The sequence below is a fragment of the Lolium rigidum genome, chromosome 1, assembly GCF_022539505.1.
Source record: "Lolium rigidum isolate FL_2022 chromosome 1, APGP_CSIRO_Lrig_0.1, whole genome shotgun sequence".
NCBI classification, from domain to species: Eukaryota; Viridiplantae; Streptophyta; class Magnoliopsida; order Poales; family Poaceae; genus Lolium; species Lolium rigidum.
The window spans coordinates 17949578-18085061 of NC_061508.1; the positions used below are offsets into that span (position 1 = coordinate 17949578).

At 45.4% G+C, this 135484-nt stretch overlaps 4 protein-coding genes across 4 annotated transcripts; 2 read left to right on the forward strand and 2 right to left on the reverse strand.

Annotated features, from left to right (window-relative positions):
* Positions 1-15333: 15333 nt before the first annotated feature.
* Positions 15334-24952, reverse strand: LOC124704676 (obtusifoliol 14-alpha demethylase-like). Its single transcript, XM_047236950.1, has 5 exons — positions 24485-24952; positions 23151-24139; positions 15858-15919; positions 15491-15744; positions 15334-15381 (listed from the first exon to the last, which is right to left on the reverse strand). The coding sequence occupies exons 1-5, from the start codon at positions 24950-24952 to the stop codon at positions 15334-15336; spliced, it is 1821 nt and encodes a 606-aa protein (XP_047092906.1).
* Positions 24953-34834: 9882 nt separating this feature from the next.
* LOC124704686 (3beta-hydroxysteroid-dehydrogenase/decarboxylase-like) lies at positions 34835-80537 on the forward strand. Its single transcript, XM_047236961.1, has 8 exons — positions 34835-35063; positions 54284-54373; positions 54502-54635; positions 65634-65792; positions 79266-79388; positions 79464-79543; positions 80143-80350; positions 80445-80537. Exons 1-8 carry the CDS (start codon positions 34835-34837, stop codon positions 80490-80492), a joined length of 1071 nt encoding a protein of 356 aa, XP_047092917.1. The 3' UTR covers positions 80493-80537.
* A 36535-nt stretch (positions 80538-117072) lies between these two features.
* LOC124704694 (protein TPX2-like) lies at positions 117073-124630 on the forward strand. The gene is made up of 15 exons (XM_047236969.1): positions 117073-117955; positions 119095-119239; positions 119505-119669; positions 120111-120219; positions 121203-121250; positions 121602-121723; positions 121816-121891; positions 123159-123262; positions 123424-123493; positions 123713-123778; positions 123866-123928; positions 124004-124078; positions 124166-124209; positions 124309-124390; positions 124614-124630. The coding sequence occupies exons 1-13, from the start codon at positions 117073-117075 to the stop codon at positions 124202-124204; spliced, it is 1965 nt and encodes a 654-aa protein (XP_047092925.1). The 3' UTR covers positions 124205-124209; positions 124309-124390; positions 124614-124630.
* A 3023-nt stretch (positions 124631-127653) lies between these two features.
* Positions 127654-133847, reverse strand: LOC124685000 (LRR receptor-like serine/threonine-protein kinase SIK1). Its single transcript, XM_047219267.1, has 26 exons — positions 133663-133847; positions 133218-133289; positions 132881-132952; positions 132693-132764; positions 132346-132417; positions 132081-132152; positions 131924-131995; positions 131772-131843; positions 131619-131687; positions 131428-131499; positions 131267-131338; positions 131117-131188; positions 130961-131032; positions 130812-130883; positions 130656-130727; positions 130465-130536; positions 130274-130345; positions 130117-130188; positions 129954-130025; positions 129786-129857; positions 129631-129702; positions 129480-129550; positions 129267-129398; positions 128837-129175; positions 128369-128739; positions 127654-128219 (listed from the first exon to the last, which is right to left on the reverse strand). Exons 1-26 carry the CDS (start codon positions 133845-133847, stop codon positions 127869-127871), a joined length of 2886 nt encoding a protein of 961 aa, XP_047075223.1. The 3' UTR covers positions 127654-127868.
* Between the last annotated feature and the right edge of the window lie 1637 nt (positions 133848-135484).

The window sequence follows — 135484 nt, forward strand, 5'->3', positions numbered from 1 at the left end:
GCAATGATGAAGATGATGAGTAAACAACTGAACCATATAACAAAGACTTTTCATGAATAGTACTTTCAAGACAAGCATCAATAGGACTTGCATAAGAGTTACTCATAAAGCAATAGATTCAAAGTAGAAGGCATTGAAGCAACACAAAGGATGATTAAGTTTCAGCAATTGCTTTCAACTTGTAACATGTATATCTCATGGATAGTTGTCAACATAAAGCAATATAACAAGTGCAATAGGTAAACATGTAAGAATCAATGCACACGGTTGATACAAGTGTTTGCTTCTAAGATAGAAAGAAGTAGGTAAACTGACTCAACATAAAGTAAAAGAATGGCCCTTCGCAGAGGGAAGCGAGGGATTAAATCATGTGCTAGAGCTTTTTAAGTTTTGAAATCATATAGAGAGCATAAAAGTAAAGTTTTGAGAGGTGTTTGTTGTTGTCAACGAATGGTAATGGGTACTCTAACTACCTTATCAACCAGACTTTCAAGAGCGGCTCCCATGAAGGACGTTATCTCTACCAGCAAGGTAGATCATCCCTCTTCTCTTTTGTTTACACATGTATTTTAGTTTCATTATTTATAGATGACACTCCCCCAACCTTTTGCTTACACAAGCCATGGCTAACCGAATCCTCGGGTGCCTTCCAACATTCACATACCATGGAGGAGTGTCTATTTGCAAAATTAAGTTGCTTACTTGATGAATCGAGGGCAAAGCATGTGAAGAGAATTATTAATGCAAGTTAATTAATTGGGAGTTGGGAACCCCATTGCCAGCTCTTTTTGCAAAATTATTGGATAAGCGGATGAAGCCACTAGTCCATTGGTGAAAGTCCGTCCAAGTAAATGACAAGATCGAAAGATAAACACCACATACTTCCTCATGAGCTATAAAACATTGACACAAATAAGAGATAATAGCTTTTGAATTGTTTAAAGGTAGCACATGAAGTATTTGCTTGGAATGGCGGAGAAATACCATGTAGTAGGTAGGTATGGTGGACACAAATGGCATAGTTTTTGGCTCAAGGATTTGGATGCACGAGAAGAATTCCTCTCAATACAAGGCTAGGCTAGCAAGGTTGTTTGAAGCAAACTCAAGTATAAAACGGTGCAGACAAGACTCACATATGAACATATTGTAAGCATTATAAGACTTTACATCGTCTTCCTTGTTGTTCAAACACCTTAACCGGAAAATATCTAGACTTAGAGAGACCAATCATGCAAACCAAATTTTAACAAGCTCTATGTAGTTCTTCATTAATAGGTGCAAAGTACATGATGCAAGAGCTTAAACATGATCTATATGAGCACAACAATTGCCAAGTATCAAATTATTCAAGACCATATACCAATTACCACATGAAGCATTTTCTGTTTCCAACCAAATAGCAATCAACGAAGCGGTTTTCAACTCCGCCATGAACATTAAAGATAGAACTAAGAACACTAGTGTTCATATGAAAAAGCGGAGCGTGTCTCTCTCTCCCACATAAGCATGAATTTATTCAAACAAAACAAAAACAAACAGACGCTCGAAGTGAAGTACATAAGATGTGACCGAATAAAAATATAGTTTCAATACAAGAAACCTGATAAGTTGATGAAGAAGGGGATGCCTTGGGCATCCCCAAGCTTAGACGCTTGAGTCTTCTTGAAATATGCAGGGATGAACCACGGGTGCATCCCCAAGCTTAGACTCTTCACTCTTCTTGATCATAGTATATCATCCTCCTCTCTTGACCCTTGAAAACTTCCTCCACACCAAACTTAAAACAAACTCATTAGAGGGTTAGTGCATAATCAAAATTTAACATGTTCAGAGGTGACACAATCATTCTTAACACTTCTGGACATTGCCCAAAGCTACTGGAAGTTAATGGAACAAAGAAATCCATCCAACACAGCAAAAGAGGCAATGCGAAATAAAAGGCAGAATCTGTCAAAACAGAACAGTCCGTAAAGACGAATTTTTTAGAGGCACTGGACTTGCTCAGATGAAAATGCTCAAATTGAATGAAAGTTGCGTACATATCTGGGGATCACGCACGTAAATTGGCAGATTTTTCTGAGTTACCTACAGAGAACCCTGCCCAAATTCGTGACAGCAAGAAATCTGTTTCTGTGGAGTAATCCAAATCTAGTATCAACCCTACTATCAAAGACTTTACTTGGCACAACAATGCAATAAAATAAGATAAGGAGAGGTTGCTACAGTAGTAACAACTTCCAAGACTCAAATATAAAACAAAAGTACTGTAGTAAAATAAACACATGGGTTATCTCCCAAGAAGTGCTTTCTTTATAGCCATTAAGATGGGCTCAGTAATTTCAATGATGCACTCGCAAGAAATAGGAGTTGAAGCAAAAGAGAGCATCAAAAGCAAGTATGAAACAAATTTTAAGCCTAACCCACTTTCTATGAAAAGGAATCTTGTAAATAAACAAGTCATGTAGGCATAATGCAACAAGCATAAGAAAACTAGACAAGCGCAACTTCAAGATTTTCAGCATATAGAGAGGTGTTTTAGTAACATGAAAACTTCTACAACCATATTTTCCTCTCTCATAATGATTTTCAGTAGCATCATGAACAAACTCAACAATATAACTATCAAATGAAACATTCTTATCATGAGTCTCATGCATAAAATTATTACTACTCCCAACATAAGCATAATCAATTTTATTAGTTGTAGTGGGAGCAAATTCAACAAAGTAGCTATCATTATTATTCTCATCATCAAATATAGGAGGTATAGTATCATCATAATAAAATTTACTCTCCATAGTAGGTGGCACCAGAAGACCACTATCATTATAATCATCATATATGGGAGGCATATCATAATCAACATAAACTTTCTCCTCAATACCCGGAGGGCTAAAGAGATCATTTTCATCAAAACCGACCTCCCCAAGCTTAGAATTTTCTATATCATTATCAACAATGGTGTTCAAAGCGTTCATACTAATATTACTACTAGCATGCAAATAAGGTTCCATAGGTTTTTTAATTTTCGCATTAAACCATTCATGTCTTGACTCGGGAAATAGTTTAAAAAGCTCACGAGATGTTTTCCATTATGCCTTACTAGTGTTTAACAAGAAACAAAAAGATGCAATTGCAGGATCTAAAGGAAATAGCTTCGAGCACACACACAACGACAACGAGAAAAGTACTTAGTTACCCGGGACCGGAGTATGAGTGCCTTTTACCTTTCCTCCCCGACAACGGCGTACGGAAAAGTGCTTGATGTCTACGGGTGCTTCTATTCTTGTAGACGGTGTTGGGCCTCCAAGAGCGAGAGGTTTGTAGAACAGCGAGCAAGTTTCCCTTAAGTGGATCACCCAAGGTTTATCGAACTCGGGAGGAAGAGGTCAAAGATATCCCTCTCAAGCAACCCTGCAATCACGATACAAGAAGTCTCTTGTGTCCCCAACACACCTAATACACTTGTCGGATGTATAGGTGCACTAGTTCGGCGAAGAGATAGTGAAATACAAGTGGTATGAATGAATATGAGCAGTAGTAACGGCGCGTGAAAAGTGCTTGCCGGCGTGCGATTGATGGTAGTAATATTGCAGGAAGTAAAGATGCGGTAAAACGAGTAAACAAGCGATGATTGCGGTATTCGGAAACAAGGCCTAGGGATCATACTTTCACTAGTGGACACTCTCAACATTGATCACATAAATAAATAAGTTCTCTTCCTTTGTGCTACATATACTCTTGTTTGATAATGAACACCATTCGTTGTGTAGGGCTACAAGAGCACCTCAATGTCGGAGTTAACAAGCTCCACAACATTCGACATTCATATTTAAGTAACCTTTAGAGCATAATAGATCTTTGCAATTTAAACCGAGTACTAACATAGCACACACACTGTCACCTTTACACTATGAAGGGGGAATAAATCACATCAATACTATCATAGTAATAATTAACTCCATAACCTACAAGAGATTATGATCATAGCCTACACCAAGTACTACACGATGCACACACTGTCACCATTACACCGTGAAGGAGGAATAGACTACTTTAATAACATCACAAGAGTAGCACATAGATGAATAGTGATACAAAACTCATATGAATCTCAATCATGTAAGGCAGCTCATGAGATCATTGTATTGAAGTACATAGGAGAGAGATTAACCACATAGCTACCGGTACAGCCCTTAGCCTCGATGGAGAACTACTCCCTCCTCATGGGAGACAGCAGCGGTGATGAAGATGGTGGTGGTGTCGATGGAGAAGCCTTCCGGGGGCACTTCCCCGTCCCGGCGGCGTGCCGAAACAGAGACTCCTGTCCCCCGAATCTTGGCTTCGCGATGGCGGCGGCTCTGGAAGGTTTCTCGTACCGTGGCTTTTCCGTATCGAAGATTTAGGTCAGGGAGCTTCTTATAGGCGAAGAGGCGGAGTCGGAAGGGTTACGGGGCGCCACACAATAGGGGCGCGGGCCCTAGCCTGGCCGCGCCGCCCACACGTGTGGGGCCACCAGGGCTCCCCTCTGGTGCCTCTCCGGTGTTCTGGAAGCTTCGTGGAATTATAAGATGCTGGGCGTTGATTTCGTCCAATTCCGAGAATATTTCCTTACTAGGATTTCGAAACCAAAAACAGCAGAAAACGAGAACCGGCACTTCGGCATCTTGTCAATAGGTTAGTTCCGGAAAACGCATCAAAACGATATAAAGTGTGAACAAAACATGTAGGTATTGTCATAAAACTAGCATGGAACATAAGAAATTATAGATATGTTTGAGACGTATCACTCCTCCATAAACAGAATACCGTCAACCAGAGATCGCATAGGACCGGGTGCAGCATCGTACAATCTTTGAATTAGCATCCGCTCACCCGACACATGCACCCTCGACTCGATATTCTTGGGCACTGGTGGCCCGTCCCGAGCACGGATAGGTGTCGGCTGGGCTGGCAGACTTGTCGTCCTTCTTCTTTCTTTTCCGTCCCTTCGGCTTCGTATTTACTGGGACTGCATTCTCCTCTTCGCAAGCCTTCTTCAGTGTGTTAGGACTGATAACACTTCTCACCTCGGCTATCGGCTGAGTCTCGGTGAAGTCGACAGCTGGAGGCGTCTCCTGAGAACAGAATAGGCGCCGCTTGTTGCAATAGGTTTTCCCCTCGGCGGCAGCTTGAGAGGGTTGGGTACTGAGATCGTAGTCCACCCCAAAATCGAAGTTGCACTCCAGGTTGGCGAACGTCATTGTCCTCGTCCGGACCATCGTTCGGATCCTGTGCCATCCGCATGTCCTCATCGGCTGATGGCGGCACCGTTGGGGTGGTCTTGCCATGGCTTGGCACCGGCACGCGCTGGGGTGCTCGTACGTGGGGTGGTGTCCCTCGCCCCCAAACGAATCTGGCTCTTTGGCCAAACCATGGACCAATTGAAGCAATGCTGGAGGGTAAGGACCTCATCTTCGTCGGCACCATGGGGTTGAAAGGGAGGTAGCACGTCGTCGTAGCCGCTAAGCACCCGAACCAGTTGAATCCTATACACGTCGGGTTGCATGGGTCTACCGTGTAGCGACGGTTGCTCGGTTGAACGATTTTGGCCTTGGCAACATCGATCAACTCGCCGTTCACAAACTGCAGGAGAGTGCATGGGACGTCGACGGCGGAGCTCTAAGGAAAACATGTAGGGCGTTAGGGATGGCTAGCTAGTCAAAGGCAAGGATATGGAAGTCATTGGCCGAGGGTTGGTTACCGTGATGGCGTCCAGCTCGGCTAAGGTCGAGGCACCGCCGGCGGTGGGCGTGCAAGTGATGGAGTGGCCGCTTGTTGGCGCGGTGCCGGGCGGCGTATTATCCGCAGCGACGGGTGCATTGAGCTGAAGTAATGGCGCCGCGGGAGACACCAAGGTTGGCGCCGCGGGAGACACCAAGGTTGGCGCCGCGGGAGCCACCAAGGTTGGCACCACGGGAGACACCATTGTTGCCGCCTGCGGACTCACCGATGGCTCCACGTTGTGGGAGTTTCTGCCCGTGAAACTGGGAACCGGGGGAGGCCCCTTTTTTCCTCCCCTATACCACGCATCCAGACCGGCAACCAAGGTAGGGATGATGGAGCTAAGCGTCGTGCCCACTTGGTCCTCCACTTGTTGTCGTTACATCCTCTATTGGGTCTCCACGATATGTTGCACTTGTTGCCGCACTTGCTCCTCGACCAATGTCGGGATCTGCGCAACTTGTGCCTTGAGATGTGCGACCTCCTTCTCATCGATGGTGGCCTTTTTCTCCTTTTTTCCCCGACTTATAGTATTCTGACCATTTCATAGAGCATCCTTCGCCGACCACACGACCAGCCGACGTCGGCTTACTCAATGGATCCCTCTTCTTGTGGGCATTCAACGCCCTATTTAAAGGGTTGTCCCAAGGGGCACACCTGCGAGGAGCTCGTGGACCCCGCGCCGCTACTAGCTTCCTTTTCACTTTCCGCAGCAACCTCCTTAGCCTACGGGAGGAACATGCATGAACCATTTAGAAATTTGGATTCATCAATAAGAATGCAACCATAAAGGAGCTAATTAAGCGAGTTCATTCCTTACCAGAAGAGCCTCAAACTGCTTCACCTCCGGAGTGGTGGTGAGCTCCTTTGTTTCCGGGTCAATACGGTACCGGGCCGGAGAAAGTTCCTGGTTTGCTTGTTTTTGTATTGCGAGAAGAGGGGCTCGAGGCCGTTCTTCACACGCTCCTCATCCGCGGCGTCCCATTTCGGTTGCGCCACCCTAAAACCGCCAGGACCAAGTTTGTGAGTGCCTAAGTTCAGTTTTTGCATGTCCTTCCCCCACTGACTAGAATCCGATGTTGACTCGCTCTCGCACTTGATCTTGAAATCAGCGTAGTCTTGCTCGGTGATCGAGGATTTGACTCCTTGATCTTCTCGTAACTCTCACCACTATTAATCATTTTCTTCACTCGGTTCCTCCAACTAGCGAGGGCGGTGCTCATCTTCGTGAGGGCGGCATTGTGCACTTTGTTCCGCATGAGACGCTTTTCCGAGCGAGTCCACCGGGAACTCGTATCGTTCGTGCAGCTTCTTGAAGAGGAGGGTGCGCAAATTCGCTCGGTCAGGATGCCTGAGGTTCTCGGTGTTGATCGAGACCGTGCTCCGGAGGATGCACCCGAGTTGGGCAGCATACCCTTTGACTAAATCAGGGGGCGCCGTTGGATGCCCACTGGCGTTCACTTCGGTGAATGTCTGCTTCACGGTGCTGAGCACATTCGGGCGACGCTCCCTCCGTAGCTTCTTCGGTTTGCCGGTGTCATCCTCGCCGGCACCATCCGTGGTGTCATCCTCGCCGGCACCATCAGTGGTGTCATCCTCGGCGGCATCGTCCGCTCGGTACTCTGGATCGGTGCCATCATCCTCGCCATCGTCGCGGCGAGGTTGTGACTCCATCACCTCCATTTCATCGGTTAGCATCCGAATGGCTTGCTGCCGCTGCCACCGGCCTCTTCGTTGTTGGCCATGTTCGAACTAAGTAGGAAAAAATGCATAAAGTTAGCGCAAGATTTCACGGAAAAATTGGGCATGACCTATGCTAATTTATGGACACATGAGTGCCCCAGTTTCGCCAAAACGGAAATGAATCAACATTTCGGCGATAATGGGCAACTCTGTCGATCCCTGCACAAGAATATGACACCATATACACTAGCAAAACAAACCACCAGCTGAGCTCCATGGCACATATACACCAAAAAATCCAGCTGAGCACCATAGCACATGTACACCAATGAGCACCATAGCACATATACACTAGCTGAGCAGCCAGTAGCACCATCCAACATCACCTAGTAGCAGCACCAAGCTAGCTAGCAGCAGCAAGCTAGTAGCAGCAAGCTAGCAGCAGCCAAGCTAGCACCAAGCTAGCGAGCACCAAGCTAGCGGCAAGCTAGCAGCACCAAGCAAGCTAGCAGCTAGCACCAAGCTAGCAGCAGCAAGCTATAGCAGCACAAGTAGAAGGCGTGAAGCAATTACCAACGGTAGCAATAACAAATGAGAAGGTCCGCCTCCGGGAAGAAGACGACGATGCTCCGGGAAGAAGACGACGATGCTCGAGCAGGTCCGGCTCCAAGTCGATGAAGGGTGCCGACGAGGTTGCAGCCACTAGAGCACCTACACAAAGAAGCTATGAAGGTTACTGGAAGTCGTAAATAAATAGAAGTAAACGAGATACAAATTCATGGGAGGATCAAATAGTACTTGGCCCACTCGACAATGAATCGAGTAACCTAGGCATGGAAAAACACATCCTAGATATAAATTCACAAAGATTCAGTAACCTAGGCATATGTTTCAATAGTGAGTTGTACTCTGGATATGTTTCAAATGGATTCTTATAAATTCTTCTTGGTCATAGAATTGCTTCTACAATATTATTTTGCTTCAGTTAGCACTGCAGTACCTATCATCAAATGAATTGATAGTAAATTACTTTCGGGTTCAGTTAGCAGGGCAGTAATTCGTATTATCAAAAGCACACGTAGCATGTTACACCATAGCAAAATAGATGTGCATTACACTAACTAACTGCATTTGCAACAAAGAACTCCAATGAACTACAGAGAACCACCTTTTGTGAAATCAAAATTCCTAATTGGTTTGCATAAGGTGCACAGACTAGTTACTTAGCAATTTTCTTTTGCTTCACTAGACTATCAATTAAGCATCTTGACAACCCCTATGTTATCCATGTTAGCATGAACTGCCGTAAACAGAATCACAAAATGATTAGGCCAAGCTATGTTGCATCAATGAATGCCAGTGCTCAAGTCATTTAAAGAAAACTAAGCTAAACTCAAATGTTTGTGTTTTTCTCTCAAAAATGTTTATGTTCTATGCTCAACTTGCAGGAATGAAGTATTTAGGTCTTATGAGGATAACACATTTAAGCCAGTAATAATTCTTAAATGCAAATATGGCTACTTTTTCTGTATGTGTTTTAGTGTTAGACATACAAACTAGAATTTTTTCATGAATCATTTGTATGCAGCAATTATGCACCTCGTTAGGAGAAATCTACATTGCACATGTGCGAAATTAGTTCCATCCACTCATTCATGCTTTGATGTTTCCAAAATATACAGAGCATCTTGCCTAGTCAATTTAGTAAGCTATATTGTTTCATCTAAACTATGAAGGAGAGGCATTTGATGCAGAAGCATAATGATGCAGAAACCTGAACTTAGTCAAATTTTGTAATATAAGACAGAAGGAGGAGGTGGCTCACCTGCACGTAGAGGAACAGGTTGGCGACGAAGTTGCTGGGGTAGCCGGCGTCGGTCGCGGTGGCGCAGGTGAGCACGGGGTTGGCCAGCAGCTCGATGGGGCGGAGGTCGAAGGGGGTCACAGACGAGGTCGCCGACGTGCTGCTCCTGCTCCGCGGCGAGCTTGAGAGGATCTGCGTGGGGGAGAGAACATGAGGCGGGTGGGGATCGAGGTGAATCGAGGGGAGGCGGCCGCCGGCGGGGAGGTGAATTGAGGGGGACGTACCTGCGCGACGTCGGAGATCAAGATCGAGGGGGCGTCGGTGACGATGCAGAGGAGGGCGTCGCTGGGGTGGCGAGGAGAGGAGGGCGTCGCCGGGGGTCTGGTCGCTCATGTCGCCGGTGAGGTGGCGTCAGAGAGGAGGGCGCAGTGGTGAATGGGCGCAGGGCGTCGCCGGCGGAGAGGAGGGCGCAGTGGTGAATGGGCGAAGAAGATGATCTGGTCGGGACGGGGAAGAGAAGGGGATTTTTGGCTAAGTCCCCAGACACACTTAGCAATAGCGCACCTCTAGTGGTGCGCCACTATGAGGCTTAACAATAGCGCACCTCTAGGGGTGCGCCACTGCCACTTTATGATTTGGTCAAAACAATAACGTTGGATGGATTGACATATCCCGAATCGTCATCGTCATCATCATCATCATTAGGGCGTCCCGCGTGAAGCTCCTCCCTGATCCCAATTGATTGCAAGTCGTACCTTGCTTTCGGCCCATCTTTGGTCTTCTCTGGCATGTTGAGGAGGGTACCAAGAAGACTCTCGCACACGTTCTTCGTGATGTGCATGACATCAAGGCTGTGAGGCACACGGAGGATCTTCCGAGCACGGCAAGTCCCAGAAAACAGACCTCGTCTTCCATACCTTAAGCAGCGGCTCCGGCGCCTTTCGCTTCTTTCCCGGCGGTGGGCACTCTTTCCAATTTTTCAATAGCTCGTCTATTTGCTCGCCGCTTCTCGTACGTGGCCGTCTTCGGGGTTCGTCTTGACCATCGAACAGATCCTTGCGTTTCCTCCATGGGTTGTCCTCGCGAAGCCACCTTCGATGTCCCATGAACACCGTTTTCGAGGACCCGGGATCTCTATCTAGCTGGCGGTACGTTGTGTCGTCCATGCACCTAACGCATGCATTGAATCCGTGGACCACCTGCCCTGCGACATATCCGTAACCTAGAAAGTCGTGCACCGTCGTGAGCAGTGCAGCTCTCATAGGGAAATATTCGTCCGCGGCGGCGTCCCACGTATTGGAAGGCGTGTCCCATAGCGTGGCTAGCTCCTCTTTCGAAGCCCCATATACGGATTGATGTCGTTCCCTGGTTGTTTCGGCCCTTCAATTAGCATACTCATTTGAATGTACTTCCTCTTCATGCACAACCAGGGGGAGGTTGTACATCCACACAAACACGGGCCAGGTGCTATGCGTGCTGCTCGGCTGCCAAACGGAATGACTCCATCGGTGCTGGCGCCCGGCCTTATGTTCCTAGGATTGTCCCCAAATTCCGGGTACTCGAGGTTCAATGCATTCCACTGGCTAGCATCCGAAGGGTGTCTCAACATCCTGTCATTTTTCTTTTTGTCCGGATCATCTGCGTCATCTTCTCCCTTCCTCATCTCCGCGTGCCAGCGCATTAGCTTTGCTTGCTTAGGATCCGCGAAATACCGCCGCAGACGAGGAGTGATCGGAAAGTACCACACCACCTTCCGAGGAGCTTTCTTCCCCTTCTTGTACCGACTGACGCCGCACACCGGACATATGGTACACTCCGCGTGCTCGTTCCGATAAATGATGCAATCGTTCAAGCACACATGATATTTCACATGCGGTAAATCCAGAGGACACACGATTTTCTTGGCCTCCTCGATACTAGTCGGACACGTGTTACCTTTGGGAAGACGTTCGTGCCAGAATGACATGTTGTCATTGAAGGATGTGTCGGTCATTTTGTGCTTTACCTTCATCTCCAGAGCCATGAGCGTTACTTTCGAGCGGGTATCCTCCGTCCTGCATCCTTCATACAATGGAGTAACCGCGTCTACCTCCAGTTGATCCATCTTGGCTTTCTCTCGGGCGGTAGCTCTTGCGTTACTCGTCTGCTTGAGAAGCAGCTCTTGAAGATAAGGGTCCTGCACCCAGTCCATCGATGATGGTCCATCGTCTTCATCTTCATGATCGTCATGATGACCTCCATCTTGATCTTCCTCATCATCAGGTCCAGAATCTCCTACATTGTGATCATGATCATCTCCGGGATCTTTTACATCCTGATCATGTCCGAGATCTTCTACATCCTGATCACCTCCTTCCTTATTTCTTGTTGAAATCCCATGGACAAATTCATAATCATCTTCGTCGCCTTCCCACCGATAGCCATCCATGAAACCACGCATGAGAAGGTGGTCCCGCACCATATCGGCTTTAGGGTCCATAAGGCTCGTCAGCTTGCATCTTCGACACGGACATCTTATCTCCTTTTGGTTATTTCTAATCATCTCGGCTGTGGCGGCTTTCAAAAACCTAGCCACAACACCTTCGCTCATCATGCGGACCATGGTCGCCTGCGGGTATAGAGAAAATGGATATCTTAGCATACCAAAAGAAAATTTTGGCATGACCTTCCCTAAAAATAGGACATATGTATATGCGTAGTATGCCCACTATTCGCCGAAACGGAAATGAATCAACGTTTCAGCAAAATATTGGCAACTCCATCGCATTTCAAATCCCTGCAAACAAAAACATGTAACACATGTGTGGAGGCTTTGCATATACAACACATGTGGAGGCTTCGCATACAACACACATGCACGTGACGCTTTTCGCGCATGCACACAACACATGATCGAGCTTCGCATAACATATGTGCACACACACGTGTGTGTGCAAGACGATCGGAACCGGTCACACACAAAGCATAAAACCAACAAAGTTACCGATACGGCGAGACCTAGAGTGTTGGATGAGGTAAAAAGTTGAGATTGAGTAGGGTATTGAGCTAAGAAAGCTTCACCATTACTTACCTATGAAGAAAATTAAGTTTACCAACTTAATTTTGGTGAATGAAGAGGTGAAAATGAGGTGGGAAGGAGGGGCAACACGACCAGATCCAGATTTGGTGGGAGGTGGTGGTGGAAGAGTGTTTGGGGAAAGTGGGTGGCACATGTGAGTGGAGGGTGAAAAGCAGGAAATGGCCCCAGGTTAGCAGTGGCGCACCACCTAGCCGTGCGCCACTGCTAGGGTGACATAGCAATGGCGCACTGCTAAGTGGTGCGCCACTGCTAAGCCTCTCATCTCTAAAGGGGCTCTGGCCACCTCCTAGCAGTGGCACACCTCATGCCATGCGCCATAGGTAAGCTATGTAGCAGTGGCGCACCACCTGCAGTGCGCCATTGCTAAGCCTATCATCTCTAAAGGGGCTCTGGACACCTCCTAGCAGTGGCGCACCTCACCAACGTGCGCCATAGGTAAGCAATTTAGCAGTGGCGCACCCCACAGACGTGCGCCACTACTAGGTTGGGGGAGGAGCTGGCCTCCTGTCAGCACTTAGTTATGGCGCACCGCAATCAAGGTGCGCCACTACTACTCCTGTAATAGTGGCCCACCGTTTTGTGGTGTGCCACTGCTAAGTAGTAGTGGCGCACGACAGTCATGGTGCGCCACCGTCGGCGGTGTTACGGCTAGGCCTTTTCCTAGTAGTGTCACCTGCACTGGAAACGGACTTGCTCGCAATAGTTTATCGGTAGCAACAGCTTTATAGCGATAGCGGTAGTGAAATATAAGCAAGCAGTGTAATAAAGACAGCACTAGTGATTATAGTAAACAGCGAGGATTAAAATACCGTAGGCATAGGGATGGATGAACGAGCGCTGCATGGATAAGATAACTCATGTAATAATCAAGACTAGGCATTTGCGGATAATAATAAAACAAGTATCCAAGTACTAAATAACCATAGGCATGTGTTCCGTATATAGTCGTACGTGCTCGCAATGAGAAACTTGCACAACATCTTTTGTCCTACCAGCCGGTGGCAGCCGGGCCTCTAGGGAAACTACTCGGTAATTAAGGTACTCCTTTTAATAGAGTACCGGAGCAAAGCATTAACACTCCGTGAACACATGTGATCCTCATATCACAGCCTTCCCCTCCGGTTGTCCCAATTTCGTCACTTTGGGGCCTCGGGTTCCGGACGACAATATGTGTATACAACTTGCAGGTAAGATCATAAAACAATGAATATCATCATGAATCAATAACATGTTCAGATCTGAAATCATGGCACTCGGGCCCTAGTGACAAGCATTAAGCATAACAAGTTGCAACAATATCATAAAAGTACCAACAACGGATACTAGGCACCATGCCCTAACAATCTTATGTCTATTACATGAACAATCTCATCCAATCCCTACCATCCCCTTCAGCCTACAGCGGGGATTTACTCACACATGGATGGGGGAAACTTGGATGGTCGATGGAGAGGCGTCGGTGGCGATGATGGCGATGATATCCTCCAATTCCCCGTCCCGGCACGGTGCCAGAACGGAGTTTCTGGTCCCGAAATAGGGTTTTCGATGGCGGCGGAGTTCTGGATGTCTTCTGGCAGATTGGTCGAACCCCCGTGCGTTTTTAGGTCAAGGGCTTTAAGTAGTCTAGAGGGGGGCGCCTGGGGCTGGCCGAGGCGGCGTCCCCATGTGGCGGAGCGGCCGTGGGCCCACCGCGCCGCCACATGGTGTGCGCGCCTCGTGGCTCCCCTCCGTCTCGTCTTCTGGCTCCGTGGGTCTTCTGTAAAAATAGGCCCATTGCAATTATTTCCGTGGATTTTCCTGAAAGTTGATTTTCTGCACAAAAATAAGACACCAGGGCAATTCTCGTCGAAAACGAGCGTTAGTCCGTGTTAGTTGTATCCAAAACACACAAATTAGAGGCAAAACAATAGCAAAAGTGTTCGGGAAAGTAGATACGTTTTGGACGTATCAGCAACCCTCGCATCGTTTTCTTCAGTCCTCTTGAGAAGCGCCTGGTAATCCTTGTCGCGTTCAGCCTGTGCGGCTTCAGCAGCATCCGCCTTCTTCTTGATGGCAGCCAATTCTTCCTCTGACTTCTTCTTCATGGCAGCCAGCTCCGCTTTCATTTCTGCACTCTCGTCCTGCGATCTCTTGAGCTGATCTTCCAGAGCAAGAACTTGAGAAGATACAACAGCTGCAGCTTGGCTTGGTACCGTAACCGGACCGAATACCAATGTTTTTTAGGAATGTGCTTTTTGGGCACTCTTTGGTAAGAACTTTCGCAACGACCTCAACATTAGACTTTGGCGGTGCGCCTTCTGGCAAAGGAATAACCATCTCAGCTTCCATAGCGGCCTAGACATCATTTTCCAAAAGAATGGTTCACACCTGTACAATTGTGCAAGAATGGTTCAAACTTGTGAAATGCACAAGTCACTTACTATTGCAGCTTTAGCTTCCTCAGAGAAACCATCCTTCTTGTTGTGATGGGTCACCTTAAAAAGGTCAATTGCATCAAGCTCTTCACCATTGCTCTCCTCCCTCTGGAAATGATGTTCACCAAGAATCAGAACATAAGCTTGTGGAGACAAGAGTAAATTGCAAAAGGAAATTCTGAAAGAGGGTTCTTATAGTTGCATACACATGAGCTGCATAGATCCGAGAGCCAGTCTTCTAGGAAAATTTGACCGCCGAACGATTGTCCTTGTTCTTCATACATGTAGTCTGCAGATGCGCACAATTATGTAAGCTATCCAGCAATATGCATAGTATAAAGATGAGAAATATGTCTGGCATACATACAAAGATACCCTGTCACAACAATATGCATACATTTCTTTCACTGAAGTAAAAAACATACCCTGTGTTTTGGGGTTTCCCACAGAGCAATGAGAGCTTGCCATTCTTCATCTGAGGCACCCTTAGCAGGGGACTTGATGCTGTCTTCATTTGTTGGCATTTTGTCAAAATAATACCTCTTGAGGACGTAGCGCCTGTTCTTCATCACGTTCTTCAGGATGTCACATCAAGCATTCTTGATGACATCCGACTCAGTGTCCATGTTGAAATTTGCCTACAAAGCAAACAAGGGAAATGACACAAAGTTAGTTATCATGAGCTTTTAACAATCAGAGCAAGCACTCATATTAGTTAACCAATCAAATGGTGATCAAGAAGATTACCCCCACTTTCCCAATGAAGTTGGGAAACATATTCTTGTCCTTCTTGTACACATTGAAATGCGAAAAGACTAGCATCTGGTCTCTTGCAATCAATCCACCCTCCAATGCAAACTTGGCAGCCGACAAAGGCTTCTTAGGACGTTTCATCCCTTCGGGAATCTCAATGGTAAACTTGGCTCCCAACCCTTGGGTAATCTTCTCCAGCCCTTTACCCTTCCTTTTACGCTTGACAACAGTAGATAGTGCGGTTGCATCTGAATAGCATACATACAAAGATCATGTCAGAAAACAACACACATCCAAAAGAGTCTAGAAAGATAACAAATGCGGATGATAGCGTGGACAACTCGTCCAAAGGAAAACTTGCTCGCATCACTGAATTCAACATCAGGATCAAGGAAGCTATCAGAGTCAAACTGCTCATGACCCCTGCCAGCAGATGCAGTGGGACTGGGCCCCTACACATAATACTTCCTTAATCCATTGACCGGGATCCTTCATCCATCTGCGCTGAGCTTCTATGATTGTTGCGGAGCGGGGTATCTTCATGAAAAGACAAAGGAAAGTGATCAAATATGAGGTGCCAAAAATAATCCAAGAAAAGCAAATTTTATTGTACATAGAGGATGCCAAATTGGTCCCATTTTGCAGGAGCGGTCTCACCATTTCCAAGGCGGCACGGGATCGAAAGAAAAATAAATAGCCAAAAATCAGGGGGTAAAAAAATCCAAGAAAAAGAAACATCGTTGTTCATAGAGGATGACATGTGGGACCCATGAGCCAGCAACGTCCTCTACGTTTCAAAGGCGAAATAAGTAGCCCAAAATCACGGGGTCCAAAAAATCCAAGAAAAGAAGCATTATTGTTCATAGAGGCTGACATGTGGGACCTATTTCAGCGGAGCGGTCTGGAAGTTTCAAAGGCGGCATGAGATCGAAAGAAAAAGGAAAATGACCAAATATCAGGTGCCAAAAATGATCCAAGAATAGAAACTTTATTGTACAAAGATGATGAAATGCGGGTCCCATTTTACAGCAACGTCCTCTACGTTTCAAAGGCGACAGGGGATCAAAATAAAAAGGCAAATAACCAGAAATTAGGAGTAAAAAATAACTCCAAGAAAGAAAAGGTTTATTGTTCATAGAGGCTAACATGTGGGATCCATGATCCGGCAACATCCTCAATGTTTCAAAGGCGGCATGAGATCGAAAGAAAAAGAAAAGTGACCAAATATCAGCTGCTAAAAATAATCCAAGAAAAGAAAATTTTATTATTCATAGAGGCTGACATGTGGGACCCATGATTCAACAACGTCCTCAATGTTTCAAAGGCGGCATGAGATCGAAAGAAAAGGCAAGTGACCAAATTTCAAGGGGTCAAAAAAAATCAATAAAAGAAACCTTTATCGTTCGGAGAGGATGACATGCGGGACTCATGAGCCTGCAGCGTAAATGGCTCGATTGGAGAACGTGAACGAGATGGCGTGATCGAGAAAATCATCGCTAGAGACGCTGCCATCTAGGCCCTACATCCCTGGGCGGTGAGGATTTATGTTGACTTGGCCGGTGCACCCAAGAATTCATCATGCACCACGTCACCTGCCACCATAGGCAATGTTTTCCACGTTAACGCCGGGCTAGATGGCCTCAAAAACGAGATTTTGTTTTTACATGCACCACAGAGAGAGCAAAAATCATCGAGGATGGTGCATCCGCAACCTCGGCCCGACTTTCAATCCGTCGGCCATGGCAACTTTTCTTGTAGTGAGCACTAATGATAGTCTGTGTGTACTAATATGTCTAACAAGTTGGCACACAGAGGGTGTCAATGATGTTATAAGAAGTGACCTTTATGTAACTAATACAATCCGTTGTTCATGGTTACCTTGTGGATGGTAAAATAGATAAAATGTATGAAAAAAATGATATATATTTCAAAACAAAATAATCATGTTCCATCTTTATATGTGCATTTCAGGGACTTGTGTATATGTAATTCAAACAATTGACTGTTAAATACATATATTATTTGCACCCATGTTTGAAGCAAGTGGGCGAGCTAATCCATGTGTGTTATATATCGTAACACCAAAGTATATCGGTACACAAAATAATTTATATAAACGAGATTTAAAAGTAAAGGCAGCACGAGATAGCAGAAAATAAAAGGTTACGTTACATCTATCACGACTAAACCCGGAGGGCCATGTCACCTAGTGCGTTGACATTACATCATTTTTAATAAACTTGTGCACCATGTGATGAATAAAAGCAAATCAGATTATGTGCATGACCATAGAAACGTACATAGTGACTTATAAATATGAAGTTGTTATCGTCACATAAATTATTAACCCGAGAAAACTTAAAGTTGATGTCACATCAGATGCATTGGCATTGCATTATTTCTAATAAACTTGTGCAGCATGCGATAAATAACAAAGCAAATCAGATTGTGTGAATGACCATAGTGACTTATAAACAGCAAGTTATTATCATCACATAAATTATTAAACTTGTGCACCATGTGATAAATAACAAAGCAAATTAGATTTTTTGCACGACCATAGAAACGCACAAAGTGACTTATAAACATGAAGTTGTTATCATCACATAAATAATTATATTTGTGCACCATGTGATAAATAATAAAGCAAATCAGATTTTTTTGCATGATCATAGAAACGTACATAGTGACTTATAAACATCAAGCTGTTATCATCACATAAATTATTAACCCGACAAAAATTAAAGTTGATTTCACATCAGGTGCATTGACATTGCATAATTTTTAATAAATTTTTGCATCATGCGATAAATAACAAATCAAATCAGATTGTGTGAATCACCATAGAAATGTATTGACTGACTTATAAACATCAAGTTGTTATCATCACATATACTATTAAACTTGTGCATCATGTGATAAATAATAAAGCAAATCAGATTATGTGCATGTACATAGAAAAGTACAGAGTGACTTACAAACATCAAGTTGTTATCATCACATAAATTATTAACCCGAGAAAAATTAAAGTTGATGTCACGTTAGGTGCATTGATATTGCATCATTTTTAATAAACTTGTGGATCATGCGATAAATAACAAAGCAAATCAGATTGTGTGAATCACCATAGAACCGTACATAGTGACTTATAAACATCAAGTTGTTATCATCACATAAATTAATAAACTTATGCACCATGCGATAAATAACAAAGAAAATCAGATTGTGTGTATGACCATAGAAACGTACAGAGTGACTTATAAACATCAAGTTGTTGTCATCACATAAATTATTAACCCGAGAAAAATAAAATTACTGTCACATCAGGTGCATTGACATTGCATCATTTTTTAATAAACTTGTGCACCATGCGGCAAATAACAAAGCAAATCAGATTGTGTGAATCAACATACAAACGTACAGAGTGACTTATAAACATCAAGTTGTTACCGTCACATAAATTATTAAATTTGTGCACCATGTGATGAATAACAAATCAAATCAGATTCTGTGCATGACCATAGAAACGTACAGAGTGACTTATAAACATCAAGTTGTTATCATCACATAAATTATTAACCCGAGAAAAATTGAAGTTGATGTCACATCAGATGCATTGACATTGCATCATTTTTTAATAAGCTTGTGCATCATACGATAAATAACAAAGCAAATCAGATTGTGTGAATGACCATAGAAACATACAGAGTGACTTATAAGCATCAAGTTGTCACCATCACATAAATTATTAAACTTGTGCACCATGCGATAAATAACAAAGCAAATCAGATTCTTTGCATGACCATAGAAACGTACAGAGTGACTTATAAACGTCAGTTGTTATCATCACATAAATTATTAACCTAAGAAAAATTGAAGTTTATGTTTCATCAGGTGCATTGACATTGCATCATTTTTAAATAAACTTGTGCATCATGCCATAAATAACAAAGCAAATCAGATTTTGTGCATACAGAGTGACTTATAAACATCAAGTTGTTATCATCACATAAATTATTAACTCGAGAAAAATTAAACTTAATGTCACATCAGGTGCATTGACATGCATAATTTTAATAAACCTGTGCATCATGTGATAAATAACAAACTAAATCAGATTGTGTGAAGGCTCGAAGCATTTCTTTGAGGTTTTTCATTGCTAAGATTGTGCTTACTTATGTTGATGAGGATGGTGTAAAAAACAACTACGCCATAAATTTGTAAGTAATACAGTTCCACGATTGCGTATATGTAATATAGCGTGATTTTATAAACAACTTGTGTAACTTTTACCAATGCGTAAGGCATTTTTGTCTTTTATATCGATGTCTTTTTTGCTTAAATCCATGTTTTACTACTCAGGCCAAGACGCTATTGAAAATGTATCCAGCCACCGAGTTATTCGGGTGTGTTTCATTAGTGAACCATTGAATCAAAGCCCCTGGGTATCGGGTGTAAAATAATTGAAATAACATCATGATAGAAAATTTTATCTTTCTTAATGATGAAATACGAAGATATAGTATGATCGATTGGACTCAACCGAAGGCCCATAGGGCGACGGACTCGATATCATGGCTAACAAGCTTGATTTGTAAGTAATATAAACTGCTTGGCTGAGAAGACTGGCCATGGGCATTATTCATCAATACGAAAGCTAAGTACTTATGCTTAGAACCGACGTAGATGCTGGACCTTCCATGGGTTTTGTTCCATCTCGAACCGTTTTCTTATCCTTAATCCGGTATAATCCTCCAGGGATTACTTCTGTAATGATATAGGGCCCTATCCATGGAGACTCGACCTTTCGATGTTTTTCTTGCTACAATCAAAGGACTAAGTCACATACCTCAAAAGATCGAGGTCTTAGTCGATGACTGTGGTAATTTCTCAGATTCTGCTGAGATGATGTTGCCCGGGCAAGTGGCACATCGCTGGCTTCATCCAGTACGTCTATGTCATCTTCGAGTGCTTTGTTCGATGCAAACTCTTCATATTTTGCGACTCTAGGAGCGTCGTGTGTAATTTCGACTGGAAGCACGGCTTCGGCACCATGGACCATGAAGAAAGGGGTTTCTTCCGTAGATGTGTTTGGAGTTGTTCGTAAACTCCACAGGACGGAGGGGAGTTCTTCGATCCAAGCGCCATTGGCCCTCTTTTAAGGTGTTAGCAACCGTTTCTTAATGCCAATGCATATGAGCCTATTGGCTTTTCAACTTGTCATTTTTTCTGCGGTTGCGCCACTGAGGCAAATTTCAGCTCGGATGTCAAGCTTATCGCAAAACTCCTTGAACTCTCCTAAAGTGAAGTTAGAGTCATTATCCGTGATGAGACTATGAGGCACGCCGAAGCGGAAGACAATTGACTCCACAAAGTTCACCGCCTCCGTTGCCTCGGCCATTTGATACCTTCGATCTGGAAGCACTGCTAAAATGGTGTAAAGGAAACGTCTACAAGACTTGATAGTTAATTTTACTTAATGGATACCGGACCTTTCTAGTTTAATTCTAAGGGGGTTGTGTTCAATGATGGAAATAGGAAAGGGTTAAGGTTTCTCCTACAGCTATGCATACGTATATAATTGAAGCGCATATATATAACAAATAAAGTAGAGATAAGAGATTTGTGAGTAGCACATCCGTAAATACTCTTGCCCCTAAAGCTAGAGGTGACAAGAGCCTCTTGGTCCAACCACTGTCCTCACAGCCAAGAGCAACAACAATTATTCAGCATATGAATACCGACCAAAGCATTGAGCTAGATGATTATGCCATGATCCCGAATGAATCACTAAACATGTATCGTTATTTTCCCCTTTCGTCACTGAAGTTTCATTCTCCACTCATCCCACATCTTCCCTTGATCAATCCGAATGATATAGGTACCTGCAGATCATCGAAATGAGGCAAAGAGACAAGGATAGAAGATTGCAAAACTCATATTCAATCCTTACACATGTAATAATATTAGATGCACATAAACACTGCGAGGATTCACCCAACCCGCAACCCGTGAGGACGACTCACACAAAATATCATGATCAATAACAAAGATAGAAATCATTGGGGCAAATACGTAGATTGAAATCACAATATTCTTACAATGGTCGTCAATTCTCAAGAAGATCTCTATTACAATGGTGATGGCTACAGCTATGGAGGAGATTGGAGATGGAATGGATGAACTATGGTGGTGGATCTCCTTCGTGTGGTGCAGATGGATCTGATGGATGACGGCTCTGTTTGGCGATGAATGACTCTCTTTTTGGCGTCGGATCCTTCACGAAACCTAAGGAAGGCTGCGACACATGGTACGGGCAGGCTTGCCCGTACCGATGCTCGTTAAAGTCCCTAGAACCGTCTCTTCGAGCGTAATCAACTTTGTCGTACTCCTGACGCGATTTTATTAAGTAATTGCAGGTCTATTTGTCATTATGATGTGATTTCCTACACACCATTCAAAAATAGAAGAGATTACACATCTTTGCATTAATTAGTCATTAGTGTCAAGTTGAGAGGTAAACTTAGTCAATTTATTCAATTAGCTAAGGTTTTAAACGTGAGAAAAAGTGGCGTATTTCACAGCCATCACCTTTGTAACTAGTTTTGCTTCAATCCGTTTTGTAAATTTATCGACTGCTACAAGCAAATAAACATGTCCTCCATGAGAAGATTTGTGTAATTTTCCAACCATATCCAAGCCCCACCCAGCGAAGGGCCATGCTAAATGTATCGACATCATCTCTATTGCCGGTGCTGAGGTTTCTTGGCAAACATCTGGCACCCCTCGCTGGTTTTAACAATCTCCTTAGCGTCTTCCACAACAGTTAACCAGTAGAACTCTACTCTAAAAGATTTGGCTATTATTACTCGATAACCTGTGTGACGACCACAGATCCTTTCATGTATGTCCTTGAGGATAGCTTGCCCTTCTATGGGTGTGATGCACTGCTGAAGGATGCCTATGATGCTCCTTTTATATAATTCACCTTTTACCATCTGAAAAGCTTTGGAGCGTCACGCAATCCTTCGTGCTTCGACTTGGTTATATGACAACTCTTTATTTAGCAGATATGCTATGTATGGCTGCATCCGTGTAAGTTCCACCATCATGACATTCCTTGTTACTTCTATCGCGGTTGTGTCTATTTCCATCTCATCGGGTGCGGCCATAGCCCCCGAATTCTTTTTCCCTTTCGCTTTTTCACCTTTAGACACATGGTACTACCGCTGATACGAGCAGTGGTGGTCATACTAGAGTCTGTAGAAAAGTTTACCCGATGACGTGGCACATATGGAAATGCTCGATTTTGAAACCATATTATTTTGTCTAGCTTCCTCATCGTCAACGTTAGTATGGAAATGAATGAAATGAAATCTGTGTATGCACAGTGTGCTGAGTAACATCTATAATTTATTCGAATTGACAAATGGAAATTCGTAAAATTACACAATATAGAGAGAAGTATAAAACTTAGAACTATTTATTTCTTGGTGGACATAACAATGGACCTATCTAGTTCACCAATAACCCTTGCATCCATCTCTCAGTACAAATTATCAACATACACACACACACGATTACATGGAAATTATATATAACATGGGTACATACGCAAATTGGTTGCACATAAGTATATCAACCAAGTGATTACAGAAAATCATTTCTCCTGTATTTTACAAGTATATTTCCTTCTGGCTCTGCCAGGAATTTTCTTGAGTCTGTCTTGGGGAAAGTAGAGATCAATTCCAGGTCAAAGTTCCTGAGAAGATGGCTCCATATAACTTTAATTTGCATGTAAGCGTATGCCTCACCGATGCAAACATGCCGACCACCACCAAATGTTGAATAAGAAAACTTTCCACCGACTTTGTCCTCTCTTCTTTCGGAGCCAAACCGGTATGGGTCATATAACTCAGGGTCCTTGTAGATATATGGAATACTATTGTTCACTACAGTAGGACTAGCTACGATGTGCTCTTGCGGGATCTCATATTGTTTTCCCTCTTTCGTCATCACCCTGAAGTTCTTATGTGCCTTGCGAACTAGCAGTGGTATAGGTGGGTGGAGCCTTACCGCCTCTTTGATGCAACTATGAAGTATGTCCATCTCTAAAAGGACGTTGTAGTCTAGCTTGTCCTTGTGTTTCTTGGTGATTTGCTCTTGCTCCTCAACGGCGGCCCTCAAGAATATCGGATGGCTGAGTAGACAAGCTCCGGTCCAAGTACTTGAGATAGAGCTTGTATGTTCTCCTGCAAATAGCAAGCCAATAATCAATCCCGCTACCTCTTCCACTGTTGTAGATTGGCCATCTTTATACTTGGAGTCAATCAATTTCTGCAGTGTGTCCTCCTCGACTGCACCAGATCTCTTACGGGACTCCACCACATCAGATAGTATTTCAGTTAGTCTGATGCGTGCTCTATCACGCCGGCGGTTTGCTGGAGTTGGGAGATACGGATATAAGAAATTAATCAAGGACACACCACTTCCGAGATCACGAAGCAGTGCGTTGACCTCGTCAAACATGTTTTCCCGGACCTCCTTTCCGAGTAAACATCGGCTTGATATCAGCATGAGTATCTGCTCGAACTCAAACTTCAGATTGACTATGCCCTCCTTTCCCCATTTGGCAAAGTATCCCTGCGTACATAGAAACGAGATATCAGTGCGCTTTTCTGAAACCTCTATATAAGCGTCGATGTACTAGCATCGTTTCCATGAAGGAAAGGTCAAGGTCGTCCTAAGGTAGCCAGCTAAGCAGGCGAAGTTATAGAAAATGTCACCCCAGCGTGACGCCCCCGGTAGCCTCTCATCCGAAGCATGGACGTCAGCCATGCTTTAAAAAAAAAATCAAAGTTGCCGGGGCACAGCAGATTTTTTTCTTGTCAACTTCTATGTTGTGTTGCGCCAAGTGGCTAGTTTCCTCACATTTTTTTCAATATATTCTTCGATGTTAAATGCATGCTTATCAGAATAGGTACGCACCTCCACTTCTTGTATCATGGGTGAAACATGCCTGCTCAAGCTTGATGGCTTCAGCGCTTCAATGTGGAAGCGGGTCTGTTCAACACGAGTAGCACTGTCTCGGCCATAGAAAACCGTATTGCCGAACATGGGCACCGTGAACTCAAACAGATTTCCATGGCTAATTTCTGATTCCAAGCCTTGAAAGAAATGACCCGTGACCTCAGGCCCGATCAACAGAGTTACATTTAGTCCAAAGGGTCTTACCATGAATACACTGCCATACTTCAAATATAGATCATTGAGCACAGCAGGCAGGCCTTTCTTCAGGAGGGTAGGTAATTGTGCTAGGAGGGTAATCCCACCTACTCTAGGTGGAAGATGACTTTGACGCTGTGGAGATCTTGCCCTTGAAATCTTTGTGGATAACACAATGATGAAAAGAAGAGCCACAACGTAGCCCAAAGTGTTGCTACTTGGAAAGTCCATGGTATTGCTTATTATATCCTGCATCAACAGGAATATGAGTTAGAGAATACCATATGCCTTGTTTCGGTAGAACTCCCTTGCTAGTGCTACGAAAGGGCAAACATTTAAATCAATGAAAATATTACTCGGGAGCATAGCTCTATACCGGAGCTAAAATCAATGAATCCATTGCACCAACTTTAAGTAGAGGATCTAGCGTACCTAAATACCAGAACGCAGAGATGAGGGCTGCAATCTCACGAGTGTGTACACCAACTGCAAGCTAGTGTCTCACAGTATAATTGGAGAAGAACGCCTCAGATGGAAAACATAGAACGGGGGCTAAGGACCTTATATAGAGTTAGTGCAGGGCTAGCTAGCCAACAAACATATATCTACGGTCCCCATGGACCAAGTCTAGCTAGGTTTCCAACTACTTGCCACTCCCTGACTAATGGCTGCTGTTTCTTCTTGTTTGGAAATTAATTCGGCTCCGTCCCCAGTGGTTTGCAATGCTTCGTTACTTTTTTTGCAACTGTTTAATCATACCGATTGTACTCAAAAAAGGAATACGGTTACGCAATTTTTTAGCTCAAAGGTGTGTGTTATTTACCGTCACACCAAAGTATTATCAGTACCCGAAAGAATTTTTGTAAACAAGATTTGAAGAACATGTAATTTATATAAGACCGGTTTAGTTATATTTGCATAGAAATTAACAAATATATATTAGTGATGCTAGGTAGACAGAACCGGTGTTATAGTTCACACAAGTGACAACTGCAACATGGATGGTGAGCAGTTGAGGAAGGTAAGGAAGGTCCTCGTCAAGGTACCTAGGCAAGAGGTCATTTGCTTCAAGCTTCTTACTACAATCGGCAACTAGTAATCCAAATTATTCAATTTATATCAGCAAAGAAGTGCATTGATTGAGCCATATTACTAGTTAATTTCTATTAAATAGTAAAAAAATCCCGGTGAAAGTTCTAACATTAAATTGGAGTTTGTGTCTAATTATTTGTCTAAAAAGGTGTCACACACAAGGTACCAATGAGACTAGGAAAAGCGGCAGCAGTATTCTTCCCGGTAAAATAGGAGACGGAAGGTGGTGTAGGCAGCACCGTAAAAGGGTAGAACTTCATTTTCCATTGTTAAAAAATACTATGAATGCTGATTTTTTATGAATTACTGCCGAAAAATTACGTACCGGTGAAGAATTACTGACTAGTAATTGTCGTCTAGAACTATAGTTGAGATTGAAAATTCATGTAAAATTAGCACGCTTATGCACCGTTGAGAAATTACCATCGCACAAATATGCTTCCTAAAAGAACTACTATACTAGTTGACATCAACAAGCGATAAATTATGGGCAAGTTGAACATTTCTACTAGAGACAAATTACTCCGAAGTTAATGTTGCAAAAAATCACAAACCGGAGTACTATTCATACGAGCGCATGAACGGTACCCGGAGGCATGAGGAGGCAGACGAAGATTATAGCTTTTATATTGAGTATGAATTATTATGCACCGATGAAGAATTATTGTATGGTAATTATCTTCCAGAACTACGGTTGAGATTGAAAATTTGTATAAAAATTATCGCGCTTATGCACGCTTGAGAAATTAACATCGTACAAATATGCACCCTGAAAGAATTACTATACTAGTTGATATCGACACGCAATAAATTACAGCTACTATACTAGTTGATATCGACATGCGATAAATTACAGCGGAAATTAAGTGTTTCTGCTGACGATAAATTACACCAAAATTTGATTATTTCGACAGACGAATTACTGCCAAAAAATTATTATTGAAACATAAAAATAAAAGTTAAAAAAACTACAAACGGGAGTAATGTTCATGCGCACGCATGAACAGTACCCGGAGCCATGAGAGCAAGGCAATAAGCTTGTAGCTTTTATATATACTAGTACAAATGCCCGTGCGTTGCCACGGATCCTCAAATTTTATTTCTTATTGCACATACATAATACACAACTCACTAAAAAACTTAAAACAAATTAAAGATATTATAATATACTATAACATAATAATACCGAACGAAATAACAAGATAGCAATATTGTGCATATAAGGTGGTTCTAAGTTCTAGGTCTTTTTATTACTGTTCCGCGGTATGTTCCACACCGGGGTTCTGAGCTATCATAGCAGTGTTGTGCGTTGCTTCAGAATCTCATCGCATATATTCTATAATAGTAATATAATCATGTTAGCTTCAGTTCTTACCTTTAATCTGTATCTAACAATTTTAAAATAATATCACAATTCTAAAGCCATAAAGGAGACTATGTTTTCCTCTCTTTATTTTTTAAGCATCGCATGTTAGCTGAGAGATCAACTCATAACAAACCTCCTAACTCGATATACGTGTATAAAGAGATCTTTATACAAGATGACATTGTAGATCTTGATACAAGACGACATTGTATGAACTCTAAAATATGTCAAGAAGTAAAATGATACACGTCCTAGCTTTTCTCTTTCACAATGTTTTTTTTTTTGCAATCTCACATAATTCGGGTTTAAACTAACCCACACAAAAAAGCAGAACACAAGTTGCTTTAATTTCACAAATAACCATCCAAGCACTCAATTTTCTGAATCGCACAGAAGTTGTCTTCTTCCCCTCTGGTGCGACGGAACCGAGTCAATCTGATGATCCAGCCCGTCCACAACCCCATGCTTGACCCCATCTGCTCTGGTTTGGTCACCTGAAACCACAATCTCCTCCCCGAGGAGTCTCCCACCCTCAAGCACCACCACCACCACCACCACGATGCCTCGCCCTGACTTCCCCAATCCGTCCTTTACAAAAAAACTGAAATAAGCAATACATTGGACCAGCAGACAACTTCAAAACTACTCTATAAAGCAATGGTGATGATAACTTCCTATCAAAGGAGACTCGTGCTCGTCACATACTATTGTTTCTTAACAATTTCGTGTTTCATGTTTGTATTTCTAACCCTATTAGTTGTTGCAAGAAAAAAAAGAGCATGTAGTGGTAGACAATAAAACTTACCAGAGATACCATAAATAAACTGATCAGGAAAAAAAGAATGAGAAAACCGCTAGTAGTTCAGAGACGATGAAAAATGGGATATACAACTCTGGGCCGACCAAAACATGGTAAAAAGAAGACTCACCGCACCGCCTGGATGAGCCAATATTCAGCCCCCATAGCCTGGCTGCGACAGCTGCAGCACGCACACGCTACCACCAACCTCTAGCCTACAACGAGCTACAACTAAACGCTATAGGTCCACAGCCGGCGACAGGGAACGCCATAGGTCCACAGCCGATGACAGGGAACCGACAGGGTTCACAGCGACGGCGGGCACGGAAAATTTCCTCACAACAGCTGCATGTCAACAAGCTTACACTATTTTACTTAATTAACTATAAAATTTTAAAATTTGCTTGATTTACCATCAGGGAGGAATAGTAGATGCAAGATACGCAAGATTCATGCATTGCAATCAAAACTGCAGATGTAGCTTAAATCAACTGATAGTGTAATATCCCTTCCTCATGAGCAACAACAATGATATCTTTTGTACAAAACATTTGAACACATGTGTATATGTCAAGCTAGAGGAGCATCTGGTTGATCAAGAGATAGTACCTGGTGATCATCTATTCTAGTGTCTACCTGAATGAATCAAAGCCTCTGCTCCACAACCTTCTTGCCTAAAATGGTACCTTCGATCAGCGCACAAGTTCCAACAGGAAACAATCTAAAAATAGTAGCAATGTTACTCCTTCCACTTTCTGTCTTAAAGCTGGAATAGAGCTGTAAATCATGCTTTGACAACGGCAATATTACTCCTTCCACTTTATAACTTAAAGCTGTAGAGCTATAAAACATGCTTTGACAAGGGCAAAGTAAAAATAGCCATCTTTGTAGCTTCCTGAAAATAGTACAAATGAGTCGTCGGCTAATTATTGACTCAAACTTATCTGGAAATATTTCCAGGAACCTGTACTCGATTACTTTTGCAAGTCTCCTGTGATCCAAATTTGCTAGGCTAGACAGAGGTCTAGACTGGCGTTCTCTTAACTACAACTGCTATACTCCAAAGAAACTATTGCTCTCTTTGTCATCAATCTAATCAGAATGGCCAAAACAATCCAAACAATCCACAATCAATCACCGACACTATCCAATTATCCAAACCTCCAAGAGAAAATGATTAGATTATTAAAATTTTGCTTCGGAACATCAAGCGACACGGTAGCAGACAGCAATGCACACAGGCAACAAGACAAGCATTGAGAAATCCCCAATCTCCCTCCTTTAAGTAGTACAGTATATCTTAGCAGGTAATTACATCACAATTTAGTGTTCTTGGGCTCTGTAAAGAAGCCCCTCTGTTGAAGAACTATACAACTTGCCCTCCACAAATCACATATCCAGTCCAGAACAGTGTGACAAAATTAAATTATCATTACCATATATCCCAAGAACAAAATATCAGAAGCAAGTAACTCTGAGCCACCAAATCAAACAAGCAGAACATCAACAAGCAGCATTCTAGTTCATTCATTAGCACACTGAATAAATCAAGACAGTGATCATAATTCCATACATTTTTGCCATGAAGTGTAGCTTTCAGAATCAATAATGTTGTCCCGTTGAGGATACAGAAGTAGCACTACATGAAAACGATATGTAGGATACTGGGAACATCAAGTGCAAAATGTAATAAAAAGGAGACATGCATTTCTGTAATCACTATATTAATGATAAAGAATAACAGATATGTACCACTTATCCGTAGCCAATGGTGAAGAGAAACCACCTGTCTATTTTAGTGTAATAATAGATGGCTCTGAAGATATCTCGCAATTTCATCTGAAGCTCTGATAAATAAGCATCAGTGGACGATGCTTCAAAACTAAAATAAATAAAAGCGAATTTTACCTAGTTTTATAAAAGCGAATTTTACCTAGTTTTTACACACGAAAAAGTCCTGGACCTATATATACGGCATAATCAAAAGCACTAAATTAATTAACTCAATTTGTATTACACATGTATGCACCTGATAGTGAACTACTTACTATTTCACACACAAAAAAGACACGGGCCTATATAGAGCCAGCAATTACATTTTGAAAGATGCCAATAACAGGACACATAAGGATCATCAAGGATCGTTTGGAAGCTTGGTGTTCATTAACCACTTGTCGAACAATAATTCCAAAAACACAGCACACATTATTTTCAATTAGTATGTCACATATAATTTATCTACTAAATATTAAAGGTTTGGCAAATCGCATCCTTATTTCCTTTATAGGTTTGAATACAACATCTTTGCAACACTCTTTTGTGATTTACTTTTAGAGTAATAGCAACTGATTTGAGTGGTTAGGAAAAGGTCCCTAAAATAGCATCTACAACTGATTTTGAGTTATAAACAAAAGAACAACTTGCTGACAATAGCATGTACATATCATGAAGATATTTTCTTAACATTCATTGCTGGATAATTAATAGTTTTAAATTTCAGAAACGACCTATATCCTGCAATGATTATTATATGTACTACTAACATACTAACAGGGCAGAAAATATTAGTGTGCAAATTACATAAGTCTCTTAAGCAGCTAATGGATTCGCCTAGTCACTGAACTGAGTTATGTGCAATTTAATTTCGACCATAGCATAAGTACCAGTCCTTTTCCCCTTTATCTTGAAAATAGCGCAAGTGTAAGTGATGTTGACCTCAACACAAGCACAAACAGAATCACCTGCCAAAATCCAATGTAAAATTAACATGGGATTCTCTGAAACGAACTAAAAAAATAAACTCAATAGCCTCACCTGTCATTGTTCATGACCCCTGCGACGCTGCCCCCTATCCTGAAATCTCCATGAACAGTAAAACCAAAATTAAAGGCATGTACTATGAAAGCAAACAAGAGTGTACAAAATTGACCCTCTAATTATTCGGAGCCAAAGGTTAATTCACGAACAATGACATTTAGAAATTGTGATTATTCATGAACCATTCTCGAGTCTACAAGTCGAAACACCATGATCATCGGCCGACTAACAAGTACAAATTCTTACTGCAACTTCGATGATGGAGCTTATGGGTAGTAAAAAACTGAATGAAAATAATACAAAGACCCTGCCTTCTCACTACAAACAAATGCAAAATGAATTTTAAGTACAACTGAAATATGCTTACACTAAGAAAATCCAGCCTGTATTGTAAGTACAGCTCAAATATGCTTACAGCAAGATTAGTGAACAATCCAATGTGAGCTAGCTATCAATATGTGCTCTCCTCCAGAACAAAAACGTGTTTTGGGTTTGGCAAACAACTGCCATGAAGATGGGCTCCAACCATATGGGAGGTTGTGTGAGTCCTAGGTAAATTCATAAGTGCTCCATGTTACTCCCCTTGGGAATACTAAGAACACACCTGCATCAAAGTCACCGATGTTACCAAAACAAAACATTCTGAAAGATTTCTGAAGCTACAGCTTGTAGTAAGCGAAGAGGACAAAGGGTCACCATTTGTACGCACCAAAAACAAATACATCATAGTAGTGCTTCATCCTATTGTGCCTGCTGAAATTTGTGATTGTCCAAGAGAACCACGACATCTGCAGGTCCTTCTGCCGGCTCTCTGTCCATCTCTCGTGCTTACTGCTTCCATCTAGGCCACCAATGCTACCATAGAACAAGACTCTACGAAAACAGCAGAAACAAATCGGATTGTTTTAAGTGATAAAAAATCAAATGAAAAATTCAAAGGGGGTCTCTCGGATCCAGGCCCCTGCAGGCCGAGATCGGGCCTTCTCTGCCCAGTTCCGGAGAGCGGACGACGGTGGTGGCCATGAATAGCACAGAGTCCTGGCCGTCTTCGGCGGCGCTTGGTTCACATGATGTGGGCGCCCTGCCGTCGTCCTCCATACGAGCTCTCACTCGTCACGGCAGGAGAGGGGAGGACTGGGTCGTGGGCTCGTGGCGGCGTGCGATGGAGGCCAACCGCTCCAGCATCCTCGCGTGAGCTAGGCGGCGCCTCCTCTACGTGGGCTTCGGTGAGCAAGTAACCATCGATGCGGAGGGGAGTGGAGGTGGAGGGGAGAGGTGGGCGGGCTAGGGTTTGGGTGGTGTAAGTGGAGCGGATTAGCGGATATAGGGATGGCGACGCGGACATCAGCTGAGCAATGCGAGAGCAGGGAGAGGGAGCACGATGGTCAGGCGGCGGCCTAGCCTAGGAGAACGGAACCCTAGACTTCGGTTCTGCGGGGTGAGAGGAAACTGCAGGACGAGAGGGAGATGCGGAGAGGAACGGGAAAACCGCTCATGTCACGCTGGTGGAAAAAACAGGTGGGACCAAAAGGCAGCGACGAATAGTTGGACGACGAAAGGGTAGGTTGTAGTGAGAGGTAGGCAGAATACGGAACATATTCCTCCTTTTTAAGTAGTGTAGATATATAGTATAAGAGCAAGTCTAACAGGCCCCGTATAATTTCGCCCCGTATAACGCGAGTAGAGGGCCCTGTATCGGGTTTTCGCCGGCCGAAAACTCGGACGAGCTAGCAGACCCCGTATACCCACCCCCTAAAACAGAATATTCTGTTTTACGGGGTGGGTATACGGGGTCTGCTAGCTCGTCCGAGTTTTCAACCCCTCAAAACAGGGTTTTTGACAAATTGCATATTAGAACCAACACACCATTCACATAAAATAAATGTTTTACATCACACAATAATCGTCATAATTATTACAATAATGTTTTTCGGAAATGTCAACAAGAATTAAACAAATAAAAAACAAATGTTTCACACATACAACAATAGGAAATGAATGTTTAACACATACAACAATAGGAAATAAATCATTGGCCATGCAACTGCCAATGGTGATCAATCAAATCTTGGGTGAGCTGGTGATGAGTCTCGGCATTTTCAATGCCTCGATGAGCTGCAAGAAAAGCTTCAATCCGATCAGGGTTCCTCTCGGGCTGCACTCGGGTGCCAACATTGTCATAGAAACACGGCAAGTTCAAACCGCGTTCATCTTCAATGATCATGTTGTGAAGAATCACACAACATGTCATGACATCAACAAGAGTTTCCTTGTCCCAAAACCTAGCAGGACCCCGGACAATTGCAAACCTTGCTTGCAAGACACCAAAAGCTCTCTCAATATCCTTGCGGCATGCCTCTTGATTTTTGGTGAAGCAAGCTTCCTTTCTTGTCAAAGCCCTGTCCTTTTTCTCTTTTATGGACTTGACAAGGGTTGCATAGTTAGGGTAAATACCATCCGTGAGATAGTACCCCATGGTGTACTCATTGTTCATAACTTTGTAGTTACAAGGTGGAGATTCACCCCTAACTAGTCTTGCAAACAAAGGGGATCTATTCAAGATGTTGATGTCGTTGAGTGTCCCCGGCAATCCAAAAAGCATGCCAAATCCATAAGTCTTGAGAGCCCACAGCTTCAAGAACAATGGTAGCATCGCGGCTTTTGCCACAATACATTCCATGCCATGCTTTTGGACAATTTTTCCATGTCCAATGCATGCAATCCAAACTACCAAGCATCCCCGGCCACCCCCTCTTTTCATTGATCTCCATGAGCCTTTTTGTATCATCCTCATTTGGAGCTCGGAGATACTTCTCTCCATACAACTTGATCACCATCTTGGCAAACATACGCACGCAATCCGTGGTTGTTTGCACACCAATGCGCAGGTACTCGTCGGTATAATCTGCTGGTATACCGTATGCAATAACCCTCATGGCGGCAGAAATTTTTTGATATGGGCTAAATCCCATGACTTGGGCAGCATTTCTTCTTTGCTTGAAATAATCGCAATTTGCCTCGCAATCTTTGACGATTCTCTCGAACAAAGACCTACGCATTCGGTACCGTCTACGGAAGAGGCGGGGAGGATAGGTCGGTACCTCGGCGAAGTAATCTTGCATCAGCTGTTCGTGGCCGAGCGCGCGGTTCCGCGGAATGCACATACGCCCCATCACGGATCCTTTCCGCTGATCCAGCAGCTTCAAGCGGTCCTCCATTTGCTTCTCGGCGTCGTTGAGCAACTCGTCGATGTCGGAATCATCCGAATCCGACGACGACCAATCGGTCGACGTCGCCTCCAAATCCGCCATGTGCACATCCTCCGAAGCCATCTACCACGGGGAACCATAGATCAGCCCGAAATCCGACCAATTTACCGGCGGCAACGAGCAAGAACGCGGCGGAATACTCACCGGCGACAAACGGCGGAGAAGACCACGGGCCGGACGGCGGCGGCGCGCGCGGAGGGACGCGGAACTTCGGCCGGGGTGCGGCGGAGGTGCGGCGGGCGTCGGCGCAGCTCGGCGCGGCTCGGCGGACGGCGGAGGGCCGCGGATCCGACGGATTCCGGCGGCGGCGCGCGGGTGGCTGCGGCGGCGCGCGGGGAAGAAGGATGGGGACAATCGAAATGTCCGCGCGCGCTTTCGGAATTGGGATAGTGGTTTCGCCCACTATCCCCGCTCCCACCCCGCACAAGTAGGGGCGACGACCCGCCCCGTAGTCGAAAACAGGAAAAATCGATGCGGGGGCCGTTTTTACGGGGCGTGCTAGACGGCCGGGTAGACGCGAAACCCTCAAATCGGCGGTTATTATACGGGTTTGCCCCTTTTACGGGGTCTGTTAAACCTGCTCTAAGTATACATAGTATATAGTATCATCCATTTGGTTAGCCATCGAAGTCCTTATCTTAGACCGACCTGCCCCGCCTGCGCCTTGCACGGTGAAATAGTCTATATATATACACACGCACGCAAAGGAGCACAGGTACCTGAAGTTCGATCGCACTTACAGAGTATACTACTAGCTCGCTCGCTCGGGCATGGCCTCACTACGGTGGTGCGCGGTGACCGGCGGACGGGGATTCATGGCCAGGCACCTGGTGGTTGTGCTGCTCCGATCCGGAGGTTGGCGCGTGCGTATCATCGACCTCGGCCCCGAGGCAATCCTGGAACCCGCCGAAAAGGACGGGCTCCTCGGCGCCGCCCTCCGCGACGGCCGCGCCGTCTATGTGTCTGCCGACATCTGCGAATTATCCGAGCTAACAGAAGGTACTCCCGCCTATGTCCTCCTAGCAGCTGAGCTTCCCCAGTCGACGAGTCGTCTACATACACTTCCCCAGATCCGGTGTGCTCCTAACCCAGCTTTCTATACCTCCTTGACCACCCGTTTAGCATAGGATCTAAAGATCGATCATTTCATACTGGTGTAATATCGGTTTCAGTCACAGTGCAAATTCAGAACCATATGCAAAGCAATTCGATCCTAATAATGGGAATAACTGTACTCGTATGTTTGCTACTGTGCCCTGAACCTACTCGTATTAGGATTTGCTCATTAGTTAGTCACTTTATATAATCAGGATTAGGCACTCTGCTTTTGCCATCTTGCTTTCTGCATATTAGCTATAGCTAACAGCAAGGACATTGCCAATATGGAAGAAGAATAAGAAGAAGATAAATCCATGGTATAGGAACAGGTCATAGCTCTTTCAACAACTGAATCTCCCAACACAAAATCCATGGCAATCCAGAATCGCGAGTAACCGCGAGAAGCCTTGAGCTTGTTGGCTTGCTGCCGTGTAAAGAAAAAGGAATACTCCAGAACGCCATGTTACTCCGATCGGCTTTAAAACATAGCCTAGCTGCCTAAGTAGTACTACCGGGCTCAAAGCCCTTTAGCCTTGAGCTCCCACCAGGCTTTTGACCTGCCGAACGGATCCATTCAGCTGGAGTAGACTGGCAGCCCGTGCTCTAACGGAGCGGAGCGTCCCCGAACGCTGCTGGCTCTCTCGTCTGGATCGGAAGAGCGTGAATCGTTTGCAGCCGAGCATACGTGGGAGGCCGCTTAGGGGAAAGCAGTTCTGGCCGGGGCCATCTAACGAGAGGGAGACTGCTTCCTCTCCTTCAGGCTTCACGTTCCCTTTTTTCGTTTTTTTCCATTCTTTCCGATTTCAGTTTTTTGAACGGTTTTATGTTCAGTTTATTTCGAACCTTTTCATCTTATAAACCATTTCAGTTTCGAATTTTGTCGATTTTTTTTTCAGATTTAAGGTTTTTTCAAATTTCGAAATTTGTTCACATTCGAAGTTTGTTCAGACTATGAAATTTGTTTATATTCAAAATTTGCTCATATTACGATTTTTTTTAAAATTTGTTCAGATTTTAATTTTTGAACTTTTGTCAACTTCGAAATTTGTTTAGATTCAAAATTTGTTCAAATTAAAATTAATTAACATATTGAAAAAGTTCAGTTTTAAAAAATGTTCACTTTGAAATTTGTTTCATTCTAAAAATGTTCAGTCTTAAAAATGTATACTTTTTTAAAATAATTTTGAAAAATGTTTGGTTTTCTAAAACTTGAGATTTAAAATGCTTTACAAATGAAAAAAAAAAGAAAAAAGATAACGAAAAAAGAGGGAGTACCTTTTGTTGGACCGCTGCCGGGAGGCCCATAAGCCAGTGCTTCAGGCGGGAGGGAGACTTGCTCCCGCTTAAAGCGGGCTATAGGAGCTCCCTTTGGAGCTGAGCGGATCGAAGTAAGAGCATCTCTAACAGAGACTCTAAAATAGCGCTGCGCTAAAATAACCGTCAATATGCAGCGCCGGATGCATTTTTCGTCCTCCAGCAGACGCTGTAAAATAGATCGCGCTGTAAATATTTTAGTGCGCGGTACTTTGCGCTATGGTATCTGTAAGCTGAAACCGCGATCCTTCCCATCGCGCGAAAAAAAAACCGCTCTGAAATGTCTCTCGCGTGACGAGGAGCTCCGCCGGCCGCCTCACTGCAAGCTCCGCCGGCCGTCGCGCTGCGAGCTCCACCGGCCGCCGCGCTGCGAGCTCCACCGGCCTCACTGCGAGCTCCATCAGCCGCCGCGCTGCGAGCTCCGCCGGCCCGCTGCGAGCTGCGCCGGCCGCCGCGCTGCGAGGCTGCGAGCTCCGCCGGCCGCTGCGAGCTCCGCCGGTACGCTGCGAGGCTGCGAGCTTCGCCGGCCGTCGCGCTGCGAGCTCCGCCGGCCGCCGCGCTGCGAGCTCCGCCGGCCTGTTGCAAGGCTGCCAGCTTCGCCGGTCGTCGCGCTGCGAGGCTGCGAGCTCCGTCGGCCGTCGCGCTAAACTCGATTTCAATTGCACGGACTCGATTTCAATTGCTGTAGCTAGCTAAACTCGATTTCGGCCGCGCCCGGACTCCATTGCTGCGGCCGCGCACGCATGGACTGATCTCTGTGCGCAAGCACGGACGGGATTCGATTGCTAGCTTGCTAGCTAGATCAATTTCTAGCTAGATGGATAATTCATATTAATTTAGTTGATTTTTTTTGATTTATTTGTGGGTGTTTGATCTTGTTTGTTGTATGTATGTTGAAGAAATTTGTCTGTGGAGCTCTATTTTACAGCCTCTGCTGAAGGGCGCGTTTTTGCCTTCTTAGTTGCGCTGTAAAATAGAGCCTCCGGTGAAGCTCGTGTCGACGCCGCGCGCTATATCCAGATTGAGCGCGCTGCAAACAACTTTTACAGCGTCTAATTTTAGAGCCTCTGTTGGAGATGCTCTAAATGCACGGAGCGGAGCGTTTCTGAACGGGTCTACAGTATGATCAAGAACAAACCTAATAATACTAGGCCTAGAACACAGACGAGGCGGGTTTTACCCTCTCAAAAAAAAGACGAGGCGGGTTTTTTTACATGGGAGCATATGCTCCTGGTTTTAAAAATAATTTTTAAATATAATATAAAATGTTAAATAATTCTGAACAAAACATAAACGTGTACATCTCAAATCATGTGTGTTTCTAAAGTCGTTTCGTGCAAAACTAACATTTTTTGTGTCGTGTGGGAAAAAGACAAATTTTAGGGTTTAAAATAAACTTTTCACAAGAGATTATTTTTATCATTTTCGCACACGGCACAAAAAAAGGTCAATCTTCCGCAGAACTTGGCGTGCATACACATAATGTCGACATGTACACATTAAATTTCTATTCAGATTCTTTTAGCATTTCAAAATGTTTTCTGTACCAAGTGTATATGCTTTCTAGTTTAAAAGTGGTTCTCCGTAGAGTGAGTAAATGACAAAAAACTACCACAATTGTGCCAAAGGTGAAACGGAACTACCAAATGTGTTCGTTTTGTCACATGACTACCACTATTGGTGCATGTCTATAACGCGGAGCACTGATTTCATTATTTAGACGTGTTAAACCATTTTCTGACTATTCGGGCCCACCTGTGTGAATTTTGCAAATATAACCTCAGGATATATTTTGGTGTCACACAGATCCATTTGCCCACATAAAAAAATAAAAATAGAAATTCCCATTAAAAAACGGAGAGGGTCTTCTCCTTCCTCTGCACAACGCCCCACACGAGCTAGGCCGCCGGTGCACCGTCCGCGCGCGGCCGTCTCCGGTGCGACACGAGGCTGCCGCTCGTTGCACCAGGAGGACGCTCACACGTGACGAGTCCGCGGCCATCGACGGCGGAGCGTGACCGGCGACGCGCAACCGCGGCGGCGCTCGGAGGTGCACGGCGCAGGCGTGCTGCAGGGCGAGAGGGAGGGAATGGAGGGGTCCAGGAGGACCTTGTGCTCACCCTGGAGCGGATGTAGGCGACGGGGAGCTCGAAGGGGATGCGCAGCGACCGAATCGACGACGAATTGCTTCGGTCACGGCGGAGAAGATGGGGTCGGGGCGGTCGATTCCCGGCCTCCCAGCTTGCGCGAATCGGAGAGAAGACGCGGCGTGGGTGTGCTGCTGGTGCAGTTGTGGACGGAAAGGCGCGGCGGCGTGCTTGGTAGCGGACGGCGGGTCTGAGCGGGCGCAGAAGGGCGGACGCGGGGCGGGCAGTGAGCTCGGGCACGGGGCGGGCGGTGAGCTCAGGCGTAGGCAGGCGGACGCGGGGCGGCGATCTTGGAGCTGACCGGGCATGGGGCGGGCGCCGGCGAGCTCAACCAGGCGGGCCGCGAACGGGCAGGGGCACGCGCGGCCGCAGCAGGGCACGCCGCACGCGCGAGCAGATGCGGGCGAGCTAGGGCAGGGATGGCCGCGGCGAGCTCCGACGGCCGTCGGGCGAGCTCCAGCAGGGCGCCGGTCTTCGCTGGCGGAGCTGCAGGAGAAGCCCCATGGTGAATGGAGGGGGAAGGAGACTGAGACTTGATTGAGTTTGGAAAAGGAAGGTTAGGGGGTTTCATGTAAAATTAGCAGAAATAGGTCATTTGTTTTTGCCAAGTAGGATCTGACAGTGGGTCCCAGCTGCCAGAAACTGTATTAAAACGCGTAAATTGAAAAATTAGTGCTCTTCGTCGCGAACATGCCCCAATAATGGTAGTCATTTACAAAACAAACACATTTGCTAGTTTTGTATCACCTTTGGCACAATTATGGTAGTTTTTTTTTATCATTTACTCCCGTAGAGCACTACAGCACGTAGGCAGGTGGCTCGTACAAACTTACTTGAACTAGAGCATCTCCAGTCGCGTTCCCCAACCCTCAAACGGCGCCGGATTGAGCGGTTGAGGGACGTATTTTGTTCATGTCGTGTTTGGGGATGTCGCTTCTCAGCCTCGTCCCCAAACACCGCCCCCAAACATTAAAATATTTTTTTTATATTTTTATTTTAATAAAGAGGAGAAATATTCCACAAACTAATACATAATTGGGAACATGGTTTACATGAAGATATAATTTGGAACATGATTTTCCACAAACTAATACATAGTTTGAACCATGGTTGATACAAATATAAACATTGCAAAAAAACTAAACCTAACTAGGTCGGACATCGAAGGTTTCGTCTGTTCGCTGCCAAGAAAGAACACTCAAGGGCACACCCAGTCACCTAAACTGGAAAATCCAGCTGGTGAAGGTTCAACCAGAAACCTCCGTGCATATTTTCGCTGCAAAGAAACAACACTCGTCAGTCGTTGTACTCCTCGGCGCTGTCACCGTGGTAGTGCTGGCGGCAACTCGTCTTGTCGAACACCTTGACGCTCATGTCTCTGTCGCCAAAGTAGGAGAACACGAGCACGAAGCCGTCTTGGAGGCGGTGGCAGCGCGTGAACCTCTCCCAGCCGATGTAGAGTTACATCTTGTCGCGCGCGTCGTAGATCACGTCGACGATCTACCGGCAGTAGCCACAGGCAGCCTCCCGCAGATGCAGCGAGCCCGGGCGCCCGTCGCCGGGGACGAAGTCGGCGAAGGCGTCTGACAGCCTCTGGATGGCGTGTGGGTCGCCCTTGAGGACGACGACGAACTCGATCAGGACGGGGCCCTCCTCGTCCTGCATGTCCGACGATGAAGACGATGGTGTCGCAGGCGACGGCGAGCATGCAGCTCTGCCGCGGCCACGACCACGACCGCTGTTGTGGGTATACTTCATAGGTGTACCATCGACAGTGCCTAGATCCGGCAAGCCCGGGTGGCCCACAGACGGTGATGAGGCATGTGGCCCATCGGGCGGCCCAGTTGCTGTTGATCATGAAGGGAGAAGTCCAGCCCAGGATCGGCAGGCCGGATCCGTACCGACATAGAAGTAACCCGGATCCATGGAGGCCCATGAGGGACCCGGATCCAATGACGACGTATATGGAAGGCGGATCCGTGACGTGCACGGCAAGATATTGTACCGTAGTTAGGCTATCCGTAATCCGGCTAGGACTCTCCATGTAAACCCTAGATCCGTGCGCCTTTATAAGCCGGATCCCGGGAGCCCTAGAGGCACAACCACAACTCATTGTAACAACGCGAAAGCGCCCGGATAATTCCGGCACAAGCAGCAGTAGGGCCCCGTCATCGTGCGGGTGTTCCGAAGCTGGGTAACTCGCGTACCACCGTCCCGTGTGCACTCCGCCCTATGGCCCCTACTTCTTCTCCCCTCGTGAGGATCCCTCCTCCGAGGTACCGTCGATTAGGCAACGACGCGTTGGCGCCCACCGTGGGGCCTGTGGCGTCCGGAGGCCGGAACCGGGAGGGTTCCGCCATGGGAAGCTACGACGACACCATCGCCGTGGGGCGAGTCCTCTACGCCGGAAATCTGCCGATCGTCCCTCCGGATGAGTGCTGGATTCCGGCTAAAACCGACCCCATCAAGCTCTCCATCGTCCCAGTTGGCGGCATACACATCTTCATCGGGGAAACCGTCGATTCCGATGGAAACCAACTGGTAAGTAGCGCCGACGCGACCGCCGCCGAGCAGGGACGCAGCCGCGAAGATCCGATCCGAGACGCTCGGAACTTCCTAGTGAGGATTCCGCCTTAGATCCGGAAAAATCAAAGCCCACCCAATCCGCCCCCGAGCAGGAAACAAAGGTGGAAGACCAATGCAGATCCGCCTCGGGTTTCCCGGGTGTTAGAGAAGCAAAGGTGTCACTTCGTACACTTCTTGGCCCATACCGCCGGAACCGCCCCTCAAGCGATCGGAGCTGGTCCTGAGCAGGAAGAGGCACCGGAAAACGTCGCAGATCCGGGTCAGGCTCAGCTTGTCGGAGAAAGCAAAGCTCCGGGTGAAGAGTCGATCTTGGGCAACCTGAGCCCAATCTCCGGTGATACCGCGTCCATGGAATCTGATGACTTCGTCCGAAAGCTTGAGGAGTACGGCCGCGACGATCAGCCTGAGGTCGATTCCGCCTTACCTAAGCAGGTCCTCGCAACCGTGGCACCGCTGGAAGAGCAGGAAGGTGAAGACGAAAACACCGCCTCCGACCCCGGACCGTCCAATGTCGGATCTCCGCTAGATCGGATCCGTCCCCCCGAGGATGTCCTGTCTCCGGAAGAGCTGGTCGAACAAGCACGCATGGACCTGGTCGCAAAGTCTCGGTGTCCTCAATAAACCAATAACCCCCGATGATGCCGCAGATCCGGAAGCTCTAGAAGCAACAAGACAGGAGATGCTAGCTACCGCCAAAAAGTTCGCAAATACCGCAGCTGCGATGCCGGACGAGAGGACGAAGCAGCCAACTTCGTGGAACACTTCAAGAAGAAGGACCGCGAGGTCGATGAATCTCTTGCAAAGGTCGTGGAGCTTGAGAAGCACCGGGAGGCCAAGGTAAAGTTCGTCGAAGAGGAGGAAGCTAGGATCGAGCGTGAAGCCATCCCTCCCCGCGAGATTACCTTCGCCACCCCCACAGTACAGCAGCCGCTCGCAACTCCAAAGGACAATATGAAGAAGGCTGCTGAGATCTTAAAGAAGAAGAACGAGGAGATTGACATCGAATTCGTTCGCACGCTCGTTGCTTCAAGCAGTGAAGCAGCAGAGCAAGGCCGACACTTCGCGCAGGTTGGAATCCAATCCGGATCAATGTGTATCTACCGCGCGAAGGACGCCCGTGTCAATCGCCACCCCGATGATGAATCACGCACCGGATCCTCGGAACGCGAAGGAAAGTCGTGGAACACCCAAATCCTATCCCCGTACCGTCAAAGACGCCACCGTCAGATCCAAGAAAGGGAAAGGATGCAATGTACTCTGGACGTGAGAAGTACCGGAACCCCTCTCCTCCGCCTAATGGTTACCCGCGACCCCCTCGCCGCCGTAGTCCAGCCGGAAACACCAGGCCCCAGGGGCATGGTGGAATCGTTATCCGCGACAACGTGCTGCCAAGAAACGAAAACAGGGAGCGCTCGCCGGAACCGCGCCGGAACCAGAACATCCCTCAGGAGCCGGAGCCCGGAGGAGTCGGAATGAGGAGCGCGACCCGGAACCTCGCCGTAGTCGCGACCCGCAGCCTCGCCGAAGCCATAACCCGGAGCCCCGCCGGCACGACCAAGGCAGCCAACGCCACGGCGAAGGCAGCCATAGGAGCCGGAGTCGCACCGAGAGGGGCGAGGAGAATCGAAGCCGGAAGCAAGAAAGCGAGACCGACCACCTCGCAGGTCTCCTCACCTCCACCTAGCGGTGGTGGCGGAGGTGGAGGCGGAGGCGGCGGCCGAAGATCTCGCTCTCGCTCAAAATCTCCACGCCACGGCTCGCGCGACGCGCGGGACCGCCTCAACGAGTACGTAACCGACTACATTGGTCCGAAGTGCTTTGGCGGAATGATTCGAGAAGAACCAAAGCCAAGGAGCTCCTCAAGCTACCCGGAAATCTGAAGCATTATGATGGCACCGAAAGGCCGGATACCTGGATTGAGGACTACTACAATGCAGTAACCTTCGCCGGAGGAACCCCTAACATCGCCGCCGCATGCTCCAGCTTGTACCTTGTAGGACCAGCCCGGATCCGGCTCAGCGACCTCGAGAAGAACTCCATCTTTTGCTGGTTCGACCTGAAGACCGCTTTTGAGAAACACTTCAGGGGCACCTACAAAAGACCCGCCACAGCAAGCGACTTACAAGCTTGTATCCAGAAGAAGGGAGAAACCTCAAGAAACTTCCTCACACGATGGTTGGCATGCAGGAACGAGTGCGAAAACGTCGATCACACCACTGCCATGTACGCCTTTATTGGTGGACTGCAGAGAGGAGGATTGCTGAGACATAAGCTTACATGTTTGGCTAACGCCAACAAACTGACTCTGGATGAGATGATCTCCATCGCCAGTGATCACACTGCCGCCGATGACGACGCGGGCGGTGACATCGCAGCTACAAGCAATCCCCCGCACCAGCGAGAAGAAGAACCGCGATAACGGTAACAATAGCGGCCACAAACGCAAAAACCCCGATGACCGGAAGAGTGGCGGATCCGAGATGGTCGCCATGGCGTTCCAACGCGGAGGTTCGGGGAGGCGGAAGAGGACGCGGCCGTGGAGGCGGAGCCGGCAGGGTCGCGCAGCATGGCACCGAGGTCACCGCCGGCGGATCCCGCGCCCCGCAAACCTACGAGGAGTACGCGAGACATGCCCTGCCCGGCCCACTTGGATCCGGCTACGGGGAAGTCCACTCACACCAACCGCAACTGCAAGTGGGTCAACGACCTCAAGAATGACCCGGAGGCAGGATACAAGCGAGCCCGGAAGCACCGCCCACGCGGCAAAGGAGGCAAGGGCAAGAACAAGGACAAGGAGGAGGACAGTTCCGAGGCGATGGACGAGGATGATAACTCGCCGGATCCCAAAGCCGGAACCGCAGGAAAATCCAACCCCTTCGAGAAGAAGAGCGTGGGGGCTTACCACACCTTCCTCGGAACCCCCACAGTCCGCGCTACAAAATCAGCTACCCGGTTCCTGAACGCCACAGTTCCGGCTGTGCCGCAGTATGTCAGGTGGTCGGAAGTTCCGTGCACATTTGACAGGGCGGATCATCCCGCCTCCGTGCCAAAAGAATACTACGCCTTGGTTGTGAGTCCCCGCATAGACGGGTATGACTTCTCCAAGTGCCTCATGGATGGCGGAGCCAGCTTGAACATCATGTACCTGGAGACTCTGGAGCGGATGAACCTCACCAAGGAACAGCTCAAACACAGCACGACTGAGTTTCACGGCGTGGTTCCGGGTAAGAAGGCGAACTCCCTTGGCAGCATCACACTCCCCGTGGCTTTCGGCGATGTTCACAATTTCCGCGAAGAAAAGATCACGTTCGAAGTTGTGCCCTTCAAGAGCTCCTACCATGTCATCTTCGGCAGGCCCACCTACCACAAGTTCCACGCAAGAGCGTGCTACATTTACAACAAGCTCAAGATGCCGGGTCCTAATGGTATGATCACCATAACCGGAGACTACAAAAAGGCTCATGAGTGCGAGCTGGGCGAAGCTGCCTTTGCAGAGTCCGTGATCTCCGGAGAAGAGCTGAAAGGCTACGAGCCGCGGTGGATCCGACCGAGATGCGGACCACAAAGAAGCAGATCTCCGAGCGAAAAACCTCCTTCAAGCCCGCGATAGAAACTAAGAAGCATGACCTTATTCCGGGTGACTCTTCCAAACAGGTTTCGGTCGGGGCAAACATGGACCCTAAATAGGAAAGCGCGCTCGTCGAGTTCCTCCGCGCTAACATGGATATCTTCGCATGGCAACCTTCCGACATGTCCGGAGTACCTAGGGAACTCGCCGAGCACTACCTCAACATCAATCCGGGGCTAAACCAAGTGAAGCAAGCTATGCGACGCTTTGGAGACAAGAAGCGCCGCGCCATAGGAATGGAACTAGCAAAGTTACTAGAAGCGAGGTTTTGTAATAGAAGTTATTCACACCGATTGGGTCGCGAATCCCGTCCTTGTACCCAAAAAGAACACCGAAATACTAAGAATGTGCATCGATTACTCCGGCTTGAACAAACATTGCCCGAAGGATCCGTTCCCCTTGCCGCGCATTGACCAAGTCATTGATTCGACGGCGGGGCGGAACTTCCGTGTTTTCTTGATGCGTATTCCGGGTATCATCGGATCCGGATGAAGGAATCCGACCAAAAGGCGACTTCATTCATAACCCCGTTTGGTACTTACTCGCTATGTTACTATGCCTTTTGGTTTGAAAAATGCAGGTGCTACTTACCAGACAGTACGATGCAGCGGTGCCTCGAAGGACCAAATTGGCCGGAACGTGCACGCTTACGTCGACGACATCGCGGTCATGACCCGGAAAGGATCCGACTTGATCAGCCGACCTCACGTAAAACCTTCAACAACCTCCGCAGGTACAAGATGATGTTGAATCCGCTGAAGTGCGTTTTTGGCGTGCCGCCGGAAAACTCCTTGGCTTCATAGTCTCTCACAGAGGCATTGAGGTGAACCCGGAAAAGATCAAGGCAATCCTGTGTATCAAACGGCCAACTTGTCTCAAAGATGTGCAACGACTAACTGGTTGCGTTGCAGCAATCAGCAGGTTTGTTAGCCGTCTTGGCGAGAAGGCGCTACCTCTGTACAAGCTGCTGAAGAAAACGTACAAATTTGTGCTGGGACGACGCAGCCGACGCAGCCTCTCCGTGGGTTGAAGGAAATACTAACCTCCCCACCTATCTTGGCAGCCCCAAGTAGAGTCGAGCCAATGCTCCTTTATCTGGCGGCTACCAACAAGGTCGTCAGCCTCGTCATCGTGGTGGAGCGAAAGGAAGAAGGTCATGAATATGACGTCCAAAGACCTGTCTACTACATAAGCGAGGTGCTGACGGAGTCAAAGCAAAGATACCCTCACTTTCAGAAGCTAGCTTATGGAGTATTCCTAGGCAGCCGGAAATTGAGACACTACTTTCAAGAGCACCCAATAATGAGCTTGTGAGTAAAGCTCCGCTGTCAACAATTCTCAAACAACGCCGACGCAACGGACGAACAGCTAAATGGGGCATCGAATTATCCGCCTTCGACATCGCTTACAAGCCAAGGACCGCGGTCAAATCCCAAGTCTTGGCAGATTTCGTTGCAGATTGGACAGAAGCTCCGGATGCAAGTCTGGAGCCGGAACCAGAAACATGGGTCATGCACTTCGACGGATCCAAGCAGCATCAAGGCTCAGGAGCCGGAGTCACCCCGAAGTCCCCTACCGGAGAAGAACTCGCAGTATGTTCCGCAGCATCCACTTCGAAGCTACAAATAACATGGCGGAATACGAGGCTCTACTACACGGTCGCGCATCGCTAAGGAAATCGGGATCAAGCACATCATATGCCGTGGAGATTCCGACCTGGTGGCACAACAAGTAGCCGGAACCCGGAACGCCGTAAATTCCGTCATGGCGGCCTACGGAGACGAAGTTGACGAGCTCGCCAAGTGCTTCCTCGGATACGAAGTCAAGTACGTCAGAAGAGACGACAATACAGCGGCAGATATGCTATCCAAGCTCGGATCCGGCAGAAGACCAATTCCGCCTGGAATTTTCCTAGAGCATCTCCGGATACCCTCGGTGAAGGGCGCTAACCCGGAAAACCCGGATGTGGCAGTTGTCTCCGGCTAAAGAGGTATTGGCTACCATTCCGGCTTGGACACAGCCTTTCCTGGACTACCTCATCGATCAGAAGCTGCCGGAGGACGAGGTCCTCGCGCGCCAGATCATCAGACGAGCACGATCCTACACAATTGTCGATGGACAGCTCTACAAACGAAGCGCAACAGGGGTGTTTCTCAAATGCGTCTCCAATCAAGATGGCATTGAAATCCTCATGAGAGATCCACGCAGGGATTGCGGGCACCATGCCGCTCCCGCATCACTCGTTGCAAAAGCTTTTCGGCTAGGCTTTTATTGGCTCACAGCTAAAGAAGATGCCGATAAGATAGTCAAGACCTGCCGAGGTTGTCGACACTACGCTACTCAACCAAACGCTCCAGCCCAAGAGCCGAAGACCATACCTATCACCCGGCCATTTGCGGTCCGGGGGCTCGATATGGTTGGTAAATTGAAAAGATCATCTCCCGGCGGTTGTGAATACCTCCTGGTCGCCGTTGACAAGTTCGAAGCAAGTGGATCGAGGCCAAGCCGTGAGAAAAGCCGATGGTGCTACGGCACTAAAATTCGTCATCGCAGCCTCGTGATGAGATTCGGCATCCCACACAGCATAATCACAGATAATGGCACGAACTTCGCTCAAGGAGAATTAAAGGATTATTGTGAGACAATGGGGATACGACTGGACCTCGCATCTGTGGCTCATCCACAGTCCAATGGTCAAGTTGAAAGGGCTAACGGCCTAATATTATCGGGAATTAAACCACGCCTTGAAGGACCGCCGCGACGAGCAGCCTGGAGCTTGGGCCGACGAGTTGGAAGCTGTTTCGTGGAGTTTACGAACTACCCCTACCAGATCAACAGGGTTTACTCCCTTTTTCCTCGGTATACGGATCCGAAGCCGTGCTCCCTCCGACATCATCCACGATTCACCGCGAGTTTCCGCCTACAATGAAGAAACAGCCGACGAGGCCGGACAGCTATCTCGTGGACCCGATCGAGGAAGCTCGGAACTTAGCGGACCAAAGATCCGCCATCTATCGGCCAAAGGCTCCGACGTTATCACGCCGCCGAGTCCGGAAACGCTCCTTCATGGCGGGAGACTCGGTCCTCCGCCTTCGACAGTGAAAGACCATAAGCTGCAATCCCCATGGGAAGGACCTTTCGTCGTTAGCAAAGTACTTCACAACGGGTCGTACTACCTTGTTGATTTCCGCGAGCTAAGGGATAGACCCGCTAATTGGCGCCGGAAACGCAAGCGTGAGGATCCGGATGACATCTACGATGAAACAGATCGCCCTTGGAATATAGCACAGCTACGTCCTTTCTACACTTAGAATATTTTTTCGAGTTACAAACTCGTAATAGTTATACATGATCAATGAAATAAAGCTTATGGTTCACTCTTTGAGTCTTTTACCTCCTTTACTTGTTCATTTTAGATCATGTATGTTTTTTCCGACTAAAACCGCAGAGCTGGATATTTCCGCCTAGGCGTGTATGAAAGTTGTGATTTTCAAAATCGTCCTTTAGGACGTAAGCTTAAGTTTTCTGATTAAGTTGTTATCTGTTGCGAACTCGTGGATTCCTAGTAGCGATTTCCGGCACCTACGCCTGGGGGCTTGTTTCCGCGGTTATGGACGGATTGCCATTGGGCTTCGCCGCCGCTGGCGAGCGTTTCCGGCTAAGGTTTTCCGGCTCGTGGAAGGTCAAGCGGGCAAGCCGGAAAATAACGAAGTCAGCACTTGCTTTCCGACATAAAACGAAACATGCGCATAATATTAAACGGATAGCAGGATAAAGTGTTTCCGCCCCATGCATAATCGTTTCTGCTCCTAGCTACTTAAAGAATTTAAAGTCTTATTACAAACCCTCGCTGGGGTCAAAATGATGCATTGTTTTTTCCCGCAGGAATAAAAGTTCTCATTCCCCCTTAGCCGGAGAAGTCTTGCCTTCCGGATCCTCGTTCCTTGGCGCCTTCGGCCGGAGAAGACACGTCTTCATCACTTTCTTCGGAGGCAGCAGTGCTGGTCTTGGGTTCCTCTTGGGGAGTATTCTTCGAGCTGGTCCAGTAACCGGGTTCCGGATTCCGCAGGTCGCGCCTTGGCAGCAAGTTCCTTCCGAAGTTCTCGCTTCTAAGGACTCGTCGGCGTAGAAGGACGACCTTGTCGTAGAATTCCTCATGCCGGATCCTACGCGCGATACGGGTGTCGTAGCCGCTCACCGCATCCAGGAGAGCGCTAACATCCGCATCCGCAGGAACGCCCGTGGTTACCCGATCAAGATCAAGATCCGCATGATGCGCTAGGCACATGGTCAAGGCCATCGCAGCCGCGCCTGGCCGACGACGCTTGCGGATCCGTTACCAGCTCCGGCAGTAACATCCATCTTTCCAATAAGTTTCCGGACGTCGCAAGTACGACTCCTCTTGATGGATAAGTTATAGCATATCTTGCGGGAGGCGGAGATGAGATCTTTGCAGTCATCGCCTGCAAGTTGAAGAAGGTCATCTCGCGGGAACAAATTCCGGCGCTCTTCGGAATACCCAAGCGGTTCTGCACACAACAGTGAGGACATAAGCATAAAGTAAAGCGTCGGAACAAATATCTGGGCAAGTTTCTAGTATCGGTACCCAAGATGTTCTCATTGAGCAAATCCCGCGTGCTGTTCTGCGGTCTCCATATACTTCCGGAGTCCATTGAGCTCTTTTAGCTGAGATTTGATAGTTTCACTGTCAACGTTTAGCTTCAATTTCAGCTCCGCTTTCTCCTTCGCATGCTCGGAGTTTTTCTCCGCCAGCTGCTTTTCGGCTTGCTCTTTCTTAAGTTCCGCCTCCTTTAGCTTCGTCTCCAAATCTTGGTACGAGGAGCGCAGGTTCTCAAGTTCGGTCGAGGCTGTAGCAAGGGAAGAGGATGCGCCTATAATAATATAAGTTAACAGTAAGTTCAAAGTCGGAAATTGGTTAATGACGAAGAAGGCGGAAACCAACCTTGGGCGTCCGCCAGTTGTTTAGCCAAATCTGCATTCTCATCCTTCGAGGTCCGGATACTTTCCGCCCGACTCGTAGTAACGCGGCGCTGCAAGGCAATGTTCTTGTGCAGCTCGTAGTGCAGCGCCTGCTGTTCTCGTAAAATTTACACAGGTGCAGGAATAAAGAATTCCGCCCGTAGCAGTGGTTTCTCTTAAAGCATCATTGCCGGAACTTTTCCGCCATAATGCTTGGGGGCTACCGGTTCATTCTAAAAAACTTTCCCGGAAGTAATTTTTCTCTAAGCATCTAAGCGCTAACTACTTTTTCAGTTTCCGCTTACATGCTTGGGGGCTACTGGGGAGTACCTTTTGCTTACGTACGAGCTTGTCGAAGAACCGGCCGACATCCTTTTTAAAATCTTGAATCTCCGATGTCGCGGCATCAGGTTTCCCCGTGCATTGTTCAGCATGGCGTTGAGCAGGTCTTGTTCAAGCTCCCATTTCTCCGCCTCGGACAGCTTGTTGAAGAACTTGGTAGCATACGCTTTGGGGGTGGAAGTGATGTCAGCCGGATCTCCGAAGTTCTTCGGAAAACGACGATGTCGCCGGCGCCATCTCCGGCCTTCTCGAAGAAGTGACTTCAGCCCCTCCTTGGCCTTGTTCTCCCGCATCTTCTTGGGCAGGGCCTTTGGCCTTGGGATCTTCTCCACCTACCTTGTCGCCGCTGACCGGAATAATTTCCCGGTGGAGTGTTGGTGGCGGGAGGGGGAGACGGGTCAGCCCGAGGAGGAGATGGCCGAGGAGTGGGGTGAGAAGCACTTGGCGGAGCCGGAGTAGCTGGACCGACCGCCGGAGATTTCTTCATGTATTTGGTAATGGGCTCTCGGGCCGGCGGTCCGCGTGGCGGCGGGTTTCGGGTTCCCGCAAACGAAGTGAAAGGATTCGGACAAGAGATAATTTCGCTAAGTTAAAATCGTGTCATGCTCGGAAACTTACGAGGCGCCGGGGATAATGGGGCGCGTGCCTTGGCCGGCTGTTGAGAGCATCCGTATACGTGCACGCTCCGCTTTCCTTGAGTCTAGCGGAGGTGGTTTTACCGTCTTCGGTTTCTTGGCGGAGGCCTCGCCGCTAGCTCCGGCTTCAAGCCGGAAGCCTTGGCGCGGGGACGCTTTGTAGGTCGAGGGCCGCCTTGCGAGGTGCCTGTTCCTCTTCCTCCTCGTCGTCATCCGGAACCTCCTCCGCCGTGTCTTCGGTAACGGGAACACGGAGAATGGCGCGAAAGTCTTCCTCCGCCAAAGTGTTGAGCTGAAGGGAAAATGAATAAAGTTAAAGATGAACATCCAAAAGTTTGTGAAGTTTGAAGCACTGAAAGGAACAGAGCTTACCGGAGGACACTGGTCGTTTGTAAAAATGTCTTTGGTCAATTCCGGGACCTGTTGGCCCCTCGGAATCTTCACCAGCGTCTTGATCCTTCTCTTCAGAGAATCGGCCGGAAGGTCGTGGCGGGTTACTCGGAGAAGATCATCCGCCCCGGTATAGGCGCACATCAGGCGCGCGTTATAGCGCAGAGGCTGGATTCTCCGAGAAAACCAGCTGAGTGTGAGCTGGGCTCCGGCTAGTCCGTCGTGGACTAGCCAAGAGATTCTCCGCGCAGCCTTCTCCTGCACTGGGGTCCGGGCGAGCGAAGGAACGAAGCTCCAGCTCGCAAGCTCTTCCGGAGGCTCGTTGACGAACCGGGGAGGCCTTCGTGGACCTTCGGAACCGAGGCGTTCTTCTCATAAAACCATCCGGCGTTCCAAGTACCGGACGGATTCGTGTGAGTCATGAGGAGGGTACATGCGACTAGGGCGGAGCATAAAAGTCATGCTTCCGCAGCTCACCATAGCTTTCTCCTTGGTTTCTTTCTTCACCCGGAAAAGAACCGCCACAACTTAACGTCGGCCGGATCCCAAGATGTCCTTCGCAGAGAGTCACGAAGTTGGACAAAAGAAGATATGAGTTCGGGCAAATGTTGTGTGGCTGGAGCCCGTAGGTGCCGAGGATGGAGAGGAAAAATTCCGAACAAGGGAGTGAAAGTCCGCGTTCCACCCAAGCCTTAGTCATAACAACTTCTCCGGCTTCCGGCTTGGGGACGACGGAATCGCGCGTGAAACTCCAATGAGAGGAGATCATTCCTTCGTTCCGGAGCTCTCTAAGCTCCACGTCGGTGGTCTCGCAAGGCCACCATTGACCACGTTCTCCTTCGCGGATCCGGGCCTTCGACGCCTTCTTGTTTTCCGCCTCCCGCACTTTAGCCGCCATCCGAGCTTGCCCTTCGAGTTCTTCTTGGAGCTCTTGGAGGGTAGGAATCCGGCTTGGAGCGGTGCCGGAAGATGCGGAAAAAGGTTGAGCTAGTCTCGATGTCGGAAACATACGGTGGCAGGAATGATATGGGATCCGGGCATATGGGTTCTATCTCGATTTGGATCCGGGCTACTCGAAGAGCTACCGGTGCAAAGTGACGATTCGAGTGGCATGCTTCCGGCTGCACCCATACAAAGTGTTTGAGTACCCGGATCACTGAACCTATCTTCTACACTACGTTGTCTTCTACAAGGCCGGCGTACTTACCGCTAATGGCGCGGTGGCTCGACGGAGCTCCGGCGGAGTTGAGGTCGCTGAACTTGGAGGAAGTTGACTCGCGTAACCACGAATCGGCGGCGGAGCGAGTTTCTCGTTCAAACGTGATGATCTTGGTGCGAGGGGAGCCTCGGTTCGGCGGCGCGCGAGGTTCACCGTGGACGAAGTTCGCCGGAGTCTAGATCTCGGCGGGCGGCGCGGCGCGAGGAGGAAGACGATGTGGTGAGAGGGGGTGAAAGAATGAATTTTTACCGGGCCGCGGGGTATTTATAGGCCGCGCTCGGAGATTCGGGATCCGGATCCGACGGTGGAAACGGAACGGGCACACCGTTGGATGGTTGACACGTGTTTAGGTCAAATGCGGTAAAACGACGTGGAGGTGATTTGACTCGCGCGCTCCCGAAAATTCCGGCTGAAGATTTGCATCTGCGAAGATTTAGCGCGGGAAATGAGGAAGTTGTGCGCGGGTAATAAGGAACTTCCGTTGTTGAGTGTGATCTGAAGATGAAGGATTTCCGAAGCCGTTTGAGTCTTTTAAGATTCCGGTAATTTTGTGAAGATAAGTTGTCTCTCATTCGAACGGGAAGTAACCCGGAAATGTTCTTTGGAACGTCGATGGATGAAGTCCCGCGGGATGGGAGCATTTTCCGGCTATAAGTTGGGAAAAAGAAGAAAATGCAAAGTTGGAGCTCTTCAAGTTTCTCCGCGTTACCAACGTTTGCCGGAGATCGTGTTGGACCAGCAAGGCGGAAACCGCAGCGAAACTCGGAGAACTCGGGGGCTACCGTTGTGGGTATACTTCATAGGTGTACCATCGACGAGTGCCTAGATCCGGCAAGCCCGGGTGGCCCACGGACGGTGATGAGGCATGTGGCCCATCGGGCGGCCCGAGCTTGTCGTTGATCATGAAGGGAGAAGTCCAGCCCAGGATCGAGCAGGCCGGATCCGTACCGACATAGAAGTAACCCGGATCCATGGAGGCCCATGAGGGACCCGGATCCAAGACGACGTATATGGAAGGCGGATCCGTGACGTGCACGGCAAGATATTGTACCGTAGTTAGGCTATCCGTAATCCGGCTAGGACTCTCCATGTAAACCCTAGATCCGTGCGCCTTTATAAGCCGGATCCCGGGAGCCCTAGAGGCACAACCACAACTCATTGTAACAACGCGAAAGCGCCCGCATAATTCCGGACAAGCAGCGAGTAGGCCCTGTCATCGTGCAGGTGTTCCGAAGCTGGGTAACTCGCGTACCACCGTCCCGTGTGCACTCCGCCCTATGGCCCCTACTTCTTCTCCCCCTCGTGAGGATCCCTCCTCCGAGGTACCGTCGATTAGGCAACGACAACCGCGGGCTCGGCCTGCGCCTCTACTAGCCATGGCGTCGACTCTTGAGATGGTGGTGGATAAGGTTGGGGAGAGAGGCGGTAGGATTTGTGTGTGAGACGAACGATGAGAGGCGGCCCTTTTTATAGGTCGGGGGGAGGCGGGGGAGCGGTGGTGCTCACTAACGCCAGCACGCAGAGCTAGGCGCGACTAGACGCTTCGCTACGCCTCTGCGGGAACTGCACCGTCGCTGCGCGCCAATAACTTCCATCGCGAGGTAGGCTACAGCTAGGTTAAAATTCAATGTGCCGCTGACGCGTCAGTCCCGCCACTCCCCGGCTTTTCGGTGTCTCCGGCGTCCCCTGAGCGTCCTTTCTGTAGCGAGAATGGCTCGGGGCGCCGAACACCGTATTGGGGCGCGCCGGACAAAATTCGGGTTTAGGGGACGCGGCTAGGAACGTTTTTTTGTCCCGCGCGCCACAAATTCCTTTGGAGATGCTCTTAGATAAGAAATTACTAGAAAAATAACCAATCTTTTCTATTACTCTTAACACAGCATTGGAAGGGGTTGATACTGTTTTCCATACCGCTGCGCCGGATCCTAACAACAACGACTTCCAACTGCACTACAAGGTCAATGTTGAGGGTTAGTACTATTAAGATCATTTTTTATTTCACCTTTGCTTGGGAGGACTGCCAACGGACGTACGTATATGCTCTCACTAAAGATTTTGTACTGAAATTGCTGGGTTTTTTTTTCTCACTTGGGCACAGGGACAAGGAATGTCATTCAGGCCTGCCACACGTGCAAGGTTACAAAACTAATATACACTAGTTCGAGTGGAGTTGTGTTCGATGGAGTTCACGGCCAAGTTGGTGTAGATGAATCCACGCCGTATCCAGATACGGTACGTTACCCCACATATAAGTTATAAAATATACTCCCTCCTATCTTTTTATGTTGCGTATAATTTTTCGTGCAAGTTAAATTATGGAAATTTTAATTAAAAATAAAGATAATAATATAAAGATCTACCATGAGACAAGAAAATATATTTCATAAAAATTCAAAAATATTATTCTTTTGTTGTATATATTTATATATTATCAGTACTAGCTAAATACCCGTACGTTGCTACGGGTTGATTTGTGTAATTATTTTGGTTTCTCCATAATTTCGCTACTAAGATTAGTTGTTTTCCCTAATGGGATGAAAACTTTCATATTGGGGATGCCGCTAGTGTCAAGAAGGGTTGGTTCTCGTCGGGTAATCACACTCCTTTATTTTCCAATAAATATTTTAATAATATTTTTAAAATGAAAGAAATAAAAAACTAAATATAAATTGTAAAAAGGATAGATAATGACCATTTTCAACTTCATGCGCGTGTCGTACTATTCAAATACCGCGGGGTGAAAAATAGTTATTCCACACCTTCGCTATTTTCATCAGATTTTCAAGTCTGCATTTAACTTATTACATTGGACGTTTGAAAATGTATATTGGATGCAATTTTTTGTTTACATGGCGTAATTTGAAATAATTTATATGGTTTTACGTTTGTGTGACTAGTATCTGGGTTGTATGCCGATTTTTGTGTTGTGCCTCAACATTTTGTGGTTTTACATGTTTACGTGATGTAAAATCATAAACGCATATATCAACATTTTTGTGATTTTACATTGTATGAATCGCATCTTGGTACCTTGTGCCCTTTTTGTGTCAAGATTCGATGCAAATAAAATATTTGTATAGTGAACATAAATTCTAAATATAACGGCATAAGAACATCCTATGTGTGAAATAACTTACTATGCACCTTAAGTGATGAAATTTTTTCTTATGTCACAACAAATTTTCTTATGTCACAACAAATAAGAATGTAAAATTGAAAACGTACATATTAGCCATTTTTGTGATTTCACATTGGATGAATCGTATGTTGGTGTCATGCCCTTTTTGAATTAGGATTCAACTTTAATAAAACTATTTGTATTTAAACATAAACATATATATGTATATATGTATGTATATATATAGGTATATAGGTAAATTATATAGAGCCTATATATATATATCGACGCGGATTTTATACCCGGGGTGATAGCTACGCACGCAGTCAGTACCGTTGGATTATGCCCATCTTACCGTGTTGATAGACGGGCTACTTCACGGTGCGGGAGTCCCTGACAAAAAAGAGCCGGTTCCCACCACATATTGCTACAGTGCCTTTTCAAACTGGCGGTCTGTCGATCCTGACATTCACTCATCCGATAGGAAACAAAATACGGAGTAGTAACAACTGTGGCAGATGCTTTGGGATAACATATTATATTAATCCCTCTTTGTATGCTACCTCAAAAAAGCCATATTTATATGCTAATATCATTTGTACGATTACACCACTACTCTCCGTAGTATTGACAACATTACGGTCCTGTTGTGATGCGGCATGATTATTATTGTTTTTGAATTTTTATGCACCATGATATTTACGGCCGTTGCCCATAGTCTCCACCAGGTTTGACTCAAACAAGATTAATGGTGCCAAAATAAATTACTGTCCTGTATCAAAAAAAAAAATGCCAAAAGGCTTTCTGTGTTACCCAGAATATCAGCCAATCAGGAAACTCAGATGAACATGGGATCTTGAACCAAAATATTAGAAGATAATTAACAAAAAAAAATCTTCATAAGTTTTTGCTCGTTATTTGAATGAAACTAGAATCTGGATGGGAAATACACCCTGCATAAAAAAAGATCACGCACTGAAGCAGATCCTTAACCAATTTCTACCATTTATTTCAATGACCATGGGAACTGGGTCCGGGAAACACCATGAACAAAAAAATCGACATGGAATCTGAATTGGGCACACAAAAAAAACGAGATCAGAAAAAAGGGTGATGCAAATCCAGATCGACCAAAAAAACATTTACATCCTCGCGCGTGCCTCCACCTAGGTTTATTCTTCATGCGCTGCATGTTGGGATCTCCCTGGATGCCCAAGACGGCCACTTCCTCTTCTCGCCTCTGACCCGACCTGAGACCCGCACCATAGACTTTCACGCTAATCACAAGATGATCAAACATTATCCCTACATGGCGGAGCTCGTTTTTCTTAGTACAACCACAGAAACGAAAGCAAAAGAGCTAGAGGACTTATCAATTACAGAGAGATAATGGGCTAGCTTCTGGTGAGAAAATGAACGGAAAGAGATCAAGAAAAAGGCAGTGCAGCTTGGTCTAGAACCTGCATACGACTGCTCCCTCTGCCGTCCTTGCAAAGGAAAAAAACAACCTCGCCGGAGACACTGGCCGAGCTCCGTCCGTCTCCTTGCCGCGATCCCGCCAGCGGCTTCCTTCACCGCGCAGATCTGGCGGGGGGCGCCACAATAGCCACAGATTAAAAATCGGCATGGACCTGATTCCCTCAAACGTGAATTATTCAGATCGGAAAAAAAAAGTGAAAACAAAATAGATTTTAAAAAAAGAACGACATGCGAGCCCCGACCTCTACCGGCTTCTTCACCTCCGGCTAGTGGAGCTGCTCGCAACCGTCGGCGGGGAATTAGGGTCACGGGCGACCCGACCGGTGGCGTGGCGTTGCGCAGGACGCGGCGCCGTGCGGTCTGCCGCAGGGGAGGAGGCAAACAAAAATCAACATGATCCTAATTGAAGGTGAAGCAAAAGAATCGACCCGATCGGCGATGTGCAAAAAAATTAACAGGATCTGGATCGGGTACAGACTATGTACAAAGGAATCAACTCCGTGTTGTGAAGCAAATCCATGTAAAAACTTCTTTCAGTGAACATGGGATCTGAATCGTTTAAAAAAACATGGGATCTGGATCTTGGATCGGTAACCATGTACAAGAAAACAACATGGTATCTTGATCGGCAACATGATATCCAGATCGAAGAAAAGTGTTGAAGAAAATTAAGATCAAAAGAAAACCATGCGAGGAGGAGCAGGGATGAAACGGGCCGTGCGGGAGGAATGGGTAGGGGAGTGGCCGTTGCGCCGCCGTTCAAAAAAAAAATCATCCATCCATCCAGCATGGGCGCTCTGGTACTGAAATTCATGAGATGAAGAGATAAAAAATCCAAGGACAGGAGAGAGAAATGCAAAAAAATCAAGAACCAGACTAAAGAAAGTCTAGATCTAGATCACTATAGAAATCAAGTGGGAGCACCTCGTGTGCGCAACACCCGCAGGCCCGCTACTGCCCAGATCTGGCCTAAATAAATCACCCAGGAACGAATGTTTTTTTCTTAGTACAACAATCAAAAAAAGCAAGAGAGAGGACTTATCCAACAGAGAGAGAAATGGGCTGACTTAGCCAAGAGAGAGAAACGTGAGCCGGTTTTGTGGAAGAAAAGGTCACGAATGGAGAACAAAGAAAAATAGCAAAAGAAAGCTGGATGCGGTCAGGTCCTAGTAGTTGCATACGACCGCTTTCTGCCAGCAGCAGCCACCACCACAGGGCAAATCGGCCGGCGACAGAGCGAGTGGAGCACGGTTAGAGGCGAATGCTGGTGATGGGGATCGAGTTGAAGGTGAGGTGCTGGCCTAGGGGTAGGTGGGGGAAGAAGCGGCAGAGGAGGCCCGACGAGGAAGAAGGCGGGGGAGGAGTTCGGGAGAGGCTGCGGGGCGCCGGCAGCAGGGAAGAAGATGGGGAAGGAGATCGGGCGGCGTAGTTTACCGTCGCGCATGGGTTTCTCTGGTGGGCGTGTACAGCATGATGGGGAAAAGGGACAGGGTGAGAGGTGGACCATGACACATTTATTTTTGATAGGGCCGGCCGGACGAGCGGGTGGTGGGACGGACACAGTAACGCCGTTAATTCAATCAATGGTGGAAGTTTCTCTATAGAATGATCTAATGGCCAGATTAGCGTGCGTAGCTACACACCATGGTAGCCCACTATTTTCCATATATATATATATATATATAGGATAAATACTTCCTACCCCACCCATATCTAATATACTACCATACGGAAGTATATACGATACTTTATCAGTTTGAGTATGTTCCTACACTATATCTAAGATATTACAAACCAAGTTTGGTGAAAAAATATAAGTGAGCATGTAGTTTACACAATATATCCGAAATACATGCATATGTATACGTAAAAAATGAGTCTACGTAAAAAAAATGTACATACTACCTACAAAGTACTATATATACTACCAAAATAGTCTTATATACTTCATACTACATGTACATACTCTTAGGTATGATAGATACTCTCTAGATTATGAGAAACACGCGTGGGTGTAACTACACCCGGGTGTAGTATGAATATGTCATATATATATATATATATATATATACCGTGTGTTGCCACAGCCTTACATTGAAATAAACAACTTTATATTCTATTTTTTAGTCCCTATTCATTGTGTATCTTTACAGTCTTTTCGGAAATAAAATGAAAGTTGCAACATTTTTTAGTTTTAAAGAAAAGTTATTTTTATTATAGTAAAGCCCTCAATTGTTGAAAAAACAAAAAGGATAAAAGAAAATCGTTTTTCACATGGTTGGAATGCATCCCCTTTGTTTTTAACTCACAAAATATTCCATGCGAGTCGTTCATGCGTCGATCCTCTGCTTCCCCAAATGTGGGATGAAGATTGTGTGAACTACCTTTTTCACTTAAAGATAGACAGTGGCTATAATTTTAATTAAAAATATGGATAAGAAGAAAAGAAACGAACAAATGGGGAGAAGCAGTCCTCTTTTTAATCATAGGAGTATAGCAGTAAATATTGGCACATAAATGATTCAATAATAAATTTACACTTTCCAAATATGTAATTTAAATTTAAATTCAATTTTCTAGCTTTTCTAATTGAAACTGAGTCATTGCAATGGACAAAAATAACTTTTTTTTTTGCAAACAACATCAGCTGTAGATAGCAGATTCGAAAGATACATCGTGCATGGGCGCACACACATCAGAGCGTCAGGTCATAGCGAGTTGATGCGTTGGAACCGAATGTGTATCTGTCCGACTCGATTTTTTCCTCCGAGAAGGCAATCTTCTTTAACTCGTGCTCTCCTTGCATGTCCCATTTATTTAGGCGCTCCACTATTCTTTTTTTCTCCTAGCCTTTAACTCGTGCTCTCCTTGCATGTCCCATTTATTTAGGTACTGCACTATTCCTTGCATGTAGAGGGTCCCCCGTTTAATTAGCCATATAGGCGTGGCGCTCTCTCCCGTCGGCCAAACGACGGAGGCTTTGCTTCTCTTATTTCCAAGGTGGCTCGCAGATTCCTGGCAACTTGCACTATATGAATCGGTGAAACTCGTTGCCAGGATGCGATGTGGGACTATTAAAAGAAAATTAAACCAATCAAGAAACCAATAAGACTATCCTAGTTAAGATGTGGTATGGTTGATGGTTCGCAGGCCATAAGAGAAATCCAGTAGTGCAGAGATGGTAAAGGCTAGACGGACGGTTTGCGCTCTCTCGCTGGATTGCTTAGCGATTCGGCAGGCACGAAAGATCCAAGGGCCAACCATATCCCTCCTCTTCTAATTTCCTTCTTTAATATTATACTAGAACGATCCATTTATTGATTTGGATTTACTCGGCCTTGGTTGTTTGGCAATAACTGGGCCTTTAGCGATCGCGATCAACCGTGCGAGGCGAGCGAGGTACCACGGTCGTTTAGCAAATTTATTAGTATACTAGGAAAAATGCCCGTGCGTTGCAACGGGATATGCATTATTTAATTTTTTTCATGAGGACAAAAACAAACCTAAGAAGAAAACATGAAATGAATATGTTTGTTTTACCTCCTCATAATGTCCTAGTCGACACTTTTTTGCCATGCCGCATCACATATGATGATGTGACATCACATATGCCATTGCCTAAGATCCTGCCTAGAAGCCCGGCCATCCACTGTCCCGTTGCTACTTGCAACAACCCGTGCGTTGCTACTGGTGATTTTTTATTAAAAGGAATTAGTCTATAAAGAATTTCACTGCAACGTCCGATTGCCAAAAAAATTTTGCCTCCACAGAGAAATCCTGCTTTAAAATTGAGATCTTTAAGAAGTGTTGCATAAAAAGGACAATTAGAAAGGGAGAAATCAAACTTGTAAAGTTTTTTGATGTTGTTGCGGAGCAAACAATATGCCCATTGGTTATGTCGAGCTAGAATAGTTCCCTAGCTGATGATGGTCGCCTCTCTCCTGCAATGGACCTACAATGTACACACATATATATGCTTAGAAATCTTTTGCTTTTTTATACCACTCACATAATTATTCTTTTCTTTCTTGTACCAGTCTCATAAGCATTATTCTTCTTGGAATTTGCATGATATTGAGAAATTGAGAAGAGTCTAACTTTGACGTGATAAGGTGAATTGCCTCCATGCCATCCTTTAAATATTTAATGTAACTAACCCATGATGTTCAACATATGATACTGCTTTTAGCCTGCAACACCGAAGGTGACTTGTGTCACATAATTAGAACGTCCTGCCTCTGCTTCCACCTATGACTCAACTGAATACACACAGCTTGGCTGTTGCATTCGCAATCTGATACATAGCCATATAAGTCGCTTCTCTTGTGTTAGATTACTAAGTTCCCGTACTCAACACAAATAGAAATACGATGATTCCATAACTGGGGGTACAATTGACGAGTTCTGATGAATCAGATTGAAACGAATGCCTGGGAGAATTGGAGAGGAGGGGCAGCGAATAGTTACACTACTCCTTGACATAGTAGGCGGCTCTACTTTTGGCTCTCCCATGAGGCAACATCGTCTCCCTCTTTCTTCCATGGGCCAACATAGTCCGCATGTGATTTTTTTAACCACCAGAACGCTATCCACCCCATATATCTTGATGCGTCGCTAACATCGACTGGAGGAGAGAAGTCGTCCTCGGCGAGGTGAAGGATTGAGTATTATGTGGGACAGGAGCAACGGCCGTCGTGGCTTACATACCGGGACAGGTGTTGCATATGAGCAGCAGCTGTCTCCCCGCCGCCTCCACGGGGGCGTCGTCATCTGTTGTTCGCACCGGCGGCGGCTTAGGTGGAGCAGAAATTCCTCTCTTCTCGCTCCCGCTTCTGCTTGGATGATCCACGCTTGCTGTCTTGTCATCAGCCGGACTGCGCGTTGCACGGAGAACATCGTTTTCGCCCTGGTCGATCTCGTCGCCGCTATGGTCGTCACCTCATGATTGCTCCGATGGTAAATCGTGCATTAATCACGCTATGCCGCTTGGTGCACGCCAGAACAATCAATGGCACCGCGACTCGACGTCTTCGTTGCCGCGATCGATGGGGCCGCCGTCGTCGTCATCGTTGCAGCCGTTGTCCTACCTGTTCCCACGAGGCCGCGGTTTCTTCGTTCCACGAGCTCGGCACGGGCATACCCACGGGCCACGACCATCAGATCAGGACGTTGCCGCAGCCATGCTTTCTCGACTGCCAGGGTCTGCACTTCTCCGACAAGACAACAACAACCGCTTCAGCCGCGTGGCTGGCCTGAGGATGCTTGTATATCTATATACATGGATGCTATACACAGAAGATTACAACTTGCCATACACGGCGAGTATGTTGCATTGCATATACAACTCCTAAATCATACGCCTCGATCTCGTATCCTCTCACGTACGTCGTGGAACCGTGGGTTTTATATTTGGAAGGCGCCCGGTACGGGATCGAGGCGGAGTTGTTTTGTTAGATGGGCGTTGTAAAGTCACGATCGGTTTCCTTCAGGAACACGTTTTTTTAGATGGGCGTAGAGCCACGATCTGGTCCCTCGATCGCTTTCCTTCAAGAACACGAACGCAAACAGATGGCGAGCAAAGGCGGACGAAAGCGCAAAGAAGGACGAACGAAAACTTATTTGGACGGACCAAACCACGGAAACCTTAGCCCCTTTATTAATAGGTATGGAAGCTATAACATAGAAGATTACAACTTGCCATACACGGCGAGTATGTTGCATTGCATATACAACTCCTAAATCATACGTCTCGATATCTTATCCTCTCATGTACGTCGTGGAACCGGGGGTGTTATATTTGGAAGGGGCCCGCTACGGGATCGAGGCGGAGTTGTTTTGTTAGATGGGCGTTGTAAAGTCACGATCGGTTTCCTTTAGGAACACGTTTTTTTAGATGGGCATAGAGCCACGATCTGGTCCCTCGATCGCTTTCCTTCAGGAACACGAACGCAAACAGATGGCGAGCAAAAGCGGACGAACGCGCAAAGTAGGACGAACGAAACTTATTTGGACGGACCAAACCACGGAAACCTTAGCCCCTTTATTATTAGGTATATATATATAGGGTGGGACTATTCTACAACCCCCCCCCCTATTTCTTTTGGAGTTCACTTCATATTTTTGGAAGTTCACTTCATATTTTTTGAAGTTCACTTTATTTTTTGGGAAGTTCACTTCATTCTTTTTGGAAGTTCACTTACTGTTTTCTGGAAGTACATTAATTTTTTGGGAAGTTCACATCATTTTTGGAGTTCACTTCTTCGGAAGTTCACTTGATATTTTTGGAAGTTCACTTCAGTGTATGGGAAGTTTACTTTATTATTTTTCGAAGTTCACTATTTTTTGGAAGTTCGCTTCCTTTTCCGAAAGTTCACTTCATTTTTCGAAGTTTACTTAATTTTTTTTCCAAGTTTGCTTAATTTTCGGAAGTTCACTTTGTAGGTTCACATTTTTTTGGCATTCAGATCATCTTTTTCGAAAGTTTTCCTCATTTTTAAGGAAGTTCACAACCCAAAAATCAAAATTCAATACCGAGAACTACATCGCAATAGGAAGTTCACTAGCGCATACCATGGAGTTCACGTGAGTGTATTCGGAAGTTCAGACATGGTTGCAATATATTTATTCTACAACTGCTTAAGCGTCAAAGTTCAATACACAAAACAAAATAACGATCGTAAGTTCACTAATACATATAGGGCGATTCACACATGTGTATTAGGAAGTTCAAAAGTGGTTGAAAATAGTTATTTTAGAACTGCTTAAAATGAAAGTTCAATTCCCAAAACTAGATCGTGATAGGAAGTTCACTAACACATACCTCGTAGTTCACATGCGTGCATGTGGATGTTTAGAAGTGGTTGAAAAATAGTTATTCTACGCTTAAAAATGAAAGTTCAATACAAAAACGACATCTCAATCGGAAGTTCACTAGCACATAAAAAGGAAGTTCACATGCATTTATGGGGAAGTCCACAATGGTTGAAATAGTTATTTTACAACTGCTTAAAAATCAAAGATCAATACCCAAAACTACATCGCGGTCAGAAGTTCACTAACACATATCGAGAAGTTCGCATACATGAATGAGGAAATTTCACAAGTGGTTGAAAAATAGTTATTCTACAAGTGATTTAAAATCAAAGTTCAATAGCTAAAACTTCATCGCAATCGGAAGTGCACTAGCACATACCTGGAAGTTCACATGCATGTATTGGGAATTCAGAAATGGTTGAAAATAGTTATTCTACAACTTCTTAAAAATCAAAGTCAATGCCCAAAACTACATCGCGATTAGAAGTTCACTAGCACATACCTAGAAGTTCACGTGCACGTATGGCGAAGTTCGCAAGTGTTCAAAAATGGTTGTTCTGCAACTGATTAAAAACCAAAGTTCAATACCCAAAACTTCATCGCGGCCGGAAGTTCACTAGCACACAGCTGGAAGTTCAAATGTGTGTATCGGGAAGTTCACAAGTGGTTGAAAATAGTTATTTTACAATTGGTTAAAAATCCAAGTTCAATACCTAAACCTATATCGCGCTCGGAAGTTTACTTCCACATATCATGAAGTTCACGTTTATGTATTGGGAAGTTTACAAGTTGTTGAAAAATATTTATTCTACAATTGCTAAAAAAGTGAAAGTTCAATACAAAAATTACATCGCGATCGGAAGTTCACTAGCACATATAGGGAAGTTCACATGCATGTGTGGGGAAGTTCACAATGGTTGAAATAGTTATCCTACAACTGCTTAAAAATCAAAGTTGAACACCCAAAACTACATCGCGATCGGAAGTTCACTAACACATATTGAGAAGTTCACATACATGTATGGGGAAGTTCACAAGGTGTTGAAAAAATAGTTACTCTACAAATCGATTTTAAATCAAAGTTCAATACCTAAAACTACATCGCGATCGGAAGTTCACTAGTACATACCTAGAAGTTCACATGCATGTATGGGGAACTTCAGAAATGGTTGAAAATAGTTATTCTACAACTGCTTAAAAATGAAAGTTCAATACCTAAAACTACATCGCGATCAGAAAATCAGTACAACATACCTGGAAGTTCACATGCATGTATGGGGAAGTTCACTAGTTGTTGGAAAATGGTTATTATGCAACTGATTAAAAACCAAAGTTCAATACCCAAAACTACATCGCGATTGGAAGTTCACTACCACATACCTGAAAGTTCAACTGCGTGTATTGGGAAGTTCACACGTGGTTGAAAATAGTTATATTACAATTGGTTAAAAATCTAAATTCAATACCTAAACGTGCATCGCGATGGAAGTTCACTTCCACATATCGCGAAGTTCACGTTTATGTATTGGGAAGTTCAGAAGTGGTTATAGAATAGTTATTCTACAACCGGTTGTAGAATAGTCAGATTACATATATATATATATATATAGGATATATACTTCCTATATATATAACGGTCCCTTGTATTTTAATGATTCATTCTAACCTTTCATATTGGTTGTATGTCAATGTGAAAAACATATTGCATATATATCATCTCTCAAGACAAGTTCATGAGCACTCTTTTCCATTAGCATATATGTATTACCAATTGCATAGTTGAAGTTAATTTATTCTAGATCTAACCACATTTCTTTTAGTTTGCCGATGCGTACACACAAACAAAGGCAGAAGCCGAAAAGCTAGTGATGAGGGCCAATGACATAAATGAGCTTCTCACTTGTTGTATACGTCCTGGAAGCATTTTCGGTCCCGGCGACAAGATGGTGGCAACATTACTTTCCCATGGAGCAATGATGGTAAGTTCATGTACAATGCACATTATATGATAATATCACAGAAAAAATATTTGAACTATCTATTTCCCTTAGTAAATTCTTGCACCGGCTTTTGCTTCGTTATTATATCTAACTAATGTTGTGTACAAAGATGTAAATTGGTAGAACGATATAGGTCTTGTCATTTCGTCCTCAATTTGGTGGAAAAATCACTAATATTGCATACTATTGTGGTAGGAATTTTGTTGGTAAGCCTATACTTCGTGTTTTCCACGTACCTCGTTTAATGGATTGGTCAATGGGACCGCCTTGTATGTTTGTGAGCAAAACTAGGAAGGAAGCCTTGCAAGGTTAATCATTTCGTAAAAGCCACCCCGAATGAGACAGCGGGTCATAAATTCTACCAAAAAATATAATTTTTTTAGCCTTTATTAAGACTAACGAAACACACATACAAGACTAGATGCATCATCAATGCTAAGTGATCCCGATATCACAACAATACAGCCCTGACCATGTACATGTTGCCAATCTATGATGGAGAACATAGGTCCCAAGTGTAAAGGGCCTAGGCCACTCTAGGTACATAATTGAATGTGGATTTATGGCACTCTAGAATGGTAACAATTTCAGACGGAGTTGTGGTTAGTGGCAAAGTTTACGTCAAGCTCATTCCCATGCAGCCTATCGAACCGTGGTCAATCCCTACATTTAGAAAATTTCCTTAGATTTATAGGCATGTTATATCATATCAATCTTATCAACATATATACGCTACAATAATAGTAATCAATCACATATACACAGAGCCATTATTTATTAGAAAAGATCTCCTAGGAGGTGTTTGGTGGCTATCATAAATTTGGTATCTAGAACCTTTTTATGATAGTCACGGGAAGGAAGGTTTGCACTTTTGGACTAGTGTTTGGTTGTTTGTATCGCATGTGGTTGGATGAATGCGTCATATTTGATTGCCTATGTTTGAGCATTTTAGTTGGATTGATGCAAATGCTTATTGCATTCTTACAAGTTATATCTACCCTAATATGGTCATCTCCCTATTCGTCGATGACATTACTAACACTTCACCTCGTCACAGAATAGTGTGATCAGAATAAAAAAGGGAAACCACTAGTAGAGAATAACCTTGTAGTGGTGTTGCATTTTTGTAATTAGTGGCGTTGATTCGCCACGCCACCAAGTTGGTGCCATGATGGCGTGTATTTCACACGTTCGTTGGGGAACCCCAAGAGGAAGGTATGATGCGCACAGCAGCAAGTTTTCCCTCAGAAAGAAACCAAGGTTTATCGAACCAGGAGGAGCCAAGAAGCACGTTGAAGGTTGATGGCGGCGGGATGTAGTGCGGCGCAACACCGCAGATCCCGGCGCCAACGTGGAACCCGCACAACACAACCAAAGTACTTTGCCCCAACGAAACAAAGGAGGTTGTCAATCTCACCGGCTTGCCGTAACAAAGGATTAACCGTATTGTGTGGAAGATGATTGTTTGCAGAGAAAATAGTAAAACAAGTATTGCAAGCAGATTTGTATTTCAAGTATTAAAGAATGGACCGGGGTCCACAAGCTCACTAGAGGTGTCTCTCCCATAAGATAAAAGCATGTTGGGTGAACAAATTACAGTCGGGCAATTGACAAATAGAGAGGGCATAACAATGCACATACATGGCATGATAAGTATAGTGAGATTTAATTGGGCATTACGACAAAGTACATAGACCGCCATCCAACCGCATCTATGCCTAAAAAGTCCACCTTCAGGTTATCGTCCGAACCCCTTCCAAGATTAAGTTGCAAAGCAACTGTACAATTGCATTAAGTATGGTGCGTAATGTAATCAATAACTACATCCTCTGACATAGCATCAATGTTTTATCCCTAGTGGCAACAAGACAAAGACAACCTTAGAACTTTCCATCACCGTCCCAGTGTCAATGCAGCATGAACCCACTATCGAGCATAAATACTCCCTCTTGGAGTTAAGAGCAAAAACTTGGCCATAGCCTCTACTAATAACGGAGAGCATGCAAGATCATAAACAACACATATGCAATAACTTGATAATTAACATAACATGGTATTCTCTATCCATCGGATCCCGACAAACACAACATAGAGTATTACAGATAGATGATCTTGATCATGTTAGGCAGCTCACAAGATCCAACAATGAAGCACAATGAGGAGAAGACAACCATCTAGCTACCGCTATGGACCCATAGTCCAGGGGTGAACTACTCACTCATCACTCCGGAGGCGACCATGGCGGTGTAGAGTCCTCCGGGAGATGAATCCCCTCCCGGCAGGTGCCGGAGGAGATCTCCGTAATCCCCCGAGATGGGATTGGCGGCGGCGGCGTCTCCGGAAGGTTTTCCGTATCGTGGTTTTTCGCATCGTGGGTTTCGCGACGGAGGCTTTAAGTAGGCGGAAGGGCGTAGTCGGAGGGCCGACGAGGGGCCCACACCACAGGCGGCGCGGCCCCTCCTTGCCGCGCCGCCTTGTGGTCCGGCCACCTCGTGGCCCCACTTCGTATGCTCTTCGGTCTTCTCGGAAGGTTCGTGGCAAAATAGGACCCCGGGTCTTGATTTCGTCCAATTCCGAGAATATTTCGTTACTAGGATTTCTGAAACCAAAAACAGCAGAAAACAGCAACTGGCTCTTCTGCATCTTGTTAATAGGTTAGTTCCAGAAAATGCACGAATATGACATAAAGTGTGCATAAAACATGTAGGTATCATCAATAATATGGCATGGAACATAAGAAATTATCGATACGTCGGAGACGTATCAAGCATCCCCAAGCTTAGTTCTCGCTCGTCCCGAGCAGGTAAAACGATAACAAAGATAATTTCTGAAGTGACATGCCATCATAACCTTGATCATACTATTTGTAAACATATGTAGTGGATGCAGCGATCAAAACAATGGTAATGACATGAGTAAACAAGTGAATCATAAAGCAAAGACTTTTCATGAATAGTACTTCAAGACAAGCATCAATAAGTCTTGCATAAGTGTTAACTCATAAAGCAATAAATCAAAGTAAAGGTATTGAAACAACACAAAGGAAGATTAAGTTTCAGCTGGTTGCTTTCAACTTGTAACATGTATATGTCATGGATAATTGTCAACATAGGGTAATATAACAAGTACAATATGCAAGTATGTAGGAATCAATGCACAGGTCACACAAGTGTTTGCTTCTTGAGGTGGAGAGAGATAGGTGAACTGACTCAACATAAAAGTAAAAAGAATGGTCCTTCAAAGAGGAAAGTATCGATTGCTATATTTGTGCTAGAGCTTTTATTTTGAAAACATGAAACAATTTTGTCAACGGTACTAATAAAGCATATGAGTTATGTAAATTATATCTTACAAGTTGCAAGCCTCATGCATAGTATACTAATAGTGCCCGCACCTTGTCCTAATTAGCTTGGACTAACGGATCTTTGCAATGCACATGTTTTAACCAAGTGTCACAATGGGGTACCTCCATGCCGCCTGTACAAAGGTCTAAGGAGAAAGCTCGCATTTTGGATTTCTCGCTTTTGATTATTCTCAACTTAGACATCCATACCGGGACAACATGGACAATGATAATGGACTCCTCTTTAATGCATAAGCATGTGGCAACAATTATTATTCTCATATGAGATTGAGGATATATGTCCAAAACTCGAAACTTCCACCATGAATCATGGCTTTAGTTAGCGGCCCAATGTTCTTCTCTAACAATATGCATGCTCCAACCATTAAGGTGGTAGATCTCTCTTACTTCGTACAAGACGGACATGCATAGCAACTCACATGATATTCAACAAAGAATAGTTGATGGCGTCCCCGTAAGCATGGTTATCGCACAACAAGCAACTTAATAAGAGATAAAGTGCATAAGTACATATTCAATACCACAATAGTTTTTAAGCTATTTGTCCCATGAGCTATATATTGCAAAGGTGAATGATGGAATTTTAAAGGTAGCACTCAAGCAATTTACTTTGGAATGGCGGATAAATACCATGTAGTAGGTAGGTATGGTGGACACAAATGGCATAGTGGTTGGCTCAAGGATTTTGGATGCATGAGAAGTATTCCCTCTCGATACAAGGTTTAGGCTAGCAAGGTTATTTGAAACAAACACAAGGATGAACGGTGCAGCAAAACTCACATAAAAGACATATTGTAAACATTATAAGACTCTACACCGTCTTCCTTGTTGTTCAAAACTCAATACTAGATATTATCTAGACTCTAGAGAAACCAAATATGCAAACCAAATTAGCAAGCTCTAAGTATTTCTTCATTAATGGGTGCAAAGTATATGATGCAAGAGCTTAAACATGAGCACAACAATTGCCAAGTATCAAATTATCCAAGACATTTTAGAGTTACTACATGTAGTATTTTCCAATTCCAACCATATAACAAATTAACGAAGAAGAAACTTCGCCATGAATACTATGAGTAGAGCCTAAGGACATACTTGTCCATATGCTACAACGGAGCGTGTCTCTCTCCCATAAAGTGAATGCTAGGATCCATTTTATTCAAACAAAACAAAAACAAAAACAAACCGACGCTCCAAGCAAAGTGCATAAGATGTGACGGAATAAAAATATAGTTTCGGGGAGGAACCCGATAATGTTGTCGATGAAGAAGGGGATGCCTTGGGCATCCCCAAGCTTAGACGCTTGAGTCTTCTTATAATATGCAGGGGTGAACCACCGGGGCATCCCCAAGCTTAGAGCTTTCACTCTCCTTGATCATATTGCATCATACTCCTCTCTTGATCCTTGAAAACTTCCTCCACACCAAACTCGAAACAACTCATTAGAGGGTTAGTGTACAATAAAAATTAACATGTTCAGAGGTGACACAATCATTCTTAACACTTCTGGACATTGCATAAAGCTACTGGACATTAATGGATCAAAGAAATTCATCCAACATAGCGAAAGAGGCAATGCGAAATAAAAGCCAGAATCTGTCAAAACAGAACAGTCCGTAAAGATGGATTTTATTAGGCCACCAGACTTGCTCAAATGAAAATGCTCAAATTTAATGAAAGTTGCGTACATATCTGAGGATCATGCACGTAAATTGGCTTAATTTTCTGAGCTACCTACAGGGAGGTAGACCCGGATTCGTGACAAGCAAAGAAATCTGGAACTGCGCAGTAATCCAAATCTAGTACTTACTTTACTATCAAAGACTTTACTTGGCACAACAAAACATAAAACTAAGATAAGGAGAGGTTGCTACAGTAGTAAACAACTTCCAAGACTCAAATATAAAACAAAAATACTGTAGTAAAAACATGGGTTGTCTCCCATAAGCGCTTTTTTAACGCCTTCAGCCTAGGCGCAGAAAGTGTATATCAAGTATTATCAAAGGGTGGTGCATCGGCATTATAACCAGGGGTATTGGGAGTTTTCTCAACCATGCATTGTATATTATCTATATAAGTTTCAGAGGCTCCCTTTTCATTAGTCTTAGGCTTGCTATTCTCATCAAACAAATTTTCAGGAACAAGCCAAGCATAATTATTTTCTAGAGGTTCATGTATTGCTAGGAGTTTACATGGTATTGGTGCTTTGATCTCCCCACCATCATTAATATTATTAGTGTACCTTATTCTATCCATATCCATTTTTTCAAGGAGACCAACAAAATTAGTATGAGAACTAAGCATATTAAATTTAGCAAAGATTTTTCTGGCCTCTCTTGCTAGACCACCAAATTCTCTAAGAAGGGTTTATAAAACAAAATCTTTCTTTTCCCCCTCTTCCAAATCACCAAGTGTAAGAAACATGTGTTGGATTATAGGATTGAGATTAACAAATTTAGTTTCCAACATGCGAACTAAAGCAGCAGCAGCAATTTCATAAGTAGGAGCAAGTTCTACCAAGTGTCTATCTTCAAAATCTTCAACGGTGCTAACATGGGTGAAAAATTCTTCTATATTGTTCCTCCCAATTATAGACCCTTGTCCTACCGGTATGTTTTTTGTGGTAAAATTAAAAGGAAACATGATGAATCAAGTAAAGTAAATGCAAGTAACTAATTTTTTTGTGTTTTTGATATAGAGTGCAAGACAAAGAATAAAGTAAAGCTAGCAACTAATTTTTTTTGTGTTTTGATATAATGCAGCAAACAAAGTAGTAAATAAAATAAAGCAAGACAAAAACAAAGTAAAGAGGTTGAGAAGTGGAGACTCCCTTGCAAGCGTGTCTTGATCTCACCTAGCAACGGCGCCGTAAAAGAGCTTGATGGCGTGTATTTCACACGTTCGTTGGGGAACCCCAAGAGGAAGGTATGATGCGCACAGCAGCAAGTTTTCCTCGAAAGAAACCAAGGTTTATCGAACCAGGAGGAGCCAAGAAGCACGTTGAAGGTTGATGGCGGCGGGATGTAGTGCGGCGCAACACCGTAGATCCCGGCGCCAACGTGGAACCCGCACAACACAACCAAAGTACTTTGCCCCAACGAAACAGCTGAGGTTGTCAATCTCACCGGCTTGCCGTAACAAAGGATTAACCGTATTGTGTGGAAGATGATTGTTTGCAGAGAAAATAGTAAAACAAGTATTGCAGCAGATTTGTATTTCAAGTATTAAAGAATGGACCGGGGTCCACAGTTCACTAGAGGTGTCTCTCCCATAAGATAAAAGCATGTTGGGTGAACAAATTACAGTCGGGCAATTGACAAATAGAGAGGGCATAACAATGCACATACATGGCATGATAAGTATAGTGAGATTTAATTGGGCATTACGACAAAGTACATAGACCGCCATCCAACCGCATCTATGCCTAAAAAGTCCACCTTCGAAGTTATCGTCCGAACCCCTTCCAGTATTAAGTTGCAAAGCAACAGCACAATTGCATTAAGTATGGTGCGTAATGTAATCAATAACTACATCCTCGGACATAGCATCAATGTTTTATCCCTAGTGGCAACAAGACAAAGCACAACCTTAGAACTTTCGTCACTCGTCCCGTGTGTCAATGCATGCATGAACCCACTATCGAGCATAAATACTCCCTCTTGGAGTTAAGAGCAAAAACTTGGCCAGAGCCTCTACTAATAACGGAGAGCATGCAAGATCATAAACAACACATATGCAATAACTTGATAATTAACATAACATGGTATTCTCTATCCATCGGATCCCGACAAACACAACATAGAGTATTACAGATAGATGATCTTGATCATGTTAGGCAGCTCACAAGATCCAACAATGAAGCACAATGACGAGAAGACAACCATCTAGCTACTGCTATGGACCCATAGTCCAGGGGTGAACTACTCACTCATCACTCCGGAGGCGACCATGGCGGTGTAGAGTCCTCCGGGAGATGAATCCCCTCTCCGGCAGGGTGCCGGAGGAGATCTCCGTAATCCCCCGAGATGGGATTGGCGGCGGCGGCGTCTCCGGAAGGTTTTCCGTATCGTGGTTTTTCGCATCGGGGGTTTCGCGACGGAGGCTTTAAGTAGGCGGAAGGGCGAGTCGGAGGGCCGACGAGGGGCCCACACCACGGGCGGCGCGGGCCCCTCCTTGGCCGCGCCGCCTTGTGGTCCGGCCACCTCGTGGCCCCACTTCGTATGCTCTTCGGTCTTCCGGAAGGTTCGTGGCAAAATAGGACCCCGGGTCTTCATTTCGTCCAATTCCGAGAATATTTCGTTACTAGGATTTCTGAAACCAAAAACAGCGAAAACAAAGAATCGGCACTTCGGCATCTTGTTAATAGGTTAGTTCCAGAAAATGCACGAATATGACATAAAGTGTGCATAAAACATGTAGGTATCATCAATAATATGGCATGGAACATAAGAAATTATCGATACGTCGGAGACGTATCATGCCACTATTATTATGTACTGGTGGTGTTGCGTCGTAATGACAATAGTACACCAACTACTTACGACATGTTGTGGGCACGCCACCATTAGGAGAACCAACAGTAGCGTTAGCACTCCACGCGACTATTTAGAAAATCTGGGAGTGGCGTTCTATTGCTCTATGGCATCACAATTGTCACTGCGGTTTACAAAAATGTACAGTTAAGGCAGAACTCTGAACTGAATCACACATTGCAACTAGCTTATATATACATATATATTTAGGTAAATTAATTTGTGCACCATTGTGCCTGGGCACCACAAATCATAAAAGGAAATCAGCACAACAAACCGGGAAGTGGTTTGCCCCTGATTTTTTACTTTGAAAGTGCATTCTCTCACATCTTGATATTTGGAAAGTTAATTTCTCTCCTTTATACACCTATGATGCAATCTGGCACCCACGGTGTAATTGTACGGTCATGATGCATGGTCCCCGGGCACCATGGTACCTCAATTGAGATTCCTACATATATAAGGTTTGAAACCCAAAGAAGAATAATTGCTCACCATATATCCAACAAATAGGCTAGATGCATACAATGCAAAGTAGTATTTACTTATAACTTGTAGACGCAAACTAAATGATGTTAAGCATGAAGAAAAAATGGAGGTTGCACCTAGTGGTCTTTATGGTGACGACAATAGTTGTTCCCGCACGTTGAAGTACCTCTGGGACTCTTTGGTGAAGGATAAACGGCTATCAGATTCTCTCTTGAATCCAAGACGCACTCCACCGAAGCCTTGATCACATATTGGTGACATAGAGTCAAACATCTTAGGAATTTCTATAGATGTTGCCAAATATAGATAAATATAGGCAATAGGAAAGCATGGAGGAAAGCATGAAAAAGGCTCACAAACATGCCATAATTTTCTTGAAAATGTTGGAGTTTGAAAAATCCCGAGTGGCAAGTGGCACGCCAATAAAAAATGGCAGGATGTAGGAAATACAAGAAGCCGTCTTTTTTTCTTTGTTGGCGAGGTTGGATCTTTGGGTTATAATAGTAGGCCTTAGGTGGTATTCTTCTCCGCCGTCTTCCTCGCCACAACCGATATAGAAAAGACTTATCCTCATACTACCACCTCTCAAAGAAAAACACAACATTTCACGGTCTATGAGATGGTTGTGTGTGATGAATTCCCTCCATCCATCACCTACAATAAGTGTCTTTGATTGTCTTTTCTCGACTTCAAAATGATGCAACAAACCAAGAGCCCTAAAGTGCACAATATATTCTACCTTGTTGTTGAATGAGAGCATTGCATTGCAATGGACAATCTGCACACACAAAAAAGCAAAAGAATCAGTTTCTCAGCCGATCACAAAACAAGAAGGTTACAAAATTGTATGATTATGAATAATATATAGGTTACCACGGCTTCCTTGAAGGCTAGAAAATGTAGATGATGAATAGTTTGTAGGTCAATAAGCTATGGCCGCATTCACTCTTCCAACTCTGACACAGGGCCATACCCTGCATGTGACAAAGCAATGGTGATTTCAGATTTTGGGCCGGCAAGGGAGAAGAGCTACACGGAGACGATCTGAATGCAAATCTTACTCCAGCAACCTGAATGCGAATCCAAAAGTAGAGTTCTACTTGAGGTTGGCGTTTCAGTATTACGGGCCGCAATCTGAATGTGATTCCTCATAATAGAGACTAACCTAGGCCAGCAATTTCAGTATTAGGGGCGGCGATCTTAATGTGAGTCCTAACAAAAGTTCTAACCCATGCCAGAGATTATGTATTATGGGCAGCAATATGAAATGTGAATCCTAAAATTGTAAACATAGAGGAGCTGGCCGACGATACTCATCGATGGTGGAGTAGGAAGCTGGTAGCGTTCGGGCACCGTTGGTGATCTCGCAGATGTGGCGGCGTCGTGTGGTCTAGGAGAGAACTCGATAGTACAGAGTGAGAGAATGGTAGAGCGTTGACGGCGGGGGATTATGTTAGGGTTTACATATATTGCAGACAATGGTGATGTTCGTATACACGCCACGATAACAGGCCCAATGGTAGCGCAACCTATCTACAAGCCACCATAATAGGCCTAGTGGTGGCGCGTCCAACATTGATGCCACCAGAAATAGGCCCACCTGTTTCACTGCGCTGGGTCACAAAAAACACTGCAATTACATTCCGACCGGGGTGGCGCACTGGATCCCACATAATGGTGCTTTTTTCTTTCAGGGTGCAACCCTTCAAGTAGAAACGTAATGGTTGCGGTCAAAATTTTGCAACGCCCATGTAGTGGCATTGTATTATTGAAATGTGCCATTAATTACACAACCTGCTAGAAATATTCCTATTAGTGAAGATAGGCACGTAATAATATAACTAGACATATATATTAGCTAAATTTCTAGGTTAACATATTTGAACTTCCAAACAATGTTGTCGCACTACATAGTAGTTACTTGTTCACCACCATCACATCAATAAATATAGGGGTTCTATATACCACATCTCTGCAAAAAAATTGTGAACTAATTGTAAAGCCGCCACATGCTTACTTCCGCAATACCGGGACTGGATAATGATTTATTCACTTGGACACCTTTTCATATATACATAGAGAGAGAAATAATAAGGATAGAATTGGATTTATAGTCATGTACTATCCAATCAATCTTATCATATATGTCCTACAATAATAGTAATTGATCACATATACATGAATCAGTCATTTATTAGGAAGAAATTTCTAGGACGTGTTTGGTAGCTTGGAGAAATTTGGTAGCTACGGCCTTTTCAACTAAAGACGGCCCATCGGAAGGCAATTTTGCACCTTTGGCCTAGTGATTTGTTGTTTGTATGGCATATGGTTAGATTAATGCATCGCATTTGATTGCCTACAATCGATGGTTTTAGCTAGGCTGATGAAGATTCTTATTAGGTCTCCAACATGGTGGTCCTTTGTAGTTGACCACAAAACACTTGAACAATGGATGTGAGGATAGATGCAACCCTAACCTAGTTCTAGAAACACCATGCAAAAGTGTTATTAGATGGTCTTCTCCTCACTATAGTTCCCAACTTAGGGTTGCTTCGTCCTCCTATCAACAAAGTTCTCTCATGCATTCTATCACGTGAAGAGCTATATCAATGAACCGGCTTGTAATAGGCATGTTCAATCTTAAGCTATTTCCAAAATACTACGGAAACAGAACATGCCATGGCATAATGATTCTACTCACCCTCATTGTGTGCACAATATAATTAACAAAGTCCAGTGTGATGTTTTTTTTATCAAACAAATTAACAAAGGGTGGTTTTTGGTTGCATGCATGATATTACAAGAGTACATCACTAAGTGAATATCATTACTTGCTTGATCAAATGTAACAATTAATTTATATTCCATTTCCTCATACAAACTTGTCGGAACACAATGAAGTGGATGTCCAAAACGTCTAGGGACCCCATAGAAGTGTTATAACATATATTTGCAACCAAGCATAGTTGGACCTTCCTTTGACACCTATGGTACGATCTTAATGACCATCCATAAACTAATAACTGGTTTAACGATTGTGCATTATCATGCCTCATACTAATGTTTTTTTGTTTTTTGTTTTTAAAGGCACAATCATATTTGGGACAGCCATTGGGCACAACCATTGAATATCTTAGAAACATCACATACACTTACAATTATAGGTAAACCAAATATAAATTCTTAGTAGAGAGAGAAACATAGTCATTGATACATAAATAAGCTATAATGCCATTATACACCACATCTATGCAAAAGAATTGTAAACAAAATCTAACATCCAGCACGTGCTTAGACTGGATGATGATTTGTACACTTGACCAAATTTTCATATATGCGTAGAGAAATGCGAAGGAGAGAGAATGTGTGTCTATGCACGGCTACGTGTACATGGGTGTGTTCTGTGTTCAAAGATAAATACCTTATGGGAGCTGGTTCTAACCTTTTTGAAGATTTGAAAGTATCCTATCTCCATGTCCATAAAAATGGAAATCCCTAAATAACATGCTTCCATGGCCATCTTGCCATGGCACTCCCTCGCTTGAACAAACCATGGATGTCAATGTAAGTCTCCAACATTGTTGTCCTTTGTAGTTGACCACAAAACCCTAGAATAATGGCATTAAGGATGGACGCATCCCTAACCTAGTGCTAGAAACTCCATGCAAAAGTGTTATTAGCGGGTCTTCTCCTCCATATAGTACCCAACCTAGGGTTTCCTCGTCCTCCTATATCCACAGAGTTCTATCATGCCTTCTATCGCGTGAAGAGCTTTCTCAATGAACCAACTTGTAATAGTCATGTTCAATCTTAATCCCATGTGATGTTGTTTTTATCAAAAAAAATAAAGGGTGCTTTTAGGTTTTTGCGTGCATGATATTATAAGAGTACATCACTAAGTGAATGTCAATACTTGCTTGATCGAATGTAAGAATTAATTTAGACATCATTTCTTCATACAAACTTATCACAACACAATGAAGTGAATGTCCAAAACGTCTAGGGACCCCAAAGAAGTGTTATAACTTATATATGCAACCAAAGACAGTTGGACCTTCCTTCGGCACCTATGGTACTATCTTAATCAGCAACCATAAACTAACAAGTGGTTTAACAATAGTGCATTATCATGCCATCATACTAATGTTTTGTGTTTTTAAAGATCCATTCATATTGGGCACGGCCATTGGGAACGATCATTGGATATATTGAGCACATCACATACACATACAATTATAGGGAAACCAAATATAAATTCCTATTAATGAAACAATCATAACCACTGATACATAGACAAGCTAAAATGCCTCGTACGTAGTATAAGATTTATTATCTATACAGCAGAAATAAGATCATGGGATAGGTAGAACTAATTCTTTCTCTAGTGACACCAATTCCCTTGAGCAGCACCGTTGCCATGCTAGATAATTAAATTATCCATCCCTAAGATCATCCAACAAAGATGTTGGGATTACTTATAGGATTTGGATTACTTAAATTCATTTCTCTCGCGAAGCATGAGGGTCAGTTTTGCTCTCGTAGAGAAGGGATCGAGGGGGCATTGTTTCCATGGGCGTGTACATGAACGAAGGGTGACTAAAGGGTGAGAGAAGTAGAGAGAGGAGCGAGGAATTGACAAAGAGGAGGTGGGCGGTCCTCATGAAGGAATGTGACATCTCCCACGTGCTTCCATGCAAGCATCCTCGGCCGTTGTTGTGCCCTCTCGAGATTGACTTTCTCAAAACTGACGAACTGGGCATTCAGGGGGGCTGGCTGAGGGTGCTTTAAGAAGTATTTTAGTAAGTGTCGGGGCCTTCTGTAGGAATCCAAACACCTACAAATTGCACCTGGTGGGCCAGGTTGGTGGACTTGCGTGGTACCAAATTTTCCCTTAGATGCCAAAATACCAACCCAAATTTTAGGACCACCCAAGACAACGATGGTCACAATTCAAATCAACACACGTGCCATTTAGCAATATAACTACTTTCATAAAAAATGTTAACATAGAGGAATTTATTTATTCCCTTGTTTCAAATAAATAACCTAGTGCTTATTGTTGAACAGTTCATTATCGGTGATGGCAAAAATTGTGTTGATTTCGTATATGTTGAAAATGTGGTGCACGGTCATGTATGTGCTGAGAAAACTCTTTCCACAGAAGAGGGTGCAAAGAAAAGTGGAGGCAAAGTATGTATCTATGGTGAGATGCAAAATATGGTTGTGTTATTCCTCTCTCTTGATAGCTTTAGTTTTTGTTAATAGGCATATTTCATAACTAACATGGAGCCAGTGAATATGTGGAACTTTTTATATACAATATTGGAAGACCTTGGATACAAAAGGTGCTACTTCATATTCTCTCTTATATCTTAGTTTGTCAATTCCTCAAGTTCATTTGTTTACATAATTTATCTAGTAAATATATAGTTAAGACAAATGCGCATAACCATGTATGTACTATGACCCTAGATGGTTGAAGAAAATAAAATGAATATATAACGTGATTGTGACTCAAAATTTTAAGTTTCTATTGATGTTCCACATGTTCCTACATATACATGTGGAAAAGGAACTATCGTGTGATGAGCAATATGTGCATGATAAATGTACACTTCGTTTCATTTATAACAACAAATACTTGAAATATATATATATATACTTGATATATAGAATATATATATATTCTATATCTCGAAACATGTTATCCTAGCAATAATTCAGCAAACTATACTGTGTTTTTTACACAGTACATGCTTCTTTATTCTGAAGTAACTAGTCACATTTGTTTTTTGTTATGCATATTTATTATGTACAAGTTATATGGTATTGACGATGGTAAAGTTATAAGATACAATTTTTTGATGACACAAATTCAGTTCTTATTACTGGAGAAACGTTGCAACCTATGATATACTTGCTGACTTATCACATTTGTTTGCAGACGAATTAGATTGAGAATACCTTCATTTATTCTCATGATGATAACATATATAGTAGACTGGGTCTACAATAATATAGCATCTATCTACAGAATTCAAAAACCTGTCATGCTATCGTCTGCAAAAATTAAGTATGTGACGTTGAGTAGAACATTCAACTGCAACAATGCTACTGAACAACTTGGTTACAAACCAATAATATCACTCAAGGTTGTTGCTTCAACTCATTTTGCTTGATTTTTCACACTCAGTATATTCATATATGTTTGATTATGTTGAAACTTTGTACAAACTCCATCCTCAGGACGGTGTAAAGATGACTACTCAATTCTATAAGCAGTCCAAGGAATAAGATATGTCGAATGTTCTCACAAGAAAAAAGAGCTGAAAATTCCACCAACTTCATTCATTAGACATGTAAAGTGCGATGGTGACATTTGGCCACAATAGATTCGTAATCTGTGTACTACCTTCAACTTCATATGAAGGAAAGATCTTATACATGTAAAGGTTGGTATTATGTAACCTCGTGTTGAGTCAATCTTGTTACACTTGAAACATTTGTAAAAAATCTTATAACGCACTGGAAAAAATTTCTATTGGTTTCTTTGTGCCCCAACTTTTCAAGAGTGAGAAATGTAGGGGATGTTTCTTTTTTTGTCTTCAAAACGTGGATTTTGTTCAACATAAACTAGCTACATGACCCGCTCATTTGCGCGGCTAGATTTACTCAATAATACAAGTTCAAAAAAATCTATAAATTACATGTTTTCTATTTAAATATTATACACTTAGTTTCTAAAAATACTATTATTTAGCTCAATACGCGTTAATTTAAATTTTCCAATATGTGTACAAAAGGGTTGTAGCAAATACATGTCCTAAGAAGCATGATTGCATTCTCCAACCAAAAAATATTTTCATTTAGTGTATTAGATTGTAATGAAGAATATATTTGGAGCGACAAATAAAGATCAGCGGTGTTCAGGTTTTCTGTGCAACATGCAGAATCGTAGAAGTGTTCTTAAGATTTATTTTTGGTTCCTCAACATTATTTGTGTATCTTTCACAAATAATATTTCTTAGGAACTTTGGCCCGTATGTCATCTCTGTCTACAGAATTCATCATTCGTCATATTGCAGGCGTCCTTTAAGTAAATATCTTGACTCTACATGCTTCTACCCATTCTCATGTTAATAGTTTTCTTTGTCGCATGTTCATTTAAGGCAATGTAATTATACTACTATCTTTGGAAAACCCCTAATACATTGTGTTGCTCAATATCATTATAAGTTGACAGTACTTACCGTATGCATATATTTTTGGTTAATTTTAATTTTTCCAAACATTAGTTTTATATTTATGGCACCATTATTCTTCCTTAATCGACATGTTATGTCTGCTTGCACAGAACACCGTCATCGACATGCTGACTCTTCGTATGCCATAAAATGCTTGCCCTATACGCGGTATTTACATTTATGCACTCTTTCGTTCTTCTCGTACACAATTTCAATGTCGCTTCTAACTATGTATTTATACAATTAGTCCTATGCACATTTAAGCAACATACTTGTGTTGGATGTTGTTTTGACGTGCTTCCAAGCTATCTTATGTTTAAAATCAGTTGCGTGATGTGTCCACCTAAGAAGTAAAGGTGCATTCGAACACTATGTAGAATTGAAACCATGTGCTTATAGAGGTACATTAATCCATAGTAGCCATGCATAGGCGCTAGAGGTTCATCATTGTCTTTAGGACCTATTCTGTCATTGATTCTTAATCAAGTTGATTACATTAAAAATATTTTAACACGTTGGCGTATGTTAAACCGCTTACAGCTGCTAACTCGTACATCATGTATGACATGATTTAATCAAACTACCTGGTCACCTCGTCTTGTCTTGCATTGTTATGGACTCTCCAATCTCCAATTCACGTTCGTGTCATATGCATGATGAATCAATTTGCTTGTAAGAGATCACAAACTGAGAAAAAGAGCAAATGATTAGACGCCTGACCCTATCGTCCTTGAAGCATGGTACCAAATCCTGTTTGGGCTGAAGGTACCATTGGTAGGGCTGCCGAGCGGCAGTGAGACAATTCGGTCTCCGACCACCGTCATCGCCTCCCTCTCCTTCGGCCGGAGGAACAGATCCACGCCCCGGCCTCCCTGGCCGACGAGCAAATTGGTCGAGCAGCTCCACACGTAGCTCACGATGAGCCGTTTCTGTGGGCTCCTGTCGGACACGCCATGGACTCCCAGCATGAGTACCGCGTTCCCCGCAGCCGAGAATACAGAGACGCGGCCACGGGAGTCGCTGACGTTACCTTCAAAAAAAAGGGAGTCGCTGACGTTGAACTACTTGGCTCATCCGCCTCCACATAGGGCAGCGTGTGCACGCGGTTCCCTGCAGAGCCAGATGTTCTCCACCCCGCCGCTGCATCATCGGAGTCCGGCCCGGATGCGGCGATCGCGGCTGGGCACTGTCCCGTTGATCCGGTGAGCGCCGACACTAGTGCGCGGACGGACCTGGCCACCTCTCCGTCCGTTGTCGTGACACCCGCACCTCTTCATCAGGCGTTTATTATCGAAGCAGTCCTGGGTGGCTGCTCAGTGTCAAAGTCGACGAGGGAATAGCGATGGGAGGAACCGATGCATGTTCGGGCTCGGGTTGCGTGTTTATATATGTATAGAAGAGCCCTATACGTGGCCAGTACAAAGAGGTATAATACCTGGGTAGAGACTCTCTATACCAGATACTATACAAAGGATATTACATGTTTAACAGCCCCGCTTAATCTAAACCACGAGAGAGGTTTAGATTACGCTTGAAAGCATCTAAATCCTTAACAGCTAAAGTTTTTGTAAAGCCATCTGCAATTTGATCTTTACTAGAAATAAACCTGATGTTCAGTAGCTTTCTTGCAACCCGTTCTCGCACAAAGTGATAATCAATCTCAATGTGTTTTGTTCTGGCATGAAAGATAGGGTTTGCAGATAGGTATGTGGCACCAAGATTATCACACCATAAACATGGACGATCCTTGAGTGAAACTCCCAATTCGCGAATCAGTGCTTCTACCCAAATCAACTCAGTAGTAGCATTAGCCAGTGCCTTATATTCCGCCTCAGTACTGGAGCGAGACACAGTAGCTTGTTTACGAGCACTCCATGAAATCAGATTTGGTCCAAAGAATATGGCAAAACCAACAGTAGAACGACGATCATCTAGACATCCTGCCCAATCTGCATCTGAAAACGCACTAAGAAGAGTAGAGGATGATTTTTGAAAAGTTAGTCCCACATTTTGTGTACCTTTAACATATCTCAATATACGCTTCACTGCTGTCCAATGAGTGGTAGTAGGTGCATGAAGATATTGACAGACTTTATTCACTGAGAAAGATAGATCAGGTCGGGTCAGTGTCAAGTACTGTAGTGCCCCAACAATACTTCTATAATTTGTGCTATCCTCAGAGCCAAGAGGTGATCCATCAGTTAAAGACAGTTTGTCATTGACAGAAAGAGGAGTTGGGCATGGGGTGCATTGCAACATGCCCACTTTGGTGAGCAAGTCCGTGGCATATTTCTCTTGAGCCAGGACCAAACCATTAGAACATTTTTTAACTTCAATGCCCAAAAAGAAATGCAGATCTCCTAAATCTTTAAGTGCAAAGTTTGTACTCAAGTTGTGAAGCAATTTTGTAGTAGCTTGATCAGAGGAACTGGCCACAATGATGTCATCAACATATATCAGAATGAGCATAGTAATACCTGGTTTGTTGAGAAGAAACAATGATGTATCAGCCTTGGATGGTGTAAAACCAAGATTCTGCAACTTTGAACTCAACCTAGAGTACCATGCTCTAGGAGCTTGTTTCAGGCCATATAGTGATTTGTCAAGTTTGCAAATGTGATGCGAAAAACGTGGATCTTCAAACCCAGGAGGTTGTTTCATATAAACCTCTTCCTCTAGAACACCATGTAAGAACGCGTTCTTGACGTCTAGTTGCCTTAGGCTCCACCCTTGAGATACAGATAAGGCAAGAACAAGTCTAATAGTGGCAGATTTAACAACCGGACTAAAAGTATCTTCGTAGTCAATACCATAGCGTTGCTTGAACCCTTTTGCAACCAACCTTGCTTTGTACCTTTCAATAGTGCCATCAGCATGTTTCTTGATGCGGAACACCCATTTACAGTCAATCAAATTTCTGGTGGAGTTGGACGGAACAAGATGCCAAGTCTTGTTCTGTATCAGTGCATCATACTCTTCATCCATGGCCTTTTTCCAATCAACATGACTAAGAGCTTAAGTAAAATTACTTGGTTCACCTGTAGCAGTCAACAGACCATAGCGAACAGTACCGTGATGGCGTGTATTTCACACGTTCGTTGGGGAACCCCAAGAGGAAGGTATGATGCGCACAGCAGCAAGTTTTCCCTCAGAAATAAACCAAGGTTTATCGAACCAGGAGGAGCCAAGAAGCACGTTGAAGGTTGATGGCGGCGGGATGTAGTGCGGCGCAACACCAGAGATTCCGGCGCCAACGTGGAACCTGCACAACACAACCAAAGTACTTTGCCCCAACGAAACAAGTGAGGTTGTCAATCTCACCGGCTTGCTGTAACAAAGGATTAACCGTATTGTGTGGAAGATGATTGTTTGCAGAGAAAAAAGTAAAAACAAGTATTGCAGCAGATTTGTATTTCAGTATTAAAGAATGGACCGGGGTCCACAGTTCACTAGAGGTGTCTCTCCCATAAGATAAAAGCATGTTGGGTGAACAAATTACAGTCGGGCAATTGACAAATAGAGAGGGCATAACAATGCACATACATGTCATGATAAGTACAATGAGATTTAATTGGGCATTACGACAAAGTACATAGACCGCCATCCAACCGCATCTATGCCTAAAAAGTCCACCTTCAGGTTATCGTCCGAACCCCTCCAGTATTAAGTTGCTAAACAACATACAATTGCATTAAGTATGGTGCGTACCGTAATCAACAACTACATCCTCTCGACATAGCGCCAATGTTTTATCCCTAGTGGCAACAAGACAACACAACCTTAGAACTTTCTGTCACTGTCCCAGGTGTCAATGCAGGCATGAACCCACTATCGAGCATAAATACTCCCTCTTGGAGTTAAGAGCAAAAACTTGGCCAGAGCCTCTACTAATAAAGGAGAGCATGCAAGATCATAAACAACACATATGTAATAACTTGATAATTAACATAACATGGTATTCTCTATCCATCGGATCCCGACAAACACAACATAGAGTATTACGGATAGATGATCTTGATCATGTTAGGCAGCTCACAAGATCCAACAATGAAGCACAATGAGGAGAAGACAACCATCTAGCTACAGCTATGGACCCATAGTCCAGGGGTGAACTACTCACTCATCACTCCGGAGGCGACCATGGCGGTGTAGAGTCCTCCGGGAGGTGAATCCCCTCTCCGGCAGGGTGCCGGAGGAGATCTCCGGAATCCCCCGAGATGGGAGTGGCGGCGGCGGCGTCTCCGGGAAGGTTTTCCGTATCGTGGTTTTTTCGCATCGGGGGTTTCGCGACGGAGGCTTTAAGTAGGCGGAAGGGCGAGTCGGAGGGCTGACGAGGGGCCCACACCATAGGGCGGCGCGGGCCCCCTCCGGCCGCGCGGCCCTATGGTGGCGGCGCCTCGTCGCCCCACTTCGTATCCCTTTCGGTCTTCCGGAAGGTTCGTGGCAAAATAGGACCCCGGGTCTTGATTTCGTCCAATTCCGAGAATATTTCGTTACTAGGATTTCTGAAACCAAAAACAGCAGAAAACAAAGAATCGGCTCTTCGGCATCTTGTTAATAGGTTAGTTCCGGAAAATGCACGAATATGACATAAAGTGTGCATAAAACATGTAGGTATCATCAATAATATGGCATGGATCATAAGAAATTATCGATACGTCGGAGACGTATCAGCATCCCCAAGCTTAGTTCTGCTCGTCCCGAGCAGGTAAAACGATAACAAAGATAATTTCTGGAGTGACATGCCATCATAACCTTGATCATACTATTTGTAAACATATGTAATGATTGCAGCGATCAAAACAATGGTAATGACATGAGTAAACAAGTGAATCATAAAGCAAAGACTTTTCATGAATAGTACTTCAAGACAAGCATTAATAAGTCTTGCATAAGAGTTAACTCATAAAGCAATAAATCAAAGTAAAGGTATTGAAGCAACACAAAGGAAGATTAAGTTTCAGCGGTTGCTTTCAACTTGTAACATGTATATCTCATGGATAATTGTCAACATAGAGTAATATAAAAAGTGCAATATGCAAGTATGTAGGAATCAATGCATAGTTCACACAAGTGTTTGCTTCTTGAGGTGAAGAGAGATAGGTGAACTGACTCAACATAAAAGTAAAGAGAATGGTCCTTCAAAGAGGAAAGCATCGATTGCTATATTTGTGCTAGAGCTTTTATTTTGAAAACATGAAACAATTTTGTCAACGGTAGTAATAAAGCATATGAGTTATGTAAATTATATCTTACAAGTTGCAAGTCTCATGCATAGTATACTAATAGTGCCCGCACCTTGTCCTAATTAGCTTGGACTACCGGATCTTTGCAATGCACATGTTTTAACCAAGTGTCACAATGGGGTACCTCCATGCCGCCTGTACAAAGGTCTAAGGAGAAAGCTCGCATTTTGGATTTCTCGCTTTTGATTATTCTCAACTTAGACATCCATACCGGGACAACATGGACAACAGATAATGGACTCCTCTTTAATGCATAAGCATGTGGCAACAATTATTATTCTCATATGAGATTGAGGATATATGTCCAAAACTGAAACTTCCACCATGATTCATGGCTTTAGTTAGCGGCCCAATGTTCTTCTCTAACAATATGCATGCTCCAACCATTAAGGTGGTAGATCTCTCTTACTTCGGACAAGACGGACATGCATAGCAACTCACATGATATTCAACAAAGAATAGTTGATGGCGTCCCCAGAAGCATGGTTATCGCACAACAAGCAACTTAATAAGAGATACAGTGCATAAGTACATATTCAATACACAATAGTTTTTAAGCTATTTGTCCCATGAGCTATATATTGCAAAGGTGAATGATGGAATTTTAAAGGTAGCACTCAAGCAATTTACTTTGGAATGGAGGATAAATACCATGTAGTAGGTAGGTATGGTGGACACAAATGGCATAGTGGTTGGCTCAAGTATTTTGGATGCATGAGAAGTACTCCCTCTCGATACAAGGTTTAGGCTAGCAAGGTTATTTGAAACAAACACAAGGATGAACGGTGCAGCAAAACTCACATAAAAGACATATTGTAAACATTATAAGACTCCACACCGTCTTCCTTGTTGTTCAAAACTCAATACTAGATATTATCTAGACTCTAGAGAAACCAAATATGCAAACCAAATTAGCAACCTCTAAGTGTTTCTTCATTAATGGGTGCAAAGTATATGATGCAAGAGCTTAAACATGAGCACAACAATTGCCAAGTATCAAATTATCCAAGACATTTTAGAATTACTACATGTAGTATTTTCCAATTCCAACCATATAACAATTTAACTAAGAAGAAACTTCGCCATGAATACTATGAGTAGAGCCTAAGGACATACTTGTCCATATGCTACAGTGGAGCGTGTCTCTCTCCCATAAAGTGAATGCTAGGATCCATTTTATTCAAACAAAACAAAAACAAAAACAAACCGACACTCCAAGCAAAGTGCATAAGATGTGACGGAATAAAAATATAGTTTCAGGGGAGGAACCTGATAATGTTGTCGATGAAGAAGGGGATGCCTTGGGCATCCCCAAGCTTAGACGCTTGAGTCTTCTTAGAATATGCAGGGGTGAACCACCGGGGCATCCCCAAGCTTAGAGCTTTCACTCTCCTTGATCATATTGCATCATACTCCTCTCTTGATCCTTGAAAACTTCCTCCACACCAAACTCGAAACAACTCATTAGAGGGTTAGTGCACAATAAAAATTCACATGTTCAGAGGTGACACAATCATTCTTAACACTCCTGGACATTGCATAAAGCTACTGGACATTAATGGATCAAAGAAATTCATCCAACATAGCAAAAGAGGCAATGCGAAATAAAAGGCAGAATCTATCAAAACAGAATAGTCCGTAAAGATGGATTTTATTAGGCCACCAGACTTGCTCAAATGAAAATGCCCAAATTGAATGAAAGTTGCGTACATATCTGAGGATCATGCACGTAAATTGGCTTAATTTTCTGAGCTACCTACAGGGAGGTAGACCTAGATTCGTGACAGCAAAGAAATCTGGAACTGCGCAGTAATCCAAATCTAGTACTTACTTTACTATCAAAGACTTTACTTGGCACAACAAAACTCAAAACTAAGATAAGGAGAGGTTGCTACAGTAGTAAACAACTTCCAAGACTCAAATATAAAACAAAAATACTGTAGTAAAAACATGGGTTGTCTCCCATAAGCGCTTTTTTTTAACGCCTTTCAGCTAGGCGCAGAAAGTGTATATCAAGTGTTATCGAAAGATGGAGCATTGACATTACCTTGGGCTTTACCCTAACCTTTCTTGTCCTTACTCTTTGGCTTAGGGAATATATGGCTACCCCCGGGTGTAGAGGTGAATTTTAGGGTGCCTTCTCTCACGTCTATGATCTGCTCCCAATAGTTTCAGCAAGGATCTTCCGAGTGTGATGTGTCCTGTTCCTGCGCATTCAATGACAAGGTAATCAATGGATATTGTTACCCCAAGAATGGTTGTATGCACACCCGCAGCTATCCCTTTAGGAATTATAACAGAGTTATCAATAAGAGTTATTCCTTCTCCCCCTTCAGTGAATTCCCAAAGTTTCAAAGATTTATGAATACCCTTAGGCATTAGGCAAAATTCAGTCATAATATCACAATTAGCACGAAGAGTTTGGTCACCTATGAAAATTTTAATAGTAGGTTTCCACAATGAAGGTTCAGAGTTCACTAAGACTTGATCAAGACGGTTACGAATGTATCCATAATTTTCATTTAAGCGAGATGCACTTGTCTCAAGCGTGTTTAATCTATTATGAATGCTAATAAGGGCTGAATCAAAGTTATTAGATGAATCATGTGATGCAACCAACTTCTTTATGGCATTAAAAGCTTGATCCCCATTACAATGAAGGAAATCTCCTCCCACTAGAGCATCCAAGGCATATCTATAGCGAATCATAAGACCAAAATAAAAATTACTAAGGAGCAAACTTAGAGTCATTTGAGGTTCGGTTTTACGATAAGAAGTAAAAATCCTGGACCAAGCATCTTTAAAACTTTCCTCATCCCCTTGTTTAAAAGTAAAAACTAATTCCTCAGGTGAAGTAGTAACAGGTACAGAGCTAGACATGATAACAAAAGTAAACTAAATGCAAGTAACTAATTTTTTTGTGTTTTTGATATAGCAAACAAGACAGTAAATAAATTAAAGCTAGCAACTAATTTTTTTGTGTTTTGATATAATGCAGCAAACAAAGTAGTAAATAAAATAAAGCAAGACAAAAACAAAGTAAAGAGGTTGGGAAGTGGAGACTCCCCTTGCAGCGTGTCTTGATCTCCCCGGCAACGGCGCCAGAAAATATGCTTGATGGCGTGTATTTCACACGTTCGTTGGGGAACCCCAAGAGGAAGGTATGATGCGCACAGCAGCAAGTTTTCCCTCGGAAAGAAACCAAGGTTTATCGAACCAGGAGGAGCCAAGAAGCACGTTGAAGGTTGATGGCGGCGGGATGTAGTGCGGCGCAACACCAGAGATTCCGGCGCCAACGTGGAACCTGCACAACACAACCAAAGTACTTTGCCCCAACGAAACAGTGAGGTTGTCAATCTCACCGGCTTGCTGTAACAAAGGATTAACCGTATTGTGTGGAAGATGATTGTTTGCAGAGAAAACGAGTAAAAACAAGTATTGCAGCAGATTTGTATTTCAGGTATTAAAGAATGGACCGGGGTCCACAGTTCACTAGAGGTGTCTCTCCCATAAGATAAAAGCATGTTGGGTGAACAAATTACAGTCGGGCAATTGACAAATAGAGAGGGCATAACAATGCACATACATGTCATGATAAGTACAAGTGAGATTTAATTGGGCATTACGACAAAGTACATAGACCGCCATCCAACCGCATCTATGCCTAAAAAGTCCACCTTCGGGTTATCGTCCGAACCCCTCCCGGTATTAAGTTGCTAAACAACAGACAATTGCATTAAGTATGGTGCGTAATGTAATCAACAACTACATCCTCGGACATAGCGCCAATGTTTTATCCCTAGTGGCAACGAGCACATCACAACCTTAGAACTTTACGTCGTTGTCCCAGGTGTCAATGCGGGCATGAACCCACTATCGAGCATAAATACTCCCTCTTGGAGTTAAGAGTAAAAACTTGGCCAGAGCCTCTACTAATAACGGAGAGCATGCAAGATCATAAACAACACATATGTAATAACTTGATAATTAACATAACATGGTATTCTCTATCCATCGGATCCCGACAAACACAACATATAGCATTACGAGATAGATGATCTTGATCATGTTAGGCAGCTCACAAGATCCAACAATGAAGCACAATGAGGAGAAGACAACCATCTAGCTACTGCTATGGACCCATAGTCCGGGGGTGAACTACTCACTCATCACTCCGGAGGCGACCATGGCGGTGTAGAGTCCTCCGGGAGGTGAATCCCCTCTCCCGGCAGGGTGCCGGAGGAGATCTCCGAGATCCCCCGAGATGGGATTGGCGGCGGCGGCGTCTCTGGAAGGTTTTCCGTATCGTGGTTTTTTCGCATCAGGGGTTTCGCGACGGAGGCTTTAAGTAGGCGGAAGGGCAGAGTCGGAGGGCTGACGAGGAGCCCACACCATAGGGCGGCGCGGGCCCCCCTCTGGCCGCGCGGCCCTATGGTGGCGGCACCTCGTCGCCCCACTTCGTATCCCTTTCGGTCTTCTGGAAGGTTCGTGGCAAAATAGGACCCCGGGTCTTGATTTCGTCCAATTCCGAGAATATTTCGTTACTAGGATTTCGAAACCAAAAACAGCAGAAAACAGACAATCGGCTCTTCGACATCTTGTTAATAGGTTAGTTCCAGAAAATGCACGAATGTGACATAAAGTGTGCATAAAACATGTAGGTATCATCAATAATATGGCATGGATCATAAGAAATTATCGATACGTCAGAGATGTATCATACCGTCAGTATACTTTTTGGGATTTTGTATACCTTTTTGGAGTCGAGTACGGGCTGTAGGTGGTGGCGGAGGTACATGATGTATTTCATGTGAGGACACAGCCTCCTAATCTGCAGAAGATTCAGCTGCATCATGTCCATCTACAGACAATTCATGTGAAGCATTAGGATTTCTAGCCTTGTTTTCGTGGTTGGAGTCAGAGTCGTTGTCATTCTCTTGATCTGCGTCGCTGTCGCTCGGAATGTGTGCGTCGTTGTCACTCTGTACATGCGTACCAGCTCCAGCTGAGGACTGCACGTTCCCGCCCGCGGGCGTGTGAGGCACGCCGCGCCTGTCGGCCACCAAGCGGTCACCGGAGCTCCCTGGAGAAGTAACGCCCATAGAACGGGCAGCAGAATCTGCACTTTGTTCCGTGTCAGACAAACTCTGTTGGATTTCTTCACTCGTTGCATCACTAGAGCTGATATTTTCCATAGAGCCTGTAGAAATAGTACTAGTAACTGTGGGCTGCTCCAAGGGATGCTGCACATGGTCAGGCACAAGTACAATATTCATATGATCATCAACATGCATGTCCTCACTAGGAGAAGATGAGGAGGGTAGTAACAAAATTTCAGCGCGGAGTTGAGCACCGGCATTGGGATGTAGGGATTGAAAAGGAAAAATCTGCTCATCAAACACGACATCACGAGAAATATATATGCGACAAGTGGAGACATCAAGACACTTGACCCCTTTGTGGCGTGGACTGTATCCTAAAAAGACACAACGTTTGGAACGAAAAACAAGTTTACGTTGGTTGTAGGGACGAAGGTTGGGCCAACAGGCACAACTAAAAATGCGAAGGGAATCATAGTTAGGCTTGACATGTAAGAGTTTTTCCGAGGGGCACTCAAGATTAAGCACTTTGGTGGGAAGCAAGTTAATAAGAAAGGTGGCAGTGAGGAATGCTTCATCCCAAAATTTGAGTGGCATAGAGGCATTAGCAAGCAAAGCAAGACCAACCTCAACAATATGGCGATGTTTGCGCTCAGCTGAACCATTTTGTTGGTGAGTATGAGGACATGATACATGATGTGTGATACCCACTTTTTGAAAGAAACCATGGAGTTTTTCATATTCACCACCCCAATCAGTTTGCATAGTGATAATTTTGCGGCCAAATTTGCGTTCAACGAGTTGTTGGAAATTGAGAAACACTTGATAAACATCAGAACGTTTCTTAAGCAAATAAATCCAAGTAAATTTGCTAAAATCATCAATAAAGCTTACATAATATTGGTGTTTGCCAACAGAGACTGGAGCAGGACCCCATACATCAGAAAAGACTTGTTCCAAAGGAACAGTAGACACACTTGTAGAGATGGGATAGGGTAACTGATGGCTCTTTGCTTGTTGACATGGATCACAAACATATGGATTTATTTCTGGCAAATACGATAGTTTATGTTTCCTAAGAACTTGCTGAACAATAAATGAGGACGGATGCCCTAGACGATGATGCCAAGTGGATGATGAAGGCTTGATGGTGATGTAGGCTTGCTTGCGAGATCCGGTGGAGACTGGGACAAGAGGATAAAGGCCACCATGACAAGGTCCTCTAAACAGAATTTGTTTCGTTGCCTGATCCTTGATTAAAAAGAAATGAGGATGAAACTCAATAAAGGCATAATTGTCTAAGGCGATTTTATGAGCAGATAAAAGATTCTTAGATGCACTAGGGACATGAAGGATGTTGTTTAGATGTAAAGAACTGTGAGGAGTATGCAATGTTGAATGACCAATATGTTGAATTTCCATACCTGTACCAGATGCATTGTGAACTTGATCACGTCCCCTATAGTTCTCCCGAGTGTGGAGCTTGTTGAGTTCGCCGGTAATGTGATCAGTGGCACCTGTATCAATATACCAGTTTGTATCTACCCCATATGCGCCTCTCTCAGCACGAGAATCATCTTCATCATCATCACGATCAGCATAGCGCCACCAACAATCTGTTGCGGGGTGACCGTATTTCGTGCATATTTGGCAGGTGGTGTCAACAAAAGGTGTGGGTTTGCGACCACGACCCCTACCGCCTGTAGGAGGTCCACGCCTATCATCACGACGAAAACGACCACCGTCATCACGTGGTCTATCAACATCACGACGGTACTGCCCACGATCACGAGAATCATCACGACGGTACTGCCTATCACGGTCATCATCTCGGCGATACTGCCTGTCATCCCGGCGGTATGGCCTGTCACGGTAATGGGCTGCCCTGTCATCATGGCGGGACTGATTCTGGCCCTGACCTTGCTGATTGTTATTGTACTGCTGCTGACGAGAGGCTGCATTTGCTGAAGACTGAAACACTGTATTTGTGGAGTCATGGCCTGTGTTCTGGCCGGTTTCAGCCAACATAGTCTGCCTGTAATCATAAGCCTCGAGCTCTCGGAACACATATCTTGCAGAGTTGTGGCAGGTACGGCATTGATAGAGGCAACAAGAGCATTGTACGACCCGTCCAGATCATTGAGGATATACCCCTTCAATTCATCATCATCCACAACCTTTCCTGCAGAGGCTAATTCAGAGACAAAGCCCTTCATCTGAGAGATATAATTTGCAGCAGTTTTGTCCAATTTCTTGGTGTTTGACAGTGCTCCACGCAGCATATTAACTTTAGCTTTGGACTGCGATGAGAAGAGGGACTCCACCGTCGCCCACACCTCCGCAGCATGTTCAAGATTAAGAATCTGAGCAAGAATATCTGTGCTCATAGATTTGGTGAGGTATCCCATCACCGTCTGATCTCGGGCGAGCCAGACCTCATAGGCCGGGTTCGAAACTTGTACCTTCTGTTTGTCGCCATCCTCAACCTTGATCTCACTAGTAGAAAAAAGGCCTTCCGTCCAGCCCCATTAGTCGCGAACATGCAAGAACCGCGACCAATTGGCCCTTTAGTCACGGTTCGTGAAGCGAACCGCAACCAAAGGCCTGGGCCCAGCGCGCTCGGTGGCCAGCTGGTGGACGGGAGGGCCTTTAGTCGCGGTTGGCCTGGCCAACCGCGACTAAATGTCCTCAGGGGCCTTTAGTCGCGGTTTGCTCGGCCAACCGCGACTAAAGCCCCTCCCCTATATATACCGACCAGCCCACGAACACTTAGCCATTTGGTGCCACTTCTCTTCACAAACTTCACAAGGGGGTGTTGGTTTGCTTTTGGCTCCTCTTATGCACACAAGGTGTTTGATGAAATGCCCCAAGAGCATGAAACCAACATGATATGAAGTGTCGGAGCCACACTTGATCGAGCTTCCTCATTTATTTTTTCCTCCTCGATCGCGGTTAGCAATTAACTTGAACCTTTCATATGTGTCATTGATAAAATATGCATGTGTGTAGTTCATTAATTGTTTAATTTCTATTTAGTCGCGAACAAATGCATGATGGTTAATTATATATTTTATATTATAATAATGCAGATGAATCGGCAATGGATGTACGCTAACCGACTCTCCAGCGAATTCACTACGGGTTTGAACTCGTAGTGGCTAATGCGAACAAGCAGGGGGGTTTTGTTATCTGTCCATGTGTTGGCTGTAAGAATCAGAAGGGTTACTCTTCCTCAAGGGAAGTTCACCTGCACCTGATTCGGCATGGTTTCATGCCAAGCTATAATTGTTGGACCAAGCATGGAGAAAGAGGGGTTATAATGGAAGAGGATGAAGAAGAGGATGATATCATCGATGACAACTATCTTGATCATTTCGGTGATACTTTCATGGAGGATGCTCGAAGGTGGGGAAGGTGAAGGGGAAGGTGATCAAGAAGAGGCACGTGATGAGCCCGCTGATGATCTTGGTCGGACCATTGCTGATGCACGGAGTCGTTGCGAAACTGAAAAGGAGAGGGAGAATTTGGATCGCATGTTAGAGGATCACAAAAAGTCGCTGTACCCAGGATGCGATAATGGTCCGAAAAAGCTGGGCTGCACTATCGGATTTGCTGAGATGGAAGGCACAGGAAGGTGTAGCCGACTCGGGATTTGAAAACTTGCTGAAAATGTTGAAGAATATGTTTCCAAAGAATAACAAGTTGCCCTCCGAAGTACGTACGAAGCAAAGAAGGTTGTCTCGCCCTCTAGGTTTAGAGGTTCGAAGATACATGCATGCATCAACGACCGCATCCTCTACCGCGGTGAATACGAGAATTTGAATGAATGCCCGGTATGCACTCGCATTGCGTTATAAGATCGGAGGCGATGACCCTGGTGACGATGTCGAGGGCCGGAAACCCGGGAAGAAGGTTCCCGCCAAGGTGATGTGGTATGCTCTTATAATACCACGGTTGAAACGTCTGTTCAGGAACAAAGAGCATGCCAAGTTGTTGCTATGGCACAAAGAGGACCGTAAGTCTGGACGGGGAGTTGAGACACCCCGCGGATGGAACGCAATGGAGAAAGATCGACAGAGAGTTTAAAGATTTTGCAGCTGACGCAAGGAACATAAGATTTGGTCTAAGTACAGATGGCATGAATCCTTTTGGCGAGCAGAGCTCCGGCCATAGCACCTGGCCCGTGACTCTATGCATCTACAACCTTCCTCCTTGGTTGTGCATGAAGCGGAAGTTCATTATGATGCCAGTGCTCATCCAAGATCCGAAGCAACCCGGCAACGACATCGATGTGTACCTAAGGCCATTAGTTGATGAACTTTTACAGTCTGTGGGGCAGACCCGGTGTCCGTGTGTGGGATGAGCACAAAGAAGAGGAATTTGACCTACGAGCGTTGCTTTTCGTAACCATCAACGATTGGCCTGCTCTTAGTAACCTTTCGGGACTTGTCAAATAAGGGATACAATGCATGCACGCACCGCTTACATGAGACCGAAAGTGTACATTTGCCAAATTGTAAGAAGAACGTGTACCTTGGGCATCGTCGATTTCTTCCGAAAGGTCATCCGAGTAAGAAAGAAAGGCAAGCATTACAACGACAAGGCAGATCACCGGCCGAAGCTCGCGGAACACACCGGTGCTGAGGTATTTGATATGGTCAAGGATTTGAAAGTCATCTTTGGAAAGGGTCCTCGCGGACAATCGGTTCCGAAGGGAGCCGACGGGCACGTAGCCATGTGGAAGAAGAAATCTATATTCGGGAGCTAGAATATTGGAAAGTCCTAGAAGTCCGCTCTGCAATCGACGTGATGCACGTTACGAAGAATATTTGCGTGAACATCCTAAGCTTCTTGGGCGTGTATGGGAAGTCAAATGATACAAAGGAAGCACGGCAGGACCAGCAAAGTTTGAAAGACCACGATGACCGGCATCCGGAACGGTTTCAAGGTCGTGCCGCCTACGCTCCGACCAAAGAAGAGAAGGTCATCTTTTTGAATGCCCGAGCGGTATGAAGGTCCCGTCGAGGATTCTCGTCCAATATAAAGGGAATAATAAACATGGCGGAGAAAAAGTTCCAAAACTCGAAGTCTCACGACCGCCACGTGATTATGACGCAATTGCTTCCGATTGCTTTGAGGGGCTCCTACCGGAAAATGTTCGAGTAGCCATTGTGAAGCTATGTGCATTCCTCAATGCAATCTCTCGAAGGTAATCAATCCGAAGTTCTACCACGGTTACGTAACGATGTGGTCCAATGTCTTGTCGGTTTCGAGTTTGTGTTCCCGCCATCCTTCTTCAATATTATGACGCACCTCCTGGTTCACCTAGTCGAAGAGATTTCCATTCTCGGTCCCGTATTTCTACACAATATGTTCCCCTTCGAGAGGTTCATGGGAGTATTAAAGAAATATGTTCGTAACCGTGCTAGGCCGGAAGGAAGCATCGCCAAGGGCTATGGAAATGAGGAGGTAATTGAGTTTTGTGTTGACTTTGTTCCCGACCTTAAGCCGATTGGTCTTCCTCGATCGCGGCACGAGGGGAGACTAAGTGGAAAAGGCACGATCGGAAGGAAATCAACGATATGTATGGACGGCCATTCTCCGACCGAAGCTCACCACACGGTTCGACCAATTCCAGCTTGGTGGCTCCGTACTTTGAGAAACACAAGAATATTTTATGCTCCGACAACCCGGGAAGCTCCGAATCCTGGATTAGGAAGGCCCACATGGAGACTTTCGGCGGTTGGTTGAGAAAACAGTTAATGAGTGACAATGCTCGTTGTAGATCAGTCGTACATGTTGGCCAAGACACCATCTTCGACTATAACGACTTTCCAAGGGTACGAGATAAATGGGAATACATTTTACACGATCGCCCAAGATAAAAAGAGCACCAACCAAAACGAGTGGTGTCCGCTTTGATGCGAGCAACCGAGAATGGGCAAAAGGTCACATATTATGGTTACATAGAGGAGATATGGGAACTTGACTATGGACCCTCCTTTAAGGTCCCTTTGTTCCGGTGCAAATGGTTCAAGCTAACGAGGAGGTGGGGTAAAGGTGGACCAGCAATACGGAATGACAATGGTGGATTTCAACAAACTTGGTTACCTTGACGAACCATTCGTCCTAGCGAAAGATGTCGCTCAGGTTTTCTATGTCAAGGACATGAGTAGCAAACCGAGGAAACGGAAAGATAAGAAAACGATCAGTACATCATGCGATGATCCAAAGCGCCACATTGTTCTTTCAGGGAAAAGAAACATCGTGGGAGTGGAGGACAAGACGGATATGTCGGAAGATTATAATATGTTTGGTGAAATTCCGCCCTTCAAAGTGAACACCGACCCAAGCATTAAGTTAAATGATGAGGATGCTCCATGGATACGGCCCAATCGTAAGCAGCGGGGACACAAGGGAAGAAATGATGTGTAATAATTTATTGTACCAAACTTTGTTGAATGGATCACGTGAATTATATTATCCGTGATGTGTTTTCGTGTCCATTTTCGAATGATTCGATTGATTCGAGATAGCACCGATGATACATGAAATTTGCAGTGATTTAGTCATACTCCTGCCTAGGCGTATAATATGCATACTCGTAGTCTTCATAGTCACCGCCGTTGTACTGGTAGTCGTCGCCTTCTAAGTTGTCGCCGTCGTCGTCGCTGTTGTCGTCGCTGTCGTCGGGCGGCGCTCGTGGCTCGAACTGAGGGTAGCGCAGGCGGGGAATATCGCCGGCCGTGATGTAGTCCATGACGCTTGCGCAGTCCGGCCGTACCACCATAGCCGACGGCCGGCCTCGTGGAAGTTCCCGTGAGGCAGACCGTCCTCCTCATACTCGGCGAGCGCCCTCTCACGCCGATTGATGAAGAAGGCGTCCCAAGTATGCTCGGTTATCGGGATGCTAGCGGGGATTCATCCGCTGCTCCGGCGTGAGGTCGAGGTAGTAGTGGTTCGTGATGGCCGCCCGCGCGCGCAGCACTCGAGGGACGGGAGGGACCGGCACGCCGCCGGCGCTAGGCTCCGGCCGGCGGGGACGCGGTAGGCCCGGTGGGCAAGGGTAGTTCGAGGCGCAAAGCTCCTCCACCCGCCGGTAGGTTAGAGTGGGTGCGGTGGAAGCCATGAGAGAGTGATGAGAGATTGTAGAGATGTGATAATGTCGGCTAGCCGGGCAACATATATGTAGTGGGAAATGGCGGGAAAAATGGGAGCGGGAAGACAGGAGGCGGGAAGAAAGTGGCGGGAAGAAACAGGCGGGAAGACATGGAAGAAATGGCGGGAAGACATGGATGAAATGGCGGGAAGAAGAGGATTCCAGAGCTTTAGTCCCGGCTGGTGGGTGCAACCGTGACTAAAGCTGTCGGCAGGATAAGGACGCGTGGGTGGACGCACTGCTCCTCGGAAAGACAAAGGCGGCCGGGAAGAACTGGCGGGAAGATGGGGCCGGCGGAAAGACAGAGGCGAGAAGAGGGGGCCGGCGGAAAGACAGAGGCGGGAAGAGGGGGCCGGCGGAAAGACAGAGGCGGGAAGAGGGGGCCGGCGAAAAGACAGAGGCGGAAAGATTTTTAAATGAATTAGTTTTATTTTTCTGAATTTTTTGATATATTATTTGTATTTTTAAGATTTTTAAATGAATTAGTTTTATTTTTCTGAATTTTTTGATATATTATTTGTATTTTTAAGATTTTTAAATGAATTAGTTTTATTTTTCTGAATTTTTTGATATATTATTTGTATTTTTAAGATTTTTAAATGAATTAGTTTTATTTTCTGAATTTTTTGATATATTATTTGTATTTTTAAGATTTTGAAATGAATTAGTTTTATTTTTCTTAATTTTTTGATATATTATTTGTATTTTTCACATTTAGAAATGATTAGTTTTATTTTTCTGAATTTTCTGAATTTCGAAAAAGGCCTTTAGTCGCGGTTGGCCTGGCCAACCGCGACTAAAGCTCATTTTCCGCGGGAATCGCAAAAACGGGCGAAAAATGGGATTTAGTCGCGGTTGGTGTTACCAACCGCGACTAAAGGGCACCCTTTAGTCGCGGTTGGTAACACCAACCGCGACTAAATCCCCTCCCCTATAAATACGCGCGCGGCGCCCGCGCGGATCTCACTTCTTCTTCCTCCGCTCGAACCGCCGGTGCTGCCGCCTCGTCGACTCGCCGACCGTCCGCCTCCGCCGCGCGTCCCTCGTCCTCGCCGACCGCCGCCCTCGCCGCCGCCGTCGGCCGCCGCGCCTCCTTCTTCTTCCCGCGCCCGCGCGCCCCGTGTACGTCGTCGTCTCACCTCGATCCGCCGGCGCCCCCGCCCCGAACCCCGGCCTTGCACGCCGCCGCCGGACGACGCCGCCGCCAGAGTTGCGCCGCGCGCGCCGCCGCCTCCGACAGTCGCAGCCGCCGCCGCCAGACCGACCTTGCGCCGCGCCGCAGTAGGCGTGCCGCGCGCGCCGCAGTGCGCCCGGCCGGCAGAGAGGAGAGAAGGCCAGGGCGCGCGCGCGCCGCCTCTGGCCGATTTTTTTTGTTTTTTTAATTTGTAACTAATAACTTTTGTGTTTTTTTGTAACTAACTACTTAACCAAAATTAACATAATAATTTGGAATGTTAAGTAAAAATAATAATATTGGAATGTTAAGAAAAAAATAACTTAATTGGCATGTTTGGAATTTGAAAACTTTTGTGTTTTTTTTAACTAACTAGTTAACCAAAATTAACATAATAATTTGGAATGTTAAGTAAAAATAATAATATTGGAATGTTAAGAAGAAAATAACTTAAAAAATAACTTAATTGGCATGTTTGGAATTTGGAAAACTTTTGTGTTTTTTTGTAACTAACTACACGGGAATGTTAACTGAAAAATTGACTTAATAAAAAATCTCTCTCTTTTTTTTCTTAACAAAAAATTAACTTAACTAAAATTTTGACTTAATAAAATTAAAACTTAACATATTATTATGACTTAATAAAATTTTGACTTATTATGACATAATTTTGACTTAACGAAAATTTGACTTCGGCACCGCTTCGCCACCGCCACCGCCACCGCTTCGGCACCGCTTCGCCACCGCCACCGCTTCGCCACCGCCACCGCTTCGCCACCGCCACCGGTCTCTCGGTCACGCGGTCACTGCGAGGTCGATCGTCCGCATATACACATCTAATACACGCGTCCCCCCTCTCGCCTCCCTCGTCGCCCTCTCTTTATATGTAGATGTGATAATTAATGCTGGCATATACACAATTACTTAGTTTTTACTACATGTTTTCAGGATCGACATATGGCGGACGATAGAGCTGACCCGATTCTCGGACAACTATGATCCGGACGCCGAAGACCATATGTTCGGCATCATAAACGGCGATATTCCATATGTGCCGACCGAACAAGATGAAGAGGATATTTCTTCTTATCCGAATCTTGACGGTCAAGACGAAGGCCGTCGGCAAGATGATGGGGAAGGAACGTCGATAAACGACGATCTTGAATTGCAAGTAGCAACCAACTCCGGCGCCGAGGTATATATATATACATTTTGCCTCTCGGTGATACAAACTTACTGATTTGAATAAATATGTGTGTAGTAACACGCGCGACTCTCTTTCTTATTTTAGCCCTCGGCCGGATCGTCGAAAAAATCGAGTACGTCGTCGTCAAAGCGTGGCGCAACCAAGACGCTCAAACAAGGAGAAACATATACCATCGAGGTTGTCGATAGTGCAACCGGCAAGCCGCTGGAGCCCAGAAGCACGCCACCAAGTTTATCAACCAATGCGGAGCCGTTGTTAGAGACAACGTCTCGATCACCCTCCAGGAGTGGCATGAGCCAAAGAAGGCACGTCTTGGTTTCACTTTTGTCGACAAGAGAACTAAGAAGGATTGCTTTAAAAAGCTTATGGAACATTTCATCCTACCTCCGGAATACCACAAATTCGATGAGGAGGGTAACAAGATTGAGGAAAACAAGAAGAGGAGGAAGCTAATCAAACGAGTTCGCTCTTGGTAAGATGGCCGAGACATTCAGGAAATTCAAGCAAAATCTAGCCCGTGACTATGTCAACCGGAACAAGACTCCGGATTTCAAAGGACAATATGAGAGACTTCAACATGATTGGCCAGATTTTGTGAAGCGAAGAAATCGGAGCATTTCATTGAAATATCGAAAAAAATAAGGAAAATGCGGCTAAGAAGGAGTACAATCATATTATGGGGCCGAGGAGGGTATCGCTTTTGGGAGCCTAAGTGGGAGAAGATGGAGAACGAGCCGAGGACGCGAGGAATCCGTCCGAGTACGGAGGGATGGGACCCAAGGGCCAAAAGCTGGTGGTACGGGCATGGGGGATCGCTGAACCCGGAGACAGGGGAGTGTGTTTATCGGGGCAAAATAATTAAACCCACCGAAAAGCTTATTGAGGCAATGAGGGATGCTCAAGAGGGGAAGATCAAGTTCAACAGAGAGAACGACGCGCTGACAAGAGCCCTCGGGAATCCTGAACACGGAGGACGTGTACGAGGCATGTCCGGGGACATTCCGTGGAAAGTAGGGTTCTCCCGCAACGATGACCCGTACGCTTACGGAAGCCGTAAGAGAAAGATGGATCGGGATGCGGATGTTATGGCGAAGTTGGTATCGGAAGTCGATACGATGAAGAAAACCTTGAATATACTAGTACAAGAAAGATCGGCAGTCGGGGCGAATGAAGATCATCCAGCGGATCTCGGAAGCCAGCCGCGGATGAGAAGCGAGCGTGGCTTCCACGGAGAACCCGCCGGCTACCGATAATGCAACGGCGGTCGAAATTACTCGCACCGGAGCCTCCTCGCTACCCCGTGGACGATGTAAAGGAGATGAAAGAATGTCATCTGCATTATCCAATGGGGAACATGTCCATGAAGGTAGCCATCGGCGGTGCTTTGCCATGTGAGCCCGGAGCACTCCACCACAACAACCCCATTCCGGATGGCTATGCTCGTGTCACGGTGGAGAAAATAGTCCAAGGGTTTGAGGTACCGGAGATTGACATTGCTACACCCGAAGGGAGAGAAGACTTGGAGGTGTCAAGCGCCAGTTCATTCTATGGAAAAAGAGGTTTATCAAGTTTCCAGACGAGGCGCCAACAAGTCCACCCCCCTACGGTGGTGGTGGTGGCGGCGGTGGCGGTGGTGGTGGTGGTGCTTCACCTACACCTCCTTCACGAGGGCCGACGCCGCCCCCAATTCACCTCCGGCGGGTAGCAGCCGCCGCCCCCTAGTCCGCCCGGGCGGGTAGCGCACGCCGCCCCCAATCCACCTCCGGCGAAGAAGCGTAAGCAGCAGTCCCGGATTATTAACCCGGACCCTTACGTACCTAAGAAAACAAAGGTACTGGAGGTATCACCGAAGCCTCTCCCCACGAGGCCTTGGGAAAGTAGTGCCGAGGAAGTCGAGGCGGGCGCGGTCGCTGATTTAGAGAAATGGAAGGCGAGCTGCAAGAAGAAAATAGAGGGCGAGCCCAAGCCGGTATTTTCCGATGAGCAAAAGAAGTGGGCTAAGTCATTTTTGAACACACCGTCCCAAGCCGCAAAGAATCCGCTCGACGACTATGCACGTGAACTTCGTAGGCAAGCACTCGCGTTCAAGAGGAACCAAGATTCGGCGGAGAAGCGAGGAGAAGAAAGCCTTGGAGGAGACCGAGAAAAAATTAGAAAGGGGAAAGAAGTTGCCCAGCTCGGGGAACAAAGTAAACAATCGATCGCCCCGCTCATAGTGCAAGCCGCCGGTCCGGATGCCCCCGATATCATAGCAGCTGCGGCAGCACATGGATTGACCGTAACGAGTGCCGGAGAACAAGCGGCCGACTTAGGTATCACTCTTCGTGCACCGTTAGGCCTTGATGAGGCGCCAATGAAGGACGTAGTATTTACATATGTGAAGAATGGCCCTCTCGTCGAGCCTGCGCAGGAAGAGGATCTACCTCGATAAATGAAAGGTCTGCTAAATTGGTACAAGAGTTACATAAAACTTAAAAACGCCAAAGACTATATTTATGCTGAAGTTAGAGCTGAGCATCACTTCAAACATTACTATATCGCGGTTCATCAGAGTGAATTGTTCCAGCTGTTCAATCTGCGCGACCTCGACAAATCTATCATCGGTTGCTACGTTCGTAAGTGATTTATTAATTTCTACCCCATCTCGTTCATTGCCTCGCACTATATATTGTCCTAACTATCTTGTTGTGTACGCTATTATGCGGAATGAAGAAGCGGGAAATGCAAATAAGGAACATCCATGATGTTGGGTTCATTGACCCATACATCGTTAATTCATATGTGTTAGAACACCACCCCGCCGACGTGGAGGAAGATCTGTGGCGGTTTCTTAGAAAACAGGAACTCAAAAGTGATATTCTATTTCCTTACCATTTTGGGTGAGTGTTTCGTCTTGAGCACATTCTCTTTTGTTTACTCCATGCATGGTATGTGGCTAATCGATGAGTTATATATGCATGATCGTGCATGTATCGTGTCCGCGAGTTCCACCGGATTCGATGGTAATTCAATTTCACACCTCCACAGTTCTCGTTCACGACTCTCCGAATATGGATGCGGCGCTTTGGGCCGACATGAGAAAAATGATGCAAAAGTAATTGTTTTCATTCATTTGCGCTCTATATCGATCGGCCTATTTCGTTCATCATTTCCTAATATCAAGTAACTAATTAATAACTCTCTTGTTCATTTAATTTTCTTTGCCTCGTAGGGTTTGGAGACGGTTCGTAGATCAAAAGGTCGGTGAATTCAAAAAAGAGCTACATTTTAAAAGGGCAGTGCGGACGACTGGTGATATTCAGCCACCGGGGACCAATCTATGTGGATACTATGTTTGTGAGAGGATCCGGAGATACACCAATGAGCGGGACCAGTCGGATGAGCTCAACATCAAGAGGAATAACCTCCGGAAGACGCTTAGTCCGAAGCTCGCTTCCGACCACTTCAGGAGGAACTAGCTGGATGGTTCGCGAGGGAAGTCATCGATCCTACAGGACAACACTACGTAGAGGACGTAGAACTATACATGCATTAAATTATGTATGGAAACTTGTTCAAACTTGTATATGGTCATCCGATGATATTGAATATATATTGTATATTCCTCTTGAATTCTTTTTGGTTCTAATTTCAAATTTGTTTGAAATTGTACATTCATATGCATGCATGTATGTAGTACCGTAGAATATGTGAAACGTACTCCTTCAAAATTACAAATAAAGCACAAAAGAAATAAAACAATACAAATTAAACAGAAAACAGGTTTAGGGGGGGGGGGGGCCTAAAACCCTAAACCTGCCTAAAACCCTAAACCTGCGGCGGCCTTTAGTCGCGGTCGGCCAGAAGAACCGCGACTAAAGGGCCTCCGCCCCGACGGTCGCCTGGCGCCCACGTGGAGGAGCCTTTAGTCGCGGTTCGTAAGGAACCGCGACTAAAGGGGGGGCCTTTAGTCGCGCTTAATTGGTCGCGGTTGCGCAACCGCGACCAATGGCAGTTGCGCACCGCGACTGATGGCCTTTTTTCTACCAGTGTCTTTTCTGCCGGGGCGCGATCGGAACCGTCTAGCAGTCCCATGACCCTTGCGCCGCGGAGTGCCGGAAGTACTTGCGTCTTCCAGAACAGGTGGTTGTTTCTTGTGAGCTTTTCCGTTGGAGGAGAACCCAGCGCCGCTGCGAGGGTAGCCATCGCATTGGAAGAAGAAGCCATCAGTTTTTTGTGGTATCTAGGGTTTTTGTTGGTTTGTTTGGAGGGAGGGAATTCCGGCGGTGAAGAACACGGCCGATCTCTGGTTGTTGTTTTCTCTCAGCACAGCGATTTGCCGCCGGCGGGTTTTATCGAATTGGATCGGATCTAGACGTCAGAGAGGAAGACGCTCTGATACCATGTCAAAGTCGACGAGGGAATAGCGATGGGAGGAACCGATACCTGTTCGGGCTCGGGTTGCGTGTTTATATATGTATAGAAGAGCCCTATACGTGGCCAGTACAAAGAGGTATAATACCTGGGTAGAGACTCTCTACACCAGATACTATACAAAGGATATTACATGTTTAACACTCAGGACGCCGATCTCCCCGCGGAGGCAGTGCGCCACTTCTCCAAGGTGCTCGAGGCGCTCTCCCGCACTCCTTTGCCACGACTGGGCTCGTATGCTGCGCCGTCGGGCGGCCGGCTGACTGCAACGACGACGGCATCCGCCGGCGTGATCGCGAAGCGCATAAGAACGTTGATTTTTCAGTGCCAGTTGCTCAGGAACGTAGAAGGCGGAGAACGTACATCGGAAGGCCGGAGAGAATCTTCATGTCTCCGTCTTCTCTTTATTTCTCTCCGTCTCCTTCAACATAGCTAATATTTTTTTCCCGTATAACCATTCCTTAGTTGTTGATCAAAATCTGGGGAGAGATTTTCACGGTGGTAGTTTCTGGCTTTTCTCCGAGACATACGGCTCGTGCCATACTTTTTCTCTACGTGAATATTGCTATACTATTTGTTTTTTCCTATCTGAACCGTTCCTTGATCAAAATATGTGCAGCGATTTTGTTTAATATCAAGATGGCTCGTGCGATATCTTTTATCTCTGTGCGCTTTAATATTGCTAATACTTTTCCCTATCTGAACCGTTCATTGGTTGTTGATTAATCTGGGTCATTGTTTGTTTGTTATTTTAATTATATAATAGATAGATAGATAGATAAGTTCACTTATTCTAAGCAGTGACCACATCTTTTCATTTAAGGTGATATTATGATTGCTGGCATAAGAAGATTCCAGAAGCCCAAAGAAAGTGCAAACCTTTGAATTTATGTGAATTCTTGAGTGATGAGTTGAGATTCGTCTTGCTCCACTTGTCCATATACATCTTGCTTGTTCAATAATGTCCGCTTAGTGTTGATGAATTTGTGATTGGCCTTGAAGACCCACTTAATCTTGGTAAAACCGTGATTGCCGTTTCTTATCTCCATCTAAGTTCAAACTTGGTTTTTGGTGAAACTTTTTACACTAGTTCATGATATACTAGTACCGACCTGCTACTTAGAGCCAGTTTTGGCCCTTCGTCCTCAGACGATTATGCTATCCGGCTACTAGCGTGTCAACCTGAGACGGCTCTCGTTCCGACTCAAGGAATAGCCACCTCAGACGGGCAGTAATATGATGCGTCTGCATAGATCGGTAAGCCTCAGATGGTTTCTCTTCACAAAAGGTTCTAATAATTCTGGAGGCTCAGACGGCCTTTATTATCACCCGTCTGAAAAACGATATCGTCCTGAGACGTTTATTATTCATGACCGCCTGAAATACTTTGCTGAATTGAGACTGGTTTGATAGGTACATTATGTCAGGTCACCTCGATTTTTTTTTAAATAATTGTAAATAAATATGCAGCAGTGTAGCTTAATCGCAGTCATGATTTAGTTAAAAGCGATGCATATAGTTGGGAAAATCCATACATATTAGAAGTGCCTACATCAAACTTTACAGTGATCCATACAGACTAGAAGTGCATATATATATACATCAAACTAGCAGTCTACATGTGGAAAAAGAATTGCCACAGACGGATGTCCGGTCGAATTCCGAGGTGACCTTCGCAAAGAGTCACGAAGTTGGAAAGGAGGAGGTAGGAGTTGGGACAGATGTTGTGCGGCTGAACGCCGTAGGTGGAGAGGACGAAGAGGAAGAATTCCGAGCAGGGGAGCAATAGACCACGCTCTACCCAGGCCCTTGTAAGGACGCGTTCGTCCGGGTTTGGTTTGGGGGAGGCGGATTATTTCATGATACTCCAGTTCGGAGAGATCATGCCCTCCTCTTGGAGTTCTCGGAGATCCGAGTCCTTTACTTCACAGGGCTACCATTGCCCTTTCTCGCCTTCCCGGTTCCGAGCCTTGGATCCTTTTTTCTGCTCCGCTTCTTGCACTTTGGCTGCCATTCTAGCTTGGCCTTCGAGTTCTTCCTGGATCTCTTTGAGGGTTGGGATCCGACCTAATGCGTTGTTGGAAGATGCGGAGAAAGGTTGAGCTAAGCACGTGTCGAAAACATATGGTGGTAGGAGCGCTAATGGTTCCGGGTAACTCAGTTCTTTTGAGCTTGAGTTCGGGCTATCGGTTGAACTATCAGTATATCTAGGTGAGTTAGTTGACATGGTTCCGGCTGCATGCATGCGATGAAATTGTTTGAGTAGCCGGAAACTAAGCTAGTCTACTGTTCTTCTTCTTCCACGGGTCCGGCGAACGTACCTTCAATGGCGTGGCGGTTCCCCGTCGCTCCGGCGAAGATGGGGTCGTCGGACTTGGTGCGTTGAGCCCCGGATGACCACGGATCGGAGGCGGAGGCTTTTTCCCGTTCAAACGTGGTGATCTCAGGTCGAGGACGGCCTTAGAAGGGCGGCGGACGAAGGTCTCCGTGCGAAAGTTCGCCGGAGTTCAGATCCGGCGGGCGACGCTGCGGGAGGAAGAAGATGAAGTGGAAGTTGCGGTGAAAGAATGGAGAAGTTACTGACGCGGCGGGTATTTATAAGCCACGCACGGAGATTCGTGAGCCGGATCCAACGGCGGAGACGGAGCGGTCACACCGTTGGATAGCCGTCACGTGTCTTAGGTCAGAACGGTGAAATCGAGACAGCGTAACTAGAACTGGGCAGCTCCGAAATTTCTGGCTGAAGATTCGCATCTGCGAAAATTTAGCGCGGGAAAAAGGGATGTTCGGTGTAACGTGCGCGAAAAACCTGGTGAAGATACCGTTAAAGAAAAACAAATGATTTCCGGTTGAATGAAGTCGGAAACAAGAAAGTTTTGGAAGCTCTTCAAGATTCTCTTCGGATCCGAGTTGAAGGAAGTCGGAGGAATGATGAATCTCGGAGAACTTCGGGGGCTACTGTTGTGGGTATACTTTATGGGTATATCAACGGCATGGCCTAGATCCGGCAAACCCGGGTGGCCCACAGATGGTGATGTGGCATGTAGATCATGAAGGATGAAGTTCAGCCCAGGAGCAGGGAGCCGGATCCCAACCGACCTACGAAGGAGGCCAGATCCGTGGAGGCCCATAAGGTATCTGGATCCAGTACGACATAGATGGAAGGCGGATCCTTGACGTACACGGCAAGACATTGTACCGTAGTTTGGCAACTTGTATTCCGGCTAGGACTCTCCGTATAAACCCTAGATCCGTGCGCCTTTATAAGCCGGATCCCGGGAGCCCTAGAGGCACAACCATAACTCATTGTAACAACGCGAAAGCGCCCATATAATTCCCTCCTCTAGAGTACCGTCGAATAGGCAAGGCTATAGGGCCTACTGGACTATAGGGCCTACTGCTGCTTGTCTGGAATTATATGGGCGCTTTCGCGTTGTTACAATGAGTTGTGGTTGTGCCTCTAGGGCTCTCGGGATCCGGCTTATAAAGGCGCACGGATTTAGGGTTTACACGGAGAGTCCTAGCCGGAATACAAGTTGCCTAACTACGGTACAATGTCTTGCCGTGTACGTCACGGATCCGTCTTCCATCTATACCGTGCGGGATTCGGATACCTTATGGGCCTCTACGGATCCGGCCTCCTTCGTAGGTCGGTTGGGATCCAGCTTCCTGTTCCTGGGTTGGACTTTATCCTTCAGGATCTACAAGACTGGGCCGCCCGATGGGCCACATATCACATCACCAACTGTGGTCCACCCGGGCTTGCCGGATCTAGGTCACGCCGTTGATATACCCATAAAGTATACCCACAACACCAGACATCCAAACGATTTGCAACTCTGTTCGAGCCGGTGCAGCACAGGCTACCAAACGATGGGCCAAAAGTGGTCGGCGACCCGTTCGCAACGCGCAGGGGCGCCCATCTCGCTGCTCCAGTGGTGCACAATTTCGGCAGGCAACCAACCGCGCCCTTGATGGCTGATGGTTGACTGTGCTGCTGTCGGTCGAGGGCAGTACTTATGACGGTCTAAGTGCGCCGATTTGGACTCTTTTTTGGGCAAAGCCTGAGAGACCAAACCTCATACATGGGTGGCTGGGTCGGGCGGACGTACTGCATACGCAACTGACGGTTGTAAAAGGAAACTCAGCGCTACGAACCACGGATAATGGAAACACGTGCGACATATAAGAAGGAAACCAAGACGGACGAAAGCGCACCGGTCTGTGGATGGATAAAAACCTACCACGACTCGGGTTTTTTTACGGACGAAAATTTATTACGGTTTTTTGATCTAACAACACCATCGACCTGTAACTTAATAGTAGAGATTGTGGGAGAGACCTCTATGTTCCTCAGCTTAAATCATTCTATGATTGTTTACAATTCTGTCATCTATTTGACATGAGGGCTAGAGAAAAAGGCGATCGGGATCTCCGCCTCCTGCCGGCGGCGCCTCCGGGCCGCCCGCCTCCGTGGCCTCAGAGCCATGGTCGCGTGGTGGTTCCCGGTCCCTGCCGGCGGGAGGGCTCCATCCTCACGGTTTTTTTTTGTGTTTTGCTAGGTTTTGCGTCTTCTTTGGAGAGATCAGGCGGCGGCTGCTCTGCGAAGATGGAATAAGGTTCCCCCACCCAGCCTCCGCTCCAACGACGTCCCTAGCGTTGTTGGAGGGGGTGTGGAGGTTTGTCTCCGGTGGATCTCGTCGGATCTGGCCGGTGTGTGTCCGCGGTGGATCCGGTTGGATCCGATCGTCGGTCGTCTCCGTTTGTGTGTCGGAAAATTAGAGGCTTCCGATCTATGCATCTCTTCATCGGCGGCGGTTGCTGTGTGCCGGTGCGCTGGTCCTCTCGTGGCCGTAGCACGACGACTTCCCGACTGTCTTCTACAACAAGATTCGCCCGGCTCCGATCATGGAGGGGTGATGGCAGCGGCGCGCCTTCGGCTCGCTCTAGTGTCTGTAGTCGTCGCTAGGTGGTCTTCGGACCTAGATGTAATTCTTATTGCTTCTGGTGTTCTTTGTATCACCTTGATTGTTGATGAATAGATTGGATGTTTTCTTCGCAAAAAAAACATGAGGGCTAGAGGGTGGTCTTGGAGCAAGAAAAGTGTTGAGTCCAGGCGCATTATGGTACGACTGAGACTGAGTTGGGCAGGAGCAAGCGGTTGGATTGGCCTGACTCTTCAAGACCAAAGATACTCGGCTTCCTCTTCATCAAGTCACGAAATTCGACCCGCAGCACCAAAACTAGAGCAGGCCCAAGACAAGCAAGAACAGTCAGTCAGCACCGATCAGGCAGGAAGCAGACAGTAAGCTGGCTGGAGATGCTCTTAGAGCATTTTCAGTCGCGTCCCCCAAAGCGTCTCCCAAACCGCGCCGGATCGAGCGTTTGGGGGACGTGTTTTGTTCGTGCCGCGTTTGGGGGACGTCACTCCCCAGCCGCGTCCCCCAAACGCCTCCCCCAAATGAATATTGGTGCACGAAAATAAAGGTTTTCATTCAATTTTGATTATATATTACAAAGTTTGAATGAAAACGGCTAGATTTCATCTAAACCTAGACTACTAACCGCTCGGCGGTGCGTTCGACGGCCCCGCCCCGTCGTCGCCTTCCCTACGCCGCAGCTCCTCCTGCGCGCGCCTCCTCTCCTTGCGTTCGGCGGTGTCCAAACGGCTCCGCTCCCGCCACGCGTCCTCCTCCGCCCTCCCCTGCTACGCCGCCTGGAGGGAGAGCTCGACGGCGCGACGAATCTGCGCCTCTTCGCGGGCACGGGCGTCATCCTGGAGCTTCTTCTCCGACTCGAAGGACTCGACGAGCGCGCGTTGCTGATCGACCGTCTCGTCCGGGTGCGGCCCGTCGTCGTCGAACCACTCGAACTCGTCATCGTCGTCGTCCTCCACCTCGGTCTCCTCCGCCTCGGCCTCCTCCTCCTCCATTGGCGCCTCCTCCTCCACATCTGTTGGCGTCTCCATCATCGCCGCAACCAACACGTCGGCCTCCGCCGCCAACTGGTCCGCCCGCCTCCCCCATATCGCCGTCAGCGCTGCCTCCCGCTGCTGACGCTCCTCCGCCGCCAGCTGCTGCTGGCGCTCGATCGACTCCTGCCGCCGGCGCTCGATCGCCTCCCGCCGCTCACGGTACAGCGCATCCCGCTCAACGCGCTGGCGCCGGCGCTCATCAGCCCACCGCTGCTCCATCTCCTCCCGGTACCGGCGCCATCGTGCCTCTTCTCCCGTCGAGGCGTCGAACGCCGCAACGGTGTCGCACTGCTGCTCGTGCCACGCTGCTGCCGCCGCGGCCTCGTCGGGCCGCGGGAGCGAGGGCGTAGAACGCCGCTAGATCCGCCGCGTGCGCCGCCTCACGCCGCTGGTGGGCCTCCTCCTCGAGTACCTCCCGCCGCTGCTGACGAGAGCCAGGCCAAAGCAGCTTCCCTCGCCGCCGCCGCTCATCCCGGGCCGCGGGGTCGGTGTCGACCTGCGATTCCGGGACTGGAAGTGGAGGAGACGGCGGTAGAGGGAAGTGGCCAGCGCCGGGGTGGTTCGCCATTGCCACTGGTGGTGGAGGAGACGGCGGTGGAGCGACGAGGGCTGTGTTTGTTGCCGGCGGGGTGTGGTGGCTACCATTGAGCCGGGAGACCTTTTATAGACGCCGGCGTCGGGAAGAAAGCGCGGGAACAGGCGAGAAGAGGCGGGAAGATCGCACGGGAACGGGCGGTGCCGTGCGAACGCCGGCGACACGTGCAGGCTGCGCAGCACCGACGAGACGTCTCGCCTGCCTCTCCGTCGCCATTAAGGCAAAGATGCCGCCGTGTGTCACTGCGCGCGAATAACTTCCGCCGCGAGGTAGGTGACGGTTAGGTTAAAATTAACTGTGCCGCTGACGGGTCGACCCCGCCACTCCCCGCCTCGCTTTTCGTTGTGTCCGCCGTGCCCGGAGCGTCCCCTGTGGGACGGGGACGGGCTCGAGGCGCCGGACACCGTATCGGGGCGCGCCGGACAAAAATGGATTTTGGGGGACGCGGCTGGAATATTTTTTTATCCGACGCACCCCAAATTGCTTTCAAGAATGCTTTGGGGACGCGGCTGGTGATGCTCTTAGCAACACGCCCGCAGTGCTTCGTCGGAGTTGGATCGGCACATGTGCACTGCAGGCCGCCGGCGTGCGCGCACGGCGTATCCATCCCATTAAACCCGCGGGAGCACGGCGGCGGCAACCGCTGACGATCGATCGGACTGGCGCGCCGCGGCAGACACATTTACGCCGCCGGCGCCGCTGTCAGCGATCGGTCCTACTGCTCTCTACCAGCGCGTACGAGCACGCGTAACTGCGTATCGTGGGTCTCTGCAACGATCGATCCCTGTATGCCTACTTTACAAGTCCAATCAATACTGCGTCCTGCGAACCGAGTACGTACGTACGTACGCATGCTAGCTGCCCGCCGGCTGGCCGCTGGCCGGCCGTAACAGTGTCACGCAGGCGACGCAGCTAGCTAGGACGCGGCGTGCGTGCCTACTACGTCCTGGTGCCGTTGCGTATTTTGCGTGAGGAGTGAACTCCGTGGTGTAGGAGACTCATGTGCTTGTACTGTTCCTACGCACGCCCATGTATACTGTTTTGTGATCAACAATAAAAGGATCCTACGTACACTACAGTGCCGCTTTCGATCTAGAGCAGAAGAACTGCTAACCAAGATTCCAGTAAAGCTTTACGATGGAAAGAATGGGGCGGTCCATAACTCCATATAAATTGGGGAGAGAATAAGCAGCTTCTCGCTCATGTTTTCTTCACTTTGTATCAAGAACCCCGCGTTTTTTCCCCTGTTTATGGTTTATACATTTATTCAGCCAAGCTTACATCCACCGTACCCAAACCACAATTTTTAAGTATTCGTTACAAGGATATAATTATTCGTTACAAGGATATAATTATGGTAGTGATATCTCAATTTCCCTCGATTACGACTTTTGGCATTTTTAAGATCCATCATTCCATCAAAATGGGTCCTTAAGCTAGGCTACTCACAAAACATTGTTAGGGCAGCTCCAGCGGCCCAACGCCAAACAAACATCACGGTCGGGCCGCAACAATAAATTGGCCATGGTGTCCCTTTTGTCCGTTTGGGCCGGGGGCCGCTGGGGCGGCCCGGCGAAAATATTTTTTCTGCAAGTTTTATTCATAAAAGATATAATTTACATAGATAAAAAATCACATAAACAAGCTGAAACCTAGACCTGCTCTACTGCTCGTCGTCGTCTTCATAAGTGAGGTCAAGAATCACCGACAAGTCCCACAACCAGTTGGGTGCCGACGGCGCAGAGGCTACACCGGCGATGATGAAGGATGGCCGGGGCAGATAGCTGGTGCTACTCTCACACCCAGTTGGGCACCCATGGCGATAGAGGGTAGGCCACTAGAGGAGGAGAGGTCGTGGCAAGTTCAGGCCACTACTCCCATGGCAACCGTGGCGTCGGAGGGGGCGGTGCGCGCGATGTAACACCCCGAGGAATATACCTCAGAAAAGGGTAGATGTCGAATTTGTTCATATGCATAGCACACGTCTGTAAAATACGGCAAAAACTTCAACTGTTATCTTTAAGAAACCAAAGTGATCGAATTTGAACTCTAGTGTCGAAGTTAAACTAAGTAAAAGCGGTGGGATTTAAAGTTCAAATTTCTACACGACCTTTGGTAAAATGAAGGGAAAGTAAATTCTAAAGTTTTTTGCATTGACTGATTAACCTTATATGTAATAAACAATAAAACACATTTTTAAATTTTGAATTCAAAATTGAGGTTTGACTTTGGTCAAACATGAATTCAAATAATTTGAATAAAGAATATAAGTCTTTGATTCAAATATTCCTAACAAATATATCAAACTATAATACACACTTTCAATCCCAAACTCAAATCATATGCATAGAAGAAAATTCCTAACAAAATTCAAATTTCAAAATTTGAATTTAAATAATAATTGGAGCTAGATTGAAATATTCATACATAAATAAATAAAAACCATAAAATACAAATTTAATACCAAAATCTTCAAAAACTCGTTCTCTATCATTTCCAAATCATCACTTAGTCAATTAGAAGCTAAATCACCCAGAAATAAAGGGAACATAAAAATACAAAATAAGAAAAACATAAGCTAGCCGATTTATCTACACCATCTTCAACAATACCAGCACCATCTTCACTTCTTTTCCATGATAACTGCTTCACTATCACATGATCAACACTTGATCATTTCCAAGACCTCCATACATACACAAGCGAAACATCGGATTATGTTAGAAACGTTGGATTCCATTTTGGTGTAGAATCGAAAGTGAGCAGGTTCAGGAAGAACTCTGGGGAGGCAACTTGGTACATCACACCTACCAAAATCATCTTAGGCAACATAGTCAGGCAACATGGACAACACAACACTCTAGGCAGCTGAAATAATAAGCATCATCTTTTCCATCTCATATCTTAGGCGACACTTCACAGGACAACAGTAGTAACCAACATATCTTTCCATCTCCAAATTTTCCAAGGCAACAATTAAGGAACTCCCCAAAACTAAAATTTGATTTAGAAAACTTAAAAGCACCAAATAAACATAAATATCTATGACACAAATAAGAATCTAAAATCTCTAAAATGAAACAAATGTCCATAGTAGCATAGAAAGCCGGTAGGACCAAACCTTGAACCCACAAAGGTCTGCCTTGCCACCGAACCCCGACCTCCTCGACCACGTCTTTGTTCTCTAGGTTAGTGTTTGGTGCCACCGACCCTCTCCCTGCTCCTGTACTGCTGCCGTGCCTTGTCTGAGCGCTCCGTTGGTGCGTGGGTACTTGATCACCGTGCCTGTGTGTTTTGTTCGACCAATAGAAAACCTAGAGGTTGTTGGAAAAGGAAAAAAGTGCATATGACATATGGGTCCCACAGAGGAGTCCATAATTCCGATCTCGTCACTGTCACATTTTCCCGGTGTGCCAAACACCTAGGGCCAGTTTGAAACGTAGGAAAGTAAAAAACACATGAACAGGAAAACTATAGGCATAGGAAAGGAATGCAACCGCAAACCAGAGGAAAGTAAAAAACACAGGAAAAGGAAAACTATAGGCATAGGAAAGGAATGCAACCGCAAAACAGAAGAAAGAGAAACATAGGAATTTTTCCAAGTGGTTTTTTTTTTTGCGAGAAATCCACCGACCTATTAATAATCATCAACAATAGGAAAAGGTAAGACATAGGAATTGAGCTCCGTTGAAAGAATTTGCTTCACTAACTAGTAATTTGCTCAATTGTTTTAAGGATACGTCCTAGATAGACGTATCTGAGTCAAGAAGAGCGGCCTGAAGGCCGAGATACAACATGCTCGGGGCACAGACGCCCACGGAGCGCAAACCCCCGCTACCCCCGGAGGAGGTAGCACACACACCTAACCGGACTACTCGCGACATCTCCACTTATCCACTAGCGCAAGGAATCCCCTGAAGATCCCGGCTAGTCTCCACAGCTCCGCTTCATCGGAGATCCTAGAGAGCACCGTGGACTTGGAAGGTGCCACTCTGTCGAAGACAACGCCAGAGGCACCAACAGATGAGAGCCACACCTGTCCAAAGGTCTCGCTCACCTCCAGGCCCTCCACGCTTGCCCTGCAGCCAAGCAACGAAGTCTGTGTCCATTTGCTCAATTGTGAGCTTGGCTGATAGCCTGTCAGCCCGATACCAACGCCCAGCCAATGTTCATTTACCTCGATTGATGCAAAGGAAAGAAGAAAAAGAGAGCTCCGAGCCAATGTTTTGATTCCTGTGGTTTTCCTGTGAGAGCGAGGACATAGCAAACTTCCCTACGCTTAATTCCTATATGTTTCAAACGCTGTTCTAGGAAACGTCCCTATATGAATTCCGTCACGTGAAATCCCTTTGATTCAAACGGGGCCTTACAAGATTTTGGAGGATTGTTGGGAATGCCTACAAGTTCAAAGGTTTGTTTTGAACTGTTTTTCGAATAAAAAACCAGGTACCCCACAAGTCCCGATACGGCGTGCACGTTCCCCACAGCTTCCGCCATGCACGGCGTCTTGGCTGATAGCCAAAGCCTGGTCCGGCGTGACCGGCAAGTGCCAAAAGCCGGTGGCTGGCCGTCGCCAAAGTCCAAGCCCAGCGTCCCCTTTCCTATACTATGGTGATCTCGGTAGCTCCCACAACATTTTGTACGTACGTGCCTGCCTTCCTGCCTCTCTTGGTTTCTTGGGGTACGCGTATCTCGATGTGCAGTTGCCCACACCCACACTGGGATACGGTACGAGGACAGCCGAGCCGGGAACGGGAACGGGAATGGAAGCGGAACCCGACAAGCATCGGATGCCCTCCGCGCGCGCGGCTCCCGAGGCCGCCACCGGAAAGTACGCTTCTGCCCTCCTCCTTCGTGCACGCTGCTACGCAACGCCGGTCCAGTTGTCGCGTCTCGAGCTGGAGCAAAATACAGTAAATACGATGGCCTGGATTTTGTTTTCTTCTCTCTTCGCGGCGCAACGAGGAGACGACTCCGTGCTGGTCCGGCCACGGCCCGGCGACGGTCACGGCCTGCGCTCATCACGTGGGCCCCGCCCGCCTCCCAAAAGTTCCAAAGACTATAGACAACTTTGCGAACACACCCCTACCAAAACTGGTAAACACTTCCGTGCTGCAGTAGCCCGGACGAGCCCCACCCTGCGAATCTGCGATCTTTCGCCAGCGTTGTTTGATCTCCACGAAGCGAAATCTGGAAAGAACAGGGGTGTCTCCGGGAACGACGCGCGGAGGTCAAATCGGGCCGAGGTCAGGCCCTCCTCCCCCGTCGGACCCCGCATTTCAAATTTCTTCGCCCCCCTCCTCCGCTCCGGCCACCTTTACACGCCCAACGGCTACGCCGCCGCCCGATCCACCCTCCCGCCGCCCTCGCCGGCCAGGCCCCCGCTCGGCACGACCGCAACCCGCGCCATGGACAGCGACGACGAGGAGATGCGCGACGCCTACTCCGTCGACGACGGCGACGACGACGCGGAGTACGAGGGGGCCCGGGACGGGCTGATGGTGATGGAGGTGCGCTGGTTCGAGGTCGACCTCGACTACGAGTACGACGCGCCCAGGTGGTTCGACCTCGCGCAGGAGGAGGCGCCCGTCGAGGCCGCCGCCGCCGAGATGTGGTTCGCCGCCGCGCCCAGCTACCCGCCCTCCCGTACGTCCCCGCCCGCCCGCCCGTCCACCCCTCCCTCCCTTCCACATTACTCCTAATTTCGTACTGTACTACTATTCTCTTTTCCTTTCCCCGCGTGAGGGAGGTCGACCGGGAGCGGTGGTATGGCTCCATCGATTGGTCCGCGCTCGCAATGTGCTGATCGATCCCTCATGCCTTTCGCGTGCGCGTATTAGTATGCTAGAGAAGATTGGGCGGGGGAATTTGGTGGATTAGGAAAGTGGGCCATCTCCTAGGATCTTCGTAATTACTCTAATTCTGATGAAGGAGCCGCGGATTCCCCGTCCCCCCTTGCGTCGCCATTTCGGGAAACCTGTGATGCTTGTTCTAGGGACATGCATTTATTGTGCGTTTCCGAGCGCTGGGGTCCGGGGGCAATTACTAATAAGACGGACATTTTCAGGCCAGCATGCTTTATGGCATTCTGAAACTCTAGGAACCCAGTAGGCCTTTTGTCAATGCTGCATCGTATTATCACCTGTAAAATCTCATACGCTCCAATTTTATAACCTCAGAAGAGAAGTTCTTATGCTTGGTTAGTTGGTTACCTGAAGCTCATTGGGTTTTCTGCCGTTCCATGTCCAATGGGAATTATGAGTTGTGTATATAGTCCACAGATATCCACATCTAGCGGGACATTTGCAACTTCCAACTACACTTAGCTTTAGTATCTGTGCTATCACCTGGAAACTCTAACAATGAATAGTTGATAAAACTTGTATAAGATGGCAGAGATATTTTTGTTCTATTGCTTTCCTCGTATATGTGGACTACTCGGATTTATCCGGCGCATAAAGAACGGCATGGGAGTTGATGCATCTTCGTTCAAAGCTTTACTTTGTGTGTTGAGTTGCAGAAGATGTTTTTGGTTACTTGTATAGTTTTAATGTAAAAAACTGAGCAGAAGGATAAAACTACCGATAGTGCTTGGTAAGGGAGACTTCACTGAATTATGAAAAATGGGACATGTGCAACTACTAAGTATATTTGTTGATCTACACGTAAATATTATTTGCTTTACCATGAACACATTTGGCTCTTCAATACTTCTCTTTATAAATTTGGTACTGTGTTACATTGCCTAAATAATATCACTAATATTTTCTCTTCTGTTTGAATAGCTTTAATTGCTATGATGCTGGCTGAAGATCTTGGGTTGCCGAACCTAAGAAGCATTGCAGTTGCAGAAATAGATGCTGTGCATTGCTCGAAGCCGTCGCAAGGATGTTCCGGTGCAGCTGAACAAAGTATGTATCAATCACATGTGCCAAATGAAGGTACTAGTCAGCTAAATGCTTGTATCTATTGATTTTCTCGATTCATTCAGTTGTCACCTACATATATGTATATTGGGATGGAGTGTTTGCCTTCTATTTTTTCGTTCATCTCTATCTGTATTACTGTCAATAGCGAGCACTGCATGTCCATTAAGCTGATCAAATGTTGTTCATCGTTCTGTAATTTAGCCTGACATGGTTCTGTCTTTTGACCCATTCTTTAATGAAAAGTAATTGACTTGGTGTAATTTATGCAAAATAGGACGGATACCATGCTATGGAATATCAAAAAATGAAAGAAAACCTGCCACTCGAAGTATTGTGAAGGGGAATTTCTCCAAGGGGTCCACACTGATGAAGCCTACAGCCAGTCAATTAGCCAGGCAAAACAGGCAACATGAAGTGAAGAATGTCATGCCGTATGTACTGCGGTGCCTTCTGCTAACTGATATTCTGATTTCTTTTCCTGGGGTTGACTATAGAAGTTGTTTCTATGGTTTATCCCTTTATGGGCCATCTGCTGGTTTTTAGCTTTAAATTTATCCTGCTACACTTGCAATATTTATACGTTTGTGCTTCTCATGTGTTTTTATTCACCTCTATTCTTGATTTAATACCACTGGCCATAACAGTTATACCAACATGTTTGTTCAAACATTGCTGCATTAACAAGTGGTGTTACTTCTCAGGCTCCAAGCTCTTTTTTAGTGTTCTCTTTCTCACATTTTTTTTCTTGACCATTGTCACATCTACTTTTCTTAACCTTTATACTTAATTCATTTTAAAGAAATATAAAGTAGACAAATGATGTTTTGTTTGTTGCGAACACCATGAAAACTTTTAAATTTCCTTTGTTTCAGGAGTAAAAAGTCAGTTGGAGTGAGAAGCGAGGGGAGTACCATGAGCTCAAACGATTGCACTAACCAAGCTGGTAAAAGGCAGAAGTTAGAAAAAGGCCATCTCAACAAGGTACGTTTCTCCTTCCTTTGGGGAACATGAATATGCTATGTTTTCTGGGGAATTTTGGGGTTTGTTTTGACTTTCGAGCCCATGTTTTAGTCTGGGGACATTTCCTTCAGTTCCTTCTTACTTTTGAGAGAACATGGTCATATTTCGTATAAACTAGTTTGGAATGCTTATTCAATTCAGCACCTAATAGTCATGATATCAGCCAATTCATTTTTTGAAGTAGCTGAGTAAGAATTTGTAAATTAATAAAACCGGGCGGACGAATTTTCCATCTTGAATCAAATATGTAGTATTTACAGTAAAAAGTCTTTGTTTATTGGTAAAGAATCAATATACTTTTAATGTCGATTCGGGATTGGCAAGTGCAGTTTTTTCTTATGCATTTAGCATGAATAAAGTAACTGGCACAACAAACAATCCTGTGGTTTTCTCAACGAAGTGGCAGTGTCATTTTGCTTGACCTGTCAGCTTAAGTTTGCCAACAGCCTCTTCCCAGTCTTTACCCTCTGCAAGTGGTTGTCATTTTTTCTGTACTTGGGAGCTTCAGTATTGGCGCAGGGAAAAGACTTTTGGTTGCTTGAACAGAAACTGACATTTAAGTTCCCCGCTGAATCCAGGATGAACCACTGTTTGATTTGTTACTGGAAGTACCAAAAGTCACAGGACTTTTTTTTTTCAAAAAATCGTTAAAGAAGAAATCTAAAATAATCCATGACTTGAACAGAAAATCCTTTTATACATATGTTATCGATAAATGGCATCTCTAGTATTGCTGTTAAAGTCTGTAGCAGGAAAGCTGGTTGTCTAGTATATGCCTGGGGGCTTATGTGCAGACATTGTGCCTCTGGTCTTCATAGTTGAACTTTTGCTTTTTTATCGTTAGACTAGATGTTCTTGATAACAGGAGGTGTTAGTTTGCATTACTTTTGCTGCATAACCATGTCACTTCTTTTACTGATGCTATATTTTTAATGCTGGTGCAGGTTGTTCCTACAAGTCAACATGAATTAATCCACAAGGCTCATGAAAAGGTAAAAGCATCCCCAAAGCAGGCAGTTATGTTGATGTATAAAAGATGCTTCATGCTTGTACCGTTCATTTATCCTGTAAATCCTGGATAATTTTCTAGGTGTAATATGTTTCTATTTCTCTCAAGCAACTTTATTGTTTCTTTTCAGTAGCTTACTTAATTTTCCTTCTGAAAATATAATAATCCATGGGGTGCAAATAGCCATAGCCCAATGGTTGTTGCACTCTCCTGTATACTGTCCAGTAAAGATTTTGCTGTTATGCTAAAAAGATGACGACTGCACTGACTTCCGTGTGGTATGAATGACGTGGGCCTCCAATTTTGCTTGATGTCACTATCATTGGTGCAGCAGAATGTTATGAAGAGTAGCTCTGATCGTGCCACTGGTCTATCTAAACTGAAGATTACAGTGCCGAGAGAACCTGAGTTGGCAACTAGGCTAAGAGCAGAGAGGTCAAGGATTCTAAGAGCAGTGTAAAGTCACTTTACTTGCTATTCTGTTTTGATGTTTGAACATAAGATACTTCTACTATGATAATTTTCACACCTTTACCTGGAATTTTCAGGCCAACTAACTCAAAGCAGTTAAATAAACGGGATTTGCAGCCTGCTCCTACGACGCAAGCAGCATTGACCAGAAAGGTGGGTTTCTGAACTATTGAATATATATGCATTCATGCTAAGCAGTCATATTAATCTCATTAGCACAGAATTATTCAAATTTGTGACATATTTCTGAAGAATACCAGTCAGAAACTCACACAAAGAGTAGCAAACCCTACAAAATTCTTCAAGTTAATATGTACTGACACATTTAAGGGTCTTAGAGGACCCTCATATTCCTTAGGAAAATTTCCCAATTATGGGAGAATTGGACGCATTTTATTTCTTATATTATATAGAAAAACAATCATGGTCTGAATATACTCTTAGTGGGAAACTGGAGACATACTTTCCAGTAACATTTCCTTTCTAGTAGTCCGACACTTCAGGAGTAGTTCTTCTGATGTTTTCTTACCCCCAGAAACAGAGAAAATGGAACGATTTGCAGGGTATATAAATATGATACTCATGTTCAACTATTCAGTGCGGCAAACATCATAGTGTGTAATTACGCTTGCTTTTTTTTTTTTTTGTCCTTGTTGCTTGTTCAGTATTCTGCCTCTAGTTTTGTGGCTAAAGCAGTTCAGTTTATCTTAATTTTCCTCTTGGCAGTAGAATCAGTGTAATGTATTAGAATAGGCACTTTCACATTACGGTGGAGGGATGCTAAATTTGCACCATGATGTATTTGTCTCTTTCTTTATATGTGTATATGTCGTTGCCACTCAAAAAGAGTAGCAGACACTACAGAATCCTGCCAGTAATATGTACTGACACACTTCAGGGTTTCAGGGAACCCGCATATTCCCTGAGAAAATTTCCCAATCATGGAAATTCAGCGCATTTTATTTCTTATAGTTTAAGAAAAAATTCATGAGTCTGTGAATATACTCTTCGTGGGAAACTGGAGATATACTTTCCAGTAACATTTCCTTTGTGGCTGGTCTGGTAGTCCAACACTTCAGGAGTGGTTCCACTGATGTTTCTTTACCCCCAGAAACAGATAAACTGTAAGGATTTGCCGGGTATATAAATTTGGTATATCAATGATTCAGTGCAGCCATACATCATAGCATGTACTTACCTTTGCCTTTTTGTCCTTGTTGCTTGTTCAGTATTTTACAAAGCCTTTTGGGCTAAAGCTGTTCAGCTTATCTTAATTTCCTCTTGGTAGCAGAATCAGTGTGATGTGCATTTCCAGATTAAGTTGGAGTGATGCTAAATTAGCTCCATGATGTATTTCTCTCTTTCTTTATATGTGTATATGTCGCCGCTGCTCAGACATTCAACACTTCTCTTCAAGCAGGTCGTGCAACCATTTCGGGCCCATCAGCATGCGAATGTACAACATGCCACTGTTCCACCAAACATGCCAGCGTGTGCGCCTAACCGTGCAATTAATCTCCACAAGTAAGCTTGCTTCTTATGTTTCTTTGGTTCCAGTTACATTACCAGTTACCTATGTGATATTGTATTGCGAAGTCATATATATTGCCTACGATGAGGTAATGTGCCAATTTCTTTTGCTCTGTTGAAGCAATAATTGCTGTTTCTTTGTTGTCTGTTAACAGCATCGATAGAAAACCAGAAGATTCCAGAGATGGCACGTTTAAATTTAAAGCTCAGCGATTGGATAAAAAGGTATCTGTCCTGAACAGCTCTATGCTCATATCTGAGCTAATTTGGAGCACCGTATTGGCTATTGAACAGATATTTTGATGATAATTCCATGTTCTTGGTGTTAGTTGATTTTTATCAGACAGATACATACATAATAAATATAGGATGCTGCAGCATTTTTATAGTTTGTTCAGACAACAGCTGCAGTCAATGATTGTCCTACTTTCCTCCTTTAAACAGATATTACAAAGCAAAGGAGATACTGGTTTATTTCAAAATGCCAAAAGAAATCCTACAGTGCCTAAGGTAGCTTTCTTGCAATATTCTTTTCTCTGTTTCTTCTTGAGGTATCTATTTATCAGAATATCCATGTTTTCTGGTTGACAATCCTAGGAATTCAACTTGTCAACATGCCGAAAGAGCAAGCAGGCTCCATTATCTGAGCTCTTTAACAAGGTTTGTACTGATAGCACAAACATGGATTGCCTTCAAATTACTTCAATCTGATATTTACGCAAATTATTTGGGCAGCTTTCTTTAACCGCCGAAGGCCGCCGTGCCATGGACCGCCAGGCAGTTGAACGTCCAAATTACATCACCACCAAGGTTAGTCGCTCGTTTCCGTTTCATTCTGTGTTTGCAATGCCCTTTCATGTTAATTCGAAGTGCTGAAATATCACCTTTTATTGCAAGGATTGCAAAGAGAACATGATTGGTGCCATTCGTTGCTAGCTCTGGTAAGTTGTTATTATATTTTAACTGCCCAGTAAATTGTGGCTTGCGAATTTGTTTTTACCAAATTGCATGACAGCCTACCATTTTCTATACCTTTTCAGACCTACTTAGTCAAGAAGAATATTTATACCGTTCTGTTTGACAAAGGCTGATTCAGAATCTCATTTCTGCACCTGCACAAAGGTAACCATGTCTTTCTCATTTTCCTGTGTATACTCCCCCTCACAGCTTCTCATGACCAGCATGGTGCTTCGAGTTTATTCCCAGCAATATGATTTCTTCTTTGTAAGCACAAGAGTGTGATTGCTAATCGTACTGCTAGTATATCGATCTTGCATCATTATGATATTGAAAACGTGCAATTCAGTTTGGTATGTTGACAGTGTCCTTCTCCATCTTGTTGTAGGCTAGGCGTCTCTTTTGGACAGTAGGACTCACAGGGGGGGTGGGCTCATCCTCCCTTTCTTCGTCAAACAAGATGAAGCCATACATTATTTGACATTAAGGCACCCGGCGATCTCTGGCGTCAGATAGTTTGGTTGATCCCCGAGACCAGACAGTTTTTCCCCGTCTTGGCCTGTCGCACAGGCGTTGCTGCCAGCCAGCGTAACTTAATTCCTTATCTGCTCGTGGAGATCCCTTTTTGTACAGCTTGAGTAGAAACCCAGCCATAGCTCGTAGCGGGTGGTGTGGGGGAAAGTGGCTGACCTGACCTGGTGGTGGTGTATCTGCCGTGGTTCTGAAGTTGTAAACAAACAACACCGCAATCATCTGGAAAAGTCCGTTCGCTTGCTATCTATGTCTTTCCATCATCCCTTCTTTTTATTATGGTTTGGGAAATGTCCTGTGCTCCTCCGTTTTTTCCAAAGAAGCCAGAACATACGTGTAATGTTGTTTTGGCCGATTCATCACAGGAATCTTGTTGCTACTTATAATTGGCAGCAGCAGGAATCTCTGCAGGTTCTTCAGAGCTTAATCGAGCAGTGCCGACACAGTACTTTGCTCAAGGCAGCGAGCGGTCAAGCTCGGTTGGAGCAGGCCGGCCGGCGGGGTCCCCGGAGCGGAGACGAGAAGACACCATGTAACCTCACATCGCGCATCGGTCTGTCCCGTCACAAGCCCAGGAATAAAGCGTCGTACCTGACGGCACAGGAGCTGGCTGCCGGCGGTATGCATGCATGGCGTCGTCGCTTCCAAATTCCTCGTATACCGGAGCCGATCGATCGGACGGCACGGCCGAGAGCTGCTCACGGGCACGCGTCGGATGTCTACGCAGGCGAGCAGTGTCCGACTGTTCGTGTTTGGGAGAAGAAGATGCCGGTGGTGGTGCCCAGGCAGCCACCGTGCGCGCGCTATCAGCTGCACGGGAGCGGCACGCAGCGTTTCGACAGTTGTTGCTGTGGGATCAGAGGCTTTTTCATGCTTCAGTTCGACACCAGACCCAGAGCAGCCGCTGCAGCGGCTGCCATGGCATGGCAAGTCTCCGTCAGCAGCGTGAGAGGACGTGTGCTTTCAGCTGCAGAACGCAGCTGCCATTGACTAGCTGACGAACGAGGGAGAGATCGGGTACGCCCTCGCTGCCTGGCTGGCTATGTATGGCAAGGTAAAAACGTTTCACACAGCAACAGAAACCGACTGTGCACACTATCTGCTGCAAACCTGTTACAGTATATTTTCTGTACAGATTATTCAGATTTAATTCTACTCCCATTTTACAGCAAATGGCAGGCATCTTGAGCTCGTATTAATACAAATGTAGACATATTAGAGTGTATGGCAGATTCCACCATGTTCTACTCACGTGTTGCATAAAGCACCATTTGGACGGATATTTTTTTGCTAGGTATTGCTCAAATATATTGAGATTTTCACCTCTTGATCATCTCATCAACCAATTAGCCTGGTTGACGGGTTGAGCCTCACATGTCAATGCATTAGTAAATGTATAAAAAAATTAAAAATTAAAATGTCCTAAAAAAGTGTATCCTCAATATTTTTCCGGATGCACTCTATAATGTTATAGACTACATTCAATATGCTTATATGCATCATCATATTTGTTTACTTTAAAACGTATACTTATATTTTAGCACAAATACTTATAGCCCACCAAACAGATCATAGGAGAATAATTGTACTTACAAAAGTTATGATTTTTCGTAGATGCTTTATAGGGTGTGATTTACCTATTCATAAATTGTTCATACACAAGTTATACTCTATAAGGAATTGATAGAAAAATCATGAGTTTCGGATGAAAAATTATTTTCCTATGATTTGTTTAATTTTTCACTACTAATTGATTTATAAAACTACATAGGATATTTTTTAGCAACCATTGATGCTTCATATAAAATCTTAGTGTGGATCCATAAAAAAACATATTTGGATGCAAATTTTTATGATTTTTCAAAGGTTTTAGATTTTTTTTACATCAGTTGAAGCATTGAAATGCAGGGTACATTGCATAGATTAGATCACCACAGTGGAAACTGCATAAAATTCGTCAAAGTGATGGTTTGTGTAACACATAAAGTAAGAAATGATGAAGCTACAATTTCGGAAAGTACCATGTGCACATGAGCACAAGTGCTCATTGGACTTTTGGATTTTTGAAAATTTTCAAAACCTCGCTCTTTTATGTTTTCAAAAATTATGACATTAAATATGTAGATAGATTTAGACAAGTAGTCAAAAAAGTCCCATTAAAAAATACTTTGTATTTTGGAAACAGTCAGAAATTTGTCTTTTTTGCATCTCCAAAAATATAACGTATTTTTTGACGAGACTTTTTTGATTCCAGTCCTCGTATACACATCTATCTACATATTTAATGTCATAATTCTTGAAAGCAGAGAAATATGAGAATTTGAAATTTTCAAAAATCCAAAAGTGAAGGGAGCACTGACTTCCATGTGCACAAAATCCTTGTCCCAACAATTTCGGAAATTTTGAGGATATATTTCCTCCTCCACGAATTGAGTGCGAAAGTTCGCCGGAACAACTCAAGGAGAGAAGGAGATATGCATGATGGCACTGCCAGCTACTGCACACTAGTATCTGACAAACAAGCAGGACAGGGAAACAGGCATAAATACACATCAGCAGCTACACAGATCAGAGATTCAGAGAAAGCAACCACCACCGTACAGTCACAGTAGAGAGGCAGCGGAGCAAACTCATAAATACGGTAAACAAAAAAAATCAGGGCAACAGCATTTACATTGCACAATCCTGTGGATGCAGCAGGGCATGATGCTTCGCATGGTTCAATTCAATGCACCCCCAGAATCCAAAGAACTCATCTCGATCCTGACTGTATCTCTTGCCATCATCACAGCACATAAATTCTAGGGCTTTGAAGGTGCTCACGAGACATCTCTGAGTCTCGTTCTGATCCACCCTTGAATGCCCGAGAACTCGCTCCACGCAGCAATCTCAAATCTTGATTATGTTCTGACGAGACACTTCTAACACCCAATGCCAAGAAGAAAAGCAAAAAGAAAAAAGGAGGTGAAGAACAATGGCACTGTCCATACATCCATCTACTTCAGAGATCCTACACCTATTTTCCTGCACTGTGCTACTATGCTTTCTTAGCTTCTTACTTCCAGCTCTCTCTACCTTGGGGAGGAGAAAATTTTGGGGTGAGGATTGGTCATCACATTGTGTGCTTGGAAATGACCTCGCCGAACCGAACAAACCACTGCTCGTCGGAGGAGCTGTTGTCGCCGATGTCTGCACCACCATGGTCCATGTCAGGCGTCGTCGCTAGGTAGCGGGTGTAGTCGACTGTTTTCGAAGCTGTCACGGGCTTCACAGCGGGGGATGGCATGAGTGAGAGGAGCACCCTTGCGACCTCATGCATGGTTGGCCTGTCGATGGGGTGCCTCTTGGTGCACAGCAGGGCGAGCTGGAAGGCCTTCCGGACGAGGCCCATGTCGGTGCACGTCACTGACACCTCCGAGTCCACTGCCTCCATGACAGTGTTGTCATCAGCTCTCGAGAGTATCTACACATAGACAGAGGGTCATTCCTAAAAGCCATGGCAGCAGATCATGCTAAAGTTTATAATTGCACCTTATTTTTAAGAGTGACTTGCATTGTTCAATAAAAAGACAACAATAGCCTGATATGAGGAGTTCAGTGTGGGTGACTTACCAACTGATGCAAGTTGGAATCGTTGTCGACAGCCTTCAGCCCCGTGAGCAACTCCAGAAGAACGATACCAAAGCTGTATACATCAGATTTCTCATTCAGCCTGGATGTCCGGGCATACTCTGGATCAATGTAGCCAATGGTTCCTAGCACATAAGTGGACGCATGGGACTTGGCAGCAGGGACAGTTTTTGCGATGCCGAAATCTGAGAGATGTGCTTCAAAGTGCTCATCCAGCAAGATGTTAGAGGACTTGACATCCCTGTGGACTATGCGAGGGTTGCAGTCATGGTGAAGATAGGCCAGCCCTTGTGCAGCACCAACTGCGATCCTCAGCCGTGTGTCCCAATCAAGTTTCACTTTCTTTGATGGACCTGAAACAGAAGTAGATGATATATCATGAGAAAATGCTTGTGAGACCGATAAATGCATGAAAGGAAACAGGATAAATCAAATGTCAGTAATCCTAACCGTGGAGAAGATCCCACAAGGAACCATTTTCCATGTAATCATAGAAGAGTAGGTTTCCATGAGGAGAGAGGGAGAAGCCATGAAGGCTCACAAGATTCCTGTGCCGGATGCTACCAACTGTCTCTAGTTCTGTCTCAAACTCGCGGGCACCATGGTTATATTGACTGTAGAGCCGCTTGACAGCAATGGCCTTGCCACTCTTGAGCACACACTTATACACAGTACTTGAAGCGCCATAGCCTATGATGTATTTCTCACTCAAATTCTCTGTCAGCCTCATAATATCATCATAGGTATGGATAGCCATGTCCATTTGAAGGAGTACTATCTTTGGAGGCCCTGAAAATTGTTAAGAAAAGATGAGATTGGTGATTTGTAAAGATATTGTTCTGGCAGAGAATACAGTTCACTGGCTTAGATGTACACAAACCTTGCACTGGTTTCTCACATGCTTTGACAAGTGGCTGTGGTCGATTTGTTTTATATATTGCCAATAGCATAACACAGAGTAATACGATGAAGCCTAAGACAATACATGCAATCCCCCACCGAGAAAGAACCACTGCAATATGAAGTATGTAAACACGAGTTTGAAAGCAAATGGAATGAAAAGCTAACTATTAGCTTATGACTTGACTACTACCTTTTGGTCCAGTAGAATTGCCGCAACTGGAGTCTTTACAGCGAACACGCAGCATTGGATTGCCCAAGAAGCTGCATTTAGGTATTGGTTAATATCAGCAATTATAAGATAGTAACAGAAGGGCATCAAAGGTAGTAAGGGTATTCAATACCTTTCCATCGGAAATTTTGAGAAGTTCCTAGCCGATGGGACATGTCCAGAAAGGTTGTTGTATGACAAGTTCCTGAAAATTTATAGTATCCATAAACTAAATGCAGGCTAAGTAATCACCAATACTACATGGCAGAGCTTGCACACAAAACTTACAAGGTATTTAAGCTGAAGCAGTTAGCCAACTGAGCAGGTATCTCCCCAGCCAAACTATTGTTGTTAAGAATCCTTCATATGATAAAACACAGCACGGTAAATACTTGGGTGATTTTGGGATTTTGAAGTTCATAGTTCATGATAATAGCACGACGAAAGAGAACTCACAAACTATCAAGGTTCTGAAGTTGGCCTAGTTCTTCAGGGAGATAACCAGACATGGCGTTGTTGGATATATCACTATCAATGTTAAAATTAGGTCAGACAATTATCATCACAAGATTACCACCAACAGAACGCAAATACACAACTGACAAGGGTGTTCACTTACATTACTTGGACGCTTCTCAAGTTCCCGAACTCAGCAGGCACAGAACCACTAAGATGGTTTTTGCTCAAATTCCTATATTCAGAATTTAGAACATTAGGAAATTAGATCATATATATGCGATGAAACATGAATTATAAGAGGCTGGTGCTGAACATACAACTCAAGAAGATGCTCAAGATCACCAATAGTAGCAGGAACTGGTCCAGAAAATCCATTGTAGGAAAGATCCCTAAGCCAAAATGAAGGAACAAGATTAAAATCATCAAAATAAAGTGGATACAGCATGACAACAATATCAGGGAATTCATGGCAGTACGTAACAAAATATAGATGCAGGAGTCTCCTTACAGTGTGTCCAAGTTGACGATATGACCAAGTTCAGAGGGGATCTGGCCTTTAAAATTGTTCGAGGATAAATTCCTGCAATTTATATATTCAAAAGAAGAATAAGATTTGAGATTCTTCTCAAACATAATTATGCTGCAATATGAATTAAGTAAAAAAAATGTAAGCAAAACGCTACAATTTCAAGTACTCACAAGTAAGTCAAACTCTCCAAATTCTGGAAACCAGCAGGGATAGAGCCGTTCAATCTATTGCCGTAAACATTGCTGAAGATGATACGAACACGATTAAGCACAAAGCGCAAAACTCTCCAGTTAAGTACCAACATAGATAATTGCTTGCTAACTTACAATTTGTTTAGAGCAGTGCATGAACTGATGTTCGTAGGAATAGGACCCTCAAGATTGTTGCTGGCAAGGTTTCTAGAAAAAAACTGCAATTAGTCAAGAATTACATAGATTAAAATGAACATTAATCAGTAAAATAGAACCATCCTTACAATTCAAATAGCTCTTCCAGTTTCCCAAGCTCAGCTGGAATTGTGCCCACTAATTCATTGTCATCCAGTTGCCTGTATGGAACAAGTTCTGAGTCTCACATAGTGTTTCAGACCAACTGAACTACATCATTATCCAAATCAGAAACAATCACTTACAGGTAGCTAAGTTTAGTCATGTTCCCAAGTTCTGGTGGTACTTCTCCAGTAAGTTTATTGCCATGTAAATATCTGAAGATGCCAAAAAATATTAACAGAAGAAAAGAATGCTGTTTCGGTGAAAGAACAGGTCTTACTGATGATACTAACAGTTTGCCAGTGTAGGATAGGTTGCCGAGTATCGGAGGAATGGGCCCTACTAGTTCATTTTCGCTCAGATCACTAAGAAAGAAGAATTGGAAACGAAAAGTCAGTATTGAATATTACATGAGCTAACACCTATAAGGTGTGAAGTGTGGTGGTTTACTCACAGAACAGCAAGAGCTTGCATGAGGCCAATCACTTCTGGAATTTTCCCAGTCAGTCTATTTCCTTGAAGTGACCTACGGAACGACAATGAAAACATTAAGCATAAGTCCAAATGTGAATAGAACAGTATATCACAGTAGTACGAATAGGCTAAAGTACAGAAGATTTGCTTGGAATTAGTCAGGAAGCTTACAGTGTGGCTACTTGAAGGAAACCTATATTGTAAGGTATTTCTCCAGAGATTTGGTTATACGAAATGTCCCTGTATTCCATAAATGAAGTTCACATAAATAACTAAACAATGAGCACCAATCATTTATTAATGAAGTCTTAAGAAGCAACATACAGAATCTCAAAGCTAGTGCAGTTCCCAATATTCTCTGGAATTGTTCCTGTGAGATTGTTGCCCCTTACATCGCTGCAGAATTGGAAGCAAAAGATCAGTGTCGATTTAGATCAGTTTGAAGCATTGCATCTCCATGTAAGCATAGAACTTACAAGTACCACAGGCCAGTCAGCTGGCACATGTCAGGTGACAAGGTTCCAGTCAGTGAATTACCCCTCAAACCTCTGAAGATCAAGAGGGCAAAAATGTTAGTAATATACTCTCTCCATTCCCAGATATATGACTACTAAGGTATAGTCTAGTTCTTACAGGTATTGCAGAACTTCATTCCAGTAGATGAGCCTTGGGATGTCGCCAGTAAGCTGGTTCTGCGCCAAATCCCTATTCCAAGAAAATACTTCCACATTTCATTAAAAAAAAACATGAAGCAGAACAGAAAAATGCCACGAAAATAGAAATTTTTCCTGTAGTATGCTAACCGCAAGACAAAAAGGTTGGTGCAAAAAGTAAGGCAGATCACCATGTTTGTCGAAGAATGCCAAAATAAGTAGAGTCACGGAGAAAGGAAACTCACAAGGTTTTGAGATTTGGAATTTGGGACAATGTGGAAGGGATGGGTCCCGTGAGCTGGTTGTTCTTCAAAATCCTGCAGCCAGAATAGAGAGAAAAGAAACGTCATAACTCATGCATTCTAAACCATAAGAACTTGACAGCAATCCATAAGTTACAGAGAATCAAAAATTGTTTCATAATATATTTCTGCCAAAACATCCTAAAAAGAGATAAATGCAAGTAGAGTCTGATTCCTCAGTATAACCCAAAAACATCCCAAAGATGGGAGGAAAAGTGATCATATCTCAGAAAGAGATATGTCTCTACTAAAAGGTAGGCAAGAGAAACAAACAATAAAGCAGTGCTTACAAATCCTCAAGTTGCTTGAGCTTGGAGATGGAGAAGGGGATGTCTCCATACAGCGAGTTGAAGGACAAATCTCTGCACGACACAAGAAGCGGCATAGGTCAATTATTATAAAATAAACAAGAACCATGCATCTACAGCAAAAAGGTTGGAGTTGAACAATAAAAGAAGACCCAGATTAGGTGACGTACAGATATTTTAAGGAGACGCAGTCCCCAATCTCATCCGGGATTTGGCCTGTGAGCTTGTTCCCCTTGAGATCCCTGGAACAGAGCAAAGCAAATCAATCATTAGGGCGCGCGGAGATAAACTAATCGGCAAGCAAGCAAATCCAGGGGAGTAGTATACATAGGGTTAATAAAAGTAAAATAGTAAAGAAGTGTGTCACATCATGGTATGAAGGGTCAAATCAGATGGATATATTATAAAGAAGCGAGGAAGATTCATGTCTCGTCAAGTGCACAAAATCTCAAGCAGCGGATGCGAAGGAAGGGGAGGGGTAGTACGCTAGTGGTCGGCAGTACTTACACGAACTGTAGGGTCTTGAGCTCCCCTATCGCCGGCGAGATCTCCCCTCCCAGGTTGAGATTTGACAGGTTCCTGTTTGTTTATCCCACAGAAAAGGATTTATCAGTAATAATTCATTTAGCAAAACGGTAACAGATGATTCTTTACTATGCAAGAAACACCATAGAAATCCCCCCAAGAAAGCACATTTACTGAGCAGGCGACATGTTTTCAAGTGCAGGCTTTCACGGCAAGGGAGGAAGAATGGAGCAAGAACAGAAACAAGAACTGTGCTGCCGCTTGTCGATCGAAAAGCTTGCTTAGAAAAACATGGAAGGACAGAGGGTGCAGTGACAAGAAAGCAAAGCAGAATCCTTCCATTCTCGCCGCAATGCCAGAGGAGCACGCCAAGAAAACAGAGCAGTAAAGAAGAATCAGCAGACGAAGAAGAGAAAGAAGAACGCACAGGGCGAAGACGGCGAAGGAGGCGTTGTCGCAGGCGACGCCCCGCCAGGCGCAGTGGTCGCGCCCGCCGTCCCAGTCGGCGAGCGCGTTGGCGGCGTTGCCGAAGCCGGCCTTGACCGCCATCAGCGCCTCCCCGTCCCCTCCCCCCTCGGCCGCCACCGCCGCCAGCCCAAGAACCACCACCATCATGAACCCCGTCGCCCACCGCCGCCGCCACGAGGAGGACGCCGCCATTCCGAGAGGCCGCGCGCGCGCAGCAGGAAAAGCGACCACTTTCCTCCTGCCGCCACCACCTCGAGCGCTCGCTACCGAACCAAGAACCGAACCGGGCCGAGGAAGCTACGACGGAGCCGCTCCCCTTGCCATGTCTGATGGGCAAGCAGCAGGCAGTTGTAGATGGGGGAGGGAGGGAGGGGGGCTGGCAATGTATTTGTCGTGGCCGCGGTGGAGGCGATAGGCGATAGCGACGTGACTGTCGTTGCTTTCGGGGGGCAGCCGCTGCGCAGCGCTGCAGAGCGAAGCAGAGGACGGAGGTGGTGGTGGTGCCACTGCCAGGAGAGAGAAGCGGGGTTAAGGCTGGCGCGGCGGGGCCGGCGGCGACGTGTACGTGGGGTCCGCCGTGGATCTCCATCGCCCTCTCGAAACGCGCGGCGTTTTACCGTGGCAATGGCAGGTGGGTCCGCCGGTAGATGGTGATTAGCGAGTGCAGGGGTTTAAGGAGAGGTTTGAGAGGTGGTTACTGGTTCGCGCGATCTCTGGGTACGGCGGCGTGGCTGCGCGCCGCCGGCGTGGCGGCGGTCGGCGGGTGGGGGCCGGATGCTTTTGATTGTGGAGCGTACGGAGGGATAGGACCGGACGGGATCATGCGGCGGTCGTGACGGCGTCGGTGGCGTGGTGGTCACCCTACACCAGACCTCGACCGGCGACGAACCGGCCGCGTGCTGTACGCTCTGTCGGATCAGGCGTGGTAGCGAGAGAGATTAGGCGTGATGGAGCTAGTACATGAATGTTACGTGCCTGATTAGCAGATCGATCAAGGCGATCAACCAAGCTTGTCTTGGAATAATGGAATGGTGGTCATTGTGTCCTTAACTAGGACGTACTCGGCGCAGAGCCGCGGCGATCAACTCCAATCATCTACTACAGTATTTATTTTCTAGGAGAAGAAGAAATGCTCCAGTTTATATAACAACATAAGGCTGGTGCCAATGCATCACCCCACTCTCACCCGCCACGTCAGCTTTTATCTTCACTCTCACCCCACTCTCACCCCACGGTGTCAGTGCACAGGCTATAGTGCCAGCTCTCACTTCTCTCTCCTCCCTACCGCCTCCCTACCGCCCTCACTAGCACCGCTATCGCTTCCCTCTCGCCCCGCTATCGCCTCCAACGCGGGCTATAGGCGGGCGGTACCGGCCCCTACCGCCGGGCGGTGGATCCACCGCCCGCCGCTAGCGTCTCGCCCGCCTCTCACCTCCCTCTCGCCCCGACGCGGGCGGTACCGCCCCGCCTCCTGCCCGCGTTGGCACCAGCCTAATACATTGTCCACGTATGTTGAGCACATGGCTTACATGCATTGCTTTGATTGATTGGTTTGCGCGATGTGGTTTATGTGAGTGTCGAGGGTGCTCCTCGGCAATGCCCTCCGATAGGGGCTTAGGGTTGATGGAATCCTGCAAGCTGACACGAGACATCGGTACACAGACAAGCGGGGAAAGCGATTTACACAGGTTCGGGGCCCTCGATGAGGTAAAACCCTTACGTCCTGCCTGTCTGATCTTTGATTATGATGAAAACAGGTTACAACGGGGTGCCGAATCGTT

Bases quoted from the DNA above. Each gene is read 5' to 3' on its own strand.
- LOC124704676 (XM_047236950.1), bottom strand. From the start codon at position 24,952: ATGGACTTTCCAAGTAGCAACACTTTGGGCTACGTTGTGGCTCTTCTT. The intron at 15,920-23,150 runs GTAATCACTTGG...ATCTGCTGGCAG, and splicing joins TACAGGAGAAATGATTTTCT to GGGTCATGAGCAGTTTGACT. The intron at 15,745-15,857 runs GCAAGTTTTCCT...TATGCTATTCAG, and splicing joins TGTTGAATTCAGTGATGCGA to ATGCAACCGCACTATCTACT.
- LOC124704686 (XM_047236961.1), top strand. From the start codon at position 34,835: ATGGCCTCACTACGGTGGTGCGCGGTGACCGGCGGACGGGGATTCATG. The intron at 79,544-80,142 runs GTGCTACTTCAT...ATTTGTTTGCAG, and splicing joins GAAGACCTTGGATACAAAAG to ACGAATTAGATTGAGAATAC. The intron at 80,351-80,444 runs GTTGTTGCTTCA...CTCCATCCTCAG, and splicing joins AACCAATAATATCACTCAAG to GACGGTGTAAAGATGACTAC.
- LOC124704694 (XM_047236969.1), top strand. From the start codon at position 117,073: ATGGAAGCGGAACCCGACAAGCATCGGATGCCCTCCGCGCGCGCGGCT. The intron at 121,892-123,158 runs GTGGGTTTCTGA...CTCTTCAAGCAG, and splicing joins AAGCAGCATTGACCAGAAAG to GTCGTGCAACCATTTCGGGC. The intron at 123,929-124,003 runs GTTTGTACTGAT...TTATTTGGGCAG, and splicing joins TATCTGAGCTCTTTAACAAG to CTTTCTTTAACCGCCGAAGG.
- LOC124685000 (XM_047219267.1), bottom strand. From the start codon at position 133,847: ATGGTGGTGGTTCTTGGGCTGGCGGCGGTGGCGGCCGAGGGGGGAGGG. The intron at 132,153-132,345 runs GTGAGTTTCCTT...TTCTTGGAATAG, and splicing joins ATTCCAAATCTCAAAACCTT to GGATTTGGCGCAGAACCAGC. The intron at 129,858-129,953 runs GTGAGTTCTCTT...TATCATATGAAG, and splicing joins CTTCAGAACCTTGATAGTTT to GATTCTTAACAACAATAGTT.